Below are 144,179 nucleotides of genomic sequence, written 5' to 3' on the forward strand. Positions count from 1 at the left end.
TTCTCCTCAAATATTCTCCTCAATTGGATGAAGAGCAGCTGGCCAAGTTCATTCGAGGAACGAACGAGCCATTGGACACCTTAGGAAAGAATGCCAAACCTGTCTCAATGGCCAAAGCAGTAAGAATGCTAACTTTTCTCTAAGTAGTCAAAAGCCTTAACTAACTAAACTGATCTGATCGAACCCGTAAGTCCCATAGTCAGATCAAGGGAAAGATTGCACTTTCATAGAGACCATTGCTTTTTTCCTCATTGAGAGGCACACCCGTTGATTCTTTTCCATATAACAATTTTTATCCGGGTTTTACTTCATCTATCATACCAATAGAAATTAGTCTTGTTTTAGGGATCCATCAGTCCAGCCTAACCCCATCCAGTCCCATGGGTTAGCGCCCAACCACTGTAGTGATGGGATCCAGTTAGGAATTTGGTTAGGTTTTGTCCCGGGTACCAGGGAAAAGAGTTCCCAGGCCCCCTAGCCGAAAACTCATGCAAACTCAAAACTAGTCACACCACTTACACACCCAATATGAAATTGCCTTTTTCACAGAATCAACATCTTCTAAAAACAATCTTTTTATGAAACCATTGTGTCACTGATCATAATCGTCAAAATCTCCGGTTGAATCCTTATTTTCAATCATTCCTTCATCGGTGTACCTATGGCATCATTGGCAACTAGAATGCTCACCACATGTCCACTCAGGGGCATTTTCAATAGTTCCTAGCTCATAGTAACCAATAATATATTCACATAACAAAATGGAATCTCCATTGAAGATCAGCAAGATCAACCAACGGATCTATATAAAAGAGCCATGTACTCATCCGTTGAGTACCAGCAAGGTCAATCAACCAAATCCATGCCCGAATTCAGAAAACAACTCTTACTCCTTGTTCCAATATCTTCCACCATGACACACGTGTGGGTATCGTCGGCGACCCAGAGCCCGAGCACCGTATAGTCAGCACCCTCTAGGATCCTTCGCAGGTGACCTAGCGCTTCACTCATAGGCCGCTTCCTTGGTCCCTTATCCACTGTACCGGGAGCTCACCATTTAAATCGAACCGAGGCTGGTCAAGACCTGGGCCGACCTTGCTACACGAGACGTTCTCCGTTGACTCTCCGTCAGCTGTTGCAACTTTATCAGCTAGGTCTCCAGAACGACCTAATTCACAAGATGGTCAAAATGCTTCCCCAACATTCTTGACATAAAACAATCATTTAAAAATAGGTCATAAATACAATCTCTATAATGAATCTATCATCTTTCCACATCAATCTACATTACTTAATCCACTTTCATTTCATAAGCATTCCCATTCTCATCAACATCATTTTCCATCTTAACACTTCTTTCCTCAATTAACCTCATCAGATCTCATCCACTCGCATTTACCCATACATCTCATCTCATCACATTCATTAACATCTATCCAGTTTATATCGCATCTTATCACATCCATTCACATCCCATACCATTCATTCTCGTCCCCATTCACATGCCATCACATTCATTCACATCCATTATCATTCATCCACATCCCGATTCATAGGTTATCACATTCATTCATATCCTGATTAACATGCTAACACATTTATTCACATCCCATATCATTCATTCACATCCTTTATCATTCATATCGATGCAATTTACATCACATCTCATCGCCTCTATTCTCGTTCATATCCATCACATTCACATCCACATATATTTTTCCACATACATCCAAATCCATAATCACATTCATATCCACATCTATCCTTTCACATACATTCACATCCATACTTATCACATACACATCCACATCTATCCTTTCACACACATCCACATCCATCCTTTCACATACATACATCCACATCCATTCTTTCACATACATCCATATCCATTCTTCACATACATCCACATCCATTCTTCACATGCATCCACATCCATCCTTTCACATACATCCACATCCATTCTTTCACATACACCCACATCCATCCCATATCATTCATTTACATCCTGATTCACATGACATCTCATCACATCTATTCACATCACATCCATCCATCCATTCATTCACATTTATCTGATTCACATCACATCTATCCATCCATTCATTCACATCACACCTATCCATCCATTCATTCTTTTATAGAAATCAACTTCTGTGGGAATAACACTTTTATAAAAATCCTTTTATACATCTATATATGCATAAATTCAATTTTAAGGAAAATAACACTTTCAAAATAAATAAATAAATTCCTTTATGCATCTTTCTATGCATAAAATAAAAAATAATGAGAATAACTCTTTTGAAATAAAAAAAAATTCCTTTATGCATCTTTCTATGCATAAAAACAAAATTAATGAGAATAACTCTTTTGAATTAAAAATAAATTTCTTTATGCATCTTTCTATGCATAAAATCAAAATTAATGAGAATAACTCTTTTGAAATAAAAATAAATTCCTTTATGCATCTTTCTATGCAAAAAAATCAAAATTAATGAGAATTACTCTTTTAAAATAAAAATAAATTCCTTTATGCATCTTTCTATGCATAAAATCAAAATTAATGAGAATAACTCTTTTAAAATAAAAATAAATTTCTTTATGCATCTTTCTATGAAATTAATTCTAATGAAAATCACACTTTTATAATAAAAAATATCCAATATGCATCTTTTTATGCATAGAAATTAATTCTAATAAAAATAACACTTAATAAAAATATTTCCAATATGCATCTTTCTATGCATAGAAATTAATTCTAATGAAAATAACACTTTTACAATAAAAATATTTCTAATATGCATCTTTCAATGCATAGAAATTAATGCTAATGAAAATAACGCATGCAGGGTTTCCCACTCGGGGCCTTGCCCTTCAATGTCCAGGCATGAGACTAGGCTGGTGGTCATTCCGAAAACCGAAACCGGGAAAATTTCCCATGCCCGAAAAACGGGGATGATTCCACCATTTATATTTTCTTAAAACGAATTTATCTAACGAGGTCAAGATACTGAACTAACCTTATCTGAATAAACCAGATAGAAGGGAAACTATTACAGACTTAACTTGAAGGGATCAACGCTTTTTCCTAATTGAATCAGGCACAGTCGTTGATCTATTCATTTGAGAAGTCTTCAAGCTTTTAATTAACTACTTGAGTTCTAAGCGTAATCCTATGAATCAGGCAGCACAGCCGTTGATCTATTCATTTAAGAAGTCTTCAAGCTTTTAATTAACTACTTGAGTTCTAAGTGTAATCTTATTAATAAATTTTATTATTAAAACTCTACTAATTCCAGCCTAACCCCATCTGGCCCATGGGTTAGCCACCGCCCAACCACCACTGGAATAGTAGAACCAGACAAGTACTCACCCACCCATAATTGAAAGCCTTTCTTAACTTTTGCTTTATAATACAAATACTCACACACTCCTCTTTAAACTTTAATTTATAAAACAATCCATTGACAAAACAATTACTGGTTACAGTTGTCATAACTCAAAATTTCTATTCAATCCTTGATTCTCACAAAATAGTATCACTCTAGACTCTCCGTTAAGACCAGCGAGTCAGCAACAACAAGATCCAGTAAAACAGATTACAATAATTTTCTCATCATTATTCATATATACATCTTCCACAACATATGCATGGGTATCCTCCGATAGGAGTCCTTGCACTTCACTCAGGGACCGCTTCGTCGGCCCTCGCCCATCCTACCAGAAGCATACCATTTTACACCATACCCAGGCTGGTCAAGACCCGGGTAGGTTTTTGCTGCATGAGCCGTCCTTTAAACACTCCTCGCCAATTATTGCAACCGAACTTCCCTTAGAAAAACACATATACCAAATGCTCCCCCAGCATTCTGGCGTAAGACAGTCCTTTAAGAAAACAAGGTTTCTATGCAAATTTTTTAGTTTTGATTTTCTTTTGAATACAATGGATTTATCTTAATTCCGTATCCCAAGACTTTTTGATCACAGGCCTAGATTCCCAAGCAGAATTTCTCGAATTCTGTAATCTTGATCCTCTGATCAAAAATCAAAGATCTCAACTTAGTTTCAGAATTTGGTGGGTTATTTGAGTGTAGATTACTCAACTGGTCACATCGTCTTTTCTTGAAACTATCGAAGGAGTTACGTCTTGGTCATAGTCTGATTCAGGGTTTGAGTCTAAGGAGAGGTTCTCCCTGAACTATCTTTATCGAAGGGTAATATTTCAATTACTACTTTATTGAATTTCATTCATTGAGTATTTTGCTTAACTGAATTCAAAACTATTCACGAATTTCTGTTAGGATTAAATTAATCATTTATCTAAAATTTTGACTTCGATAGATTTTCTGAATTTTCTCATTATCATCCTAGAGAATATGAAATGGTAAAATTTTCTTTCCCAGAGTGTTTACTTAATTCATTTAACCATATTCATGGGATTTATACAAGGATTAAAGAGAACTCTTATTTTGATATGAAAATTCTGTATGCATCTATTTATGCATAAAAATCCATTTTGATGAAAGTAACACTTTTATAATAAAAATAATCTTTTATGCATCTATTTATGCATAAAAATCAATATTGATGAAAGTAACACTTTTATATAAAAACAATATTATTTTATGCATCTATTTATGCATAAAAATCAATATTGATGAAAGTAACACTTTTGTAATTAAAAAATTCTTTTATGCATCATTTTATGCATAAAATCAATAATGATGAAAGTAATACTTTTATAATAAAAAAATTCTTTTATGCATCATTCTATGCATATAAATCAATAATGATGAAATTAATACTTTTATAATTTTTTAAAAAAATATACATCATTTTATGCATAAAAATCAATATTGATAAAAATCACTCTTTTATAATTTAAAAAAAAACCAATGTGCATCTTTCTATGCATAGAATTTAAATCTAATGAAAATCACTCTTTTATAATAAAAAATAATCAATATGCATCTTTCTATGCATAGAATTTAAATCTAATAAAAATCACTCTTTTATAGTAAAAAAATAATCAATATGCATCTTTCTATGCATAGAATTTAAATCTAATGAAAATAACTCTTTTATAATTAAAAAAATAACCAATATGCATCTTTCTATGTATAGAATTTAAATCTAAATCACTCTTTTATAATAAAAAATTAATCAATATGCATTTTTCTATGCATAGAATTTAAATCTAATGAAAATCACTCTTTTATAATAAAAAATAATCAATATGCATCTTTCTATGCATAGAATTTAAATCTAATGAAAATCACTCTCTTATAAAAAAAAAAACCAATATGCATCTTTCTATGCATAGAACTTAAATCTAATGAAAATAACACTTTTAGAATAAATATATTTCTACTATGCTGCATAGAATGAAAATGACACTTTTAGAATACACAAACGATAGGGATTATTCTTTTAGAATAATAAAATATGAAACTTATTTCACAAAATTTTAGAAAATTTTGCCATAACCTCCTTTGTATGGCTGAGCATTTTTCAAGTTTTCTTACTTTAATTTACTTAAAAATTAACCCCAATTGGTTTTAAGCACTCTAAACTAATCAATTGGTTTTAAGCACTCTAGACTAATCAATTGGTTTTAATTTACTTAAAAATTAGCCCCAATTGGTTTTAAGCACTCTAAACTAATCAATTTTCATTTTTAAAAGAGAAACAATATGAAAAGTTTAATTCCAACTATTAGATCACTTAACTTGGATAAAGAAGGGCTGAATTTAAGAATGAGAGAGGGGGAAAGCCTTTCCAACAAGGCATAGCATCAGATTATCATTTCAACAAAACAAAAATTAGAAAACCATTAAAAGAGTAAAGAAAAATATAAGATTTCTAACTTACATGAATTCAGGGAGCTTTCCTTTGGCTTGATGGTTTGAGGGATCTATCCTTGTTTGCAACAAGAGTGGCCACCAAATCTTTAGAAGAGGGAATGGTAAAAACTAGTGAATTATTAAGAAATTCACAGTTCTTGGCTCTTGGGACGAGTAAAGTAACAGTGCATAAAACACTATTAAGCTTCAACAAAGGGAGAGGCTTCTATTTATAGGAAAAAGTGAGCTCCTAACCAAGCAAACTGATTCTAGAATTTTCTAGATCAGTTTGGTCAATTTTTGACCATTTTTAGGTCAGTTTAGCTTACTTTTTGAAACTAGACTTGAATTAGGAGAGAGGAGAGATGAAATATCTCAATTTTTGATAATTTAAAACTCCACCACACATGTGAAATAGGCACCTCCTTCATGAGGGGGGAATTCCCATTGTGAGGTGTCAAAAATCCATTTTTTTAGTATTTCCTTTGGTCCTTAGTCCACTCTTCATCTTATGTGAGTATTTACTCATTTTTGGGTGGGATTTTCTTTATTTCTTCTATTTATCTTCTCCACACATTTGGATGAATCTGATTGGCCCCTCAAAACCTTAATTTAAAATTTTTAAAATTTTTGGACCCCTAGGATAAGGCCTCTTGAACAGATTATACTTGATTTCTAATGCACCTTCTTTTGAACTTTTGTTTCAGGGGAACTTATTTTAATAAGAAGAGATATTTTTCCATCTAAAAATATTCAAAATCTAAATAACCTCTCTCTAGAATATTTTCTCTCTCTAGGCCAAAACAGGTAGAAACAAGATCTTTTATATTTCTGCAGCGGGATTTGATTACAGGGGAAGATGCTGGACATCTTGAGAGGCTGGGGAGGAATCTTACATTCTCTTCCACTTGAAAAAAGTAAGATGTCCTCATCTCGCAAACTAGGGGTAATCCCGTAATAACAGTTCGGCTTCTTTCTCCTAGGTGGCATCTTCAAAAGGATAGGACTTCCATTTGACCAATAATTCTCTTAGAATTCTGTTCCTGATGAGAACGTTTTCTCGAACATCAAGTATTTGTTCAGGTTGGAGTTCCGCCTACCCTTGGGTTGTTGAAGAAGTTAAGATTTCATTAAGCACATGATTCGGGCTTGGTACATACTTTTTAAGAAGGCTGACATGAAATACATTATGTACTTTGAGATGAGGAGGCAGAAGAAGCTTGTAGGCCAAGTCACCTACTTTCTTCGTAACCACAATATCTGGGGGATAACTTCTTATAGTTCCCAAGAGATAGAGAACTTCTTTTGGGGCGTACTCGAATAAAGTGTAGTTCCAGGTCCTGGACAACATAATTCCTCTCATGCGTTCTGAGTTTTCGGGATTCATAGGCCACTGCATGACCTTCCTGCATGAGTGCACCTACCAAGGCAAAACCACTAGCATCAGTTACTACCTCAAAGGGTAGAGAGAAATCTGGCAGCTTTAGAACGATATTGGTTACCAAGGCGGTTTTTAGCTCATCAAAAGCACTCTAGCACCTCGCAGACCATTGAAACGGGATATTCTTCTTGATAAGATTAGTCTCGCAGGGGGGGAAGCTATGAGAGCATACTTTGGTATAAAAATTCTATACCAACCAGTCAATCCCAAGAATCCTCTGTCTACTTTCATTGTCTTTGGTTCAGGCCAATCTATGAATGCTTGGACTGTTGCGGAATCTAGAGAAATTCCATCTTTTGGTCAGCAGAGAAAGTGCATTTGCTCTTTTTTGCAAAGAGTTGGTGCTTCCTTAGAATCTCAAGAACTTTCCTGAACATGAGCTTCATGGTCAGGTGCATTCTTTGAGTAAATCAGAATATCATCAAAGAAAACAAAAACAAAATCGTCTGAGAATGTCTTGCATTAATCGATTGAATGTAGCTAGGGCATTTGTCAATCCAAATGGCATGATAGTGAATTCATAATGCCCATACCTAGTATTGATGGTGGCTGTCTTTGGGATATCTTGCTCATTAATCCTGATCTGATAATACCCTGATTTGAGATCTATCTTTGTGAAGATCTGGGCTCCACTTAGCCTGTCCTCCAGAAGCTCATCAATTCTAGGGATAGGATACTTATTGTTAACTATCAGCTGATTGAGACCTCTGTAGTCCACACAGAGTAGCGTTCCATCTTTCTTTTTCTGAAACACTAGGTCTTACAAACCCTTGTTCCAACAGCTGTCTAAGCTATTCCTTGAGTTCAATGGCTTCAAGAACTGGCATTTTGTACGTGCGCAGGGCTATAGGCTGCTCTGGGTGTCAAATCTAATCACATGATCTACTTCCTGAATTGGAGGCATCTCTGTTAGCTCTGCTAGAAATAAATCATCATAATCACTTAACCATTCAGGTTCTTTAGCTTTTAACTTTGAGTGTATCGGATTCATTTTGATAAGATAAATGCGTTGCTTCTTTCTTAGTCCTTTTAGTAACTTAGAAGCCTTTACTAACTGCAGACTTGGGGATCCTGAGATTCCGGTTCCTTGAACCTTGTTTCCATGAAGGTCACTGAAGGAAATGGTTCCATTATGACAGTGAATGTCAGCTTGATTTTTATGGAGCCAATCCATTCCAAGGATCTTGTCAAAAACTCCCAAAGGTATAACTCTTAATTGACAGTCAGTTAAATTTCCATATAGATTGAACGCAATACGATCTGTCTCAAGGTGAGTGAAAAGAATCTTTCCACTTGCCAATTCAACTTGCATAGGTTTCCCTGATTTCAGATCTAAGACTAGCTTGCGCAAGCATCCAAGGGAAATGAAAGAATGAGTAATCAAAAGCTTAAAAGGATTACCTTGATACTCAGCTCGAGTATGAATGACGGAGAATTGACTGTTTGGCCCCCTTGGATTTCAATTGTTGCATAAATCTATCCTCTTTCTTTTTCCACTACTTCTACTATTGTGACTGCTCTGGCTGCTGTGCAGTTTGAGGCGGAACTCTTTCTCTTTGGTTGCCCCAATTTTGGGAAGGAGTTATGAGGCTACTCTGGTAGAGGTAGACGGCTGATGAGCTGGAGTTCTCCTAGGATTGCTCTGATCTGGGCGAGATGGGCTGGTCTCTGCACTCTCGGTCCTTGACTTCCTGTCCCCTTGACATGGCAGGAGTCGGGTAGTCTTTCAACTGGTGACCAAAACCCTGGCATCCAAAACACGGGTTCTCGCTTCTGAGCTCATCCCTCTCAATCCTTGAAAGAGGTGGGGCTCCTGAGAAAGTGTTCTGTGGCAAGGGTCTTCCTTCACTTCTGAATTTTCCAGTATCCTAATTTTGAATTAGGCCTTGCTGCCTCTTTGGGGGAGGAAAGTTTGAAGTACTTCCCGAGGTTTGGAATCTTTTAAAGTTAGAGGGTGCAAGCTTTGGCGCGGGACCTTAACAACAAAGGCTTTAGCAAAGTCCTTTGCCATTCTTACTGCTTTGGCCATTGAGACAGGTTTGGTATTCTTCATTAAGGTGTCCAATGGCTCGTTCATTCCTCAAATGAACTTGGCCAACTATCAGCTACTCTTCATCCAATTGCAGGGAATATTTGAGGAGAAGGGCAAAAGCTTGATGGTACTCTTCAATTGTCCAGTTGTCCTGCTTTAGTTCCAAGAATTCATTCATCTTAGTTTCAAGGAAGCACGGAGAACAAAACCTCTTTCTGAGGTAAGCTTTAAGATCGGTCCAGTTCTGGGTATTCCAGTCAAGACGGTTAGTCTCGTAATGATTTCTCCAAGCAACCCTGGCTGTTTCCACAATCTTTAACCTGGAGAGAGCCATCTTGCTTCTCTCATTGTAGCCAATTACATCAAAGTATTCCTCCATTGCCTCAATCCACTTTTCCACTACTTCACCTAACTGTTCCCCTTCACCTTTGAAGGGACCGGGCTGGTTGTGCAGAGTTTTTTGAACATTCGGATCTAACATCGGTTAGAGGATCCGATTGCCTTGCACGGGCCGTGCGCCTCATGATTCTGACAAAATGAGATTTTTGTCACCTTAGCTTTGACAACAGATTTATGGATTATTTAATTTTTATGATTTATTCTTTAAACAGATAATTATTCTTTATGGATTATTTAATTTTTATGATTTATTCTTTAAACAGATAATTATTTCATCATACATCATGAAACAAGATTTACTCTGATAATTTTATTAACGATATTCACAGTCATGAAAATAATTTAGAATTTTTTTTTGCAAAAGTTTTCGATATATACATAGAGCATCACGGCTCCCAAAATCACTTCCTCAATTGTATTCGCATAAAGAAGCAAAAATGTGAAGGAGACATGCCATGGTACACATGATTCATTACAGAAAGAGGTGCTATAATTCTATCTCTAGGGATAAAGCGGCTAAGAAGCCTAAAAACTCGGGATAAAGTTCTGAAGTTCCTGGGTGAATGATCAAAGTGTTGAACATGCTGAAGAAGCCCTAGCCTTATCAGAATCATGGCTAAGGAAATATTTTGCCTGAGCCTCTGATGCTGACTGTGGTACTGACATTAATACATTGTCCTCCACAGAACCACATATACCGACATTGCTCAAGAGGATCAGGAAAGTAAAGACTCTCAAAGTGTTGAACATGCTGAAGAAGCCCTAGCCTTATCAGAATCATGGCTAAGGAAATATTTTGCCTGAGCCTCTGATGCTGACTGTGGTACTGACATTAATACATTGTCCTCCACAGAACCACATATACCGACATTGCTCAAGAGGATCAGGAAAGTAAAGACTCTCAAAATGTCGTGCGAGTCTCACTCTGCTTACTTGGGTCGTAGCAGAGTTGATGAGGTGCTCAAATGCAAAGGCTATCATATCCTGACTCGTCTGGGAGAGTTCACGAATGCCAGATAGATTCAGGGTATCCATCTATAAACTCCAATTCAATTTATGAGTTTTCAATTTTTGAAGTTCCTTCAACATAATATTAACAAGCAAAAACATTATTTCCCAGATTTACTTTAAAATTTTTAAGCAATTTCTACTGCTATTACATAAATTTACAACAGTGCTCTGATACCAACTGTGGGATCCCACTGCCCCCTCCGCGCACGGATTCCTGGATGGTAGCAGCTCCCTCTTGCGCGGGGCCGGGTTTCCCACTCGAGGCCTCGCCCTCGAATGTCCAGGCACGAGACTAGGCTGGTGGTCATTCCAAAAACCAAAACCGGGAAAATTTTCCATGCCCAGAAAGCGGGGACGATTCCACCATTTATATTTTCTTAACAAATTTTTCTAATGAGGTCAAGATACTGAACTAACCTTCATCTGAATAAACCAGATAGAAGGGAAACTATTACAGACTTAACTTGAAGGGATCAACGCTTTTTTCCTAATTGAATCAGGCATAGCCATTGATCTTTTCATTTGAGAAGTCTTCAGGCTTTTAATTAACTACTCGAGTTCTAAACGTAATCCTATTTTAATCAATTTTATTATTAAAACTCTACTGATTCCAGCCTAACCCCATCCGGCCCATGGGTTACCAACCACTGGAATAGTAGAACCAGACAAGTACTCACCCACCCATAATTGAAAGCCTCTCTTAACTTTTGTTTTAGAATACAGATTCCTAATTGGATCCCATCACTACAGTGGTTGGGTGGTTGGCTTAGGCTGAACTGATGGATCCGTAAATCGAGACTCAATTTCTGTTTAGTTCAATAGATGAAGTAAATCCCGGATAAAATTTGTTCTAGGGAAAAAGAATCAATGGCTGTGTCTCTGGATGAGGAAAAAAGCGTTGGTCTCTATGATCCAAGTGCAATCTGTCCCTTGATCTGACTATGGAACTTGCGAGTTCGGTCACATCAGTTCAGTTAGTTAAGGCTGTTGACTACGTTAGGGAAAAGTTATCTTGGTGGAATCACCCGTGTTTTCCAGGAAAAGGAAGTTTTTCTTTGATCACGGTAGAGGCCCCAACCAATCAATTGGTTTGGTGTGTTGATGGAGCCACCAATGGAGATTGAAGAAGGAGGGAAGCTCCAATTTCTTCAACTTGGAGAGAATTTTAGAGAATAGTAAAAATTACCATTATTTCAGCATACTCTGGGATAGTATAATTCTCCTATTTTTTTACAAAGGACTCAGGTTCTATTTATAGGAGAGGGAGGCTCTAACCAAGATCAACTGATTTCTAGAATTTTCTAGATTCAGTTTGGTTGAATTTGGACTAGATTTGCACCTAGTTTGGTTCCTTTTTGATTCGGTTTTGATCCAATAGAGAGGAGAGATAAAAATATCACATTATTTTTGAGTTTAAAACTAATTAAAGCATGTGAAGTAGGCACCTCCTTGAAGGGACTCCCCTTCCTTACACGTGTCAAAATGGAATCATTATACCCAAATATTTCATTTTTTAGTAATACTCATAGTTTTTTACTAATAACCCTTGTACATAGTCAACTCTTCATCTTATGTGAGCATTTACTCATTTTTGGGTATTTTCTTTTACAAATTGGATTTATCTCCTCCCCACACATGGATTGATCTTATTGGCCCATAGGAACCTTAATTTAAAATTTCAAAAAAATCTTGACCCTCAGGATAATGACTCTTGAATAGATTATACTTGATTTCTAATGCACCTTTTGAAAATCTTTTTGAACTTCTGTTTCGGGGGAACTTATTTTAATAAGAAGAGATATTTTTTCATCCAAAAATATTTAAAAACTAAATTATCACTCTCTAGAAGATTTTCTCTCTCTAGGCCAAAACTGGTAGAAATGAGATCTTTTATATTTCTGAAGAGGGATTTGTTTACAGGGGAAGATACTGGACATCCTGAGAGGCTAGGGAGGAATCTTACATTCTACCTCACTTGAAAAATGTGAGATGTCCTCATCTTGCAGGTGGAGTATGATCTCTTTCATCTTCTTCTTCTTCTTCAATCACTTCCAGCGTTACTACCTTGGAAGTGGACGGCCGATTCGGAAACAACTCTCTTTGACTTCCCCTATTTTGAGGTGGAGGTCTTGCATTACTTTGGATTGAAACTGTAGGTTGGATAGAGGGTCTACCTCTGGTATTTCCCTGATTTTGGCGAATAGAACCCTGATTACTCTGGACGGAAGGGGCTGGAGTCTGGAATCTTGATCCGTGATTTTCCTGCCCTGAAAACCTCGATCCAAAAGGAGTTTGGCAATCCATGCTGCGATGTCCAAACCCTTGACAGTTATAGCATTTCACTCTCTTGTTCAAGGGTGGAACTTCTGAAGTTGAAATCCAGGGGATTGAGTTTTGGAAAAAGGACATTTCTTCCATTCTGGAACTTCTCATATCCTGGGTTTGACCCTGATATCTCTTAGGCAGAGGAAGGTTGGAATCATCTTCTGGGAATAAAAACCTTTTGAAAGGTGATGGTGCTGGCTTTGGCGGGACTTTGACATCAAAGGCTTTGGCGAAATCCTTCGCCATCCGAACTGCTTCGGCCATGGAAATAGGTTTGGCATTCTTGACTAAAGTATCCAATGGCTCGTTCATTCCCCGAATGAACTTGGCCATCCGCTGCTCTTCATCCAATTGAGGGGAATATTTAAGGAGAAGGGCAAAAGCCTGATGATACTCTTCAATTGTCCGGCTTTCCTGTTTTAGTTCCAAGAACTCATTCATCTTAGTTTCAAGAAAGCCTGGGGGACAAAACCTCTTTCTGAGGTAAGCCTTGAGATCGGTCCAGGTTTGGGTATTTCGGTCGAGACGGTTTGTCTCGCAGTGGTTTCTCCATGCCACTTTAGTTGTCTCCACTATCTTCAGCCTTGCAAGGGCCATTTTGCTCTTCTCATTGTACCCGGTGACATCAAAGTATTCTTCCATTGATTCGATCCACTTCTCCACAGTCTTGCCCAAGTTTTCCTCTTCACCCTTGAAAGGTCCACGCTGCAAACTATGAAGAGTTTTACGAACATCCAGGTCGAGCTCTTCTTCATCGAGTTGGGGGTTAACATTTCTACCACGACGACCTCGGTCCATGTTCCTATCAATACGAAAATTCTTGTTAAGTCTCTTTATTTATGATTCAATCCGAATCTTGATTCAACTGATTCCAGGGCTCTCTAAATAGGTCAGCTCCCTATTTTTAACACAATAATAGTCCATCAGACTAAATTTTTCTCTCTGAACAATCCTCCATGGGGATTTCAATTTTTCAGATTTTTAATTTATCAACTCTTAACTTGATCCACTGATCAAAAGTTCACAGTAGCAATCTGCCAGCATAATCCACTAATCTCATAGTGATTGGCTGAAGTCATTAACGTCATTCCAGTTATGAACATCATCTCACAGGGACTCGTCCCATTCATCCTCATTGCGGTTTTGCTCAGCTTATTACATTTCAACCAAATTTCAGGAATCATCGTTTTTCAATCAGAATCCAAATCAACTCATCAGTTCTCAACCAGAAATTAAAAATCATATCAACCACATTCGAATTCATCATCTGGATAGCATTAATGCTTATGATTCCAAGTCTTAGATTTACTTGTATATACTGCGAGTAAAGAGCTGCAGTTATACCCTCGGTATATACGGGTAGTCATGGTTCTTGGAACTATAAGGTAATTACCATCATGTCTAAGCCTCAAGCAAGTCAAGGATTCCATATAATTGCGGTACTTCCATTTGAAGACCCAATTACTAATTTATGAATTTCAGTTTGAATATCAAATTGTATGAATTTTATCACACAATTACAACCTTTTTGTGCTTCTTGATAAAATTTTGACATATTTGGCTTCTCGGTTGATTCTCATTAGCCAATTAGCTCTGATACCAACTGTAAGATCCCTATCCCCACTACACAACGGATTCTGGGTGCTAGCAGCGGAAGTAGCACATCTTGCACGGGGCAGGGTCCTACACTCGGGGCCTCGCCCACCCCACGGATATCCAGACAGGTGACTAATTCCTCGGTTCTTTCAAAACTTGAACTTAGAAAAACTTCCCTTGCTCGGAAAGCACAGGCGATTCCTTGAGGATAAATTTTACTCTAACGTAGTCAGGGTCATTACTGACCAAACTGATCCAACCGAACCTAAAGTCACTTGGTCAGATCAAGGAAGAAAATTGCACTTGGATCATAGAGATCAATGCTTTTTTCCCCATCGAGAGGCACAGCCGTTGATTCCTTTTTCCATAGAACAATTACTTTTTGGGATTTACTTCACCTAGCGTACTACAATAGAAATTGAGTCTCATTTTACGGATCCATCAGTCCAACCTAACCCCATCCAGTCCCATGGGTTAGCCAACCACTGTAGTGATGGAATCCAGTTAGGAATTTGGTTAGGTTTTGTCCCGGGTACCAGGGAAAAGAGTTCCCAGGTCCCCTAGCCGGAAGTTCATGCAAACATAAAACTAGTCACACCACTTACACACCCAATATGAAATTACCTTTTTCTCAGCATCAGCTATCTTTTAAAACAATCCTTTAATGAAACCATTGTATCACTGATCACAATCCTCCAAAATATTTGGTTGTGTCTTAATTTCCAATCATTCCTTCACCGGAGTATCTATGGCATCATTCGCAACTATAACGCTCACCACCTGTTCACTCAGGGGCCTTTTCGATAGTTCCTAGCTCATAGTACCCGGTAAATATTCACTTATAAAAATCAAAATGGAATCCTCGAGCAAGATCAACCAACAGATCCATATAAGAGAGCTATGGACTCATCAGTTGAGGACCAGCAAGGTCAATCAACCAGATCCATACTCGGTTTTAGAAAACAACTCTTACTCCTTGTTCCAATATCTTCCACGACGCACGTGTAGGTATCTTCGACGACCCAGAGCCCGAGCACCGTATGGTCAGCACTCTCTAGGATCCTTCGTAGGTCACCTAGTGCTTCACTCATAGGCCGCTTCCTTGGTCCTTCATCCACCATACCGGAAGCTCACCATTTAAATCGAACCGAGGCTGGTCAAGACCTCGGCTTGCTATGCGAGACGTCCTCGGTTGACTCTCCCTCAGCTGTTGCAACTTTATCAAGTCGGTCTCCACGACCACATTCTCAAGACAATCAAAATGCTTTCCCAGCATTCTTGACATAAAACAGTCATTTACAAATAGTTCACAATACATTTTCTATAATCATACTCTCGTTTTTCCAGATTGTTTCACATCAATCCATATTACTTAACCCAAATCCAAATCATATGCGTATCCATTCTTAACCAGATACATCATTTTTCATCCCATCACATCAGATTCATTCACTTCAATTAACATCCATTCCTAACTTTCTTAAATTACGTTACGTCTCATCATATCCATTTCTTATTACATGTCATTCATTCACATCTTATATCATTCATTCACATTCTGATTTACATGATATCTTATCTCATCCATTCGCTCATATCGACGTCATATCCATTCAAATAAATATTCACATTCATTATTCCACATACACATCCACATTCGTACATCCACATCCACATCTTCATCCATAAATCCATTTTCACATCCACATTCATACATCCACATCCACATCCACAGTCATACATCCATACATTCACATCCATATCTACATCTATACATCCATTTTCACATCCACATTCATACATCCACATCCACATCCACATCTACATCCATACATCCATTTTCACATCCACATTCATACATCCACATTCATACATCCTCATCCACATCCACATCCACATCCACATCCACATCCATACATCCATATCCAATCCACATTTACATCCATACATCCATTTTCACATCCACATTCATACATCCATATCCACATCCACATCCATACATTCACATCATACATTTACATCCATACATCCATTTTTACATCCACATCCATATCCATACATTCACATCCATATCTACATCTATACATCCATTTGCACATCCATATCCATACATCTACATCCATATCCATACATTCACATCCATATCTACATCTATACATCCATTTTCACCTCCACATTCATACATCCACATCCACATCCATACATCCACATTCACATTCACACATCCACATTCATACATCCTTATCCACATCCATATCCATACATCCACATTCACATCTACATCCATACATCCACATCCATTCTTCGTTCATTTTCATCTATGTGATTCATTTCACATCCTCATCTCTGTTTATAGAATACAAGAGAATTCTTATTTTTGATATAAGATTTCTTTACGCATCTATTTATGCATAAATTCCATTTTAAGGAGAATAACACTTTCGAAAAAAAATTCAATCTTTTATGCATCTTCCTATGCGTAAATTCATTTTAAATGAGAATGACACTTTTGCATTAATCTTTTATACTTCTTCTTATGCATAAAATCAAAATTGACGAAAATAACTCTTTTGAACTAAAATAGATTTCTTTATGCATCTTTCTATGCATAAAGTCAAAATTGATGAGAATAACACTTTTGGATTAAAAATAAATTCTTTATGCATCTTTCCATGCATAAATCCAATTTAGTAGGAATTACACTTTTAGAATAAAAGAATTTCTCTTATGCATCTAATTTATGCATAGAATCCATTTATGATGAAAACCACACTTTTAATATAAAAAATATCTTTTATGCATATGTTTATGCATACAAATCATTTATGATGAAAATCACTCTTTTAATATAAAGGAATTTCTTTTATGCATCTAATTTATGCATAAAATCCATTTCTAATGAAAATCATACTTTTAATATATAAAAAGTTCTTTTATGCATATGTTTATGCATACAAATCATTTATGATGAAAATCACTCTTTTAATATAAAAGAATTTCTTTTATGCATCTAATTTATGCATAAAATCCATTTATGATGAAAATCACACTTTTAATATAAAAAATATCTTTTATGTATACAAATCATTTATGATGAAAATCACTCTTTTAATATAAAAGAATTTCTTTTATGCATCTTATTTATGCATAAAATCCATTTATGATGAAAATCACACTTTTAATATAAAAAATATCTTTTATGCATATGTTTATGCATACAAATCATTTATGATGAAAATCACTCTTTTAATATAAAAGAATTTCTTTTATGCATAAAATTCATTTGTGATGAAAATCACATTTTTAATATAAAAATATCTTTTATGCATACAAATCATTTATGTGAAAATCACTCTTTTATTATAAAAGAATTTCTTTTATGCATCTAATTTATGCATAAAATCATTTATGATGAAAATCACACTTTTAATATAAAAAAATATCTTTTATGCATATGTTTATGCATATAAATCATTTATGATAAAAATCACTCTTTTAATATAAAAGAATTTCTTTTATGCATCTAATTTATGCATAAAATCATTTATGATGAAAATCACTCTTTTCAATTAAAAATAAAATCTTTATGCATCTTTCTATGCATAAAATAGGAATTGATGAAAATAACACTTTTTGGATTCATTTAAATTCTTTATGCATCTATCCATGCATAAATCCAATTTAGTAGAAATTACACTTTTAGAATAAAAAAGAAAACTTATTTTTACACAATTTTAGAGAAAATTTTACCATAACCTCCTTTGTTTGGCTGACCATTTTTAAATTTTTAGCTTTCTAAAATTAACTAGAATTTCACCAAGAGTATTTAATTCATTCTAATGTAAGTAATTTCTACTTATTTAAGAATATGAAAAACTTGATTCTATCCATTAATCATTCATCTAGGATAAAGAATGGTTGGATTTACTAAAGAAGAGAGGGGGATGCCTTTTTTCAATGAGGCATAACATCATAATCATTTTAGAAAAGACAAAAATCATAAAAACCATTAAAATTAAGCATAAATGGGAATTTATGTATTTCCTTACTACCATTCATCAATTTATGTATTTCCTTACTACCATTCATCAATTAACTTCAATAGCATTAAAAAGCCATTCCAATTAAGCTTCTCAAGCTTGAGAGGAGTTGAGAAGAAAGAAACATTGAGAAATTATAGAAAAGATCAAAATTCACCCTTACCCTTACAAATTGCTTGATTCTTTGATCACGGTAGAGGCCCCCAACCAATCAATTGGTTTGGTGTGTTGATGGAGCCACCAATGGAGATTGAAGAAGAAGGGAAGCTCCAATCTCTTCAATTTGGAGAGAATTTTAGAGAATAGTAAAAATTACTATTATTTCAGCATAATTCTGGGATAGTATAATTCTCCTATTTTTTTTTACAAAGAACTCAGGCTCTATTTATAGGAGAGGGAGGCTCTTACTAAGACCAACTGATTTCTAGAATTTTCCAGATTCAGTTTGGTTGAATTTGGACTAGACTTGGACCTAGTTTGGTTCCTTTTTGATTCGGTTTGATCCAAGAGAGAGGAGAGATAAAAATATCACATTATTTTTTATTCGGTTTGATCCAATAGAGAGGAGAGATAAAAATATCACATTATTTTTTAGTTTAAAACTAATTCAAGCATGTGAAGTAGGCACCTCCTTGAAGGGACTCCCCTTCCTTGCGCATGTGTCAAAATGGAATCATTATACCCAAAATATCTCATTTTTTTAGTAATACTTATAGTTTTTTACTAATAACCCTTGTACATAGTCAACTCTTCATCTTATGTGAGTATTTACTCATTTTTGGGTATTTTCTTTTACAAATTGGATTTATCTCCTCCCCACACATGGATTGATCTTATTGGCCCATAGGAACCTTAATTTAAAATTTCAAAAAACTCTTGACCCTCAGGATAATGCCTCTTGAATAGATTATACTTGATTTCTAATGCACCTTCTGAAAATCTTTTTGACCTTCTCTTTTGGGGGAACTTATTTTAATAAGAAGAGATATTTTTCCATCCAAAAATATTTAAAAACTGAATTATCACTCTCTAGAAGATTTTCTCTCTCTAGGCCAAAACTGGTAGAAATAAGATCTTTTATATTTCTGAAGAGGGATTTGACTACAGGGGAAGATACTGGACATCCTGAGAGGCTGGGGAGGAATCTTACACAGATACTCACACACTCCTCTTTAAACTTTAATTTACAAAACAATCCATTGACAAACAATTACTGCCCGGTTACAGCTGTCATAACTCAAAATTTCCATTCAATCCTTGATTCTCACAAAACAGTATCACTCTAGACTCTCCATTGAGACCAGTGGGTCAGCAACGAGATCCAGTAACACATTACAATAATTTTCTCGTCATCATTCATATATACATCTTCCACGACATACGCATGGGTATCCTAAGCACCGCGAGCTCGTGCATCGCCGCCTGGTCAGAACCCTCCAGGATCCTCCTTAGGTGTCTTGGCAGTTCACTCAAGGAGGACCGCTTCGTCGACCCTCGCCCATCATATCGGAAGCACACCATTTTACACCATACCCAGGCTTGTCAAGACCTGGGTAGGTTTTTGCCCTGCATGAGCCCTTCTTTGAACCCTCCGCGCCAGCTGTTGCAACCGAACTTCCCTTAGAAAAATGCATATACCAAATGCTCCCTCCAGCATTCTAGTGTAAGACAGTCCTTTAAGAAAACAGGGTTTCTATGCAAGTTTTCAAATTTTATTTTCTTCTGAATACAATGGATTTATCTTAATTCCGTATCCCAAGACTTCTAGATCAGAGGTCTAGATTCCCAAGCAGAATTTCTCAAGTTCTGTAATCTTGATCCTCTGATCAAAAATCAAAAATCTCAACTTAGTTTCATAATTTGGTGGGTGATTTGAGTGTAGATTACTCAACTGGTCACATCGTCTTTTCTTGAAACTGACGAAGGAGTTACGTCTTGGTCATAGTCTGATTCAGGGTGAGTCTGGAGGAGAGGTTCTCCCTGAACTATCTTTATCGAAGGGTAATATTTCAATTACTACTTTACTGAATTTCATTCATTGAGTATTTTGCTTAACTGAATTCAAAACTAGTCACGAATTCCTATGAGGAATAAATTAGTCATTTATCTAAATTTTCGACTTCGATAGATTTTTTCTGAATTTTCTCATTATCATCCTAGAGAATATGAAACGGTAAAATTTTCTTTCCCAGAGTATTTACTTAATTCATTTTACCATATTTGTGGGATTTAAACAAGGATTAAAGAGAACTCTTATTTTGATATGAAAATTCTATATGCATCTATTTATGCATAAAAATCCATTTTGATGAAAGTAACACTTTTATAATAAAAATATTCTTTTATGCATCTATTTATGCATAAAAATCAATATTGATGAAAGTAACACTTTTATAATTAAAAAAATATTCTTTTATGCATCTATTTATGCATAAAAATCAATATTGAGATGTGATGTGATATATGTGCATGTGAATGAATGGATGGATGAGCATAGATGTGAATGTGAATGAATGAATGGATGTGGATGAATGTGATGAGCTGTGAATGGATGTGGTGTGATATGGATAGATGTGGATGTGATGTATTGTGGATGGAATGAATGAGATGTGATATGGATAGATATGGATGTGATGTAATGTGGATGGAATGAATGTGATATGATGTGGATGGATGTGAACAAGATGTGATAAGATGAGGATGGATGTGAGGAGATGTGATGTGAATGAATGCTGGATGTTAATGGGGTGTGATGGATGTGATGAGATGTGAGTGGATGTGGTGAGATGTGAATGTGATGTAATGAGATGTGAATGGATGTGATGTGATGTGGATCCGGTTAGATATGAATGGATGAGATATGATGTGGATAGATGAGATGTGATGTGATGTGGACTTGGGTACATGTGAAGGGATATGAAGTGATGTAAATAGATGTGAACATGATGTGATGATATGTGGATGTGATGTGGATATGAATGAATGTAGATGGATGTGATGTGATATGAATGGATGAGATGTGATGTGGATATGTTGTGACGTGATGTGATGAGGATAGATGTGGATAGATGTGGATATATATGATTGGATAAGAATGGATGAAGACGATGGGAATACATATGACTGAATGTGGAATAAGCAATGCGAATTGATGTAGAAGAATGTGGAATAACGAGAAATGATGTGGAACAATGTGGAAAGATGAGAGTTTGTTAGAAAGTGTATTTATGAAACCTGTTTTTAAATGACTATTTTATGTCAAGAATACTGGGAAAGCATTTTGACCATCTTGTGAATGAGGTCGTGGAGACCTAAGTGATAAAGTTGCAACAGCTGAACAGAGAGTCAATGGAGGACGTCTCACGTTTCAAGGTCGATCGAGATCTTGACCATCCTCGGTTTGATTTAAATGGTGAGCTTCTAGTATGGTGGATGAGGGACCAAGGAAGCGGCCTATGAGTGAAGCTCTAGGTAACCTGCGAAGGAGCCTATAGGGTGCTTACCATATGGTGCTCGCGCACTAGGTCGCAGAAGATACCCAAGCGTGCATCAAGGAAGAAAATGGAACAAGGAGTTAGAGTTGTTTTCTGTGAACTCGGGTATGGATCTCGTTGATTGGCCTTGCTGGTCCTCAACAAATGAGTCCATGGCTCTTTTATATGGATCTGTTGGTTGATCTTGCTGATCTTCAATGGAGAGTCCATCTGGATTTTCTTATGTGATTATATTTCTAGGTACTATGAGCTAGGAACTATTGAAAAGGCCCCTAAGTGAATAGGTGGTGAGCGTTCTGGTTGCCAATGATGCCATAGGTACACAAATGAAGGAATGATTGGAAATTAGAATTCAAGCTATATATTTTGGAGGATTATGATGAGTGCCCGATGAGTGATACTATGGTTTCATTAAAAGATTGTTTTAAAGACAACTGAATCTTTGAAACACGCAATTTCATATTGGGTGTGTAAGTGGTGTTTGAAGTTTGCTTGAAGCACCAGCTAGGGGGCCTGGGAGCTCTTTTCCCTAGTACTTAGGGCAAAACATAACCAAATTCCTAAATGGATCCTATCACTAGAGTGGTTGGGTGGTTGGCTAACCCATGGGTAGGGCTGGACTGATGGATCCCTAGAAGAAGACTCAATTCTGTTAAGTTACGATAGTTGACTTGTAAATCCCGAATAGTCCTTGTTCTATGGAAAGGAATCAACGAATGTGCTGCTTGATGAGGAAAAAAACATTGGTCTCTATGATCCAAGTACAAGTCTCTTCCTTGATCTGACCATGTGACATGGGTTCGATCGGACCAGTTTGGTTAGTTAAGGTTCTTGACTACGTTAGAATAGATTTTTTCCAATGGAATCGTCTATGTCTACTGGGTGAGGGAAGTTTTTTCGGATTTGGTTTTGAAAGAACCGAGGGATTAGTCTCTTGTCTGGATAACCGAGGGGGCGAGGCTCTGAGTGGGAGACTCTACCCTGTGCAAGAACCCTGTGCAAGAAGTGCTACTTCCATTGCTAGCATCCCAAAATTTGTTGCGCGGAGGGGACAATGATCTTTCTGCTGGTATCAGAGCGGATTAACTAAAGTGGATCAATTGAGAAGCAAGAAATGTCAAAAATTTATGTACCAGTAAAAGATTGTAATTGTGTGATGAATTCATACAAATTGATATTAAGAATGAAAAAAACATAGCATTTCACCAAATTTTTTGAGAAAAACACGTACTTCTTGCAACTTTATGGCTTTCCCTAACCCTAGGAGAAGTGCATTGAATGTAATTTTGTCATGCTTAAGGTTTGCAGAGAGGGTTATAGCACCACGTTTCAATATGCGGTGCTCTCCACACAACATAAGCCATATTGCATACTCCATGCTCATACTCCATGCTCTCTACGCAACATCGAGGATAGCACCGCGGTGCTCTACACTAAACATTTCAATATGGCTTGAGCCATAGAGATATAGTACGAGCGAGAGAACACAAAATAGTGCATAGCCATGAAAATCGAAAGATTAGTAGGAGGTTGTAAAGATGAAGTCGCTTGAGGCTTTGTGCTTGGGAACAGAAGGTAACAAAAAAAGAAAACAAAAAAATAAACCGCTTATTAGACAAGTTAGGGTAGGGTAGTGAATATTAGGGTTAGGAAGTAGGGTAGGCATAGATTAATATTAGGGATATAATAATTTCAGGAACTAGATTAGGGATAGATTACATAGTAAAATGAATGGAATATTTTTCATTAAATGTTGGGCTGCCCCAATCGTAAACCCAACAACTTGGAGAATCATTAGGAATCTTGTTAGAGGATCCTCATTTTTAATTTGTCAGAGGTGACATTAATTAGGCCACATGACATGAAACGTCTATAACCCTTTCATTATGAACAACGACAAATTATTAATTTTTTAGTGTTTATTGTTTTGGACATCTACATCAAATTCAACAAAAGATAATAGAAAATCATATGTGCTCTTGGCCAACATTCTATATCCTTCTCAATTCTCATCTTTCATCAACCAAGCAGTTAAGTCAATAATATCCACCATGCCTTCCATAGTGCATATCCAGGATAGCTTCAACAAGGCTTTCTCCATAAGATTTGACACACCACTATGTGAAATTAGCATACAAGATATAAAGGAGAAGTTGCAAAACAAGTGACAAGTCAATGTTATGTTACTATGAGTGAGTCTCCATTAGGAGATGGGATGATAGGATATAAGTTTAATGGGAAAAATAATAATGTATATTTTATCTCTGTATAATTGAATGAAATACCTAGTGTAATGAGGTGGAGAACACACAAGCTAGTGTGTTGTCTCTTATTGAAGGGCTTCCAATATCTAGTTCTGTGCATGTGGCCTACACCACTACCACAAGTGTTCATGAGGTGAGTGAGATCCTTGTGAACTATAATGGTTATGTGGTATATGAATTGCCAACTACATCTACTGGTTGTAGCATGCACGGAATGGAGTAGAAGAATGAAAACCATGTATGGACTCAGTACAATACAAGCTCACATTATAACTTCCTTGGCATTGGGATGATGAGCAGGTGCTATGGATACCTTAAATGTTATAATGTGGATTGTCCTTTTGTGGAAAGAGTTGGCTTGGTTAATGAATCCCAATGAAAAGGAAAATTAAGGAAACCACCCTCAATAGGACCATTATATGTAGAGCATGGCACTTTGAAATGCAAACATTGTGGGCAGACATTGTGGGCAGACACCAGAGTGTGTGTAGGGCTGTGATGCATACATATACTATTGTATATAAAGACCATATTAGGGGGTTTGGGAAAATCCCATTACTTTTGGAGTTTGGGTTTCAGTCTACTTTTTGGTGTATCTTGAGCATACCAATTCCAAATTTGTTGGAGACTGTGGATTTAGAATCTACTCTTCAAGAGCTTTCCAATGATATGTCACGAGGGGGTTTTAACAAAATCTTGAAAGGGTTCACCATGCCCCCCTTTTTTAATCTCGCAAAATGGGAATTGGGATTTTCTCAAACTCCCTAATATGGTAAGGTGGATGTTGGACTTGATGCAATCTTGTTCACTGAAAAGGAAGTGCATGTACCCATTTTTCTATATTAGTATCTTGTTTCCTAATCAACTTGCAGATAACAGTAAGCCTCATATTTTTAAGATGTCAACTATTGGACGTGGATATGGGGTGGATCTTATAAATAGGATAACACCAGGTGGAAGTTTTGGAGAGCAATGGATCCATTTTGATCATGTACACAGGGTGAAAGGATGGAATACCATGGGTGCACATGTGTATGACCCACATATCAAGGAATTTCTCATAATTACCATTGGTGAATTTCAAGTTGAAGATAAGTTTGTTTTGATGGAGAATGTTGAATGAGGTGATGCTCAAAAATGGATTCTCTTTTTCCCAGTTCTTCAGGGGCTTCATGGGTGGCAGATGTAGCACAAGCAAATTGGTTGGCCATTAGAACAGTTTACAATAGAGGGCCTAAAAATGTGATGGAAGGAAAAGAAAGGACATGTTCATTTCACTAGGAGATGAATACGGTCGCACATGCTAAGAGATGTGTCAAAGAGCAACACCTGGAGCAACATAAATTTCTATGTAGAAAGTGAAGGACAAGAGGCTCTGCAATAGAAGTAGAGAAATGGAAAGAATCTATTTTGTCATTCTCGACCCTTGAAATGTAAAGGATGGGGAACTTCCAGGATTACTTGAATAGTTCGATTGGTGGGATGTTCCGGTTTCTCAATGGGGAGCTACACTCCTTGAGCACCATGAGGATATGGGATTTGTTCTCCAACTATGAACTTGTCTGAAACAAAACATTCAAGCATGAGGGTTAAACATGGGTACTCCAAGTACATATCACTTTATGAGGCCTGTAGTGTGGATCTAGAAATGAAAGTCCTGCAGAGTGCACACTACAAGGCATTCATGTCTACCAAACATCTTGGTACTAGACCACCATTGGAGAAGCTAAAGAAAAGATTCATGGCGGGGAAGGGTGGAAGTACTTTTGATAAGAAGTTGGTTGACTTGACACATTCAATGATATCTGAGGTAGGATACATTCACCTGAGATGTATGAGCCTCATGTGGAGAAGAGAAGTGTGAGGAGGAAGAGAGGTGGTATGGATCCTAGAGTAATACTTCCAAAACAGATAGTCATAGACAAGAATACTCAACATTCATAGTAAAAAGGGTGGATGGGGGACAAAGAAAACCAAGACAAGTGCAAGATGAGCATCTAAAAATATGCAAGGAGAGTATTGTCCACGAAATAAACTTGGCTATCTGTGGGACAGAACCAAGGAGTGAGGTCATGTGTTTTAGTTGCCTGCAATCAACCAATAGTAGATGTGGAAAATTCATCAATAAGCTTGGCAAGAGTGCAACTTCTGACATGCCTGCACCATGTTTTAAAGGAAGGAGGAAGCATCCCAATGGTAAAACATGGCAATAAATTTGGTCTTGCAATGTCAATGTCATGCATACTTTGACCTTGCACGATTCCATCATTGCTTTTCGTGGAGCTGCACCGAGAATTTGGCTAATTTTTTAGGGTGCAATGGTGACAGAGGAGAGAGATAACTTGAAAAACACGGGATTTATTTTGGAGGGTGATGGGGAGCTTGTTGTACAAGGAGAAATTGGTAGGGAAATGCCTCCACACCAAGTCAAGAGAGACCAACAAGAAGGGACGACAAGCTTGTGCGGTAGAGATCAAAGTTGAGCAAGTAGTTCCATGAGAGAATCGATGGAGAAAAAATGATGGTAGCTGAAGTGGTGAGGGAAAATATAGCTGTTGAGAGGGAGTGCCATGTATTTTTCCTTAAGATAGAAGGATCTACATCAAAAGAGTTGACATATTCAATCACCATATCTGAATATCCACGGTGCTCATGTGAGGATTTCATGCAAAGGGAGGCTGGGAAGAAATTGTATATGCCATGAAAACACATTTACTATGTGTTAATCAAGGTGCTGGGACTTCATGAGGTGTTGCATCAGCTCATCCACCAAGCAGATTTGTCCAAAGTAGAATTGTCTACTACATTGCGTGCTAGAAATGCCTAGAATGGATGTGGATAGTGACCTCCCATTTTATGCATATTTTTATGACTTTTGTTGCTGGTATGTTTCAGTATTCACGTGGGGGTCAGGCGTGATATTGGAAGTTTCTATCTTTTTGAGTGGACCTTCCTTTGTGTCTTTATATAACCTAGGTGTAGCAAAATGCTTGACTATTTTGGGGAGAAGGAGCGTATGCTCTAATACCAAATGTTGGAAATAGGGTTGCAAGAATGCACACACATTGGAGAAGCGCAAGAGAGTACAAAATGAGATGATAAAAAGATAATGAATGTGTGTTATACAAAGAAGATAAGTATACACAAAGATGGGTGTATACTAGCATGGGAGAAAAAACCTCATAAAGAGAGAAAACGTACCCCCGCTGTCCTAGTGTGTTTACACACATCACTACCAAATATGGTTACAATATCCTGTTCAATCTTTCATCTCCTATAGCTCACACCTCTCTTAGGTATGCACTCACATTCTCCTCAAATCCACCTCAATATTAACATGGTGAGCGCCACAAGATCCTAGGCCGCTAAAGGGAAGTCATTTGAAAGAAGAAACGGCCATGGCTTCTCTCCCTCTTTCTTGTTACTTTGTCATCGAGAAACCCTTCAATAAAACCTTGAAAGAAGAAACGGCCATGGCTTCGCAAGCCCTCTACATGGAAATAAGCTGATCATCGCATCCTCCATGCAGCTGCCCACAGTCTCTCGAGTAACTCCAGCTGATTTCTCAGCTGATTTACTCGTAAGGTGCAGAGATCGATGTCTCTATTATCGAATATATATATTTATACCTTGAATAACTCCAGCTGACGAACTTGCAACTAATTAATCACAATTTCAATGCTCGTGTTCAACTACGGCACTAGTGCTAACAAAATGGCTGTATATCTATAACTGAAACTAGTTGTTTGCTGAATGGATCGAGCCCCAGCCAGCGACACTAGATGGTAACTGTCAATTAGATAATATTTAATTATAATGGGACCCTGAATAAATTGTAAGGAAGATTTATGTTATCGAGCAGAAAGACCGCGGGCTTTAGCTCAAGGGTTGCGCCCTCTCGCATTGCACTAATGTCAAGGCTTTTTATGGAGTATTTAGGTCTATAATAGTTTTGATTTACATCTTATTTTGGCTTTAGCACAGGCATTATATTTGTAGCGGTAACGATGACATATTTTATATACACATGGTAGGTCCAAACGTAATGCACAAAGGCTAGTATTTATAAAAGCATAGACCCAATTTTGGAGGATGAAGCTATTATTTATTAGCTCCAATGGTACACTTCGGCAATACATGATTTAAATACCGACATCAAGATGGAGACACTCACACTAGGGGAATATTGTACCTAATGCTTGTGTCTTGTTCTTGTGCTTTTTGTTTTTGTGTGTTCTCAAGCTTTTATTCTATGGTGATTTCATCTCATAGAATTTCTTTATCAAATCTCCAACTCTTTAGAACAATGTCCTAGTGTTACACCTTATTTTGAGAGCCCATGACATTTTGGTCATCATTGCTATTTATTAAATACTTTCTTATTGCTATGACATTTTTAAATACTATTTAAATTACTTTATCTAAAAAATTAAAAAATGTAGTATTAAACTTGTTTTTTTCTTTAATTATCTTATCTCAAAATATTTTAAAAATATGACGAACATCAATGTTTTAGATTAGTTTACATTGCCTTTAAATCACTTCTTCAATGCACGGCCTTGTCTTCATTTTGGTAAAGGAATTATGCTTTTTTTTAATTCCTATCCTTTTTTTGTCCATGAGTCTCTACCATGGATTGATTGGTATCAAAATGGTCAAAATGGTAGGACCATTTGCACATGCACAAGATATGTAGAAGAATATAAGTGTAGGAAAAGTAAACACAACACATGTAAAACGATAAAGGTCTAGGTAGTGTGGTCAAATAGTCTACGCCTTTGAACACTTGTACCACAAATATATCAAAATGGTCAAAATGGTAGGACCATTTGCACATGCACAAGATATGTAGAAGAATATAAGTGTAGGCAAAGTAAACACAACACGTGTAAAACGATACAGGTCTAGGTAGTGTGGTCAAATAGTCTACGCCTTTGAACACTTGTACCACAAATTCTAGGGGTAGCTAAAATATTCATACTATTTTGAAATCAAGACCTTTCTTTTATGTCACTATAACTCTGGACATTCCCTTGATTTTGGACAAAGGTGCATACCCAGATTTTGATTCTAAGATAGTAGGCTCTCACCCAAATGTTTAGCCTACACCTTCTAAGATAAAAGGCAACTCTCTTACCCAAATATTGAATACCGACATCTTCTAAAGTAGAAGGCTCATAACCTGGTGGAAGCTTAAAAAAAAACAAGGAAAATTTGATGGTCAAGCCGAAATCTCTCAAATTTATAATTATAATTAGAAATTTTAATAGTATTCTTTAAATTCATGAAATTATTTGAGTTTTTTTCCATTTAGAAAGCAATACAGTGCAAGGCCTTTTTTAGAAGGTACATTCTTGAAAATCGAGCCCTTATTTTGGAAATAAAAAACACCCTTGGAAATGTAATGTTGAGAAGCTTTCTATGTGATGCTTCATTCATGCATGGCTTTTCCTCCCATTCAAACTTGAATGTTCTCGGTCATCGTCACGCAATAGTTTACATGTTAAGAACAATCAAAATTTTAGATGGGGACACTTTAGAATCTGAAACCCGAAGACTTCCTTTGAAAGGCTTATTTTAACATTATATGTTTTGGAAAAGGACATATACAACACTATTTCTCTCCCAAAATTATGCCTTTCTTTCAAAGGACAGTGTTTATTTAGATAAGTCCCACCTCGAATGCAATGCAATTTGCAACCTTCACATTCTAGCTCTGTTAAAAGTTTCAAAAAAATGATTGAAATTCCAACATGGTCCCTTTGACTTTGGTAGCATGTTGTCCTATAAACAAACTCCTCCAAATAATGAGGTGGGCTGAACTAATGCTAGGGAAAAAAAAACCCAAGCCAATGAGAAAAAACACAAGTTGGAGTACAATCGGTTTTCCCTATTCAAAAGCTCATTAATAACCCGTTTCTATAACTAAAACCCTATAAATTTTATGGGTTTTTTCCCTCAAATTTCACCCAGTGCAAAATACACCAAAGGATGGTTGGTTTCTCTTTCTATTCATAAATTTTAAAAATCGCGAATTAACTAAAGGCACATATGCAAGTGTACCTTGAAACCTGTACATAGGAAAATTTGAAGGTGCAAGTGGGCCTCGAAACATGTACACACACCACCACATATATATCATTTACAACATATTGCACCAAGCAACCAATGGGTTTCAAAGTGTGATAATGTTGATCACCAACAATTATATTTTCATTTGTATATTATTTCTACAAATTCATTTTTATTAACACCAAATGTCTTGTAGACATTTGCATATTTCTAAAAATTACTTTTTATTGACACCAAATGCCTTTTAGACATTAACCAATCAACAATAATATTGTGAGTTTAGCAATGGATCGAAGATAATCTGATAAAACAATATTATTGTCTTTTATTTTCCCTCAATTTATAATATATTTTAAGCGAGCTATATTACAATTCAACCCAATAAAACTAATAATTCATTAGTTAAGAAAAACTTACATATCAACCAATAAAACTTATATTACAACTATTCTAGTTAACCTTCTTGATCATTGGCTCGACATTTATCTATTTTTTTGTGTGCTATAGCAGCTAGCAGTGCCACTACAACCTCATTGTATTACAAGGAAGTTGAAGACAATATTCTAGCTCATGTTGAAGATGATCTTAAAAAGATACTTATTATGTGATCATTCAATTTTTGATATTGTGATCAATCGTAGATGCTCCAAACTTGATCATTGACTTGCTATTGTAATTAGTAGCTTTTTTAGTGCTAGAAGAAAACCTTTTATGCAACCTTCTATCATCTATAATGTTTATGATGTTTCAAATTAATCTAAAAGTAAAGGAGTTGACGAGCTTATTTTTTCCACATTAAAAGACATTCCACTTGAGTACTTTTTCTTTCTTTAGACCAATTTGTCATGGTGGGGTGAAACCCTTAAATGCTTTTTGTTCTTTGGTCGATTCCATTGTTAGGGTGTTTACTTCACCAATTTTGCTATTATATGTATAAGTGGACTAAAGAAAAAACATAGGTGCTTCTTTTATATTGAGTTAACGGATTTTTATAATATGCCTACTATATCTTCATGATGAGGAATTTGGATTTTTTAATCCCTTATTTGACAAAACATAGGTGGCACAACATAGTGGAGAGGAGATGTAAGAATGGATTGACACAATTAAAGGGATGTTTTGCTCAATGAGCCTTGGGGAGATATCTGTTTTTGCATATGACACTGCTTGGGCTGCCTTGGTGCCTTCCTTGAATGATTCAAGGTTTCCTCAATTCCCAAAGAAACTCGATTGGATTATCAAAAACCAACTTCTTGATGGTTCTTGGGGATATAAAGAACTCTTCCTTACCTAGTATGATAGAAAGTTTTAGCACACTTGCTTGCTTCTTAGTGGCTTTGAAAACATGGAACATGGGCCATGATAACATCCAAAGAGGTAAGTTTTTAGCATCACAAGATTTATGAGTTATGAGATCACTATATAATCAAATACCATATATGTCAAAACTAACATGCTACATGATTTATAATTATCAAGTTGCTCAGCCCTTTACTAATGTTACCCAAGATTATAGTAATTATTTTTATTTTCTTGCCATGATTTTATTTTCATATGCCCTCTTCTAATGCTACTTCATGTTAAGACATGCTTTATTGAAGGTCCTTTGCTACTTGTGTTCTTAAGGTGTGGAGTACGTATATAAACATTTAACCAAAACAGAAGCAAATGTGGAGGATCAAATGCCCATTGGATTTGAGGTCATCTTTCTTGCCATATTGGATGCTGCAAGTGTTAACCCATTCCTAGGGTTAACAAGAACTACCACCATTATCTTACATCAAGGAGTCAAGGGAGATACACCAAAGGGTCATGCATTCAAGATATAAAGTAATGGTGTCCAGAGCTACAGCTTGGACAAGAGCCCGTAATGGTCTAATGGAATACTTAGGGCGATTCTCGCATCAAGAGCGTGTGGCAGCATGTAGGATGAAGTCCCAAGTGATGTACTTTATGGATATATTATGAGAGTAGTAATTGTAATTGCATTAGCCCTCTTATAAGCCTAAAGTGCCCAACCGACCACAGTTTAAGTGAGTGTGAACACTTATGGCCATTTGCATAAGTGAATATCTCTCATAATACAACATACTCTCCCATTGTGCAATTGATTCTTGCTCTTGCTAATCTCTCTCCATAATGCATGCTAGTGAGTGTGTGTGAGTGGAGTGAGGTGAGAGGAGGGACAAGTACCAGTAGTACAATGCAGCAGTGTGACAATGCTTGCGGGAGGCACGATGGAATTGCTTCTCAAGGAGTTGAAGAGCTTCGAGACCTCAATGGTTATGAGCTTGGCCATTGGAAAGATCCGCATGACAGTTGCAGTTCACCAGGTATTCTCTTGTTGGGGGGCTAGGGTGAGCTATAATAGCAAGAGATCTAGGCCTAGATCTTCCTTACGATTCACCCCCCATAGTGATAAAAGCTAGGGTAGACCTCGAAAAGAATATCAAAAGGTATATTTTCTTTACATCATATTGGATTTGAGGTCGTCTTTCCTATAATATTGGATGCTGCAAGAGATCTAGGGTGTAGATCTTCCTTACGATTCACCCATGGTGATAAAAACTAGGGTAGACCTCGAAAAGAATATCAAAAGGTATATTTTCTTTATATCATATACTCTTACTTATTATAATAGTTTCAAATCTTTAAAATGAGTGTAAATGGAGTGCTTTATATTTTTGTTAAGTTAAATGAACATTAAACATTAACAAAAACACCCCTGTTTGCAGGCTCGTATCTCTTAAACCGTGAATCTGATGAAGGCGCTCTAGTGCTCATTGAAAAGCTAACATTGTGCTCTTCAAATTCGGTCTTGGCCATCCGAAGTCAAAATTGATCGTTTTGGCTTCCAACTATCAGCCTCAAAATTCGACCCACAAATTGAGGCAAAAAACAACACAAAAAGCTCAAAAAATTACAAAAAACAGCACAAAAACGACTGTGGACCAGATTTGAGCTACTTTATGAGGGTTTAAACGATAGTCATGAACGACTCAGAGAGACAAAGTTGTATTCCAAAAATACTGTGACTCTCTCACACATACTTTTTTCTAATTCCTTTTGGAACACCCTGAAAAACGTGCTGTGAAACAAGGAAAAATTTCCCAGAAGTTTTTTTCATCTTGAGACAGTGATGGAAAATAGGTTTTAGGACCTCCTCTTTCATCTGGGAAGTTATTAGTATGCACTTTTCCCAGAAAAATATCTCAGGTCGTTCAGGTGCATGTAGCGTCTAAGCTAATTAGGGCCCCAAATAGACACTCGTTTGACCCAACGAGGAGTATGCCAGGCCTCTTGAGGCTGTAATGGGTTGTGAGAAAATATAAAAAGCAAAAAAAAAACACGTGCTTTCTCATTAAGGAGAAATTAACAGCATCAAGCATGGTAACGATAGAGGGACTACTTGGGCTGACACCCTCACTAAACCCAATGGCTGACATCTTCGAGCCATTAAGATCTATGCCCCTACTATAACTCCCAATACCATTGGCCATGCCTACAACAAGCATGTCATCGGGTTTTACGCTCCTTGTCACTTCAATCCCGCCACGATTTGGTCCTTTACCTAACATTTCAACCAATCTTATAGGAACCAACCCTTGGATGCCCACACCTTAGATATACTGACTAGTCTAAGAAGGGGGGTTTCCCAATGAATCAATGAGTCTACCCACAAAAGCACTCATATACGGTCTTAGTGACTCATACAAAAATACGACCATACAGATTTCCACAATTATGGGCAAATACAACACAACAACTGATCCTGTTCAATTCATTCAAATGTTTGAACAGAGATGTGAAGCCTTTGGAAATCCAAATTTCCCCACCAAGGTACATGCGTTGAACCTATGCTTAGAGGGCAAGGCTAGTCAATGGTTCATCACATTGATGCCGGTGATCAAGACCAACTTCAAAACCTTGAAAATAGCCTTTATCCATGGTTTTTCAAGACAAGGTGATTGGTGGAGTGCAGCAAATGAACTCTATTCAATTAAGTGTGTAAACCAAACGAAACCATTAGACTATATCCTTTGGATAAAACTCTTGGACTCATGATGTGAGTCATGGGAAAAATTAAACGATTCTCAATTGAAGAGATGTTTCATGATGGGCTTAAAGAATAACAGCTTACACAACTTGATCATTGTATCCAACCCAAAAACATTCAATCAATGTTGTAAAGAAGCACTACATTTAGAACAAAACCTTCTAAACCCAAGAAAAACAAGGGACAACAAACTATCGAAACTAAAGTTGAATTAAAGGATAGGGAAAAGGAGCATGTGAAGGACATAAACTCAAAAGAGCCAAAAGCTACACATGATGCAGAAGCATCCACCTCAAAGGCCACCACACAAACCACAAAACCCATATGTGTGACACAGGATACAAAAGCCCAAAAGAGAATTTGATCTCGTCGCATGGGCGAACATAAAGAAAACCTGATGATCCAAAGAAAGTCAGAAGATAAAACAAGTTCTAGTACATCACTTATAGTGAGGATGAAACAAGTTCTGATTCGTCTCACTAAGTGCACTTAATAGACCAATCAAGAAACTAGAACCCACCCAACCACCCCAAATTGAAAATCATGATCATATGACATATGTGGAATGCAAAAAGCAAGCTCAGGAGAGCATGCTTAGCATGGTCAAGTGTCTTCCAGGATCATCGGTTGTGATTGAGCCTAATAATGTCAATCATAAAAAGCTACCAAAATACAAAACCCAGAGGAAACAATACCTACCCCAGAAGTGCCAAAGTACCACCTTGGTTTCCATGGCAATAAAAAGATGAAGGTATCCATTAGTCACAAAATGGATACAAGGTAAAACTGGGTATCATTCACTTCTTTGAATGCATGGTTGAGTGTCTGAGCATGAAGAGAAATATAGGGTATCAATCTTGCACACATATGGTCAAAAAGGTTCACGCCGTGAACTGGTCTTAAAAGCTTCACACCCATGAACTGGTCCAAAATGCTTCACGCCGTGAAACGGTTACTTTTTTGGACCAATCGTAGGAAGACATGTGGCATTCTTCATTAAGGCAATCGCCTAGTCCAACGGCTATGCCATAAAATTGAAATTCCTTCCTTTTTTGTCATTTTGCAAATCATGTGCACAATGCAACAATCAAGCCCTTCCTTGCGTCGCCTTCCTCCTCAATTCTTCGAGTACAAATCGACACATACAAGTTGAGGTGGGAGATTGGGGCTTTCCTTTGTGTTTTCTTTTCTTTCATGTGTTCAAATCATTAATTTGTAATCATTGAATGCCTTTGTTGAGCAATGTCTTTGCTTGTCAAACAATGTCTTTGATTGTCAAAACAATGTCATAACCCCATCAATTTCCCCTTGTGATCATCCTTGCTGCATGAACCCTGCTCTACGATTCAATCAAATCATGCATTCATCAAATTTATCAAAAACCAAACCTAAATGATTCACAGCCAAAATACTTGCTAAATCACAGTTGGAGGCAAAAACCTACTAGATCACGACAATAGCCAAAAACCTGCAAACTCACGGAATTAACCTTCATGGGTTTATCCCATCTCATGTAACTAAAACTCACAGAATTCCAACTCACGAAACTAATTCTCAATGCGATTACCCTTCACGGCCTACACTTCCATGGCCTTAACACCTGCACTTTCACGGTACTTCACCCAATCATGAGAATTGGACCCGTCATATCACAACTTATATACCCCGTTAATTGCTTACACCACTAACACTTCCCATCACAATTAACCTTGTTACCATCAAAAAAGAAAAAAGAAAAAGGAAAAAAAGAGAAAAAGAGAAAAAGAGAAAAAGAGAAAAAGCGACAAAAACAAGGCATGGCATATGCCCCACCAGCTGATCTTTTTCTCCATGTATAAATGTCGACCTCAGCAACATCCGACTCGAAAAGAGACCCCCGTGGTCACACAAGCCAGTGCAACGAGATCCCTAGTGAGCCAAAAGAAAAGACCAACATGATGCTCGAAGATGAGCTCCCTGGGTCAATATGCCCAAGGATTCCATGGCGCTATAATCAACAAATAAATCCACACGGTGCATGGAAAGGTGGCTTTACAATACCATAGCTCGAAGTGCCTCCAGATTCTACAAGATGCAAAAGTTAAAGACAAGCTGGAGAAGGTGGCTCGGGTGGATGGCATAGATTCTCCCCCAAAACATAGACACATAACTATGTGCAAAGTATATAAAGACGTACGACAAATCCACCAAGAGGGGGACAGTGACTAAAGCAGATGGCACCATGGAGCAAGTGTTAATCATAGAGGATTTGATACGTGAGACCCTACAGCTCCCACCACCAGTAAAAATACATACACATGCCTTTGACAAGATGCGCCTAGATGAAATGCTAAAGAAGAGCTTGTACAACTCTAATGGAGCCGAATACGAGAATATCAGGGATGAAGTCGTAGAATAGGCATGCAGGGCGATGTCTCTAATAATGCAAGTGAAGCCAGTGGACAGGTATATCCGGTGTCTGATAGTGGTGAAACTTTGCGAGTGGAGGGGTAGGAGCCCCCATGGACCCAGTTGCAAAGTGGTTCCACCATCAAACATCGTATGATAATGATGCCCCACCCAAACCCACTATTTTTTGCACAGGGAACCCCTTTGGGCATTATGCGAAAAATAGCTGGTGGTGGCAACACACCGTCCCGCCCATCTGGTGTCCGATCCTGGTGAAACTTTATGAATGGAGAGGTAGGAGCCCCATGGACCTACTCCCAAAGTTATCGGATATCGTATAAAAATGATGCCCCACCCAAACTCGCTATTTCTTGCATAGGGGACCCCTTGGGCACTATGCAAAAAAATAGTGGGCAGCAACACACCATCCCGCCCATCAGGTGTCCTATGGTGGTGAAAATTTACAAGTGGAGGGGTAGTAGCCCCATGGACCCGCTCGCAAAGTTTCACCACAAACTAACACTATATGACAACGATGCCCCACCCAAACTTGCTATTTTTTGCATAGGGGACCCTATGGGCACTATGCAGAAAAAGCAGGTGTGGCAACACACTGTCCCACCCATCCGACATCTGATTGTGGTAAAACTTTGCAAGAGGAGGGGTAATATCCCTATGGACCCACTAGCAAAGTTTCAATACCATCAGACACCATATGATAATGATGCCCCACCCAAACTTGGTATTTTTGCACAGGGGACCCCTGGGCACTATGCGAAAAGATTGCGGGTGGTGTCCAACCCATTCGACGTATGATGGTGGTGGAACTTTATGAGCAGAGGGATAGGAGTCCCACGGACTTGCTTGAAAAATTTTACTACCATCGGACATTGTATGATAATGATACCCCACCCAAACCTGCTATTTTTTGCATAGGGGACCCCTTGGGTGCGTGACAACATTGCGTCCTACCCATCCAGGGTCTGATCGTTTAGTGAAAATTTATGGAAAGATATGTAGGTGCCACATGGACCCAATCACAGAGTTTCACCACCATCGAACACCATATGATAATGATGCGCCACCCAAACCCACTATTGTTTGCATAGTAGACCCTTTGGGCACTATGCAAAAAATAGCAAGTTGCAACACACCGTTCCGCCCATTCGAAATCATTTGATGGTGGTGAACCTATGCAAGAGGAGAGGTAGGAGCCCTCTGGAACCACTTGCAAAGTTTTACCACCATGGAATACCATATGATAATGATGCCCAACCCAAACTTGCTATTTTTTGCATTCGGAACCCCTTGGGCACTATGCGAAAAATAGCATGTGGCAACCCCATGGATGTGCTTGCAAAGTTTCACCACCACTAAGCACCGTATGATAATGGTGCCCCACCCAAACCCGCTATTTATTACATAGGGAAACCCTTGGACACTATCTGAAAAAATAGCGGGTGTGGCAACACAACATCTTGCCCCTCGACGTCCGATGGTGGTGAAACTTTTCGATCAGAGGGGTAGGATCCCCATTGACTTGCTCGCAAAGATTCACCACCATTGGGAACCGTATGATAATGATGCCCCACCCAAACCCGCTATTTTTTGCATAGGGGACCCCTTGGACACTGTGGAAAAAATAGCGGGTGGTACCAGACCCTCCCACTTCGGGTGGTGGTGAAACTTTCCAAGTGGAGAGGTAGCAGTCCCATGGACACGCTTGAAAAGTTTCACCACCATCGGACATCGTATGATAATGATGCCCCACCCAAACTCACTATTCATTGCATAGGGGACCCCTTGGGCACCATGCAAAAAAATAGCAGGTTGCAACACATCGTCCCGCCATTTGGTATGTGATGGTGGTGAAACTTTGCGAGTGGAGGGATAGCAATCCCATGGACTCGCTGCTGTGAAAAGTGTCACCACCATCGACACTGTATAACAATGATGCCCCACCCAAACCCGCTATCCATCGTCCAATGGTGGTGAAAATTTTAAAGCGGAGGGGTAGTAGCCCTATGGACCCGCGCGCAAAGTTTCACCACCATCGGATACGGTATGATAATGATGCCTGTAAGATTCCTCCCTCCGGCTTTTGAGGTGTGCAGGTGTAAGAACCTCCCCTTCTGATCTTATAATTATTCCCCTCTCTGAAATAAAAGAAAGATCTTGTTTTACCCTACTTTGGCCTAGAGAGAGAAAATATCTAGAGGGAGGTAATTCAAAATTGAGATATTTTTAGATATAAAAATCCTCCTAGTGTCTAAAATGGTTTCCCCTGAAATAGATATTCAAAAAGAAATTTCCAATGTGCAATTGGAATAAATTGAAATCAAGTAAAAAGGACCTTAGCCTAAGGGTCTAGATTTTTTAAAATTTTTGAATTAAGGTTCCTATGGACCAATTAGATTGATCCAAATGTAGGGAGGAGATAAATGGAAGAATAAAAGAAAATCCCCCAAAAATGTGTAAATGCTCACATAACATGAAGAGTTGACTAAGGACAAGGTTATTAGTTAAAAAAGAAGAGATATTTAGAAGAAATGATGCATTTTTGACACTTTAGTGTGGGGAATTCCCCTCATTAAGGAGGCACCTAATTCACATGTGTGGTTGAGTTTTAAACTCACAAATAATGAGATATTTTCATCCCTCCTCTCTCGTGCTTCAACTAGATCCAAAAAGTAAGCTAAACTGACCTAAAAATGGTCAAAAATTGACCAAACTAATCTCGAAAATTCTAGAATCAGTTTGCTTGGTTAGAGGCTCACTTTTTCCTATAAATGAAGCCTCCCCCTTTGTAAATGGTTAGTAGTGTTTTATGCACTGCTACTCTACTCCTCCCCAGAGCCAAAAACAGTGAATTCATTGATAATTCATTTGTTTTTGACCATTTCTTCTTCAAAAGAATTGGTGGCCACTCTTGTTGTTTGCAAACAAGAGTAGATCCCTCAAACCATCAAGCCAAAGGAAATCTCACAAAACTCCTAGTAAGTTAGAAATTCTACTTTTTCTTATTCTATTTTATGGTTTTCTGATTTTTGCTTTCTTTAAAATGAAAATGGATGTTATGACTTGCTGGAAAGGATTTCCCCCTTCTCTTCATTATTGAATTCAGCCTTTCTTTATCCTAGATGTGTAATCAAATTGATGGAATTAAACTTTTCATATTGTTTACTCTTAATAAAGTGGAAATTGATTAGATTAGAATGATTTAAATCATCTTGGATAATTTCTAGTAAATTTTAGAGTGAAAATTTTAAAAAATGGTTAGCCATACAAAGGAGGTTATGGCAAAATTTTCTTAAATTTGGTGAAATAAGTTTTATCTTTTTATTATTCAAAAGAGTAATCCCCACCGCTTGTGTATTCTAAAAGTGTTATTTTTATTCCATGCATAGAAAAAGGCATATTAGAAATATTTTTATTATAAAAGTGTTATTTTCATTAGAATTAATTTCTATGCATAGAAAGATGCATATTGGGAATATTTTGATTATAAAAGTGTTACTTTCATCAAAATTTATTTTTATGCATAAATAGATGCATAAAAGAATTTTTTCATTATAAAAGTGTTACTTTCATCAAAATTTATTTGTATGCATAAATAGATGCATAAAAGAATTTTTTATTATAAAAGTGTTACTTTCATTAAAACTGAATTTATGCATAAATAGATGCATAAAAGAATTTTTTATTATATAAGTGTTACTTTCATCAAATTTTGATTAATTTTGATTTTATGCATAGAAAGATGCATAAAGAATTTATTTTTATTCCAAAAGTGTTATTCTCATCAATTTTGATTTTATGCATAGAAAGATGCATAAAGAAATTTATTTTTATTCCAAAAGTGTTATTCTCATCAATTTTGATTTTATGCATAGAAAGATGCATAAAGAATTTTTGTTATTCCAAAAGTGTTATTCTCATCAATTTTGATTTTATGCATAGAAAGATGCATAAAGAAATTTATTTTTATTTCAAAAGAGTTACTCTCATTAATTTTGATTTTATGCATAGAAAGATGCATAAATAAATTTATTTTTATTTCAAAAGAGTTATTCTCATCAAAATTGAGTTTATGCAATGAAAGATGCATAAAAGATTTATTTTTATTTCGAAAGTGTTATTCTCCTTAAAATTGAATTTATGCATAAATAGATGCATATATGGATTTTTATAAAAGTGTTATTTCCCACTGAAGTTGTTCTTATGCATAAATAGATGCGTAAAGAATCTTTATATCAAAAATAAGAATTCTCTTACATTCTATAAATAGATGTGATGAGATGGGATGCAAATCAGATAGATGGGAAAGAATGGATGGATAGGAGTGACGAGAATGTGAGGTGAATAGATGTGAGGAGATGTAATGCGAATCAGATAGATGGGAATGAATGGATGGATGGATGTGAGGAGAATAGAAGTGATGAGAATGAGTGGTAAATAGATGTGATGAGATGTGATGTGAATTAGATAAATGTGAATGAGTAGATGAGATGTGATGTCATGTGAATCAGGATGTAAATGAATGATATAAGATGTGAATGAATGTGTTAGTATGTGAATCGGGATGTGAATGAATGATATAGGATGTGAATAAATGTGTTAGCATGTGAATCGGGATGTGAATGAATGATATAGGATGTGAATGAATGTGTTAGCATGTGAATCGGGATGTGAATGAATGATATAGGATGTGAATGAATGTGTTAGCATGTGAATCGAGATGTGAATGAATGATATAGGATATGAATGAATGTGATAGCATGTGAATTGGGATGTGAATGAATGATATAGGATGTGAATGAATGTGATAGCATGTGAATTGGGATGTGAATGAATGATATAGGATGTGAATGAATGTGATGTGATGTGAATGAATGATAAGGGACGTGAACGAATGTGTTAGCATGTGAATCGGGATGTGAATGAATGAGATGTGATGTGAAATGGATGTGATAAGATGCGATGTAAACTCGATAGATGTTAATGTATGTGAAGTGATGAGATGTATGGGTAGATGCAAGTGGATGAGATCTGATAAGGATAAATGAGAAAATAAGTGATGAGATAGAAAAAGATGTGATTAGATGAGAATGGGAATACTTATGAAATGAATGTGGATTGATGTGTGGATAATGTGGATTAACGTGAATGGATGTATGGATGATATGGGTTGATATGTGGATAATGTGGATTGACGTGAATGGATGTATGGATGATGTGGATTGATGTGTGGATAATGTGGATGGATGTTTGAATGATGTGGATTGATGTGGATAGATGTATGGAAGATGTGGATGGATGTGTGGATAATGTGGATTGATGTGGATGGATGTATGGATGATGTGGATTGATGTGGATGGATGTATGGATGATGTGGATTGATGTGTGGATGATGCAATTAGATGTAATTTGATATGGGAATGATGTGATGTGATAGGGATCGATGAAGAAAAACATTGTGGGAAGATGAGAAAAGATGGGGACTAATGTGAAAGGATGTGGAGTGTGATGAGAAAAGATGGAAATATTTTTAGAACTATATTTGTATGTGAAATCTGTTTTTAAATGACTGTTTTATGTCAAGAATGCTGGGGAAGTATTTTGACCATCTTGTGAATGACTGCTGAGATGGAGAGTCAATGGAGGACGTCTCGCGCAGCAAGGTCCGCCGAGGTCTTGACTAATGGTGAGCTTCCAGTACAGTGGATGAGGGACCAAGGAAGCGGCCTATGAGTGAAGCGCTAAGTGACCTGCGAAGGATCCTAGAGAGTGCTGACCATACGGTGCTCGGGCTCTTGGTCACCGAAGATACCCACACATACGTCCGGGAAGATATTGGAACAAGGAGTAAGAGTTGTTTTCTGAATTCGGGCATGGATCTGGTTGATTGACCTTGCTGGTCCTCAACGGATGAGTCCATGGCTCTTTTATATGGATGTGTTGGTTGATCTTGCTGATCTTCAACGAAGACTCCATTTTTGTTAAAGTGAATACTTGTCGGTTTACTATGAGCTAGGAACTATCGAAAAGGCCCCTGAGAGTGGACAGGGGGTGAGCGTTCTGGTTGCCAATGATGCCATAAGTACACCGATGAAGGAATGTTTGGAAATAAGGATTCAATTGGATAATTAGAGGATTATGATCAGTGACACTATGGTTTCATTAAATGATTGTTTGGAAGACTGTTGAATCTGTGAAAAAGGCAATTTCATATTGGGTGTGTAAGTGGTGTGACTAGTTTTAAGTTTGCATGAATATCCGGCTAGGGGGCCTGGGAACTCTTTTCCCTCGTACCCCGGACAATCTAACCAAATTCTTAATTGGATCCCATCACTACAGTGGTTGTGCGGTTGGCTAACCCATGGGACTCTAGATGAGATTAGGCTGGACTGATGGATCCCTAAATTGAGACTCAATTCTGTTCAGGTTCGATAGATAAATCTCGGACAAAAATTGTTCTATGGAAAAGAATCAACGGCTGTGCCTCTCAATGAGGAAAAAAGCATTGGTCTCTATGATCCAAGTACAATCTTTCCTTGATCTGACTATGGGACTTACGGGTTCGATCAGATCAGTTTAGTTAGTTAAGGCTTTTGACTACATTAGAGAAAAGTTATACTGGAGGAATCGCCCGTGCTTTCCGAGGGAAGTTTTTTCGTTCGGTCTTGGAAGAACCGATGGATTAGTCTCTTGTCCGGATATCCTTGGGCAAGGCCTCGAGTGTGGGACCCTGCCCCATGCAAGAAGTGATACTTCTGCTGCAAGCACCCGTGAATTTGTTGCGCGGTGGGGATAGGGACCTCACAATGCCCCACCCAAACCTCGTATTTTTGCATAGGGGAGGCCATGGCGCGCTATGCAAAACAATAGCAGGTGGCAACACTCCGTCCAAAACATTTGACCCCGCCTGATGGTGGTGACACAATGCAAGCGAAGGGTTGGGAGCCCCACGGACCCGCTCAAAAAAATTTGACCACCATCGGACACTGTATGATAATGATGCCTCATCCAAACCCGCTATTTTTTACATAGGAGACCCATTGGGCACTATGCGAAAAATAGGGAATGGCAAAACACAATTGGTGAAACTTTATGAAAAGAGGTGTAGTAGCCCCATGGACCCATTCGCAAAGTTTCACCACCATCGGATATCGTATGATAATGATGCCCACCCAAACCAACTATGGTTTGCATAGGGGATCCCTTGGGCACTATGCGAAAAAATAGTGGGTGGCAACACACCGTCCCGCCAATCCAATGTCTGATGGGGAACCTCTGCAAAAGGAGAGAGGTAGGAGCCAGGTGGACCACTTGCAAAGTTTCATGACCATTAGATACCATATGATAATGATGCCCCACCCAAACCCGCTATTTTTTGCATTTAGAACCCCTTGGGCGCTATGCAAAAAATAGCGGGTGGCAACACACCGTCCCGCCCATTTGGCCTCAGATGGTGGTGAAAGTTTGCAAGTAGAGGGGTAGCAGCTCCATGGATCTACTCGCAACATTTCACTACCATCGAGCATCGTTTGATAACGATGCCCCACCCAAACCTGCTATTTGTTGCATAGGGGACCCCTTGGGCACTATGCAAAAAAATAGCGGGTGGCAACACACCGTCCTGCCCATCCGGCATCCGATAGTGCTGAAACTTTCTGAGCAGAGGGGTAGGATACCCATTGACTCACTCGCAAAGATTCACCACCATTGGACACCGTATGATAATGATGCCCTACCCAAACCCGCTATTTTTTGCATAGGGGACCCCTTGGGCACTATGCGAAAAATAGCGGGTATAAACACACCCTCGCATCCCCGATGGTGGTGAAATTTTTCCAATGGAGGGGTAGCAACCCCATGGAAATGCTTGCAAAGTCTCACCCCCACTATCATACACCGTATGATAATGATGGCCCATCTAACCTGCTTTTTTGCATTTGAAACCCCTTGGGCACTATGCAAAAAAATAGTGGGTGGCAACACACCCTCCCGCTCGATAGTGGTGGTGAACCTTTGGGAGCCAAGGGGTAGGATTCCCATAGAACTTCTTGCAAAGTTTCACCACCATCAGACACCGTATGATAATGATGTCCCACCCAAACCCACTATTTTTTGCATAGGGGACCAGGGATTTCATTAACGTCTTCACAATTTCGTGATCACGTTAACAAAACCTATTGTTAACATATTAAAACTTGTGATCACATTGTATATTCACATGACCTGAGCAATGACCTGCCAGAACCCACTAGTCTCGTAACACCTCCGGGCTTTTATCTTTCCCGGCGGGCCCGCCGGGAAAAATAAAAGCCCAGCGGGCCCGCCGGAAAAAATAAAGAATACCGGCGGGGTACTATTCTGTATATAAACACCGCCCGACACCCATCGTACAACTTTTGGGGAGATAGTCCTTGTTTTGGGGGCGTGATATCTCTCCTCAAAGTACTTGTAGAGCTCTCGAGTTGCTAGAAGTGTCTTGTTGGGAAGAACGTCCTTATCTTAGGGGCTGTCGTCTTTCCTTGTAGGCACTCCTAAGGCTATTGAGCCACTCGTCCTTAGTTCTTTGAACTGGGGGGCAGGGTGTGGTTCGTAGCTAATACTTGCGGAGATTTAGGGACAAATTTGGAGTCATTCAGCTTTGCATTTGAGCCACGCACGTAATCTACCTCATTCTGCTTTATGAATGGTTTGATGGAGCCAAGAGTCCTGCTTAGGGGCTTGTATTGGTTCTTGATACTTGATATAGTTTAGAGTAGACAAGGGTCTATTGTCCTATACTAGAGTATTGGGCAAGCATAGATCTTTGATTTTCTTTGTGAATGTTAGAGAAGGTCTATTGTCCTATACTAGAGTATTGGGCAAGCATAGATCTTTGATTGTGTAAAGTATCCTTAATTGGGTACAAAAGACATCCTTCATTGGGGGTGCAATGTGCATGATAGTTTCGAAGTAGTTTTGTAGTAAGACCTTGCAAGATAGTTTGAAGTAGTTTTGTGTTATGTGATGATCTTTTGTATTTGTCAAGATAGTTTCGAAGTACTTTGTCTGCTAATGTATGTTTTGTAATACGTGAGTGATTTGTTGTTTTTTCATTTGTGTATTCATTGTTATATGCTTGGTTGAATAGGTTATTTGTTGAGATGGAGGACAATGTTGGATCCAGTGATACCTCCAATAGAGTCCAAATTTCAAATAGCAGGAAAAAAAAGGCACCTGGGATAGAGTGGCAATATGCAATTAACGTTGGTGATCGATTCATAGATTGGGAGTGTAAGCTATGCCATGCAGTAAAATCAGGTGGGGCGCCTCGACTAAGAGAACACTTTTTAGGCGGACCGAAGAAAAAGTCATGTACCCACCCCTCTGCACCTATAGTGGCCAAACGCATAAGAGAAGAAATTCAAAAGAAAGATTCAAGAAAACATGACACTCCTACCGTTAATGTATCAAGCCAAACGCATAAGAGAAGAAACGCATAAGAGAAGAAATTCAAAAGAAAGATTCAAGAAAACATGACACTCCTACCGTTAATGTATCAAGGCAGCAAGAACACTGTTGTTCTAATCATCAAACTCCCGCTACATCGCCTACTTGTACCCCGAACGACAATGTGCAACCAGAAAGTAATCTACCCAGTGCATCTTCCTACAAGCGAAACTTTGACGTAGGAAATATACCCATGCGTCAAACTTCATTGCAAGAAAGCCTACGTCAAGGTCGACTCGATGATGCACAACTCGTCCTTGCTGAAACGATTTACTTTTCTAGGAGTGCTATGATGATGGTGGACAGTGAGCATTGGAAGAGAGCATGGAAGAAAATTGGTGAGTTTGGACCAGGGTTTTCACCGCCTACGTACCATGCTATGCGAAATGATCTATTAGAGAAATGTTATGCGCAAGTAAAAGAACGCGTACAAAGAATAATTCTTAGCAATATAGAGCTTTCTGGATGTAGTATAGTAAGTGATGGATGGTCTAATGTGCAAAGAAAACCATTAATTAATATAATGGTTATTTCACCTAGAGGTGAGACTTTCATCCGTGCCGTGGATTCAGCTGGTTCAATCAAAACTGGGGCTTACATTGCTCAAGTTATTAGCTCTGTGATAGAGGAAGAGGGTGCCAAAAATGTAGTCCAAGTCATCATGGACAATTCAAAAAATTGTAAAAATGCATCCAAAATCCTACAGCGACAATATCCACATATTTTTCCGGTAGGTTGTAATACTCATAGTTTGAATCTTGTATTAAAAGATTGGTATAAATTTGATGATACCAAATGGTTTGCCTCAATCGTCGACACTGCTCGCCAGCTTGTGAAATTCATGCTCAAGAGACAAAGAGTGTTAGATATTTTTCGACCTCGCATGTCATTTATGTTAAAGCTTCCAGTGGAGACTAGGTTTTGCACTCACTTTTACACTTTTGAGTCTCTTCTTAGAAATAAAGATGCAGTTTGCGAAACATTTACATGCATGGCATTTCATGACTGGGAGAACACTCAACTTGAAAAAGTGAAAGAGAAAATCAAAGTCTTGAAGGGAGCGCTTATGAGAAGAAGTTGGTGGAACAGTGTGATGGATGCATACCATGTAATGATGCCTGTTATGTATGCTGTATGAAGTCTTGATCAAAGAGCGCCTAATCTCGAAAAAGCATGGATGCAATGGTGGACTGTCCAGCAGAGTTTGGAGTGTCCTGAGAAATTAGAGCATTCAGTGGTGGAAAAGCAATGGCGTGTACCATTCTCCAGTAGACAAAGAAAAGTTTTATTGAAGTACTTTCATGCTAGATGGATTGGAGCGCATTCACCACTACACAGTGCTGCTTACATGTTAGATCCTGAATATTGGAATATGGATTTGATGTCCAACGTTGAGGTGGTGCAAGATTTTTATAAAGTGGTAAACACTTTCTATAATAATGATGATGATCATGTACAGTGCATAAAGGAGATGACCTCATTTCGATTGAAAGAGGGTTTATTTTCCAACTCCCTTGTTCAACAAATGGCTAAAGAGCAACCTGCATGGAAGTGGTGGATGATGAATGGTGGTGAGCATTATGCTTTATTGCGCAACCTTGCGATGAAGGTTCTAAGTCAGTGCTCTTCAAACTCAGGCTCAGAAAGAAACTGGAGCATGTACAAATATATTCACAGTACTATTCGCAATCGACTTCTTGGCAGATCGAGCAGATAAACTTGTTTACATGTATTGCAATGAAAAGATCTTGCAAGACATTGAAAGCGAAGAGTATGAAGAAGATATGCCCAGATGGATGTACAATTGTGATGATGTAGTAGACGAGAACTTTGATGTTGGACGCACGTTGTGCACCACCCTTGAGATAGAAGACAATTTAGACATTGACTTAGATGAGCTTAATTTAGCAGACGAGAGAGTAAACGGTGAAAGAATTTTGGAGCAAGATACTGACATAGAGGAAGAAGTCACTTCATTAATTTCATAAAAAGTACTTGTACAAATGATCGTATTTGGAGAAATTATCAATACAAAAGTAAGATTTGTTTTTCTTAGCTTTCATCTTGAAATAAATTACGAATTGCACTAGGAGTTGCATCTAAAGGTCCTGGTGGTTTATATTCGCTAGCCATGCCGAACACTGTATAAATACCTTGATTTATTGGGACACTGCACAATGCACATGTGGAAGTATTTTGCATTTGCCTCACTAAACATATAAAGTGGTAGTAGTGTCCACAGGGTAGTATATACTGGCCGCTCCACCCATCGAATACTTTGTAACATACAGGACATCGGGGTGGAGGAACTAGTAGCCTCAGCAGAAACTCCCACAAGATCAGGATGTATCAAAAAATGAGAGATGTGGTTTCCTTGGCGCACAGGAGCAATACGTGAAGAGATGCTCTGCACATCTTGGCTGATCTTTGTTAGCTGCTCTTGAATCCCTCTATTGGCCGGGGGAGGAGTTGTCGCTTGAGTTAATCGGTCAGCTTCTTTCTCCTTCTCTGCTAGCTGTGCCCCTAAGCTTTCTTTGACCTTGTTTAACTCCAATCCAGCGCCCTCCACCACGAGAGCAAGTTCTTCCCTTGTGAATGTCACTGTCTCTTCACGTATGTCGTGGGTGTTGACAGTGGCCTCTCTGGAGGCGAAGTCCACTGGAGTTTCTAGGATAAATTGAGCATATAGCATCTTAGCAAAATAGAGTGAAGCGTCGTCGTTATGGAGAGGATGACCGTACACCTCCAAGAAAATGCGCTCGGCATTAGTTTTGATATCATTGTGAGTGCAACGTGAAATCTTCCATCTTCCCTTCTTAATCTCGCCATCAGGACATGGCCATATTTCTTTTATCATCTCTGTGGTTACGCGTTTGTTTATGTCTTTCCATTGGGCATAAGTTGGATTTGTCCATTTCGACAACCTGCATGCTGTTCTTGTAGCTTTGCGGGCTATCAGGTCATGTGCAAGGGCCTTCATTCGCTCATATGCCTTCTTGGCTAACTCCTGATGCTCGTTCGCTTGCGCCTTTGCCATATCTGTAAGAACATAAATGACTTTAGGATTTTAATGAACTGTAAAGATCAACGTAAGATAAATTGACCATTACTCTCAAAATCTTAAAGTTAAACACCACGAGAGGAGATATGTATTGCAAAGACTCGATAAGAAATATCCACTTGACTCCAAAAATACTTCAAACAATGCACGCACATCAAATTTTGAAGAGAAAACATAAACTTAAACACCACAAGAGGAGAGAGATATTGCAAAGACTCAATGAGATAATATTTCAAACAATGGACACATTAAATTTTGAAGAGAAACAAAATGCCATTCCTGAAACTTAATCTCTTGATACTGTATCATTACAAAGTTGGGGTGAATGACACCGATAGCTCTACAAGAGGACGTTGTGCCCTCGTTGGGTCAGTATTTAGTGATCTAAAAAATTCAACTACTTGCAAAATTGATTTTCGCTCATCGCGATTAGGAAGAAACATCCAATTTTTGACTCTATGAATAATAGTATCCATGGTAACTTTGTCATAGGAACTATTATCCATCCACAACTCTTGTACTTTCTGCCAAAAGTCATATAAAGTTTGTAATAAATATCCCAAGGCAAAAACATCAGATGCAGGAGTGTGCATCTGCCAAAAATGGATCATAAAGCTCTGGGGCTATCCACGGCCGTTTATTTCGCTGTCTGTCTGCGTAGGAGACTGCCTGTGCCACCTTCTCAGGATTCTTGTCTACTTCAAATATAAAATTGAGAGACACCTGTTTTTTGGGCGCTCTCAGCAGTAACCCCCAATCGATAATACCTATGCGTGGCTTCAACTCTTTTGTAAAATCCAACACTACATTGAATGGATGTAGGTCGGTATGTACAATTCCTGCTAGATGTGCTGCCGCTAGGCCTTCCACTAGGGCATGCATAATATGTGGCATGGTTATTACTATTTGTTTTATTTTAGAAAGTTCTAGATGACTTAAAGGAATATTATCAAGCGGGGGTTGTCTCCATTCCTAATCCAAACGAAAAATTGCTCTGGTGAACTCACTGAATCTGAAGGGAACCTTCAGAAGAGTATCACCAAGAGCGCCGCCATTATAGTACGGGAAAATAGTGATCCAAGGAGCTTCTTTTGTAAAGGTAATACACCGGACAATCGATGGATGTAGCACTTGCATACCCTGCTCTGCCTGGAAGCTCTCGAACTTGGCGCTGCCTTCTCCTTTGTAGTGCTTCCCACAAAAAGTAATATGCTCCGGTAAAAATGATATACCTTTAACTGTATACTCTTTTACTGTGCCAAAAACACCGGAGCCTATTGTTCGCCCTTCAAACAGAGCCTCGTGCGGGATGCCAATGAGATGTGTGCACATAGAATTGTAGATGGTACGATTAATGACACCGGTACCACTTGCATCTGCCTGACTGGACGTTTCAGCGAAGTCCTGGGCAATGCGCACTCTTTTGGGGAGGGACTCTACATCCAACGCCTTCATGCGCTTGCTCTTGGCTCTTTGCTCGCTCCATACAACGTCCCATAACTGTAGACGTTGCATATTGGCTTCAGGCGGGGCAGCATCTCTAAGATCACTGCATGCTACATGCATGCTCCCCAAAATGGTTCGTGTTATGTGTTGATGGTTGAAATCTGCTATCTTCTGTCTATCAAGCAACTCAGCGTTGCCTCCGCTTTGAAGCCGACGCTGTGCATTTTCCCATATCTGGTCTATTAGATCTCGCATGAGTATCTCAGACTCATTGATCTTTTTGACGACATCATCAGCACATTGTGACACTGTGATGACTGCTTCAATGCGAATTGCTCGTAGAACGATTTTACGCTCTTCGGAGGAAAGCATGTTGGTCGTCTTCGTAAATCTAGCCCGGCGCACTAAACACAAAAAAACAGAATATCAAACATTACTGAAATCAACATCAAGCAAACGTGAGAGAACAGCAACAAGTATATCATTACTTATCAATGTTCAAACAAAAACGGAATATCAAATAATTTTAATGAACTCAACATCATCCAATATATCATCAAACGTGAGAGAACAGCAACAAGTGTATCATTACTTATCAATGATCAAACAAAAACAGAATATATCAAACAATATCACTGAACTCAACATCATGCAATACATTATCAATGATCAACAACCGCAACAAGTGCATTATTACTTATGAAGTGTATACATTATCGAACGAGAGAGAGAGAGAGGGGGGGAGGAAGAGAGAGAGGGGGAGGAAGAGAGAGAGGAGGAGGAAGAGAGAGAGGTGTGACAGATAGAGAGAGGAAAAATTAAATGACATTTTTTATAGTTTTGTGAGTTCCTAAAGAGAAAAACAATGTTTTGTAATCCTAAAGCACTCCTCATCTACACACCTATCGTGATAGAGAGAGAGATGTGAAGTGTATCATGAGAGAGAGAGAGAGAGAGAGTTGTGAAGTGTATCATGAGAGAGAGAGAATTGTGAAGTGTATCATGAGAGAGAGAGAGAGAGAGAGAGAGGAGAGGAAGAGAGAGTTGTGACAGATAGAGAGAAGAAACATTAGATGACATTTTTAATGTTTTTGTGAGTTTCTAAAGAGGAAAATAATGTACTGTTTTAATTTTTAAGTAAATAGAGGGAGAAAAAAGAAATTATTAGGAATTATGTATATTTTAAGAGAAATAAAAAGAAATCCTTATCTACACATCTATCGTGTTGTGAAGTGTATCATAAGAGAGAGAGAGAGAAAGAGTTGTGAAGTGTATCATGAGAGAGAGAGAGAGAGGGGGGTAAGAAGAGAGAGATATTCATATTTTTCGAGTTACGAATCACGATATTATAAAATAAAACGTTTAGACAATATGATGTAAACTTTGATCCATGAAATACTCATGCCACGTTAGCAACCAAGTATCGCATGGATCAAACACAATAAAAACAATACAAGTCAAATCAAACAAATTTACGACATTTTTTCGACCGCGTTAATGATCATATGCCGTAATATGCAAGCAAATTTACGACATTTTTTTGACCGTGTTAACGATCAAATGCCACAATATGCAAAAAACAATTTATGCACTAGCGGGGACGACACCAACTTGCCGCGTCAACGACAAAATGCCGCCCGATTCTATGGGAATACGAATAGGATACGAACATACACTGGCCGCGTTACCGACCATATGTCCGCATTTGACAAAGGGAAGGGAAGGGAAGGTGACATCGCCATAACGATACTATGCTTGCCGCGTTACCGACTAGTATCGCTACGGCGTGCCATACTTACCATAGGACACAGACTAGCCGCGTTACCGACTAAGTGCCCCAGGGTAAGCACCATTCCGAAGAATGGCCTTACACACACACCTGTCGTGTGGCGGGCCACCCACATCCTGCCGCGCATTGCAACAATGGGCGGTTGCCCACACGAACACACACCCACACACACATCCCTCGTGTGGCGGACCACCCACATCCTGTCGCGCATTGCGACAGTGGGCGACTGCCCGCACGAACACACCCACATACACACACACACACACACACACACACACACACAAGTTTCATTACCTGTGTATGCTATTAGCAATGAACTCCCAAAGGGCCCCCCGGGCCCATATATATAGGGAATTGTACCCCGCCGGGCTAGATGACGACCCCGCCGGGACTCGCCGGGATTTGCTTTATCCCGGCGGGACCGCCGGGTATAGCAAAAGCCCGGCGGGATTTTATCCGGTTACCAGGTCGCTTGCCCACCGGCTTTTTTGAGAACATGTTAACATGTTAACATGTTAATAACACGTTAACATATGTTATTAACAAAAAAAAATTTGTGATCACGTGAATATAAAATCATTGTAGGGGACCCCTTGGGCACTATGGGAAAAAATAGCGGGTAGCAACACACAGTCCTGCCCATCTGGTGACCGATGGTGGTGAGACTTTGCGAGTGGAGGGGTAGGATTCCCTTGGAACTTCTCGCAAAGTTTCACCACCATCAGACACCATATGATAATGATGCCCCACCCAAACCATCTTTTTTTTGCATAGGAGACCTCTTGGGCACTATGCAAAAAAATAGTCCCACGTCCGATGGTGGTGGAACTATGTGAGTGGAGGGTTAGTAGACCCATGAACCCAGTGACAAAGTTTCATTACCATCGGACACCATATGATAATGATGCCCCACCCAAACCTGCTATTGTTTGCATAGGGAATCCCTTGGACACTATGTGAAAAATTAATGGGTGCCAACACACTGTCCCGCCCATCTGACATCCGATGGTGGTGAAACTTTGCAAACAAAAGGGTAGCAGCCCCACGGACACGCTCATAGAGTTTCACCACCATGGGGCACTATATGCTAATGATGCCCCACCCAAACACAGTATTTTTTGCATAGGGGACCCCTTGGGCACTATGCAAAAAAATAGCGGCGGGTGGCAACACACCGTCCCGCCCATCCGAAGTCCAATAGTGGTGAAATTTTGTGAGTGGAGGGGTAGGAGCCCCATAGACCCTCTTAAAAAGTTTCACCACCATTGGATACCGTATGATCAGGATGCCCTACCCAAACTTGCTATTTTTTGCCTCGGGGGGTTCACTATACGTAAACCCTCTCTATCATGTGCGTTCAAGGCCTATTTTAGAAATACCTTACCCATGATTTTTTTATAAATAAAACATACCCTTTTTCTATTCAACCTGTGAATATCCCCTTTAAATGCTATCCTTATGAATGTAAAAAATGTGTAAAAAGGGGGGTTTTAAAAATCCCTTCTGTTGAACCTATGTGCTACACTTACATATTTATGAGTGACCCCCCGTGAGTTTTTTGCATAGGGGACCCCTTGGGCACTATGCAAAAAATAGTGAGTGGAAACACACCATCCCAACCATCCGGTGTTTGATGGTTGTTAAACTTTGAGAGTGAAGAATTGGTAGAGCCACATGGACCCACTCGCAAAGTTTCACCACCATCGGATGTCGTATGATAATGATGTCCCACCCAAACCCACTATTTTTTGCATAGGAGATCCGTATGCAAAAAAATAGCGGGTGGCAACACACTATCCCGCCCATCTGGCATTTGATGGTGGTGAGCCTTTGCAAGCCGAGGGGTAGGAGCCCCAATGGACCTCCTCGCAAAGTTTCACCACCATCAAACACCGTATGATAATGATTTTCCACCCAAACCCACTACTTTTTGTATAGGGGACCCCTTGGGCATTATACAAAAAATAGTGGGTGGCAACACACCGTCCCACCACTAGCGTCTAATGGTGGTGAAACTTTATGAGCGGAGGGTAGCAGCCCCATGGACCCACTCACAAAGTTTCACCATTAGACGCCGTATGATAATGATGCTCCACCCAAGCATCCAATGGTGGTGTAACTTTGCGAGCAGAGGGGTAAGAGTCCCATGTACCCACTCGCAAAGTTTCACCACCATCGAACACCACTCAATTGCAAAGGTTCTCCCCCAAACCATTCACAAGATACAAAATATATGGGCACAACTTAAAAGACAACACATAAGATATATGGGTAGAAGATACAATTAGAGAGAAAGGTACAAAATGAAGGGCAGTAGATACAAAAAACAAGAGGGAGGAGGCTCTAATATCAATTCGTAGACTCTCTAGCTCTAAGGGTCTCCAAGATTGTTAAACCCTAAGATCTCTATAGATAATTGTTATGCATAAAACATGCATAAATCAGGCATAAACTCAACCACCCAACCACCCCCGAGCCCAAGGGATGCACACATGAATAATGAATGAAATACATCATACCTCTACCTTGATGTCCCATACCATCAAGAGGTATAACACAATCCAATAGCATGTAGCTATAGTGTGAAATGGTAGGTGAGAAGATATGGACCTCTACACAAGAGACCATAGCATAAGCCTCCAAGCCTCCAAGCTCCAAGCCCCCTTGAGTGTGCCCCATGCCCCTATTATATAGGAGGGCCCTCAACAAGTGACTCTTGACTTTCCATTCCTCATGTGTGACCCTTGGATGCCTGACCCTAACCTTAAACCTTAAGGTTAGTCCTAACCCATGCTCCACTAGAGCTTGTTCCCATGCTCCCATGCTCACAAGCCTAATGTGGGTTAGCCTCCTAGTATATGCACACATAATGTGTATATAACATAGCACACATAATGTATATATAACATACTTCCCCTCTCTCAAAACATTGCACTCTTGCAATGAAAAGAAGGAGAACTGCGCTGAACAATCTCAACCGACTCCCAAGTCGAATTCTCAATTTCCCTATCTTTCCACCTTATTTTAACCTCAGGGATTAGTCAACTACAAAGTTTCCTTTCCGTGAATTTAAGTACCTTATCAGGTTCATGTGGAACATAGGATAATTCATCGACTTCAACGAGTTCTTGAGGAGTAATTGTGTTATCCTCACCTCCCAGTTTCCCTTTCAATCTATCGATATGAAAGACTGGATGAACCCTAACAATTGGAGGTAGTCTTAGTTCATACGCAACCGTGCCAATCCGATATATAACTCGAAATGGACCACAATATCTAGGAGATAAATTCGAGCATTTTTCCATTGACAAAGTCTAAAAATCTTTAGGAACATTAAAATAAACCAACGCTCCTGGTTCAAAAGACCGAGATGAGCGTCCCCTATCAGCATAAAACCGTGCCCTATCATGAGCACTCCTGATAGAATCCCGAGCTTCGGTCAGAATTTCCTGCATATCTCGCAAGAAATCCCTCGATGCATCAAGCTCGATGTCCTTAAGACTAACATCAATAGGTGCCCTGAGTTGATACCCATACATAAGTATGCACGGACTAAAATAATAGCCGTAAATTTAGAACTGTTATAGGCAAATTCCATCATTGGAAGATATTTCCCAATATGATGATTTTCTAGAGACATATGCACAAAGCATATACACTATAATCTGATTCATACACTCTGTTTGCCCATCAGACTACTGCGGATGATCAGAACAATTCACATTCAAAGTAACTTTTTTATTGTAAACCGTTCGGAATAAAGTAGGAAAACATGGCATTATAACAGCAGAAACCAGGGATTCACCGGCGCCCCGACATACCCACATCTGCATATGGAATAATCGACGTCTCCAGTTACCCATATCAACATAGAGAGTCATCAACGTCTCGATGAGTCACATATATCCATCCGTAAACCTATCAGGTTGATTGTGTAAATCACCTAAAGTACGGAACTAGAGAAAGAAATGCCCACAAAGGAAGAATCCAAATTTCCTTATCCGAACACAACAAGATAAACTTGTTTGAACTCTAAAGAGATTTCAACAAGTGAAAATGCCGACGAGATTTCCCTCATCAAAACATGCAGGCTATAGATAAAAGAAGTTTATCTAAAGAATGCCCACACTATAACTTCTAGTGAATTTAGAAAATAAGATTGTCTTTGAATGTTGAGGTCAACATGCTAAGTGATGTAAGCAAAGTAACAATCTTGAGCCCAAATTATCCCATAAGATAGTATATGTGAGGGATCCCTAGCGTCCCATACCACCATGATACCACCCATACATACCTTAACAATTTGAAACTCCCTAGTATGCCGTCTAGGAAAATATGAGTAAAATCCTGTATAAAAGGAATAAGATGGCCTTATCCAGACTTTCACATACTAAACCTGTCTCTGTATACTTGAGACTACATCAAGGAATAAATCCTTCTGAGTACATCATTAGAAAAGAAATTGAATTATTGGCGCCTTTCTAATGATAACTACCCAAAACACAATAAAGTTAGGGTAGAAAAATAACTCACCTAGATATATAAGTAACTAGGTATCCGAGTTGGAATATATACAAGAGTATAAGAAATATACTCCAAAATTACGTGCAAAAAACGAAGGCAAATGCTACCTTCAAAAACAAAGGCAGATGCTACCTTCAAAGCACATGTAAATATTCAAAAGATGAAAAGATCCTTATAAAACCATGGATAAAAGCATAGAAGCTCCTTAAATCCATAAAAACCATAGTTGATCATAAAAATCTATGCATACCATCTAATGGACATAAATCATGCCAAAAGAAGCATTTAAATTGGTGGCCAACTCATCAATTTGGAGCATATGAACATTGTGTTGTTCAAATAAAACTCCAAAGTAAGAAAGTGAAACACATGTATGTAGCACTCAATAAAAAACCCCTAGACACAAGTGATCTAGGCAGAACCTGATGAGTCCTTATAAAACTTGGAAAACATCCAATAGAAATCCACCAAAATAAACCGATCAACTAACCCATGATAGAGGCTTAAGAAATTAAGCACAAGCCACACTTAAATAAGTGCAAAATAAATTATCATGAAAAAGTGTCAAAGGTGAAACACACTTTGAACGAAAATTATAGCCATCAAAAGAAATTAAGGAACATGTCCAAAAAGAATGGCTAAAAAAAGGTAAAAAATCATGAATAGATCGTTTAGAATTAATCCAAACATAAATATCCATTAATACGAGGTATAATCGTATTAATAATATGCGAATAACCCGCATCTATCTAATGTCAGTACGAGAAAACGTACTTCAACATTAAATAACCCTCGAAAATATTAAATTCTCGAGAAAAAAAATTATCATGATTTTTTTCTAATTTTCCCAAATTTATAGGGCCTCAAAATATAATAATTTTGAATTCCACCAAACCTATCTCATGGCATTCCAAACCTATATTTTTCCAGAAAATTTTTAGCAATTTAATTTGCCAAAATACCATTGATATTTTAAAAATACCAATTTTTAGGATTTCTAAAAATAATTTCTAGAAATTTCCTAATTTTCCCTGAGAATCCCATCGTTCACAAAATTTCCAATTCCGCCCGACAATTCTCAAATCCAATGAAATTTTTTAATTTTAATGGATTTTTCTAATTTTTTGGTTCAAAAAATATATTTTTAAAGGAATTTGAATGGTCACGGGCGCCCGAATGGACACACCACGTGCCAAACACCAACCCCACATTTTTCCAAAATTTAAAATAACCTTTGTCTAATTTTTCACTAATTTTCAGAAATGTTTTGAAATTTTTAATCAACCCTGAACGCATTTAGAATACGAACGGTCAAAAAATTTCGGAATTCCAACGGTTTGCCCGGAATACGGAAAGCCAAAAGTTTTGGGAAAATGAAAAGACAAAAAAAAGTGAAAGGTCAAAAGTTTCCGGAATACGGAAGGTCAAAAGTTTTTCCGGAATTCGGAAAGCCAAAAGGTTTCGAGAAAACGGAAAGCCAAAGGTTTTCTGGAAGTTGAAAAGCCAAGAAATTTTAAGAAGAAAATTTCAGAGAATTTTCTGAGAATTTTTTTCTCAAATCCCCTATTTTTCAGTATTTTCCAGGCTTATTTTCAAGCTTTTTTCTGAAAAAATATCAAAAAGCCTTTTTTTTGGAAATAAAAAACTCATTTTTAAAAAAAAATGAAAAAAAAATAACCTTAGCATTATAGCCAACTTGATTTTTTAGGGGGGGGGGGCGTTTTTTTCCGCCCGGCTGCAGCGCAGCCCCCCCCTCCCGTCTCGCCGCCTGCGCCTAAGAGAGAGAGAGAGAATTTGATTCTCTCTTCTCCCCTCTCTCCTCCCTTTCCTCTCCATTCCTATCCCTCCTCCAATCTCTTCTCTCTCTCTCTCTTAATCAGAGAGAGATTAGCTTAATCTTTGATTAAGCTTTTTTTAATTAAATCCTTAATCATAATTAGCATTAATTATGATTAATGTTTAAAAAAAATCATTTTCAAGAGAATTTTCACCCGGAAAAGAGAAAGAAAAATCAGATTTGAGAGGCGGAGAGAGTCCCACGCACACGGGAGAGCATCTCATGCATCAACACGCTGTCCCCTACTGAATTTCAGTAGAAATTGACAGAAATTTGATCGCATTCCGGCGGAAAAAACCCGTAAAAAATGTATAAAAATACATTTTTAATCATAAAAATGCTCAAAAAATTCCTTAAAAAATAGAAAAAATTTCTAAAAGATTCTAGAAATTCAGGGAATCCATCCTACAAAAATATCCACCATAAACTTTATGGTATTTTTGTAAAAAATTCCATTAATGCTCGATTTTAACCATAAAAAATAGAGAAAAATAGCATTAACTCACGGAATTTCCCCGCAACGTCGATTCGTCCATTGAATTGAAGTACCACACGTTCCAATCACCATAACGATGATCCATGTGCATTTCATCAACACAAATCAACAAAATAACATTTTATTAGTAAATATTAAAATTTACTAAAAAAAATCAACAATTAAATAGAGATTGCTCTGATACCACTGTTAAAACCCTAAGATCTCTCTAGATAATTGTTATGCATAAAACATGCATAAATCAGGCATAAACTCAACCACCCAACCACCCCCGAGCCCAAGGGATGCACACATGAATAATGAATGAAATACATCATACCTCTACCTTGATGTCCCATACCATCAAGAGGTATAACACAATCCAATAGCATGTAGCTATAGTGTGAAATGGTAGGTGAGAAGATATGGACCTCTACACAAGAGACCATAGCATAAGCCTCCAAGCCTCCAAGCTCCAAGCCCCCTTGAGTGTGCCCCATGCCCCTATTATATAGGAGGGCCCTCAAGTGACTCTTGACTTTCCATTCCTCATGTGTGACCCTTGGATGCCTGACCCTAACCTTAAACCTTAAGGTTAGTCCTAACCCATGCTCCACTAGAGCTTGTTCCCATGCTCCCATACTCACAAGCTAATGTGGGTTAGCCTCCTAGTATATGCACACATAATGTGTATATAACATAGCACACATAATGTACATATAACAAAGATACTCACATGATCATGCTGGGCTAAGAGAGAGTGCAAAGGTGGCCGGATTTGTTGAGAACTAGAAGTTTGGACTAGACACCAACTTTTGGCCGAAAGAGTATCCTCATCTACGTCTCCCTCCTTCTCTTCCTCCTCTCAAGCTACTCCCTCTAATAAGCCGCAGTCCCATTATCATTTGATGTGCCTGAAATCCGTGCAGCAGGCTACATTTGTTGGTAATTCAACAAATATATATATATATATATATAAACAAATTAAACAAATATATATAAATATACATTTGTTGGTAATTAAACAAATATATATATATATATAAACAAAATATTTTAACCCGCGCTAATAATATGTCATCGAATAAGAAAAAGTCACAACCTTTGAAGAAAGAACCGGCATAAAGCCTTCTTGTAAAACCTTTTCATAATACAATCAAACCTTCTTGTAAATACAATCAAACCTTTTCATAATACAATCAATCGATATCTTGTCTACAGTCGCGCTCTCTGTCTCCTGAGTATTTCTGTATCTCTGAACATTACAATTGAATAATGTTTTATAATTAATGCTTAATTATAATCGCTTTAGAGGTTAGGCTTGTCTACATGGTATCATAAAGACAACCCCTCGTATCCTGTGATTTAACCACCTTTGCTTCTGCTGTAGCACTTTCTTCTTGATCAGATCTGGACTTTTCAAGAAGAAAATGGCCGCACAATCGTCAACGTCCAATTTTTACGACATCGAAAAATTAATCGGCCCAAATCTGCTGTGGAGCATGCGCCTCAAGATGCTTCTTGAGAAAGGGGGCGTTACTGCAGGAACCGAACCTGACCTTGATGTGCCCACTTCATACTCAAGAGCTTCCTTACAATTCCCCTTGTTAGATTTGGCCTTTGGCATCATCTAAAATGTTCAAAGGATTTTGAAAGGGTTCCCAAACCCCAAATTGAATGGTCTTTGGCTCTATAGAGAGGTGATTCAATGCTCTATCCATTTTTGTATCATTTGACTTGGTCAACCTTGTACTATTCTTTGTTTTCACTTTTTTGAAAAGTCAACTTCAACACAAAAGTGACCAAATCTTGATCAAACAAAATTTGATTTTGAAGATATTTAGTTTGATGGAATGCTTAAAGTAAGCACTATACATCCATGTCAACACTTTGACCAAGTTTGACTCAAAACATTCCTTTGTGTCGACCCCTTTGACCAGTCAACTTGGGGGGTTCAGTATATGTAAACCCTTTGTATCACATGTGTTCAAGGCCTACTTTAAAAATCCCTTATCTATGAACTTTTCATGAATAAAACACACCCTTTTTCTATTCAACCCGTGAATACCCCTTTAAATGGTACCCTTCTGTATGTAAAAAATGTGTAAAAAGGGGATTTTTAAAATCCCTTATGTTGAACCCACGTGCTACTCTTACATATTTATGAGTGACCCCCCTGAGCCAGTCAACTAGTTCCATTCGACCAAGTCTTAAATGATGTCAAAATTAAGATCTCTTTGGTTTGTCAAGAAGCTAATGGCATGTACAATGCACTCACATGCTCAAATCTTAAACTTAATTCACTGTTTTTGACTAGGCACCACCTTTGCCTTATGGTGAGACTTGCCAGGTTGGAGAAGCAAACGGTGTTAGAAGGGAGCACTTGAGGGATCCAAATGTAGCCCTTGGAGAGGCGAATGAAGCTATGTAAACCACTTGAAAACATCCCCAACCCTTTTGGACTGAATTAGTGTTTAACACCGTGGGCAGAAAATTGTCAAAATTGTCTCCACTTGCTATCCACTCCTTCCCTTTGCATTGGCAATGCCTTGGAACCATTCAAAAGCATGCAACACATCAATTTTCATCTTTGGGCATCCAAATCTAACCCCAAGTTCTATGCATATGTTCTTTTTGCCAAAAACATTGACGGCATCTCCTTTGTATTTGCAATGAAATCTCAATGTAAACTCAAATGAATTTCAATTGCAATGCTATATCCATTGTTTGCCAAAACTTTGCCCTACCAAAATACATCAATTGACAACTCTTGGAGGTCGATGTAGCGCGTTGAAGCTTGTTGATCTCCCGTCCAAGCTCTTCCAACCCCCTTACTCAAGTTTGAAATCCAAGAGCAAGGGTTTGGGCCATGGCTTTACCACCATTGTACGTAGTCCCTTTAATCCATACCACTTTTCCATGGCACTCACGGCATGGAAAGTTCAAGACACATCTCCTTGGCATCTTCTCCTTATTTCCAAGGTGCCTTCACCACATATTAGCTTTCTACTTATGCTGTAAGAATCAAATGAAAGCAACATTAGTAAGTGATCAATGGCTAGTAAGCTCCACTCACCACCACAAGAAAATGCGACTGCTCCACGGCATCCTCACGACCATAAAATCTCCAAGAAAATCCACCAATATCAAGCTCAAGATGAAGCTTGTGCTTTCTTGAGCCTCTCCCAAGCTTAGGCAAGCTTCAATGTACGATACAAGCTCCAAAATGAAGGAAAAAATGTGCATCACAGACTAGCGTCCTCACGTGCAAAAAACGACCATGAAATTCACCAACAAATGGATAGCTCTTTGTGAAGCTTTTAACATGCCAACTAAGATTGCAAGATGAAGGCACCATAGCTTAGAGAAATGAAGCAAAGATGAGGGAGAAAGAAGAAAACGTTTTTAGATTCGAAACACTAATCTTAATTAGTGAAAATTTTCCCCAATTTTGGTCCTAGGATTTGAAATTAGGTGCGGGTCACCCAAGATTTGGTCCACATAAAACCCATGGCCCCAAAATCTTAGGAAGAAAACAAAGAAAAGGAAATTAAACCATTCAAGGTCACCATATCCATCTTCTTGATCAAGAAAATCAAGAACATCAAGAAAATACAGAAAATTCAAGCGGACTATAAGAAAATTCGAGAAAATGGATCAAAAGCATGGCTCTGATATACCAATGAAAGAAAGGGACATCTAGATTAGCCTTGGATTAGCCTAGAGTAAGAGATTAGTGTAGATTTAGAGAGAAAAGAGAGTAATGACTTTTATTTCATAGATTATCAAAAGTTAGCCCCAAATATGGCCTATTTGGTAAATATACATGACCGCCCCTTTCACACTATCATAAGTGTTGTCCATGGGCATGGTCCATTGGCCTTGGGCCCATTATTCATGGATATGAGACCATTAACTTTGTTACACATTTTGGAAAAGGAATTATGCTTTTTTTAATTCCAAACCTTTTTTGTCCATGAGTCTCTACCATGGATCGACTAGCATCACAATGGTAGGATCATTTTCACATGCACAAGATATGTAGAAGAGTGTAAGGGTAGGCAAAGTAAACACAACATGTGTAAAACAATTTTTCAATTTGTTTGCCACTTGGAGCGAAACAATATAGGTCTAGGTAGTGTGGTCAAATAATCCAAGCCTTTGAGCACTTGTATCACAAAGTCTAGGGCTAGCAAAAATATTCATAATATTTTGGAATCAAGGCCCTTGTTTTATGTGTAAATGGAGTGCTTTATAACTTTGTTAAGTCAAATGAACATTACATTAACAAAAGGATAACTCCAAGGTAGTGAACACATATATGATCATATTGAACATTAAACAATAGCATTAGAATAGCTTTAAGGTGGTTACCATTGATTAAAAAGTTAAAGGGTGCTTTATAATTTTGTTAAGTGAATAAATACTATTATTATAAGTCCTTTAAGAAACTTCAATCTTGTAATTTTATTAGAAGTCCTCTAAGAAACTTGTAATTTTATTAGAAGTCCTCTAAGAAACTTGAATCTTGTACTTTTAGTGTGTCCACAAACTAACCACATTGCGGCATGAGAATTGGCTTGAAGTCTACATAATTGCTTCATGATGGGGTAAGGAGAAAAAAGATGCAAAAAAGTACACAAAATAAAGTCAATTTCCAACACTAGCAGATTTGTTTTGTTAAGGTGAGAATTAAAATTACAAGGTTTACTTTCATACTCTGATAATATCAACATAATAAACCTTCTGATTGTTCGATAAATGGCACAAAGACTAAAGAGATCTTAACGTACTCTTGTGATAAAAGACACAAAGATTAATCTTGTGTTAAAGGCACCAAGAGGAAAGGGATCTCAGAGTTGTCTTGTGAGATAAAAGGAATAGAGAGTATAGAGATTTAAATCTTTTAAAAAAAGGAAGTTATGGAAAACTTTACTTTTTGTAGGGAAAGGGATGTTTGAACCCCGATGGAACACTACAAGTTTCGTAAAGATATCAATCTCTAAGTTTTAAATGCATGAAAAAGTAGGTTAGAAACTATAAAGGCCATGCTTATGGTGATATACCTCCCATGCTTATGGTGATATACCTCCCATAGATTCTTTGTGGTAGGCTAACTAACAAATGAAAATGTTTTTTCCTACGGTATCTATAGTTTTTGTATAAACCCTTACATATATGGAGTTCCTTTTTGCATATAAACTAATAGGGGAGAAAAGGTCCTCCAGTAGGAATATTTCTCCCTATCCAATTCTTATCTCCTATTGAGATATAAAATTGGTGTCAAAGAGAAAACATTTTTACTATTCAAAAGAAACACAAGATCTTGATATTACGACTAGTCTATAAAGAAATAAATGTGCCTATTTATAATTATTCTATAAAGGTAAGGTGGCTTCAAATAAACAAGACTAGATCCTACATTTTCCAATTCTACTAAATGTGAAGTTTAGCACCATCATTGAGGGTTGCTTTTGGTACCCCAATAGTACAATTAGTACTATATAGTAGTACACAAATTAACCTTTGTGTTTTATTACTACTATATTTTCCTTTACTCATGACATCAGATTTTGTGCTTTAATAATACTATATTCTACTTGACATCATTCTATGTTTTGTTGTTCAATGCAGTATTCCAATGGGGCTACTCCATAGTTGCCCAACCACCCTTCTATACTTTTTAGAGGGACTTCAAAACTTGGTGGATTGGAAAAGGCTTTTGAAGTTCCAAACAAAAAATGGATCTTTTCTATTGTCACCATCCTCTACTGCATGTGCTCTCAAGTACACGGGTGACAAGAAATGCCTCGATTATTTGAATTTGGTATTGGAAAAATTTGATAATGTAGGTAAAAAAACATACGTATATATAATGTATATACATATACATACATAGGGGTGTATATATATATATATATATTGTGTGTGTGTGTGTGTGTGTGCATGCGCACATGCATGTTTGATATGTGTAGTACCCCCCCTCCCACCCCTCCCCCCCCCCACACACACACACACACATACATGCATGCATGTGCACATTCTAACCTATATTCATTTATGTATATAATACATATAAATTAGACACATACATATAATATATAGGTACACATACCTATATTGATTTATGCATATAATATATGTATGTATGTATGTATGTGTGTGTGTGTTTATGTATATGTATGTATATATGTGTATATAATATAGATACAAACAGATATATTAAATGTATAAAACATTACAGCAGATGTACATACACATACACACACAGTTACTTACACAAATAGTACATGCATGTATGCACTCGCATGTACCTATGGCATATAGTATGCTTGCATGCTCACACGTAACCTATGCTTGTGGTAGGCATTAATTACATTGATTTTGTTCACAGTGTACCTTAGTTTCCTAACTGATTTCACAAGATTGACCTTTGCCATGATCTTATAACTAATGTAGCAAATGAGATCTATTCAGCTTGCTGTGAGGTGAAAAAAAGAAAGAAAAGCCTGCCTCTATAGCCCTTCCACCTCGCAAACTTGGAATACACACATGAACGGGGGCACCACCAGCCACCGGCTGGAACAATTCTCGCACTTCACCACCCAACCCACGCCAGACAGACAGCAAAAAACAGGGGCACCGTAGACAAAACAACCACCCAGCAATTTATATTTCCAGATCAAACATTTCATACAAGCTTCTCCCGACACAGAAGCCTTACTCACACAACCCACAAACAAAACACTCAGGCCTGTCAGCCGAGGATACACCACATCCCTGATCACCACGAACACTCTCGCCTGCCTGCTGTACCAATCACACCAGAATGAACCCGGCCACTCTCACTCCAGAAGGCGCCCACACCAGCTAACCCTCGAGTCCTCTGCAGCCCATCACTTCTGCATGTGTCATCAGCAGCAGCTCGACCATCATCTCTCTCTCACTCTCTATCTCTGTGCTGATCCTCTGCCAGCCTCACAGCAAACCCAGGCAGCTTATCTACCCTGTTACCGGCCCACCACCAAGCAGCAACACCAACCTCTCTCTGTGCTTCACTCGGCACCCATTCTGTCCACAGCCGTGTCTCCTACTCGGCCCACACCAGCCAGCCTGTCACTTGTAGCTTATCTGCTCCTCTTTTGTCCTTGCTAGCAGCTCCCTTTGATGCCAGCACCCGTCTCTTTCCCACAGGCAGCGCCCGACCAGCCTCTGCCTTCTCCAACACGCATGTCCTCCATGCTTGCCTTCAGCACCTACCTTGCCCATAGGCGGCTTCCACTTGACCCATCTCTGTCGGGTTCTTCACCAGGGAGGCTCCCCGTCAATCACGTCGGCTGCTCTCCACTCAGTCTACCACTGCTTCCTTCGGCCACGAACACCTCAGTCAAAGGTGGCTTCCCACGCACCTGCACTTCATCAGCCCATAGGCTTCTTTTTGCCGCTAGCAGCTCCACACGCCAAAGGTGGCCTCCTACACATTTGTTGCAGCCCTGCTTTCAAACTTTTCTGTCGCCAAGCTGCAGCTTCACTCGAGGCCCCCTATGTCTGCACGATGGCCACTCTCCAGGCGCCTCTCTCTCTGTCTCACGCCAGCCAACCTGTATCTTCATGCGCTGCCTACTGCAGTTGCGCACTCCTCTGCAACACCTCCAGTAGCACTCCGGAGCCCCCCACTCCTCCAAACGGCGACCTTCGCTTTGCAGCTGTGCCCAGAGAGCCTCAACACAATATGGCGACCTTCTCCACCTTTTTGTCTGCTAGGCGGCTACTGCACTCAAGCCTGCCTCTACAGAGAAATCACCCGCTCTCCGTAGAGAATGACGAGGCCCCCTATCTCCTTCAAAGCGGCCGACCACCTTATCTGCACGCTGCCAACTTCCCCGCTATCACCTTCTTCTAGAATATGCGCTGGCGGCAGTAATAAAGCTCCACGTTCACTTTGCTTTTTTGGCCATATAATATTATATATATTTTTTTTATTTCACCTAAAGCCTAATGGAAGGCCACATAATGCTTTCACACTATGTCCAAGCAACCTTAGCCATCATCCATTATTACTCCCATGCTTCCCATATACTCAAATGCGACCTTCTCTAGTACCCACTCCACTTAAGGGAACGCATACACATTTCAAGGCGACCAAGCAACTGAAACCACCTCGAGTCAACTACATTTAGGACAGGCCTACAACAAACCCAAATCAAATGCCGTCCACCCTGTACACCTGGAGACGCATTCAAAGCCAACCCTTCACAACTGCCATGCACACCATATATACACAAGCCCGAAATACTACTCAGAAAAATGCCTGACACTTGTTATAAATGTATTTCTTACTAGATTATTGTTGACGTCTCAAATCAAATAATTTCTATTAATTTTGTGTTTTTTGTAATGTGTAATTTTGAGAAAATGTACTAATATATGAGATATAGCAAGGAGCTAGTACAATTTAAATAAAGCAGCAGAGATTGTCCAAAATATAAGCCAAGAAGATTATTCTATACTATATTCAAGATGTGGATTGCATGATTATATTATTAGTTAGTAATAAAATTTCACTGCCTTTGAGCACATGTGGATGGTAGACCGGTTGGAGAGGCTTGGCATATCAAGATACTTCAAGAGCGAGATTAAGAAGTGCTTGGACTATGTGTATAAGTGAGTAAGATATGCTCTAGCAAAGAGATTCCAACTCAAGTCCCACTCAAAACTAATTCTAAAAAAGATTTAAACATGAAAAAATGGTGTTTCATAATTATTTTTCTAGTTTTTATCATGAAATAATAGGTACTGGACAGACAATGGGATGGCATGGGCTAGCGACTCAAATGTCTATGATGTAGATGACACCGCAATGGGATTTCGCTTGCTCCGCTTGCATGGCTATGATGTCTCTCCAAGTACTATTAAAGTATTATTATCATCAGACGGACTTAATAATATTATCGAAGCAAATTATCATTTATCATAATTATAGAGTTAATCATGACTAGATCACCAATACTAGGATAGATTTATTTCTAAGAATTATTCAACACAACATATAATTTGTATTGTCTCTTGTTGACCAATTTATGAAGCCAAATCATTGTATCCAGATCAACAACTACTAGAATGCTTCAAGTCCTTCACCCCCCCCAACACCCACACACATAATATAGCAAAACGTGGAGAACATAACATCTTTTATGTAATTTTTGCATGTCTCATGTAGAGGTCTTCTGCCATTTCAAGAAAGGTGATGAGTTCTTTTGCTTCGAGGGGAAAACAAGCCAAGCTCTAACTGGGATGTACAACCTCTATCGAGCCTCCCACACTATGCTACCTGGAGAATCTATTCTACATGAAATCAATACCTTCACCAAATCCTTCCTTCTCAATAAACAAAAGAAGAATGAGATCCAAGATGAATGGATCATTTCTAAGGGCCTCAAAGGCGAGGTACACAAGAACTCTTACTTAAACAACTCTTTATCTATTTAAATGGTGTTTATCAAGCGGAATGGGTGTTTAAAAGGCATCATTGAAGTCCTAACCACATGCGTTACATTCTTGAAGTGTCACCCAAATATTTATTCATAGTTGTTGGGCTACATGAAGTAGGATCAATGCAAAGTTTTTTTTATAGGCCCCTAGTGATTTCTCCTTAATCATGCCTTTATTTTGAAGACTATGTTCCTTTTAACCCTTATTTTCATAGGTAAAACCTTCAGCCAACATGGGTAAGCCCTCCAACAGACATATTGCCTTTATTTTGAAGACTATTATTATTTTAACCTTCTATTCAAGGGTAAACCCAGGTGTGGGTTAAAGGGTACTAAACCCTTAAACCTAGGTTGGCTACCGACACTTCCACATGTCCTATACCATCAACCACTCCTATGAGTTAACCTTATCACTTCCTTACTCTAAATCCTTTAACCCACATGGGATGATAACACTTTCAAAAGTCCTTACCATCAACTCATGTTATCACTTTTTCATATGTAACCTCATCATCCCTATTGCATTCTTATCCTTCACCCCTCATTGTTTCTTTAAAACTCTCCCCAATGTAAGATTGTAGACACATATATTCATTTAAGTCTCAAATTTCATCCACTCTATCCACCTCTTAAGATCCTTTAGTGTATAAAATAAATAAGAGTCCACATTTTTAGAGACACATATATTCATTTAAGTCTCAAATTTCATCCACTCTATCCACCTCTTAATATCCTTTAGTGTATAAAATAAATAAGAGTCCACATTTTTAGAGACACTTTAACATCTTGAAGAATTTTGTAAATTATATGCATGTTTTGTTTCCTTCCACATCTTAGATATCTATTGGATATGCTTTGTTTCCTTCCACATCTTAGATATCTATTGGATATGTTTGTCTTACATGGCAATCCTTAAGTGCACAGAGTCACATATGATGTTGCAAATATCTAATTCCACCCCTCAGGATGCGAGACAAGGTTCTAGTTACAAGAAAATTTCAAAATATCTTTTAAAGATTTGAGTATCCACCTCGTTAAGTTACTGTGTAATGGATAAGAATCTCTTGAGTAAAAATTATAATAACTCATGGGCATATTATGCCTTAAAACACAAGAAAGGTTATTGTTTTTTATTCCAATTGAGAAACCCCAAAATTCTATATGTGGATTTGATGGTAGGTACAATATGCCTTAAATCATCCATGGTATCAAAGTCTTCCGCGCATTGAAGCACGACACTATATTGATCAGTATGGAGTGGATGACATATGGATTGGAAAATCACTATACAAGTAAGATCATTGTTGGAAAATGATTTGTTGGATTTATTAAATAGAACACTTAAAATTACAATGCATTCAACTGATTTTTGAAAGTTATGTGACATGCACAGGATGTTTTATGTTAATAATGAAACCTTCTTAAATCTAGCTAATGCAGACTATAACTTGTGCCAATCGTTTCATCAAAAGGAGCTTACAAAAGTCTTGAGGTGACTACTTTTTGTAAATAAAATCCTATCCTTTTATACATTATTCTCATCATCCTTGCATGCATAATGAGTGCATACTCGAAAAGGAATATGACTCTAGCACACTCTTATATGTGATTTTGTAGGTGGAACAAGGAATGCCAATTTGATCAGCTTAAGTTCTCACGATAAAAGACCGTAGAGTGTTTTTTCTCTGTAGCATCCACACTTTTTGAACCAAATTATTCACTTGCAAGAGTTGTGTGGACAATGTGTTGTGTTCTTACAATAGTTATTGATGACTTCTTCGATGTGAAAGGCTCTTTATTGGAGCTTACCATGTTTTTAGATGCAGTAAAAAGGTATATTTTTGTCTTAAAACAATATACAACTAGTACATGAAATATATATCCTTGATGAACAACTCTTTTCTATAGATGGAATCATAAAACTTTGTTTTGCTTACAGTTGGGATCCTAAACTAGCCAAAAACTTCTCCCAAGAAATGAAGATATTATTCATGGGTCTATACAACACAGTGAACAATGTCAGCCAAGAGGCTTTTGTAGCTCATGGATGCGATATTACATCTCACTTAAGGCACTCTGTAAGTCAAATTTTAATTCTTTAACTTTCTTTTAAAAATTTCCTTTACATATACTTATGTTATCATTGTATGCAATGTTATAGTGGGTAAGATGGCTCACCTCTTTACTGGTTGAAGCAAAATGGAAGTTTTCTAATCGCTCTCCATCACTTGAAGAATACATGGAAAATGCAACAACATCAATAGGAATAGAGCTAGTAGTGCAGCCCACTATATTATTCATGAGTGAAATGCTATCAGAAGAAGATGTCATGCATGAGGATTATTTTGTCATTATGGATTTACTGAACAAAGTGGGACGGCTTAGTAATGACATTCAAGGTTTGAAGGTAAGTAATCTTAATAATAGAAATTATTAAATTATAAAGTTCACATAAATAACCATTGAAACATCTAAAAAATCATAAGAGTTTAAATGCTTTATCATAGAAATGTTACATGGGATTAGCATTTTTAAGAAATATATACTTGAGAGATACACTGCATGTGACAAATGTTGATTCATAACCATTCTTGTCTTTATGCAGAGAGAAAATAGTCAAGGAAAGTGGTCAGGTGTGACCGTTTATTTAAAAGAAAATCCCAAGGCCATAGAGGAGGATGCAATAAATTATTTGAAGTCCTCAAAACAACATGCCATGTTATTATTAGTCAAAGAGTACTTAAGAGATACAAATCTTCCAAGACAATGCAAACAAGTCCACCTGAATATGGCTAAGATATTTAACTTCTTTTATGCCAAAACAGATGGATTATCATCAATCATTGAGATGGCTCAATATGGTGAAACAGATGGATTATCATCGATCATTGAGATGGCTGATTATGTCAAAACTACACTTTACACAATAATATCTTGATATATAGGCACATATAGCTCTTTGTAAAATTATATCTATCGTACCTTCTAAACTTGTAACTAGTCCATTGAGATCTAGTTATAAATGAGCTCTACAAAGGGAAGAGAATATTATTTGAACTCTCCATCATCAATTTTTTAAAATAGTTTTATAATAGAGTACCATGAGGAAGCATCTAGATGTTTTAGATACACTTTCTCTATACTCGAAAATAGTGCACAAGAGTAATCTTATCTAGTTTTTTTATTTTTCAAAATGTAATTATAGAGATGTTTAAGGTATAATGTATATTAGAAAATCTTGAAAAAATAACTTTAAGAGAATATGTGAGAAATATAATTATAAAGACGTTTAAGGTATAATGTATATGAGAAACTCTTCAAAAATTATAAAGATGTATATGAGAAACTTTTAAGGTTTTGTATTTTGTGATTATAAAGCTATTAAATGTATAATATACATGAGGAACTCTTCAAAATTCACTTTAAGAGAACATATGAAAAGTAAGAGAAATTTTCACTATAAGAGAATATATGAGAAAACTATACAAAATTCTCACTACAAGAAAATGTATGAATACTATGTTTTTTTGCATGTCTCATTGGAGATAGGAAAAGTTTTGGTATGAATGGGTACTTAAATAAATCTTGAAGATGATTTATTAGATAAACATATAAAGTGATACGAATGTAAGCCGATTTAGCCAAAACTTTGGGATGAATCATGGATTCTTATATAACTCTTCAAGGTAGTTTATTAAGTAAACATATAAAAGTAATTATTATGTAACCATCAAAATTTATGGGGGATAACAACGCTTTTTTTTCATTTTAAAAAACATCAAGAAGGGGAAATAAATTATTGCATGTAACTAAACTCACAAAAAAAGTTAAATTTTGTTGAATTTTGGTGTTTGACTAAAAAAGAGAAATTATAACAACTATGTACATATTTTGGTGTTTTACTATAAAAGAGAAACTACAAAAACTATATACATATTTGTTAATTGATCGCGGTGGTGTTATATTTATTAAGAAGATTGTTGTCCTCATATTAAAATCTATGTACATATTTTGGTGTTTTTCTACTATAAAAGAGAAACTTTAAAACCTATGCACACATTTGTTAATTGATTGTTGTGGTGTCATATTAATTAAGAAGATTAAATGGATAACTAAATTATGCCAACAATTGAATTTATAAATCACTTGAAAGCAGTACAAAAACTTAAAATTGTTTACAAACTACTTTTTGCAAGTAGACAAACTTGAAAGTGTTAGATCTCTTAAAGTGTTTATCTTTATTTTTGGAACCTTTACTCTCTCTCTCTCTCTCTCTCATGGAGTTGTTATTCAACACATCTTGTGTTCGAATCTCACTCCCATCGGACAGATCATATTTGTTCTCTTGGGATTGTTCCTACGACGTTAAAAGAGCTTCTTCTTCTTCTCTCTCTCTCTCTCTCTCTCTCTCTCTCTCTCTCTCCCTCTCTCTCTCTCTCTTCACACACACACACACACACACACAATTTGATATAGCTTGCTAAGTTTCTCTCTTATATACAACTTTTAGGTAGTATGGCTCGCACTAGAAGGGGTTGGGACCATACATACTAGAACTGTTTGATGGGATTATGTGCAACATAATGCTTGTCAGTATATCTGTCTGAAAATAAAAGGACACTAGAAAGTTGTATGCAGTGGTATTGACACTAGAAAGTTTTATGCAGTGGTATGGACATTAGTGGTATGGACACTAGAAATTTGTATGCAGTAGAAAGTTTTTATGGGATTACGTGCAACATAATGCACGTTAGTATATCTGTCTGAAAATAAAAGGACACTAGAAAGTTGTATGCAGTGGTATGGACATTATTAATATAGTAGGGCAATTGACGTCACACTAAAGATCACATCGGAGCACCACAATTGTGCTTTAGAGCTATGTTATCATGCCTTTGTAGGCAAAATTGTGGCCACTCATGATATACATAGCTTAATTGAAACTTTATCTACAATTAAGCATTCGTGATACACATAGCTTAATTGAAATTTTATCTTTAGTCATTCGTGATCAATTTTCCACGTCTTTCTAATTTGTGATCAATTTTCCATGTCTTTCCAAACATATTTAATAAAACATATTTAAACAATTTTCCACATCTTTCTAAATGTGTTTAATTGAGCCCGTGCACCCACAATCATTGTATATCTCTGAAAAGATATTGGTATAATCAGTAAAGTTCCCAATTAAAACTTGTGCTCTCTGGATCATTGGATGCATGATTGATCTTGACAATTGTAAAACAATGAATACTAGGATTGTGGTATAACATTCCACGATTGTGATAAAAAAATACCTCGATCGTATTACGATCATGGTATTTAAATTTCTCAACCATTGATGATCAATGCACATCCAATGATCCAGAAGTTTTCCAAATGAAAATTTCTAAAAACATTTTCCAAATTATATATACCAAGATCGTGGGGTGATGGTTTAATCGAATTATATGAAAACCACGATCACAAATTTTCTAAAGCATTATTGTGGTATTTTAAACCATGATTGTGTTCTTTATAAAGCATTATCATGGTTTTTGAAGCATGATCATGGTATTTTGAACCAAAATCACGGTGTTTGTAAATCACTATCATGGTTTTTGAAGCACAATGGCGGTGTCTCATTTTGTGACACATCACCGTATGCAAACTAATCCTATATTCATAGTTTAACACCATATTAGATAAAATGGAAAAAATCACATTCCTAGATTGGCCCCTTTTTTGAGTTTTTACTGTTTTTCTTCTTTCCCAAAAAGAAATTAAAAATAAGGCCACTCAATCTGTAGAATCATGTATTAAAAAATGTTCAAATCAGCAATGTTTCTATAGAACTTGTCTCTTAGACTAGTAAGGGGAGCATTAAACAAACAAGATTTGGTTTAAAACAAACACTTGAAAAATCAAAGGTGAGATAAGTATATTAATAATAGGATGTTAAAAATGTCCCAACTAGGGCCACTCTAGATCTACCATGCATGCCAACTTATTGAATGACCCTAGGTCCATTCTACCATGCACACTCTTTCTTAATGATACATAAAGGATATGGAATGGCCCTAGGGCCACTCTACCATGCACATTGTTTTACTTGTAAAGTGAAACGGGTTGGAGAATGGCAATAGGGCCATTCTACCATGGGCACTATGCTCTAGTGAAGCACAAGGTGTGTCCAAGTGCCATGGGGCCTGACGGTCCAAAATCTAACCATATCTTAATCGTACAACTTAATCTAAGAAAACATTAAACTCACTTAATCCTACTATTTCTGCATAGTAATGCAATCAAATCAACCTTCCCAAATAACAAACAAGCATCCAAGGTTCTTATCACATAAGCAAAGAATCGTGTAATCTCAAACAAACATTCACCTGATATAAATCTCAAACAAACATTCACCTGATATAAATCTCAAACAAACATTCACCTGATATAAATCTCTATCAATTACATCATAGTATCTCAATGAATCACAATGTATGTGTCTATCTTAAGATTCTATCATCATCACCATGCTCGACAACATGGTTAGTCATAAAGACCAAAATCCAGCCAATCTAGGGCTTTCTCCGATGCCCATCCACCCAACCTCCTTAGCACTGGACATCGCCGCTATCCAGGGTATGCCTCTTTTCGAATCTCGTCCTCTCTGGGTTCTACCACATGGCTCCCAGAGGGCATAAATATCGTTCTCTATCCGGCGTTCCCTCTCTAAGGACAGCCGACCCGAATCTCAAAATCTCATGTTAAGTGTCATCATACACATGCATATCAATTAGTCATACGCGTGCATATCAATCATTCATCTCAAAACAAAGCAATCATAACTCATACATATCATTTCACACTCATCTCTAGTCCATAATCTTTCAAGGCATGCATATTCAAATCAATCACAATTAATTTCAAGTATAAAACATGCTTTTAATTTAAACAATCTGTAACTTCTCTTTATCTTTTAAGTCACATGGGAATCCTTGTTTTTAACATAATCAATTATCATGTTCTAACGAGCAAGGTCATCTCTAGTCACTCTATAACTAAGTCTTAACTATGCTTATGCGTAAGTCCATCCGGTCTATATAGATAAGATAGTCGATCTTGATAGCAATTTCTAAGGCAAAGCCTAATAACTAGTCTCTTTTGGAGAGTAATATCTTCCAATCTATTTAGAATTAGAGAAAAGTCAAAACTACAGAGTTTTAGGACTTTTAATGCACTATAAAGTACGCCTCAGTGATGGTTCTCTAAAAATGAGTTCTAAGGTCTCTTTCAGAGCATTTGAAACAGCCAAAGTTGTGTTTTCAGATAAAACTGGCAAAAACAGCTAAGTGCCCCACTTTGCACTTAAATAACTTAAAAATAAAAGGGATTTGGCTTTCTATAGTCTCATACACTCTTGTAGAGTTTCTTGTCCTCTAAAATTTTTATCTTCATGTAAATCTCTTATTCTAAACATATGGAAAGATTAATGCATTGCAAAACAACCCCTAATGAAGGTTATACCTAAAATCTAGTCACAAACTAGTCAAATATATCAACTTGATGTAAAACATTAAATTTATATTCAAAACATTCTTTCTACGCAAAAGATCAACTTTTTTTACAATACTTGATGTTTTGTATCAACGTTATACAAAACATCAACTTCCCACAAAACTTGATGTTTTGCATTAACTCGATGTTTTGTATCGAGTTGATGCGTGTAAAAAATTTGATGTTTTGCATCAAATTTGATGCAAAACATTGAGTTGTGTGTGGAAAAGTTGATGTTTTGCATCAACTCGATGCAAAATATCAACTTCTAGCCTAAAAGTTGATGTTTTGCATCGAGTTGATGCAAAACATCAACTTTTCCCCACAACTAGATGTTTTTGCATCGAGTTGATGCAAAAAATTAAACTTTATAAAAAAGTTGAAAAAAGTTGATGTTTTGCATCAACTTTTCCATAAACTCGATGTTTTGCATAGAATTAAAGAAAAAACATACCTAGGATAAGATGATATAGGTAGAACATAGGTTTACAGCTAAAGACGTGAAAAACACATATGGTCGCAATCTTTGACTACAAATTTGAGAGGAGGTCATTAAAAAAAATGCTTGTCTATGTAACCATGTAACCTTTGTATCATAAATAATATCTCGACATAGTAGATGTCAATAAATCATGATAAGAGAAGAGCTAGATGAGATAATCCATGATGACCTATAATCCATTGGTTTTAATCCAAATGTACAAGGCTCCATTGATTTGGAATACCACAAGTCGATTGATTTGCCAATCTTGATTTTTGTTCTACAGTTCAATTTTAAAGCTGAAGAACTATAAGCAAATACACGTGGTGCGACCATCTATGTAGAGGAGGAGGGTGCATGTGAGCCTAGACTCTGCCATGCCTATGTGCAGTAGTATGCTCTCCAGCATAGGGGACCTTGAATCTATCGTCATCATCATGAAAGCTCTAAGTTCTAAGCTCTTCTCTACCACCATTCCAGAAGCCCTAAGCTCCTCTTTTTTCTCTTTGTACACAAAGACAATGTCACGAGCGAAGATTGCATCTCTCAACATCCTTTGCATGTCCTCTAAATAATTATAACAAGAGTTCATTCTACACTACCCTTAGACATACCATCTTTCAACATCCTTCAAATGCACTATAAATAATTATAATTAGAGCTCATTCCTACACTACTCTTAGATATACTATCACCTATGTTCATGATAATGGCTATCTGGATCAAACATCAACATATGCATACTATGAATTTTTGCCACCACCACATATGTGCATGATATAGGCTACAATTTCTTCCTGCCGTCCTTATCCATATTGCATAACAAAAATTTCCTTCATGAAAACAAATGCCTATGTGGGTTGAAATTTATACCCATAGGCTATATGATGTCTACCTGCTGTAAGATTGTCCTACTAAAAAATATCTCTTTTAACATGCTTAGGTTTACTCAAAGCCTCCATAGTTACCATCTTCTACATATATATATGAATACAAGTCTACCTTTGCACACCTATAAGTTGACCTCTTTAAAATCTTAGCATGGTTGTATATCATGTCCACTGTCTACTTATAAAAAATAGAGCAAATAATTATATCATGCAAACTGTCAAGGTAAGTATATACTAAAGGCTTTACTATTTGGGTCTAGAAATAGACTCAAAGATGTTTGTAGATTTTTTCATAAATTATGGAGCTTATATTGTTATGTATTCTAATATTTTTTGAGTACTTATCAAATAATGTGCATATTTATGTATAGTGGTAGAATTTATCCCAAAATTCCATTGAAAAAATTGTCTTATATTCATGAAATTTATAAAATATTTTTTTATTTGAAAAAGATTGATATTTCTTTAAGTTATGTAGACTCTTATGTAATTTTGTAAGTCAAGTTTATTTTTATGTCACAAACAACAGTAGTTTATAAATCTACGAAGGACACGTGTTTTCAATCTTGAAAAAAATAGCAAAATTCATGTATTTTTTTAAATTTATACATGGAATTCTAGATGTGTTTTCAAAAAACTGTCTTTCAGCCATTTTTGAGATTTCACACATTTTGGGAGGGAATCTTTTTAGGTAACCCTCGTCAGTTACCTATTTTGCTTGCAATACTGTTTAATTGAGAAGTCAATCTTGAATTTTCACTTAGTTTTAACACTTAGAATCTTTACTACTAAAAAACCACTAAAAACCTGCTAGAATTCATTACTGAAATCTGTAGCATCCAAAACTTAGGATTATCTTTAATCATAACTTGGTTAATCTCTTGAAGGTATCCCTGTTGAGAAATCGTCATCCTGGACGATAAAAGCATCTTATCCTCAATGATTAGACCTTGAGAAATAGTTTTTCTTACTCAGCTATTATACTTGATATAGTGCTTGAGAAGTCGTATGCTTTTGACTTTCAAGGAAACTATAAATATCCATATATCTTCGTCTTGAGATTTCTTCAAGTAGCCTTGGTTGGAAAGAACGACTTGACAACTTGCTTGTCTAAGATCTTAACTTGATATAATAAGCTCTTAACTTGATTTTTCATTTGTTAGCTATCGCTTGGATAAAATCAACATACTTGGTAATCACTGTATCTATCAGAATCTCAGTTCTATATAGCATTATTTTCTCTCAGTATTGTGCACTCTTCCATTTATCTTCGATAGATCTTATCTTGGATAAATGATTTTATATGCTAAGCTAGTTATGTATTCTAAACTCTAGCATAAGAGCTTACTAGTCTTAATTCTATAAAATTTAACTCCAAATAAGAAACTAGATAGATCTTGAGACATTACACAAAGTATCTTGATCTTGTCAATTAGTCACTGGTCATGTCATAAAGAAGCCTTCTTGGAATCACAACTTAATAAACAATAATAAATTTGATGAAAGACATTATCGTCGTATTGTCTTAAACTTCAAGGTAATCAAACAGTTTGCAAACTCTTATTTTCACTTTGCTTGTAGCTTTAGACTTAGTCAAATTTCTTCAACAAGAGAGTGATCTTGTATCTTTCTTCAATTAAGGAGCTAAGAAAGCGAAACACTTTCAAACTTTACAAACAAATGTGGCTACATAATGTTTCTACTGATGGACTTCCAATCTCCACAATAGATATAGATATCTTTCTTCAATTAAGGAGCTTAGAAAGCGAAACACTTTTAAACTTTACGAACAAATGTGGCTACATAATGTTTCTACTGATGGACTTCCAATCTCCACAATAGATATAGATTTTCCAACCTACACTTACTACCTTCACAATGATAACTTACTATTAATAAGCAAATAGTATACTACGTGAAATACATTTCTTGCTCTGCTCTACAAAGCATACATCATTCTAGATTCTACATCACATCTTTGACCTTGTATAAGTAATAATCTTTACTATCATCTCCAATCATGCAAACCCGCTTCTCATGACACAATATCTTGTCCTTTTCTAGGCACTAACCACTCTATCCCTAATATGGCATCATATATTCCCAAAGACAACACATGGAAAATCAGCTTTTGACTTGAGGCTGCCTATGAACGAAAAGCATATTCTTGACATACTCATTACATGTCTATTGCTTTCTCTAAGCAAGCTCTACCATAAGATTCTTTTGGTTAAATTTAGTTATTCTTAACTATTTTACCACGTGAAGTGATTCAAAACTATGCGTGCTTCTTGAGTTAATCAACACTTGAAATACATTATTCACAATCTTGATAGGAATATTAATAATTGAATCTTGGTTTTCAACCTTACCTGTATAAACAATAGCATTGACATGTGCATATTCCTCAATCTCCCTCGACCACAGTTGTGGAACTTTTCCTCTTGCTCCATGAGCATTGTCATTACCTGAAAATCCACGTACATTCTCTTGTACATTTTGCCTTGTTTTCTAATCTTTTTTATTTAATCTCTCACGCACCTCACGTGATGCTGGCTTGTTTTTGCACTCATTAGTTTTATGACTCTTTTCTAAACAACGAAAACATGGTCCTTTATGCCACACCTTTTCTATCATCTCTGGAAACAAATATGTGACCAATCTGAGATCTCTTATTCTGCATAAAATATGAATTCTCATTATAAAATGGATTTGTAAGCCATCTTGTGACTATACAACAAAATTGCAAAAGCTTTTTTAAAGAAAATAAACTTATGTTTGTATCACATGAAAATAAAATAATAATATCAATTACCCAAGACCTGCAACATCTACATTTAAGTGCGAACTACCCAACTTATGCTCTTATACCAACTGTGACGGTCCTGAATCTAACCATATCTTAATCGTATAACTTAATCTAAGAAAACATTAAACTCACTTAATCCTACTATTTCTGCATAGCAATGCAATCAAATCAACCTTCTCAAATAACAAACAGGCATGCATGCCATATCCAAGGTTCTTATCACATAAGCAAAGAATCATGTAATCTCAAACAAACATTCACATGATATTAATCTCTATCAATTACAGCATAGCATCTTAATCAATCATAATGTATGTGTTTATCTTAAGATTCTATCATCATTACGATGCTCGACAACATGGTTAATCATAAAGACCAAAATCCAAGCAATCTAGGCTTTCTTTGATACCCATCCACCAACCTCCACACTGAACATCGTAGTTATCTCGGGTATGCCTCTTTCTGAATCTCGTCCTCTTTGGGTCCTAGAGGGCATAAATTTTGTTCTCTGTCCCGGCATTCCCTCTGTCTAAGGACGACCAGCCCGAATCTCAAAATCTCATGTCAAGTCTCATCATACACATGCATATCAATCAGTCATATGCATGCATATCAATCATTCATCTCAAAACAAAGCAATCATAACTCATACATATCATCACACTCATATCTAGTCCATAATCTTTCAAGGTATGCATATTCTGATCAATCACAATCCATTTCGAGTATAAAACAAGCTTTTAATTTAAACAATCTTTAACTTCTCTTTATCTTTTAAGCCACATGGGAATCCTTCTTTTTAACATAATCAATTATCATGTTCTAACGAGGGAGGTCATCTCTAGTCTCACTATAGCTAAGTCTTAAACTATGCTTATGCGGTAGTCCATCTGGTCTATATAGATAAGATAGTCAATCTTGATAGCAATTTCTAAGGCAAAGCCTAATAACTGGTCTCTTTGGGAGAGTAATATCTTCCAATCTATTTAGAATTAGAGAAAAGTCAAAACTACAGAGTTTTAGGACTTTTAATGCTCTATAAAGCACGTCTCAGTGATGGATCTATAAAAATGAGTTCTAAGGTCTCTTTGAGAGCATTCGAAATAGCCAAAGTTGTGTTTTCAGCATAAAACTGCCAAAAACAACTAAGTGCCCCACTTTGCACTCGAATAACTTAAAAATAAAAGGGATTTGGCTTTCTATAGTCTCGTACACTCTTATAGAGTTTCTTGTCCTCTAAAACTCTCATCTTTATGTAAATTTCTTATTGTAAACACATGGAAAGATAAATGCTTCATAAAATAGTCCACAATGAAGGTTATACAGTCACAAACTAGTCAAATATTCTATCTTCTAATTCTTTAACTCCAAAAGTGTTTATTCTATGAGTCAAACTAAGGCAATCAACAATAGATCTTGGCAGAACCCCCCCTCTCCTCTTCTCGCGGTGTTTCCCCATCGCTGCCATGGTTAAGCATGCCATACATTGACTTAGATTCTCCCATATACACGCTTATCGATTTATTTATTTAATCTCAAAAGAATTTAAAGCAAAATAATAGAAGGAATGTTTGTGTACTTCCCCGATATATTTGTTGATATCTTGATTGATTGGGAATCCATGTCTACTCTCCAAAAGTTGTGGAAGAGATGCTTATAGATTTGGTAAGCCTCTGAGATCCGCTGTCAGGGCTGCAATCTGTAAACAAGTATAGCTTCGCGTACTGTTATTAGATATTAGTCATGTGGATTCTTAAAATTACCAGAACTCATGCAGTCTACAACCCAACGTGGGCGAAATTGCCACAATTAGCTATATGTGAAAGTCAACTCCAAACATAGGTCACGTTTTACTTTTTTTATCAAATTTTGATTTGCATGTCCATCTACACATTTAAAGACTTCTTTTGAGTATACTAACTAATTGAAAACTCAATCTTGAATTTTTATTTAATTTTAACACTTAGAATCTTTACTGCTGAAAAACCACTGAAAACCTACTGCTGGAATTCATTACTCAAATCTGTAGCATCCAAAACTTAAGATTATCTTTAATCATAACTTGGTTAATCTCGGAGGTATGTTACATGGCCATTCTCTAATGCAAGCAAAAAAGACACGTAGAACATGTTAGAATGTGTCAAAAGTTATACATGGCCTCAAATGAGTACACAATTAAAGAGAATCATGACAGACGTATAGTCCTTATGTATATGTACAAATCTCCATCAACCACCTTTCAAGTAAACATCCATTACATACTTTGTCTCTCAATCATGAACGGTGCTTAAAATGGTGCTACATGACTTGATATAAAAAGCTACAGGGTTTTGTTGTATTTAAATTGAACCTCTAAGTTTTGTTGTATTTAAATTGAGCCTCTAAGTTTTGTAAACAACTCTTGTATTGAAATCAAAGGAGTCCCCTTGTAGTAGGATGCAGCCTGATTCAAATTCCACTCCAATGAAATACCACAAAAAGTATACTAAAGTTTAAGAAAACTCTTGTATTGAAATCAAAGGAGTCCCCTTGTAGTAGGATGCAGCCTGATTCAAATTCCACTCCAATGAAATACCACAAAAAGTATACTAAAGTTTAAGAAAACTCTTGCCACAAAGGTTTTAGGTTGTTGGTGAACATAACTTACTTTAATAAACTCATTAAGAGACTTTCATTATCTTCTTATATTCAAATTAAGCGATCCCCTTAGACTAGGATGGACTCCGACTTAAGATATACTCCTTCAAAATACCATAAAAAGTACAATATAGTTTAAGACAACTCTAACCATAAATATTTAAAGTTTTTGAGAACATAAACTTTAATAAATTCATTAAGAGACTTTCTTCTTCTATTCAAGTCAAAGGAGCCCCCTTATAGTAGGATGCACTTCGACTTATGATCCACTCTAACAAAATAAAACAAAATAGACACTAAAATTGAAGAGAACTCTTGCGAGAAGGGTTTAATATTGTTCGTGAACATAAACTTTAATGATTTATTAAGAGAAAAGTTAAATAATTTTTAAGATGTCTTGAGATATTAGGAGTAATAATGATTTCCTAGAAAAACTCCTTACAATTACTGTCAGTGAGGGTTCATGTCTATACATTTCTTTGCATACAGCTCTAAACTTCCAAGTACTATATTGATTCAAAGTTCTTGATCCTATGCTAGCTATTATCATTTTGATAACACTTCTTTGATCAATTCATAAGTCTAGAAGAACTTGCAGGAAATAAGTCTCTTGAATTAGAATACAGATACATTATATTCCATTGTCTATTACGGTGGAAATTTCAAATAAAGTGGTAATGTTGTGTTACTTGTTGATATTCAAGAGACCATAATTGTTTAGCAATTTATTAATAAATTCCTTCATAGACTGAGCCTTCATGCTAGTTCCTCCTTTGCAACCCAACCTTTTAGCTACTGAAATCAACTGTGTTGCCTTCATGCTTGAAATGTGTGGGTGTTCTTTTACCAAGATATTTCTTATTTCATCTTCTCTGTGTTGAGAAGAACTACAACGGAGGTTTTGCATACTCCTTGCACCAATATTACCTCCTTTATCACCTCTTCGACCACTAGTATATCAACCAAATTTGCTTCTTCATTACCTTAAAAATGTCTTGTAATTGCTTTGCAAGAGGAAGTCTACTTGTGTTGAATCTTAATTTTGACCATTTCACATTATACTCTTTCCAATAATTAACCACACCTTTAACAAGGTTAAACCATTCATGGTTATTTGACATTGGGAGTTGGCTATAATGGTTAGAGTTAATCACTCTATGTACATCCTCAGCATCATCAAGCCACATCAAGTAAGGAAGTAATTCCCCCAGAAGAATGTTGTCATTCTTCTTATCTATATCAAACATGGATGAGAAGATGCAGTTACTAGAGAGGGAGTAACACATCCTTTATATGGAAAGTCATCAACAAGAATGGTCCTCCTTGGATCACATTCAAAGGCTTTATACATTCTCTCCAATGGCTTACGACAAAAGAAGTGGCAAAAAAGTGGGATATTTTTACAGTACAGTAGCGTTTTTTCGTTGTTGCTCATCACTTTTTTGTTGCTCAACAATGAAAAATTGCTGCTTCACGCAGCGATCTTGTGCTGCTGAGCAACAAAAAAGTGCAAAAAAGCACTGCGGAGTAGCGATAAATCGCTGTTGAGCATCTTGAAAACTCGTGATAATTTCCTTCCCAAAATGCTGTAAAAATGCTGCTAAAAAACATTGCTACGCTCCCAATGTGTTGCAGTGTATATGGTGCCCTAGAGTAAGGTTGGGCTCCTGGTTCAACCTCAAAAGGAAGTATTTTCCTTGATATTTTTTGCAAAGCTACTGTTGACCAAATCCCAACATTTTATCTTTCAAAAAGAGTTTGCAAAACATTTATACATCCAGGTCGGAGTATAAAATATCTATTTGTGAAAACATGCACGGGGGAAGAGAGCTTGAGCTCTTGCAAGCACACACACACACACTCACAAAACCCTAATAGAGAACACACACAAGGTGAGAGGCTGAAAATCTTCTTCTTCTTCACTCACACTTAACACACCATATACAAGATAAGAGTACTCACAATATGAAAGGTACTCAACCAAATACTTACACGGGTTTTCTATAGTGTGAACCCGACTAAATGAGCTGGCACTATAACTATGCCAGTCTCTAGAATGGCTCACACAGCTTGTCATCCCACTGGCCGCATATCACCCAAGATCTCACCAACCATGCCAGTGGTGTAAGTGTGGGGCCTATCCCCCAGGCGGGTCATCAGTGTCCACTGCCTCACTAGACGAGCTCGATATCTCAACACTCCACCTCGAGCTCAACTCCATCTCATGTACACCAAGTAAAGCCCTGAATCTGCGGAGCTTCTCTATTCCCAATGCTTTGGTGAAGATGTCAGCTACCTGATCCTCTGTGCTGACATAAACAAGGTCAAGGTCTCCTGCCAAAACCTTCTCTCTGACGAAATGGTAGTGGACCTCTATATGCTTCGTACGAGCATGAAATACTGGGTTCCTGGCCAACTCTGGACCTCTATATGCTTTGTACGAGCATGAAATACTGGGTTCCTGGCCAACTGTATACTGCTAATGTTGTCATAGAAAATGACAACTTGTCTATCCACTGATAGACCCAAATCTGCAAGTAGCTTTCTCAACCAAGCTACCTCACATGCTGCCATAGCAGCTCCTCTGTACTCGACCTCTATACTGGATAGAGAAACCGTAGGCTGCTTCTTGCTGCTCCAAGTCACAACAGCACTCCCCAAAGAAAACATGAAGCCATTGGTAGATCTTCTGTCTGAGATACTACCAACCCAATCAGCATCTGTGTACCCATGTATACATATCTCTGTCCCAGTCTCATAGAATAGTCCACAATGCAAAGTAGACCTCACATACCTCAGTATGCGTCTCAATGCATCCAAATGCGGTTTCCGTGGAACCTGCATAAACTGACTCACCAACCAAACAGCATAGCTCAAATATGGTCTAGTGATCGTCATGTAGATCAAGCTTCCTACTATGCGCCTATACATAGTAGGATCCTCCAAGATCTCTCCTGAATCTGCACTCAACTTGCCATTCTGATCCAATGGCATGGAAATAGGCTTACAACCTGTCATACCATACTTGGACAACATGTCCAAGCCATACTGTCTCTGCGCAGTAATCCAATACCATGTGGTGACCTATCACCTCAATGCCCAAGAAATATCTGAGCTCCCCCAGATCCTTCATTTCAAACTTCTGTCTAAGCAGGATCTTTACATCAAAGATCTCTACATCATGGTCCCCCATAATGATCAAGTCATCTACATAGATGACAACAAGCACAACCCCTCTACTGTGAAATCCCTGTTCCCACCGAGCAACGGATTCGGGGTACTAGCAACGGAAGTAGCACTTCTCGCGCGGGACAGGGGTCCCACACTCGGGGCCTCGCCCACGGATATCCAGACAAGAGACTAATCCGTCGGTTTGTCCAAAACCGAAACCGGAAAAACTTCCTTTACCCAGAAAGCACGGGCGATTCCACCAGGATAACTCTTTACTCTAACGTAGTCAAGATCATTACTGATCAAACTGATCTGACTGCACCTTTAACGGTACTTGGTCAAATCAAGGAAGAACTTGCACTTGGATCATTGGGATCAACGCTTTTTTCCCCATCAAGAGGCACAGCCGTTGATTCCTATCCATAGAACAATTTCTATCCGGGATTTACTTCATCTATCGTAATAATAGAAATTAAATCTCGATTTACGGATCCATCAGTCCAGCCTAACCCCATCCGATCCCATGGGTTAGCCAACCGCCCAACCACTGTAGTGATGGGATCCAATTTGGAATTTGGTTAGGTTTTGTCCCGGGTACCAAGGAAAAGAGTTCCAAGGCCCCCTAGCCGGAAGTTCATGCAAACATAAAATTAGGCACACCACTTACACACCCAATATGAAATTGCCTTTTTCTTAGCATCAGCTAACTTTAAAACAATCCTTTAATGAAACCATAGTACCACTGATCACAGTCTTCCAAATTATCCGGTTGATTCTCAAATTTCCCATCATTCCTTCATCAGAGTATCTATGGCATCATTGGCAACTAGAACGCTCACCACCTGTCCACTCAGAGGCCGTTTCCATAGTTCCTAGCCCATAATACTCGGCAATATAATCACTTATCAAGATGGACTCTCGTTGAAGATCAACAAGATCAACCAACAGATCCATATAAAAGAGCCATGGACTCATCCGTTGAGGACCAGCAAGGTCAGTCAACCAGATCCATGCCCGGTTTCACAAAACAACTCTTACTCCTTGTTCCAATATCTTCCTCGACGCACGCGTGGGTATCCTAGGCGACCCACAGCCCGAGCACCGTATGGTCAGCACCCTCTAGGATCCTTCGCAGGTGACCTAGCGCTTCACTCATAGGCCGCTTCCTTGGTCCCTCATCCACCGTACCGGAAGCTCACCATTTTAATCGAACCGAGGCTGGTCAAGACCTCGGTCGACCTTGCTACGCGAGACGTCCTCCATTGACTCTCCGTCAGCAGTTGCAACTTTATCACTTAGGTCTCCACGACCTTAATCACAAGACGGTCAAAATGCTTCCCCAGCATTCTTGACATAAAACAGCCATTTGCAAACAGCATTTACAAACAGTTTACAAATACAGTTTCTATATTAACTCTCATTTTTCCACATTATCCCTCATTAATCCACATTACTTATTCCACATTCCATTTATATGAGTACTCATCCAATCACCTCATTTTTCATCTCTTCACTTCAGATTCCTTCACATCACATATCATATATTCACATCCATATCCACATCCATACATCCACATCCACATCCACATTCACATCCATACATCTACATCTACATGCTTATCTCCATTTTCACATCGTCATTTATACATCCACATCCCATATCCACATTCATACATACACATCCATACATCCACATCTACATCCACATACATACATACATCCACATCCACATTCCACATTCACATCTATACATCCACATCTACATTCACATTCACATACATCCACATCCACATTCCCATACATCCACATCTATACATCCACATTCCACATTCACATCTATACATCCACATCTACATTCACATTCACATACTTCCACATCTACATTCACATTCACATACATGCACATCCCCATTCCCATTCACATCTATACATCCACATCTACATCCACATACATACATACATCCACATCCACATTCCACATTCACATCTATACATCCACATCTACATCCACATTCACATACATCCACATCCACATTCCCATTCACATCTATACATCCACATCCATTCACATCTATACATCTACATCTACATTCACATACATCCACATCCACATTCCCATTCACATCTATACATCCACATCCATTCACATCTATACATCCACATCTACATCCACATTCACATCTATGCATATACATCTTCATGTATATATCCATTTTCACGTTCATACATCCACACTCCCATCTCCACATCCACACATCCACATACATACATCCATTTTCACATTCCCATTTATATAACCCCATATACCTTCACATCTAATCTTTTACATCACATCCATTCTCGCCCTATCACAACCCATATACATCTTATCCTATCACATACACTTCTTACCTCATCCCCCCATACACATCTTAATTCATCTTATCACATCCTAACTTATTTCATAAGCATCTTATCACCTCTTATCACACCTCTTATCACATCCTATCACTTTCCATATGCATCTTATCAATTCTTATCACATCTCATACACCTCTTATCACATCTTATCACATTTCATATCTTTAAAAAAAAAAAAGAGAATTCTTTTATTTGATATAAGATTTCTCTACACATTTATTTATACATAAATTCCATTTAAGGAGACTAACACTTTCGAAATTAAAATCAATCTTTTATGCATTGTCTTATGCCTAAATTCAATTTGGTAGAAATTACACTTTTAGAATAAAAGAATTTCTCTTATGCATCTAAGTTATGCATAAAATCCATTTATAATGAAAATCACACTTTTAGTATAAACAGAATATCTTTTATGCATACTTCTATGCATGAAATTCAACTATGCTAAAAGTAACACTTTTATAATAAAATATTCATCTCTTTTACATACCTCTATGCATGAAATTCAATTATGCTAAAAGTAACACTTTTGATATAAAAATTTTCCTTTATGCATACTTCTATGCATGAAATAAAAATGGTAAAAATAACACTTTTGATATAAAAATTTATCCATTATGCATACTTCTATGCATGAAATAAAAATGGTAAAAATAACACTTTTGATATAAAAAAAATTTATCCATTATGCATACTTCTATGCATGAAATAAAAATGGTAAAAATAACACTTTTGATATAAAACTTATCCTTTATGCATGATATTAAAATTCAATTTCTCCATGATTGTAATGAAATTCTTTCAATTAATCTAGGATGATAATTCCTAGAATATGGTAGGAAGTCCTCTTTTTATGCTTTGAATGAGATTATTTTATGCATAATTTTTATAAAAATTTTGCCATAGCTCCGCTGCTATGACTGATAAATCTCAATTTTTCTAAGGGATAATGTTTATCATTAAGAAAATAATTAAAATGATTTCTAATTGGATTATTAATTCATAATTAATTGAATCATCAATATACCTAAATTAAAAGCATAGAAAAAATCCATTAATTTGGCCTCAAGCATAGCTTAATCTTGGGTTAAGGAAAAGTTTTATGAAAAGCTTGATTTGGATTGAGAACGGGTCATGAGTATGACCATTTCTTGAGTGAGAGAGAGAATTTACATAAAAATCATTAGAATTTAAACATAAATGAAAATTAACTTCAATAGCATTATGTAACTCTTCACTACTATTCAAACTTCAATAGCATTTAAAAAAAACCATACCAATTAAACTTCTCAAGCTTGAGAGGGGTTGAGAAGAGAGAGACATTGAGAAATTATAGAAAATAGCAATATTCACTAATTACCTTACAAATTACTTGATTCTTTGTTCACGGTAGAGGCCCCCAACCAATCAATTGGTTAAGTATGTTGATGGAGCCACTAATGGGGATTGAAGAAAGAAGGAAGCTCCAAAAACTAGTGAATTATTAAATGAATTCACAGTTCTTGGCTTAGGTGGAGTAGAGTAACGATGCATAAACACTATATATTTTTCAACAAGGGTGAGGCTTCTATTTATAGGAAAAATTGAGCTCCTAACCAAACAAACTGATTCTAGAATTTTCTAAATCAGTTTGGTCAATATTTGACCATTTTTAGGTCAGAGGAGAGAGGAGAGATGAAATATCTCAATTTTTATGAGTTTAAAACTCATTCAAGCATGTGAAATATGCACCTCCTTTAAAGAACTCCCCTTCCTTACATATGTCATATTTTTAATATTGCTCATAGTTTTTTACTAATAAACCTTGTACATTTTCAACTCTTCATCTTATGTGAAATATGCACCTCCTTTAAAGAACTCCCCTTCCTTACATATGTCATACTTTTAATATTGCTCATAATTTTTTTACTAATAAACCTTGTACATTTTCAACTCTTCATCTTATGTGAAATATGCACCTCCTTTAAAGAACTCCTCTTCCTTACATATGTCATACTTTTAATATTGCTCATAATTTTTTACTAATAAACCTTGTACATTTTCAACTCTTCATCTTATGTGAGCATTTACTCATTTTTGGGTATCTTCTTTTTCAAATTGGATTTATCTCCTCCCTACACATGGATTGATGCTATTGGCCCATAGGAACCTTAATTGGACCATAATCCAAAAATTTCTGAAAATCTAGACCCTTAGACTAAGGTCCTTTATACACATTTCCAATCAATTCCAATTGCACATTGGAAAGTTCTTTTTGAATTTCTGTTTCAGGGGAACTTATTTTAATAAGATGAGATAATTTTCTATCTAAAAATATTAAAAATCTGAATATTCTCTCTCTAGAATATTTTCTCTATCTAGGTTAAAACAGTTAGAAACAAGTCTTTTATATTTCTGAAGAGGGATTAATTATAGAAGAAGATACTAGACATCAAAAAGGGGTTTGGGGGAGGAATCTTACATTCTACCCCACTTAAAAAAAACGCGAGATGTCCTCATCTCGCAAACTGGGATAATTTCGCAAGATGCACGAATTATGAGACTTAGAGAGAAATTTAAATCAGGATTAACCACCAAGAAAAAGTCTCAAAGAGAGCAAGATTCAAGATAAGAACAAGATTTAAACTTTATTCATTCTCGGAACTTATACAGTAAAGATAGAAGAACTCTTTACACTTCCATAAGCCCGTCCATCATATGATCACAAAAGCAGCACTCGCAAGCTGCACAAGTATAGGGTAACTCATCTATGGGAATGATTCTGCTGGTTATTGCCGCACCTATCTCAGTGGTATGAGGTGATCTAACAAAAGGACCTCTGAGAGGCAAGCCAAAAACGGGGTAAAGGCATATCTTCTCATGAGGAAGAAAACACGCCAATAAGAAGACCCGCTCAGAAAACCCAGGATGCCTTGATCTCATGACGCAATAGTATCGGGGACCCAAACCCAAAGCTTCAATAACCATGGCCAAGCGGACATTGTTACGGAAGTGCTGCTGACCCCAGGGTGTTACCCTAGTTATGTCTTGATAGGTCCGCCATTTGGTCTGTGCTACAGAAGTTCCCAAGTGAGGGAAAAGTGAGCGCTCATACTGTTCTATAAAATCCTTCTTCACAGACTCACTTGCGTCTTGAAGGTGAGGAATCATTATGGATAAAACTAATTCTTGTTGCCAAGCCATGAAGGAGATTAGGAAGAAAGGAGATCGATGGGAGTAAGATTACTGTGAGCGACAAGTAAAAGTTACGACTTATATAAAGGAAGGAGCTAGCGTAACTTAGAAGCCAACGGTAGCTTGCCACTGAAGTTTTACCGTCTTTCCATGATTTGGGTTTGGCACATTTTTCTATAGAAGGCATTCAGAACTTTGTGATGAGGAGATAAAAGAAGTTCGTAAGCTAAATCACCTACTTTCTTTGGTCCACAATATCTGGGAGATAACTTCTTATACTTCCCAAGAGATAAAGAACTTCTTTTGTGCCGTACTCGAATGAAGACCAAAACCTTGGTATCCAAAACACCGATTTTCACTTCTGAACTCATTGTTCTGAATCCTTAAAACAGCGTGACTCCTGAGAAGTATTCTAGGGAAAGGGTCTTCCTTTTTTTTAAACAGAATCTTTCTTTTATTTTTGAGAGGGAATAATTTTAAGATCAAAAAGGGAGATTCTTACTCCTGTATGCCTCGAAGGCTGGGGAGGAATCTTACATTCTACCCCACTTAAAAAAGTGCGAGATGTTCTCATCTCGTCAAGTAGAGGACAACTCTTTTTCTTAAGATCCAATTTATTCTAGGGTTCCTTATATTCTGGTCAACCCAACAGAATACGGGGATAAATATCCCTTATATAGAACTCATCATTAAATAAATTCATTTCAGATCATATCATTCATATCTTTAACACGATAATGGTCCATCAGATCGAAATTTTTTCTTTCTGAACATTCCTCCACACGGGAATTTCAGTCAAGCAAGTTTTCAATTTGTCATCCCTTAACTTGATATACCGAGTCAAGTGTTAACAGTAGTACTTTGACAGCACAATCCACTAATCTCATAGTGATTTGTTGAAATCATTATCATCATTTATCATTACAGGGATTCGTCCCATTCATCCTCATTGCGGTTTTGCTCAAGTTATTGTATTTCAACTAAATTTCAAAAATCATCATTTTTCAATCAGAATCCCAATCAATTCATCAGTTCCCAAACAGAGTTAAAAATCATATCAACCACATTCAAATTCATCATCTGGATAGCATTAACGCTTATAATTTCAAGTCTTAGATTTACTCGTATATAGTGTCAGTAAAGAGCTGCAGTTATACTCTCGGTATATACGGATAGTCACGGCCCTTGGAATTATAAGGTAATTACCATCATGTCTAGGCCTCAAGCAAGTCAGGGATTCTATATAATTGCGGTACTTCCATCTGAAGACCCAATTACCAAATTACGAATTTCAATTTGAATATCAAATTGTATGAATTATATCACACAATTACAACCTTTTTGTGTTTCTTGATAAATCTCTGACCTATTTGTCTTCTCAATTGATCTTATTAACCAAATGCTCTGATACCAACTGTGAAATCCCTGTTCCCACCGAGCAACGGATTCGGGGTACTAGCAGCGGAAGTAGCACTTCTCGCGCGGGACAGGGGTCCCACACTCGGGGCCTCGCCCACGGATATCCGGACAAGAGACTAATCCGTCGGTTTGTCCAAAACCGAAACCGGAAAAACTTCCTTTACCCAGAAAGCACGGGCGATTCCACCAGGATAACTCTTTACTCTAACGTAGTCAAGATCATTACTGATCAAACTGATCTGACTGCACCTTTAACGGTACTTGGTCAAATCAAGGAAGAACTTGCACTTGGATCATTGGGATCAACGCTTTTTTCCCCATCAAGAGGCACAGCCGTTGATTCCTATCCATAGAACAATTTCTATCCGGGATTTACTTCATCTATCGTAATAATAGAAATTAAATCTCGATTTACGGATCCATCAGTCCAGCCTAACCCCATCCGATCCCATGGGTTAGCCAACCGCCCAACCACTGTAGTGATGGGATCCAATTTGGAATTTGGTTAGGTTTTTTCCCGGATACCAAGGAAAAGAGTTCCAAGGCCCCCTAGCCGGAAGTTCATGCAAACATAAAATTAGGCACACCACTTACACACCCAATATGAAATTGCCTTTTTCTTAGCATCAGCTAACTTTAAAACAATCCTTTAATGAAACCATAGTACCACTGATCACAGTCTTCCAAATTATCCGGTTGATTCTCAAATTTCCCATCATTCCTTCATCAGAGTATCTATGGCATCATTGGCAACTAGAACGCTCACCACCTGTCCACTCAGAGGCCGTTTCCATAGTTCCTAGCCCATAATACTCGGCAATATAATCACTTATCAAGATGGACTCTCGTTGAAGATCAGCAAGATCAACCAACAGATCCATATAAAAGAGCCATGGACTCATCCGTTGAGGACCAGCAAGGTCAGTCAACCAGATCCATGCCCGGTTTCACAAAACAACTCTTACTCCTTGTTCCAATATCTTCCTCGACGCACGCGTGGGTATCCTAGGCGACCCACAGCCCGAGCACCGTATGGTCAGCACCCTCTAGGATCCTTCGCAGGTGACCTAGCGCTTCACTCATAGGCCGCTTCCTTGGTCCCTCATCCACCGTACCGGAAGCTCACCATTTTAATCGAACCGAGGCTGGTCAAGACCTCGGTCGACCTTGCTACGCGAGACGTCCTCCATTGACTCTCCGTCAGCAGTTGCAACTTTATCACTTAGGTCTCCACGACCTTAATCACAAGACGGTCAAAATGCTTCCCCAGCATTCTTGACATAAAACAGCCATTTGCAAACAGCATTTACAAACAGTTTACAAATACAGTTTCTATATTAACTCTCATTTTTCCACATTATCCCTCATTAATCCACATTACTTATTCCACATTCCATTTATATGAGTACTCATCCAATCACCTCATTTTTCATCTCTTCACTTCAGATTCCTTCACATCACATATCATATATTCACATCCATATCCACATCCATACATCCACATCCACATCCACATTCACATCCATACATCTACATCTACATGCTTATCTCCATTTTCACATCTTCATTTATACATCCACATCCCATATCCACATTCATACATACACATCCATACATCCACATCTACATCCACATACATACATACATCCACATCCACATTCCACATTCACATCTATACATCCACATCTACATTCACATTCACATACATCCACATCCACATTCCCATACATCCACATCTATACATCCACATTCCACATTCACATCTATACATCCACATCTACATTCACATTCACATACTTCCACATCTACATTCACATTCACATACATGCACATCCCCATTCCCATTCACATCTATACATCCACATCTACATCCACATACATACATACATCCACATCCACATTCCACATTCACATCTATACATCCACATCTACATCCACATTCACATACATCCACATCCACATTCCCATTCACATCTATACATCCACATCCATTCACATCTATACATCTACATCTACATTCACATACATCCACATCCACATTCCCATTCACATCTATACATCCACATCCATTCACATCTATACATCCACATCTACATCCACATTCACATCTATGCATATACATCTTCATGTATATATCCATTTTCACGTTCATACATCCACACTCCCATCTCCACATCCACACATCCACATACATACATCCATTTTCACATTCCCATTTATATAACCCCATATACCTTCACATCTAATCTTTTACATCACATCCATTCTCGCCCTATCACAACCCATATACATCTTATCCTATCACATACACTTCTTACCTCATCCCCCCATACACATCTTAATTCATCTTATCACATCCTAACTTATTTCATAAGCATCTTATCACCTCTTATCACACCTCTTATCACATCCTATCACTTTTCATATGCATCTTATCAATTCTTATCACATCTCATACACCTCTTATCACATCTTATCACATTTCATATCTTTTTTTTAAAAAAAAAGAGAATTCTTTTATTTGATATAAGATTTCTCTACACATTTATTTATACATAAATTCCATTTAAGGAGACTAACACTTTCGAAATTAAAATCAATCTTTTATGCATCGTCTTATGCCTAAATTCAATTTGGTAGGAATCACACTTTTAGAATAAAAGAATTTCTCTTATGCATCTAAGTTATGCATAAAATCCATTTATAATGAAAATCACACTTTTAGTATAAAAAGAATATCTTTTATGCATACTTCTATGCATGAAATTCAACTATGCTAAAAGTAACACTTTTATAATAAAATATTCATCTCTTATACATACCTCTATGCATGAAATTCAATTATGCTAAAAGTAACACTTTTGATATAAAAATTTTCCTTTATGCATACTTCTATGCATGAAATAAAAATGGTAAAAATAACACTTTTGATATAAAAATTTATCCATTATGCATACTTCTATGCATGAAATAAAAATGATAAAAATAACACTTTTGATATAAAAATTTATCCATTATGCATACTTCTATGCATGAAATAAAAATGGTAAAAATAACACTTTTGATATAAAAAAAATTTATCCATTATGCATACTTCTATGCATGAAATAAAAATGGTAAAAATAACACTTTTGATATAAAACTTATCCTTTATGCATGATATTAAAATTGAATTTCTCCATGATTGTAATGAAATTCTTTCAATTAATCTAGGATGATAATTCCTAGAATATGGTAGGAAGTCCTCTTTTTATGCTTTGAATGAGATTATTTTATGCATAATTTTTATAAAAATTTTACCATAGCTCCGCTGCTATGACTGATAAATCTCAATTTTTCTAAGGGATAATGTTTATCATTAAGAAAATAATTAAAATGATTTCTAATTGGATTATTAATCCATAATTAATTGAATCATCAATATACCTAAATTAAAAGCATAGAAAAAAGCCATTAATTTGGCCTCAAGCATAGCTTAATCTTGGGTTAAGGAAAAGCTTTATGAAAAGCTTGATTTGGATTGAGAACGGGTCATGAGTATGACCATTTCTTGAGTGAGAGAGAGAATTTACATAAAAATCATTAGAATTTAAACATAAATGAAAATTAACTTCAATAGCATTATGTAACTCTTCACTACTATTCAAACTTCAATAGCATTTAAAAAAAACCATACCAATTAAACTTCTCAAGCTTGAGAGGGGTTGAGAAGAGAGAGACATTGAGAAATTATAGAAAAGAGCAATATTCACTAATTACCTTACAAATTACTTGATTCTTTGTTCACGGTAGAGGCCCCCAACCAATCAATTGGTTAAGTATGTTGATGGAGCCACTAATGGGGATTGAAGAAAGAAGGAAGCTCCAAAAACTAGTGAATTATTAAATGAATTCACAGTTCTTGGCTTAGGTGGAGTAGAGTAACGATGCATAAACACTATATATTTTTCAACAAGGGTGAGGCTTCTATTTATAGGAAAAATTGAGCTCCTAACCAAACAAACTGATTCTAGAATTTTCTAAATCAGTTTGGTCAATATTTGACCATTTTTAGGTCAGTTAAGCTAACTTTTTGGAACTAGACTTGAATGAGGAGAGAGGAGAGATGAAATATCTCAATTTTTATGAGTTTAAAACTCATTCAAGCATGTAAAATATGCACCTCCTTTAAAGAACTCCCCTTCCTTACATATGTCATATTTTTAATATTGCTCATAGTTTTTTACTAATAAACCTTGTACATTTTCAACTCTTCATCTTATGTGAAATATGCACCTCCTTTAAAGAACTCCCCTTCCTTACATATGTCATACTTTTAATATTGCTCATAATTTTTTTACTAATAAACCTTGTACATTTTCAACTCTTCATCTTATGTGAAATATGCACCTCCTTTAAAGAACTCCTCTTCCTTACATATGTCATACTTTTAATATTGCTCATAATTTTTTACTAATAAACCTTGTACATTTTCAACTCTTCATCTTATGTGAGCATTTACTCATTTTTGGGTATCTTCTTTTTCAAATTGGATTTATCTCCTCCCTACACATGGATTGATGCTATTGGCCCATAGGAACCTTAATTGGACCATAATCCAAAAATTTCTGAAAATCTAGACCCTTAGACTAAGGTCCTTTATACACATTTCCAATCAATTCCAATTGCACATTGGAAAGTTCTTTTTGAATTTCTGTTTCAGGGGAACTTATTCTAATAAGATGAGATAATTTTCTATCTAAAAATATTAAAAATCTGAATTTTCTCTCTCTAGAATATTTTCTCTCTCTAGGTTAAAACAGTTAGAAACAAGTCTTTTATATTTCTGAAGAGGGATTAATTATAGAAGAAGATACTAGACATCAAAAAGGGGTTTGGAGGAGGAATCTTACATCTACCACCATGATAAATACTTTGGTATGGTAGATAGGCTAGTGATGTGGAAAATAAAAGTGGGCCTTCATGCTCACATGGATTTTAATTGTAATATTAATATGGTATTCACCATAAGGCTACAAGTTGGGGAGTGTGGAAGGCATGTGGAGGAGTGTATGTAGGTGCATAATTGGGAAAGATTCTTTTAGAATGTCTACATGGAAGAGGAGATTTCCGCCATGTGTAAGTGGGATCTCCACCTACATGCCGCTTAGACTTGGCTATTATCTCATCACACTTTCAAAGTCAAAAAGTCTTCAATTTTATAATCAATAGAAGACTTAGCCTAAGAGGACAATTGATGGTGACATCTACCCTTATGTTACTGAAGGGTTGAAGATTTTTATGTTGTAATTTGTAACAATGGAAGAGAGGGTGATTCTCCACCTATAAAAGGAGCCCTCCTCTTCCTTTCAAATCAATGAATGAAGCCTCCTCAATTGAGAATTTTGTGTCATTTCCATTCTCTTATCTTTCAAACCCTTATTCAAACACTCTCTTTACATGTGAATATCTCATTTAGCATTAGCTCCTCATGCTTAACCCAATTTTGGACCTCTTTGATGATTCATGATAAGTGGGATAAGGAGTTATTATCTTGGTGGGCCTATGACTTCTCAAGGTAGCCCTTGCCTTATTGCCGTCCTCCTTTGGAGAGGTACCAATGGTTTTAGCGGTAAAGAGCATGGAAAGACTTTGGGGACCATAGGTAAATCTTTATAATTGTTTGCTGAGCAATGTTAACCCTTACCCTCTAGCTTGAATCATAAAGGAGATGAGAGGCAAGAGGCTATGTGAAAATTGAGGTTTCATGCAAAGAGAGGGAAGTGCAGTTTTTGTGGTCCAATACCCAAATTTCAACTGGTAACATCACTCGAGTATTGATTTCTAAAATTGATCATATGGCTAGGAAACTCTTTATATGCTCTTTCCACTCATGTAACTAATTTCTTAATTCTTTACTTCATTAATGATCATAATTTCTCCCAAAGTTGCTAACTTTTAGTAGGTGAATTTTGGAGTCTTGTAGTAAATTAATGATCAGAATTTCTTGCTAACTTTTAGTAGGTGAGTTTTCGCTCGGTTGTCCGTTTTTGAAAGTTTTTATATGGACGCGAAGCTCTCTTCAAGCTCTATGCACCTATGTAATCCTCTTTTGCACAGTCTATATGGATTTAAAACTTCAATTCTCTGTGTATCTCTTTTTTTATAGACTTTTGGCCATTCTTTCTTCTTAATAATGATTAATTCCTCTTAATCTTCTATCAAAAAGCAAATCCCATGTGTCTTATCCTCTTGTAAGTGATTGCTATATTCTTTGGCTTTAATATGTTCCGTCCAAATCTCCCATTTGGAACGGATGGACCTTACCAACATTCATTAGGACCTCAATGGAAGACTTCTTGGGCCCTTTTATTTGGCAGTTTAAGGAGTCAAACCTTTTCTCTTAAGAAGAAACGTTTTCTAATTAGAAGCTTCAAAACGGCTACTTTATTCGAATTTGAATTTTGGGGGGAAAATGGAATTTAAAATCTAGCGGACAAAACCATATCATGTAACATATCTATGGAAAGCTCTTGATGCGTAGATCACAGATCTATAATCTCCGCTCAAATCGGAGCTTGTATGTAGAAGTTATGGAGGTCCGAAAATTGTAAAATTGCCTCCCCCCCTTTTTGGGAAAAAAAGTGCACCCTTTGACCACTCTTACACCTCTCTTACAAACCCAACATTTCAGTCCACATGGCAACCCCCCATTTGGCTATTCCTTAATCACCTTGATTAGGCTTGGGCAAATTAAAGGGCCCAAAAAGACCCCATTCACTTCCTAATGCCCCGTATGTTTCCGTTCACATAATCCTGAGTCGGAAGATTTTCTTCCAACAAAGAATCGTCCTCTTGTTTGGAGCTGCAAGACTGGCAGAAATCCTTGCTTCTCCTAAGCCTTTCATCTTTTCTTCCATGAATTATGATCTCACCTTTGATGTGTATATCTTTATCTTAACCTAGGGAGAGAAAGGGAGGTGAGGAGGCTGTGAGGTTTCATACAAGTGTGTTTTGGTTCTAAGAAGTGACAAAAGTCCAAACCCCAACTTCGTGTCACAGTGCCATGGGGTCCCCTATGTAAAAATACAAGGTTTAGGTGACGCATCATTATAATACGATGTCCGATGGTGGTGAAAATTACGAGCGGTTCCATGGGGTACTAACCCTCCTCTTACAAAGTTTCACATCCATCATGTGTCAGATGGTGAGACAGTGTGTTGCCACCTGCTATTTTTTTTGCATAGTGCGAAGGGGTCCCCTATGCAAAAAATAGCAGGTTTGGGTGGGGCATTGTTGTCATACGGTATCGATGGTGGTGAAACTTTGCAAGCGGATCCATGGGGCTACTACCCCTTCACTTGCAAAGTTTCACCACCATCAATGCTAGATGGGCGGGACGGTGTGTTGCCACCTGCTATTTTCCGCAAAGTGCCCAAGGGGTTCCCCATGAAACAAATAACGGGTTTGGATGGTGATAGTGTCTGATGGTTGTGAAACTCTGCGAGCAGATCCATGGGGATTCTACCCCTCCACTCGCAAAGTTTCACCACCATTTGACACCGAATGGGGGAGACGTGTTGCAACCCCCTGCTATTTTTTTGCATAGTGCCGAAGGGCTCCCCCTATGCAAAAAATAGTGGGTTTCGGTAGGGCATCATTATCATATGGTGTCTGATGGTGGGAAACTTTGTGAGTGGTCCATGGGGTAGCTACCCCTCCACTCATAAAGTTTCACCACCATCAGATACCGGATGGGCGGGATAGTGTGTTGCCACCTGCAATCTTTTGTATAGTGCCCAAGGGGTCCCCTATGTAAGAAATAGTGGGTTTAGGTGGGGCATCATTATCATACGGTGGCTGATGGTGGTTAAATTTTTACAAGAGGGTCTATGGGGCTCCTACTCCTCTGCTCGCAGAGTTTCACCACCATTGGATGTCAAATGGTGGTGGGCCCTAGGACCATTCTTGCATGACCCCAAGGCCTCAAGGTCAATTTTGGGATAGACATGGGGCATCCAAGAATGGCCTTGGGGCCATTCTTTTCATGCACAACAAGTGGAAGAATGACCCCAAAGGCCATTCTTGCATGATTCCAAGGAAGGTCATTTTGGAATGGCCATGGGGTATCCAAGGATGGCCTCTTTTCATGCACAACAGGTGGAAGAATGATCCTAGGGACATTCTTGCATGACCCCAAGGCCTCAAGGTAATTTCGGGATGGATATGGGGCATCCAAGAGTGGCCATAGTGCCATTCTTTTCATGCACATCCAAGAATGCCCATAGGAACATTCATTTCATCCAGAATAGGTGGAAGAATGGCCCTAGGGCCATTCTTGCATGACCCCAAGGCCTTGAGGTCATTTTGGAATGGCCATTGGGGCATCCAAGAATGGCACAAGGGCCATTCTTTTCATGCACAATAGGTGTTATGGCAATTCTTGCATGATCCCAAGGCCTCAAATATCCCAAGGCCTCAAACATCCACTGTTTTACTTTGAAATGCATCAAAGAGAATGAAATAGTGGCCATGGGGACATCCAAGAATGGCCAAATGGCCATTATTTTCATGCACAACAGGTAGAAGAATGGCCCTACGACCATTCTTGCATGACTCCAAGGCCTCAAGGTCGTTTTGGGATGGCCATGGGGGCATGGGGGCATCCAAGAATGGCTGTAGGGCCATTTTGGGATGGCCATGGGGGCATCCAAGAATGGCTGTAGGGCCATTATTTTTCATGCACAACATGAGGAAGAATGGCCCTCCTAGGGCCATTCTTGCATGACCTCAAGGCCTCAAGGTCATTCTTGGGATGGCCATGGGGGCATGGGGGAATCCAGGAATGGCCCTAGGGCCATTCTTTTCATGCATAACTAGTGTAAGGACCATTCCTACATGACCCCAAGGCCTCAAATATCCACCAATTCATATACAACAGGTGGAAGAATGGCCCAAGGGGCATTCTTGCATGACTCCAAGGCCTCAAGGTCATGTTGGGATGGTCATGGGGCATCTAAGAATGGCCCTAGGGCCATTCTTGTGCATAACTCCAAGGCCTCAAGGTCATTTTCGAATGGCCATGGGGCATTCAAGAATGGTTGTAGGACCATTCTTACCATGCACAACATGTGTAAGGACCATTCTTGTATGACCAATGGGCCTCAAGGTCATTTCGGAAGGCCATGGGGCTTCCAAGAATGGCCCTTGGGCCATTTTTGTCATGTACAACAGGTGGCATTTGCACGACCCCAAGGCCTCAAGGTCATCCAAGAATGGCCCTAGGACCATTCTTGCCATGCACATGTAAGGACCATTCTTGCATGACCCAAGGGCCACTCTTGCATGACCCCAAGGCCTCAAGGTCATGGAAGGACCATTCTTGCATGACCCCAAGGCCTCAAGGTCATTTTGGAATGGCCTTGGGGCATCCAAGAATGGCCCTAGGACCATTCTTTTCATGCACAACATGTGTACGGACCATTATTCCATGACCCCAAGTCCTCAAGGTCATTTTGGAATGGCCATTCTTTTCATGCACAACAGGTGGAAGAATGGCCCAAGGGCCATTCTTGCATGACTGCAAGGCCTCAAGGTAATTTTGGGATGGCCATGGGGCATCTAAGAATGGTCCCCTGGGGCCATTTGTTTCATGGATAACAGGTGTAAGGACCATTCCTGCATGACCCCAAGGTCGTTTTTCCAAGAATGGCCCTAAGACCATTCTTGCCATTCACAACATGTGTAAGGACCATTATTGTATGACCCTTGGGCCTCAAGGTCATTTTAGAATGGCCATGGGGCTTCCAAGAATGGCTCTTGGGCCATTCTTTTCATGTACAACAGGTAGAAGAATGACCCAAAGGCTATTCTTGCATGACCCCAAGGCCTCAAGGTCATTTTGGGATGGACATTGCCATCTACAGGGTCTTATTAATGGTTCCACTTTCGAACACGAATACATTTTAGGCATCATCTTTTATTTTTTCATTAAAAACATATTAACCTTTCCATATTAGATGAAATAATTATTTTTACGTAAACCGCTTATTCATACGTTAACAAGTATACTCTTTAAAACTATTACAACTATTTATACTTAGTTTTAAATTTTTGATTATATGCTTATCCAACCTAAGTTTATTTTGCATTGATAAAATTTCCATAAACTAAATTTAATCCACGTTTGTATACTTATGTATATAGTTTAGGAAAGATACTGGTAGAATTTTAGATCTTATTTTTGAAAAAAAGTAAATTTAATAATGTTAGTTTAAAACATCAAATACTTGAACAAATTATAGACTTTAATATTTATATAGTTACTTTAAAAAAATTTAATGTAATATATAATAAGAAACAAACCTGATGGAGGATATAGAGATAAACCATAATTTACAAATATAACTAGAAATAGACTGCATTTTAGGACATGGGTTTCTCCTTATTTTGTGTAATGCAATGAGTTTCTGATCCAATGCATCACAGCTAGGCTCGAATTGTGGCTACAAATGCGAATGCAATGCATGAAGCTTTAGCATGGATTAGTCCCCAATAATATGCATACCAATTTTTGATCCCATAAATTACAGTAGAAGGGGAGATCCTCCCTAGAAAACTGTTAGTATCCACATGATTAAAGCTCATCTATGGTGGGTGGAACATGCACAACAAGACAAAGCACCTACAGATGCGCACACAGACGCGTTTACTCAACTAGCAAAAAACTTACGGGCATATCTATTTGCACGTCTATTAGCGCGTCTACAGACCCGCATCTAAAGGTGCGTCTAAAAGATAGCAAACAGACGTGCCTATAGATGCGCATATAGACGCGTAAATAGATGCTCTGCTAAAAATTTAAAAAAACAGAAAGACGCATGCATAGACACGTCTATAGGCGCATTTCTAGATGCGTTTATAGACGCATTTGTAGATGCGCAAATAGACGCTTCTTAAATACACAGACACGTATATAGACGCGTTTATAGATGCCCTGATAGACGCGTATATAGACGCGTTTATAGATGCCCTGATAGACGCGCTACATAATATTTTTTAAATTTTGTGTGCTTGAACAGAATGCTGTGTATGTTGTGTATGCTATGTAGTTACAGGAATCCCCCATTTCCACATTGTGTAATTCAATTCTTACAGCCAACCGCATTTTAATTAGCACTCTTGCAAGCACGTCTATAGCCGACATTAATTACAATTCCAAACAAAATATTACAACTCCAAAACGTTTAGTTTACAAGGCATTAATTGATAGAACGTTGCACAAGAAAATTGAAAGCCAAAAAAATAAAAAGAGTGTATGTTAATTCATAGCTCAAAAAATGCTTGTATGTACATATAGCACGAAGCTAAGCCACGTCCTGTGGCTTGAAGTACCAAAAATAAGAGGAGTGTATATACCAGAGGATATACAAGAGGCACGAAGCCAAGCCAGTGGCTAAGTACAAAAAAGAGTAGCTAGCACTACTGCTACGACTAATCTAAGTTCTCCACGTCCTTGCTCCCTTTTGCGCTCCCTTCTACGCCTCCTTCTTCCTCGTCTTCTTCCTCATCTTCTTGTGCAGGGTCCTGTAAACAAGGGACAACATATATCAATGTATGAAAAATCAAATCTTTATTTATAATATTGACATTATTTAATTACTTTCAAATACCTCGGGGGCGCTCCAGTAGCCCGGATATACTGCTCCTCAGTAATCAACTCGTCATTATAGAAGTGCCTCCATGTATCTCCTCTGCGATGGTGGCGGTGGTAGGCTATCTCGATAGGAGTAGGGTACCTGCCCCCACGATATTAAGCTGCAAGATGACACAATTTGCGGAGGGGTTAGTACAAAGAAACAACCTCCTAATAAACTACATAAACAATATAATTTGAGATCGATACTTACAAATTGGGCCTCCCATGATTCAACACCCCCTTCTCCAAAATGCACGCTTCCATATTGCTCCATTTGGATCCGTCGTGCCTCCACGTTGTCGTGAAGCTTGCGGTACAGCCAGGAAAGTACGAAACTTCTAGCTGTGAGAGTGAATGTCAAATCCAACAAGGAATCTCATGCACAAAATTTCCCAAGGAGTATTGAACATCACTATTTCCAATGACAATTACATGTGTCAACTTGCCTCAATACATCCTTGAATTCATCCTGATGATTGCACAGAATTGCATGAAATCCTTTGAACCATTCACATGTGGGCATAACAAGTCCTTCCAATTTTTCCAATATACATGAGACTAGTTTCATCCTTAACATCCAGTGCCATCAAAACCATTATTTCGAGATGCACTTTATCACCTGAAAACCTGCCTTGATATTCTAACATCTCACAAGCAAAATATAGCATTTGGCATAGCTTTAACATACTCGTAATTTCCAAAATTCATTTGAGTAGAAAGTAAGGCAAATTACCCTCGACTTCAATGCATTTTTCACAAATCTCCGAGCTCCAAATTCTTTAGCTTTTTTCCCAAAGTCCTTCTATTCATTTCCAAATTCTTTTTGAAGTATGGGATATTCGATTCTCTCAATTCATATAGAGTGAGAGTAATTTTAAAGAAAATAAAATAAAATAAAACACTTAACTGACGATTTACATGTGTGTATCTCTTTATTTGTTTCACCAATCACAAGCTGCTCGCCGATTATGCGAAGGAGAAACATCTGGAGCAGCATCGCTTCAGTCGATTTTGAAAATGGCTTTTCCCCAAAATTATATCATCATGTAGTATTTAATTTACCCATTAATTCTAGCACCTACAAAGCACAAGCAGTATATATATTTTTGGAATAAAAGAAACTGGTCGAATGGACACTGTTCGCTCACTCTGCAGAGTTTTTTCCTCATACTGGTTCGCCGCCGTCGCCTCTGGTCTTTTCTCCTTTTTCCCGCGGAGAACTCGGCCCCCTTACCACCTTTTTCAGCTATTGATGCGGGAGTTTCCAATGTAAAAGGCTGCGCTCGCGTTTTCTTCCATGCTATCTAGAAAACCCCAAATAAAAGAAATGCATTTCCTTTTCCACGTATGTTGCTAGCCTTAGTGCTTTGTTTGTAACCTTAGCATTAAGGTTGCAAGGCATAACCTTAGCGCTAGTCCCACTTTGAATTCTCTGCTTTGGCACAAACACAAGATTCCCAAAGCATTCTTGTAAGATCCCTGTTCCCACCGAGCAACGGATTCGGGGTACTGGCAGCGGAAGTAGCGCTTCTCGCGCGGGACAGGGGTCCCACACTCGGGCCTCGCCCACGGATATCCGGATAAGAGACTAATCCGTCGGTTGTTCCAAAACCGAACCCGGAAAAACTTCCTTTACCGGAAAGCACGGGCGATTCCACCAGGATAACTTTTTACTCTAACGTAGTCAAGATCATTTCTGATCGAGATGATCCGATTACATCTATAAGATACTTAGTCAGTTCAAGGAAGAAACTTGCACTTGGATCATTGGGATCAACGCTTTTTTCCCCATTCAAGAGGCACAGCCGTTGATTCCTATCCATAGAACAGTTTCTGTCCGGGATTTATTTATTTTTTTCTATCGTAAAAACAAAAGTTTGAGTCTCGATTTACGGATCCATCAGTCCAGCCTAACCCCATCCAATCCCATGGGTTAGCCAACCGCCCAACCACTGTAGTGATGGGATCCAATTAAAAATTTGGTTAGGTTTTGTCCCGGGTACCAAGGAAAAGAGTTCCAAGGCCCCCTAGCCGGATGTTCATGCAAAATAAAACTAGTCACACCACTCACACACCCAATATGAAATTGCCTTTTTCAACCAGATTCAACCAGTTTAAAACAATCCTTTAATAAAACCATAGTATCATTGATCACCATCTTCCAATTTATCCAATTGATTCTTAATTTCCCATCATTCCTTCATCAGAGTATCTATGGCATCATTGGCAACTAGAACGCTCAGGAGCCGTTTCGATAGTTCCTAGCCCATAATACTTGGCAATATAATCACTTAACATGATGGACTCTCGTTGAAGATCAGCAAGATCAACCAACAGATCCATATAAGGAGCCATGGACTCATCCATTGAAGACCAGCAAGGTCAATCAACCAGATCCATGCTCGATTTCAGAAAACAACTCCAACTCTGTTCCAATATCTTCCTCGACGCACGCGTGGGTATCCTAGGCAACCCAGAGCCCGAGCACCATATGGTCAGCACCCTCTAGGATCCTTCGCAGGTAACCTAGCGCTTCACGCATAGGCCGCTTCCTTGGCCCCTCATCCACCGTACCGGAAGCTCACCATTTTAATCGCACCGAGGCTGGTCAAGACCTCGGCCGACCTTGCTATGCGAGACGTCCTTCATTGACTCCCCGTCAGCAGTTGCAACTTTACCATCACGACTTTAATCACAAGACGGTCAAAATGCTCCCCCCAGCATTCTTGACATAAAACAATCATTTACAAACAGCATTTACAAACAGTATTTACAAACAGTTTACAACACAATTTCTATTTTAACTTTCATTTTTCCACATTATCCCTCATCAATCTACATTACTTATTCCATATTCCATTTATATGTATACTCATCCCATCACATCATTTCTATCTCATCACTTCAGATTCCCTCACATCGCATATCGTATATTCACATCCATACATCCACATCTATATGCGTACATTCACATCTACATGCATACATCTACATCTCTATGCATACATCCACATCCACATTCACATTCACCTCCATACATCTACATCTACATGCATACATCCACATCTCCATTCACATCTACATCTATACATCTACATCTACATGCATCCATCCATCTCCACATCCACATCTACATCTATACATCTACATCTACATGCATACATCCATATCTCCATTCCCATCTACATCTATACATCTACATCTACATGCATCCATCTACCTCCACATCCACATCTACATCTATACATCTACATCTACATGCATCCATCCACCTCCACGTCCACATCTACATCTATACATCTACATCTACATGCATACATCCATATTTCCATTCCCATCTACATCTATACATCTACATCTACATGCATCCATCTACCTCCACATCCACATCTACATCTATACATCTACATCTACATGTATACATCCACCTCCACATCCACATCCGTATCTATACATCTACATCTACATGTATACATCCACATCCACATCTATACATCTACATCTACATGCATACATCCACATCTCTATTCACATCTACATCTATACATCTACATCTACATGCATCCATCCACCTCCACATCCACATCTACATCTATACATCTACATCTACATGCATACATCCATATCTCCATTCCCATCTACATCTATACATCTACATCTACATGCATCCATCTACCTCCACATCCACATCTACATCTATACATCTACATCTACATGCATCCATTCACCTCCACATCCACATCTACATCTATACATCTACATCTACATGCATACATCCATATTTCCATTCCCATCTACATCTATACATCTACATCTACATGCATCCATCTACCTCCACATCCACATCTACATCTATACATCTACATCTACATGTATACATCCACCTCCACATCCACATCCGTATCTATACATCTACATCTACATGTATACATCCACATCTCCATGCATAATAAAATTCTTTTAATTAATCTAGGATGATGGTTCCTAGAATATGGTAGGAAATCCTCTTTTTATGCTTTGAATGAATTTATTTTATGCGTAATTTCTATAAAATTTTTGCCATAGCTCCGCTACTATGACTGATAAATCTCAAATTTTTTTTAAGGGATAAAGCTTATCATTAAGGATATAATTAGAATGGTCTCTAATTGGATCATCAATCCATAATGGTCTCTAATTGAATCATTAAGAAAACAATTAGAATGGTCTCTAATTAGTCATCAATCCATAATGGGTTGAATCATCAATGTGCATAAACTAAAAGCATAGCAAAAAGCCATTAATTTGGCCTCAAGCATAGCTTAATCTTGGATTAAGGAAAAGCTTTATGAAAAGCTTCATTTGGATTGAGAATGGGTCATGAGTATGACCATTTCTTGAGAGAGAGAGAGAGAAATTACATAAAAACCATTAAACATAAATGGAAATTAACTTCTATAGCATTTATTAAATTATGTAACTCTTCCCTAATATTCACCAATTAACTTCAATAGCATTTAAAAAACCATACCAATTAAGCTTCTCAAGCTTGAGAGGGGTTGAGAAGAGAGAATCATTGAGAAATTATAGAAAAGATCAAAATTCAATATACTTACCTTATGATTTGCTTGATTCTTTATTCACGGTAGAGGCCCCCAACCAATCAATTGGTTTAGTATGTTGATGGAGCCACCAATGGGGATTGAAGAAAGAGAGAAGTGTCAAAAACTAGTGAATTATTAAAGAATTCACAGTTCTTGGCTTAGGTGGAGTAACATAGCACAAGACACTATATTTTGGCTTAGATGGAGTAGAGTAACAAAGCATAAGACACTATCTAATTTGGCTTAGGTGGAGTAGAGTAACAAGGCATAAGACTCTATCTAATTTGGCTTAGGTGGAGTAGAGTAACAAGGCATAAGACTCTATCTAATTTGGCTTAGGTGGAGTAGAGTAACAAGGCATAAGACTCTATCTAATTTGGCTTAGGTGGAGTAGAGTAACAAGGCATAAGACTCTATATCCTTTTTCAACAAGGGAAGGCTTCTATTTATAGGAAAATTTGAGCTCCTAACCAAACAAACTGATTCTAGAATTTTTCAAGTCAGTTTGGTCACTTTTTGACCATTTTTAGGTCAATTAAGCTAACTTTTTGGAACTAGGATTGAATGAGGAGAGAGGAGAGATGAAATATCTTAATTTTTATGAGTTTAAAACTCATTCAAGCATGTGAAATATGCACCTCCTTTAAAGAATTCCCCTTCCTTACATATGTGTCAAAATTGTATTGCTCATAGTTTTTTACTAATAAACCTTGTACATTTTCAACTCTTCATCTTATGTGAAATATGCACCTCCTTTAAAGAATTCCTCTTCCTTACATATGTGTCATAGTTTTTTTTTTACTAATAAGCCTTGTACATTTTCAACTCTTCATCTTATGTGAAATATGCACCTCCTTTAAAGAACTCCCCTTCCTTACATATGTGTTTATTTACTAATAAACCTTGTACATTTTCAACTCTTCATCTTATGTGAGCATTTAAGGGACTCCCCTTCCTTACATATGTGTCATAATAAAATCATTATTCCCAAAATATCTCATATTTTTAATATTGCTCATAGTTTTTTATTAATAACCCTTGTACATTTTCAACTCTTCATCTTATGTGAAATATGCACCTCCTTTAAAGAACTCTCCTTCCTTACATATGAGTCATAATGGAATCATTTTAATATTGCTCATAGTTTTTTTACTAATAAACCTTGTACATTTTCAACTCTTCACCTCATGTGAGCATTTACTCATTTTTGGGTATTTTCTTTTTTACAATTTGGATTTATCTCCTCCCTACACATGGATTGATGCTATTGGCCCATAGAAACCTTAATTGGACCATAGTCTAAAGATTTCTGAAAATCTAGACCCTTAGGCTAAGGTTCTTTATACCTATTTCTAATTAATTCCAATTGCAAATTGGAAAATTCTTTTTAAATTTTTGCTTCAGGGAAACTCATCTGAATTATAAGAGATATTTTTCTATCCAAAAATATTCAAAATCTAAATATTCTCTCTCTAGAATATTTTTCTCTCTCTAGGTTAAAACAGTTAGAAACAAGGTCTTTATATTTCTGAAGAGGGATTGATTACAGGGGAAGATACTAGACATCAAAAAGGGGTTGGGGGAGGAATCTTACATTCTACCCCACTTAAAAAACGCGAGATGTCCTCATCTCGCAAACTAGAATAATTTCACAAGATGCACGAATATGAGACTTAGAGAAAAATTTTAATCATGATTAACCACCAAGAAAAGTCTTAAAGAGAGCAAGATTCAAAATAAGAACAAGATTTAAACTTTATTCATTCACGGAACTTATACAGTAAAGATAGAAGAACTCTTTACACTTCCATAAGCCCGTTCATCATATGGTCACAAAAGCAGTCCTCACAAGCTGCACAAGTATAGGGTAACTCATCTATGGGAATGATTCTGCTGGTTATTGCCGCACCTATCTCAGTGGTATGAGGTGATCTAACAAAAGGACCTCTGAGAGGCAAGCCAAAAACGGGGTAAAGGCATATCTTCTCATGAGGAAGAAAACACGCCAGTAAGAAGACCCGCTCAGAAAACCCAAGATGCCTTGATCTCATGACGCAGTAGTATCGGGGACCCAAACCCAAGGCTTCGATAACCATGGCCAAGCGGACATTGTTACGAAAGTGCTGCTGACCCCAGGGTGTTACCCTAGTTATGTTTTGATAGGTCCGCCATTTGGTCTGCGCTACAGAAGTTCCTAGGTGAGGAAAAAGTGAGCGCTCATACTGTTCTATAAAGTCTTTCTTCACAGACTCTCTTGCGTCTTGAAGGTGAGAAATCATCATGGATAAAACTAGTTCTTGTTGCCAAGCCAGGAAGGAGATTAAGAAAGAAAGGAGATTGACGGGAGTAAGATTACTGTGAGCGACAAGTAAAAGTTACGACTTATATAGAGGAAGGAGCTAGCGTAACCTAGAAGCCATCGGTAACTTGCCACTGAAGTTTTACCGTCTTTCCATGAATTTGAGTTTGACACATTTTTCTATAGAAGGCATTAAGAATTTTGAGATGAGGAGATAAAAGAAACTTGTAGGCTAAGTCACCTACTTTCATTGAATTTAGATATAAGGATCACAATATCTGGGGGATAACTTCTTATACTCCCCAAGAGATAAAGAACTTCTTTTGGGCCGTACTCAAATGAAAACCAAAACCTTGGTATCCAAAACACCGATTCTCACTTCTAAACTCATTGTTCTAAATCCTTAAAACAGGCGTGACTCCTAAGAAGTATTCTAGGAAAAGGATCTTCCTTTTTAAAACAGAAATTTTCTTTTATTTTAGAGAGGGAATAATTATAAGATCAGAAAGGAAGATTCTTACTCCAGTATACCTCGAAGGTTGGGGAGGAATCTTACATTCTACCCCACTTAAAAAGTGCGAGATGTCCTCATCTCGCAAGGTAGAGGACAGCTCTTTTTCTTAAGATCCAATTTTATTCTGGGTTCCTTATATTCTGGTCAACCCAACAGAACACTGGGATAAATATCCCTTATATAGAACTCATCATTAAATAACAATTCATTCAGATCATATCATTCATATCTTTAACATGATAAAGGTCCATTAGACCGAAAAGTTTCCTTCGGAACATTCCTCCCCACGGAAATTTCAGTCAAGCAAGTTCTCAATTTGACATCCCTTAACTTGATCTACCGGTCAAGTATTAACAGTAGCAATCTGACAACACAATCCACTAATCTCATAGTGATTTGCTGAATTCGTTATCATCATTCTAGTTATGAATATCATCACAGGGACTCGTCCCATTCCCCCTCATTGTGGTTTCATTATATTTTGACTAATTTTTAAAAATCAACATTTTTTTTTCAATCAACATTTTCAATCAGCATTTTCAATCAGAATCCAAATCAATTCATCAATTCTCAAACAGAATTAAAAATCATATCAATCACATTCGAAATCATCATCTGGATAGCATTAACGCTTATAATTTCAAGTCTTAGGTTTACTCGTATATACTGTCAGTAAAGAGCTGCAGTATACTCTCGGTATATACGGGTAGTCACGGCCCTTGGAATTATAAGGTAAATACTATCATGTCTAGGCCTCAAGCACGTCGGGGTTTCTATATAATTGCGGTACTTCCATCTGAAGAACCAATTACCAAATTATGAATTTCAGTTTGAATATCAAATTGTATGAGTTATATCACACAATTATAACCTTTTTGTGCTTCTTGATAAATTTTTGACATATTTGTCTTCTCAGTTGATCTTTATTAACCAAATGCTCTGATACCAACTGTAAGATCCCTGTTCCCACCGAGCAACGGATTCGGGGTACTGGCAGCGGAAGTAGCGCTTCTCGCGCGGGACAGGGGTCCCACACTCGGGCCTCGCCCACGGATATCCTGATAAGAGACTAATCCGTCGGTTGTTCCAAAACCGAACCCGGAAAAACTTCAAGTTTACCGGAAAGCACGGGCGATTCCACCAGGATAACTTTTTACTCTAACGTAGTCAAGATCATTTCTGATCGAGATGATCCGATTACATCTATAAGATACTTAGTCAGTTCAAGGAAGAAACTTGCACTTGGATCATTGGGATCAACGCTTTTTTCCCCATTCAAGAGGCACAGCCGTTGATTCCTATCCATAGAACAGTTTCTGTCCGGGATTTATTTATTTTTTTCTATCGTAAAAACAAAAGTTTGAGTCTCGATTTACGGATCCATCAGTCCAGCCTAACCCCATCCAATCCCATGGGTTAGCCAACCGCCCAACCACTGTAGTGATGGGATCCAATTAAAAATTTGGTTAGGTTTTGTCCCGGGTACCAAGGAAAAGAGTTCCAAGGCCCCCTAGCCGGATGTTCATGCAAAATAAAACTAGTCACACCACTCACACACCCAATATGAAATTGCCTTTTTCAACCAGATTCAACCAGTTTAAAACAATCCTTTAATAAAACCATAGTATCATTGATCACCATCTTCCAATTTATCCAATTGATTCTTAATTTCCCATCATTCCTTCATCAGAGTATCTAAGGCATCATTGGCAACTAGAACGCTCAGGAGCCGTTTCGATAGTTCCTAGCCCATAATACTTGGCAATATAATCACTTAACATGATGGACTCTCGTTGAAGATCAGCAAGATCAACCAACAGATCCATATAAGGAGCCATGGACTCATTCATTGAAGACCAGCAAGGTCAATCAACCAGATCCATGCTCGATTTCAGAAAACAACTCCAACTCTGTTCCAATATCTTCCTCGACGCACGCGTGGGTATCCTAGGCAACCCAGAGCCCGAGCACCGTATGGTCAGCACCCTCTAGGATCCTTCGCAGGTAACCTAGCGCTTCACGCATAGGCCGCTTCCTTGGCCCCTCATCCACCGTACCGGAAGCTCACCATTTTAATCGCACCGAGGCTGGTCAAGACCTCGGCCGACCTTGCTACGCGAGACGTCCTTCATTGACTCCCCGTCAGCAGTTGCAACTTTACCATCACGACTTTAATCACAAGACGGTCAAAATGCTCCCCCCAGCATTCTTGACATAAAACAATCATTTACAAACAGCATTTACAAACAGTATTTACAAACAGTTTACAACACAATTTCTATTTTAACTTTCATTTTTCCACATTATCCCTCATCAATCTACATTACTTATTCCATATTCCATTTATATGTATACTCATCCCATCACATCATTTCTATCTCATCACTTCAGATTCCCTCACATCGCATATCGTATATTCACATCCATACATCCACATCTATATGCGTACATTCACATCTACATGCATACATCTACATCTCTATGCATACATCCACATCCACATTCACATTCACCTCCATACATCTACATCTACATGCATACATCCACATCTCCATTCACATCTACATCTATACATCTACATCTACATGCATCCATCCATCTCCACATCCACATCTACATCTATACATCTACATCTACATGCATACATCCATATCTCCATTCCCATCTACATCTATACATCTACATCTACATGCATCCATCTACCTCCACATCCACATCTACATCTATACATCTACATCTACATGCATCCATCCACCTCCACGTCTTCATCTACATCTATACATCTACATCTACATGCATACATCCATATTTCCATTCCCATCTACATCTATACATCTACATCTACATGCATCCATCTACCTCCACATCCACATCTACATCTATACATCTACATCTACATGTATACATCCACCTCCACATCACATCCGTATCTATACATCTACATCTTCATGTATACATCCACATCCACATCTATACATCTACATCTACATGCATACATCCACATCTCTATTCACATCTACATCTATACATCTACATCTACATGCATCCATCCACCTCCACATCCACATCTACATCTATACATCTACATCTACATGCATACATCCATATCTCCATTCCCATCTACATCTATACATCTACATCTACATGCATCCATCTACCTCCACATCCACATCTACATCTATACATCTACATCTACATGCATCCATCCACCTCCACATCCACATCTACATCTATACATCTACATCTACATGCATACATCCATATTTCCATTCCCATCTACATCTATACATCTACATCTACATGCATCCATCTACCTCCACATCCACATCTACATCTATACATCTACATCTACATGTATACATCCACCTCCACATCCACATCCGTATCTATACATCTACATCTACATGTATACATCCACATCTCCATGCATAATAAAATTCTTTTAATTAATCTAGGATGATGGTTCCTAGAATATGGTAGGAAATCCTCTTTTTATGCTTTGAATGAATTTATTTTATGCGTAATTTCTATAAAATTTTTGCCATAGCTCCGCTACTATGACTGATAAATCTCAAAAAAAAATTTTAAGAGATAAAGCTTATCATTAAGGATATAATTAGAATGGTCTCTAATTGGATCATCAATCCATAATGGTCTCTAATTGAATCATTAAGAAAACAATTAGAATGGTCTCTAATTAGTCATCAATCCATAATGGGTTGAATCATCAATGTGCATAAACTAAAAGCATAGCAAAAAGCCATTAATTTGGCCTCAAGCATAGCTTAATCTTGGATTAAGGAAAAGCTTTATGAAAAGCTTCATTTGGATTGAGAATGGGTCATGAGTATGACCATTTCTTGAGAGAGAGAGAGAGAAATTACATAAAAACCATTAAACATAAATGGAAATTAACTTCTATAGCATTTATTAAATTATGTAACTCTTCCCTAATATTCACCAATTAACTTCAATAGCATTTAAAAAACCATACCAATTAAGCTTCTCAAGCTTGAGAGGGGTTGAGAAGAGAGAATCATTGAGAAATTATAGAAAAGATCAAAATTCAATATACTTACCTTATGATTTGCTTGATTCTTTATTCACGGTAGAGGCCCCCAACCAATCAATTGGTTTAGTATGTTGATGGAGCCACCAATGGGGATTGAAGAAAGAGAGAAGTGTCAAAAACTAGTGAATTATTAAAGAATTCACAGTTCTTGGCTTAGGTGGAGTAACATAGCATAAGACACTATATTTTGGCTTAGATGGAGTAGAGTAACAAGGCATAAGACTCTATCTAATTTGGCTTAGGTGGAGTAGAGTAACAAGGCATAAGACTCTATCTAATTTGGCTTAGGTGGAGTAGAGTAACAAGGCATAAGACTCTATCTAATTTGGCTTAGGTGGAGTAGAGTAACAAGGCATAAGACTCTATATCCTTTTTCAACAAGGGAAGGCTTCTATTTATAGGAAAATTTGAGCTCCTAACCAAACAAACTGATTCTAGAATTTTTCAAGTCAGTTTGGTCACTTTTTGACCATTTTTAGGTCAATTAAGCTAACTTTTTGGAACTAGGATTGAATGAGGAGAGAGGAGAGATGAAATATCTTAATTTTTATGAGTTTAAAACTCATTCAAGCATGTGAAATATGCACCTCCTTTAAAGAATTCCCCTTCCTTACATATGTGTCAAAATTGTATTGCTCATAGTTTTTTACTAATAAACCTTGTACATTTTCAACTCTTCATCTTATGTGAAATATGCACCTCCTTTAAAGAATTCCTCTTCCTTACATATGTGTCATAGTTTTTTTTTTACTAATAAGCCTTGTACATTTTCAACTCTTCATCTTATGTGAAATATGCACCTCCTTTAAAGAACTCCCCTTCCTTACATATGTGTTTATTTACTAATAAACCTTGTACATTTTCAACTCTTCATCTTATGTGAGCATTTAAGGGACTCCCCTTCCTTACATATGTGTCATAATAAAATCATTATTCCTAAAATATCTCATATTTTTAATATTGCTCATAGTTTTTTATTAATAACCCTTGTACATTTTGAACTCTTCATCTTATGTGAAACATGCACCTCCTTTAAAGAACTCTCCTTCCTTACATATGAGTCATAATGGAATCATTTTAACACTAGTTTGGTACCAAAACAGGACACTTGAGTGTCCTTTTTTGGGGGTTGCGAAAAAAAATCAAACTCCTAATGTAGGCTTTAAAAACCAAAATGCTTCATTGGGCATGTAGAACATAACCCTATGCTTATGTAAAAAATGCTAAACACATAAAATGCCTTTTTATTTGGAAGTACATAAGAAACAAAGTAGCATATGTCTTGAAAATGAACATTTTTCAGGATTTTTTCAAATATGCAAGCATCATTCTCTCAAAAAAAAATCCAATGATATCAATAGCATTTTTCCCAAGATATTTTGATAGCATACATCAGTCCAAGGAGGTAGAAGTTCACCAAAAAAATCATTTTCCTTTCCTAGAATTTTTTCCAAAAAAGTTGCATAAAATCAACAAAAGTAACGCGTATTATCAAAACTCAATCACGCCACTAAAAAAAAATGTAGCCCTATCAATGAGAATGTTGATTATTGGTTTTCATGCTTGAGATGAGATAAATAAGCCATAATTTGATGTGTATGACACTAACTTAGCCTCCACTTAAGTAGGTTCTTATCGCCTAGTTCTAAAAAAACTGTAAAAAACAAAAATACAAAATTTGATCATCTTTTATCAAAAACTAATCATAACTATGCTTGCACAAGTAGTCTACACCTATAGTTACAACAAATAATGCACTTACACAGCTTTTCCCTTTGATGAAAATCAAAATTAGGCTTATAATTAGATATTTTATGTATTAAAAACAGGTTGCGCAAAAGGCCATGTATGAGAAGAGGCCCAAAAAGTGGCTATAAAGTTTTGGAAAATTCAAAACAAAGTAGTATTTACCCTATATAACATGGGTGCACCTCAAGTTTTACATTATTAGCTTGCATATGGAAGGAGAAAAATTCATGCTCCACCTGTATAAAAAACGTCATTTCAATATTAGCGAGTCAAAAATTTATCCAATAATTATCGTTTGATGATTCCAAGATCTAGTTTACATCATGGGCTTTCCATCAAGCCAAGTTTCATGATCAAACTATGTCCCTTCTAAAAGTTATGTCCAAATTACTACTATTTTGAAAACAGCAAAAATCATGCGTTTTATTAGCATGTGTCTAAGAAAATTAAAATATTGCCTTGCAAAAGCTAAGAAAAGTGCAATTTAAAAAATCTCAAGGATTTTTTTGGGTCTTGAGGAACATCTGTGGATGTTAAGCATTTCAAAACTCTTAATAGATTGCCCACAAAAATTCCAGAAAAATGCTAACTTTCAGGACACTTTAGTGTCCTCAGGACACTTAAGTGTCCAATTACAGAACTAGTGTTAATATTACTCATAGTTTTTTTACTAATAAACCTTGTACATTTTCAACTCTTCACCTCATGTGAGCATTTACTCATTTTTGGGTATTTTCTTTTTACAATTTGGATTTATCTCCTCCCTACACATGGATTGATGCTATTGGCCCATAGAAACCTTAATTGGACCATAGTCTAAAGATTTCTGAAAATCTAGACCCTTAGGCTAAGGTTCTTTATACCTATTTCTAATTAATTCCAATTGCACATTGGAAAATTCTTTTTAAATTTTTGCTTTAGGGAAACTCATCTGAATTATAAGAGATATTTTTCTATCCAAAAATATTCAAAATCTAAATATTCTCTCTCTAGAATATTTTTCTCTCTCTAGGTTAAAACAGTTAGAAACAAGGTCTTTATATTTCTGAAGAGGGATTGATTACAGGGGAAGATACTAGACATCAAAAAGGGGTTGGGGGAGGAATCTTACAATTCTCACACCTATGAAAACATGCTTACAAGCCCATGTTTTCTATCTCCATATTAGATATACATAAGATACATGTACCTCTACATGATGATCCATGAAGTCCAAGTGCAGTTTTCTATCTCCACATTTCCCCAACATTCAATGAACTCCTCGGCACTGTGATGTTCATTAAATCTCCATTTCTCTTGACACCTTCATAGTTTATAAATCATCATATCGGCCCATGTGATGTATAGAATCCCCAATTGCTCATTGAAGTATTTCTCCATGCCTTCATAAATACATTCCTTTGTGCATTGGTATGCCCTCATGCCATCATATATAACTGGATGCTTCTAACTTGCCCATGAGCTCTGAGTAACAGCAAAAACATCATCCTCCATACTCATATACAAAAACTCCTAGATCTGGCTCAACCTCAGCTCGTCTTATTGAACCTCATTTACAATATGAACATATGTACATGGCATCATATAATGACTCCTCATGGCACTTAACCCATGCATCTGGATGTGTATTTGATGGCCTCACATGCACGGTTTCACATCATAGACGTGCCATGGCACGACATCCACCCCCTCTAAACCTGCACATCCTCTGGTATGTGCCAAATCATCATCAAGGTCCACATATAACTGGATGTCGTCTTCATCTTCTGCAGTTCCAGGAAGATTATCCTCTTCCTCTTCAATCATATCCATACTACCACTGTCAAGCTTCTCATCCTGAATCTCTTGTGAATCAAAAGGATCACCATCATGCCTTCTTTTAAATATCTTGATTCTTTTGCCAGCCACAAGATTCTTTACTTCTGTTCCATCAAGCTCACACAGAGTATACGTGGCATTTCCATGCACATGCTTGACAATGTAAGGGCCAAACCATCTTTTTGCAAATTTTCTTTGAACAGTGAATTGGTTGTCAAGGCTACTATCATACATTAGAACCCAATCACCTTCTTCAATAGGTTTTGGCCGGAGTCTGTGTCTACTATCAAATCTTTCTTTATTTTTCAACCTTGCATCTTTCAAGCGAGCTTTAGCAAGCTCTATATCTCCAGGCCTCCTCTCCAACTGTCTTATTCGCAATGCAAGGAGGTTATCTCTGCTCAATCCTTCCACCCAGGGCAATACATTCCAAGTTAGAATTACTTCTTTAACTGGCATCACTGGCTTCTGACCATACATTAATTCTGCAGGCATGTATCCTGTCACTGAGCTATGAGTTGTACGGTCAGCCCACAAGGCATATGGTAGCAGCTTTGGCCACTCTCTCATCCTTTCTCTGCATGCCTTAGCCAAAGCTTTAATGATTGGAGGATGTCCTCGCTCACTTTTCCCATTGCCCTCAGGATTGTAAGCACATGTTAGAGACAGTTTGATACCAATTCTAGAGAAGAATTCCCTTGCTTCTTCAACATCTAGCTCACCCCTATCAGCTGTTATTTTCCCAACACAACCATATCGGCAGATCACATCTTCCAAGAGAAATTTGCATACTGTTTCCGTACTCTTTGTTCTAAGAGCACGCCCTTCTACCTGATTTGTCAAATCTTCTCTTGCAAGTGCTATATACCGCATCTGCCAAATTCCCAAAGGCATTGTAACTAGATCCACTACCCATTTGTAGTGCATGGCAGGTGGGTAGGTTGGTTGCAAGCCATCACGATGCCGCACATTTGAGTACATTTGGCATACTATGCATGTTTCCACATATTGGGAAATATCCTTGTACATTCCTCTCCACCAATATTTTTCCTTTATTTTGGTAAAGGTGGCCCATACGCTTCTATGTCCAGCCCAGAGACTCTCATGGAATTCTTTCACAAGCTTCCCTTGAGTCTCTTTATCACATATGACTCTCTGTGGCATAGCATTCCTCTGCTTAGGATGCTTCCAGAGATACCCACCCTTTAGAAAGTAACCATATGCTTTTCTGCGGATCCTCTTAAATTCTGAGTCAGACCAATTTTCTTGCCTTGTTAGAGTACTCAAATATTGACCAATAAGCAACCAATCTCCTTCATATATTTCCTCAATAAAAGACTCAAGTGCATTTGATAGGCAAATATGATCCCCTTTTGCATATGCTGTAGTATAGAACTTTGTACCCACATCATCAATGTCACTAATCATCTCTTTCTCATCTTCATACCTAGCTCTTGATAGCATATCTGCAACTGGATTATCTTTTCCCGCAATATGCTCAAACTCAGGGTTTAGTGACTTGATATAAGCAATCCACCTAAGCATAGCAATATCTGGAGTGGTACAACTTGCTATCATCCCGAGAAGTGGCAAGCAATCAGTCTCCACAAGTACAGATGCTCCAATAAGATATTCTTTTTCACATTTTAGAGCAGTGACTATCCCCCATAATTCTCTCTTGATCTGTGGATACATTCGTTGCCGAAAGCTTAATACCTTTGCTCCAAATCTAATTACATATCTATTATCATCCTCATCATCTTGCCCTACTGCCCATCCTATCCCAGTAGGACTAGTATCAACTGTAACAATCACAGGCCTGCCACACTCATAATCTGCCTTTCTCAATGTGGGTGATGATTGGAGCAAATATTTCAACTTCCCCATAGCTTTAATATGTACTGCACTCCACAAAAATTTTTGATTTTTCCTCAAAAGTTGATAAAGAGGATCTGCTACATGTGCATAATGTGGGATCCAAATAACATAAAAGACACATGCTCCAAGAAATCTCCTCAGCTCTGTAACATTAATGCATGTCTCTTTCATTCTTTGTATTGCATCTATTTTGGCTGGACAAGGTCGGCGTCCACTAGTACTACAAGGATGTCCCACTATTAGCACTTCACCAACTCCAAACACTGATTTCTGCCCAGATAAAGTAAGATTCACCTCTTCAAGCCTGGATAGAATCATGTCACAATCCTTTATATGATTTGCCACAAACTTGCGGCACCCCTTTGAATCCAAATCCCCATCTTTGTCTTTCTCATCACAGCCCTTTATTGGCACATCATCCAAAAATGGCATAGTTTTTTGTGGTATGAAGTCCCGTAAGACTTTATTCATTCCATTCATCATATGTGCCACTGAGTTAGTGGCTCCCTGTGGTAAGGTACACATCCTTACTAATCCCAAAGGAGTTCTCATTGTGGTCAAGTCCCTGCTTTGCATATCCAGCTGGAACTGATCATATCCCGAATACAGATCACCCATAGAGTATATAGCTTTCCCTGCAAATGCTTCTGCAAACTCATCCACAATTGGACCTGCTCCCACATTCCTGATTGTGACTTTGTTTACAGGTTGCATGTCTTGAATAAAGCGCAATGTCCCATTTTTCTTTGGTACAATAAACCATCTGTTGGAATATGGGGCACATGAAGGCTCCAAGATTCCCATCCTGATCTTTTCCTTTAGTAATTCCATCAACTTTGGCAAGAGAGCCTTTGGTACTGGAATTGGCCGCAGGTTCCAGGGCACATGTGGAACAGTAAAGATCACCATTGGTGCTGTTACACTTGGATCAACACAGCCTATCTCATGCGGCTGAAAGGCAAAAGCTTTCCCATGTTTTACAAGCATCTCCTCAAAGCATTCCCTTTCAACTGGCAACAGAAAATCCTTCTCACCAATCTTCAGCTCTTTTAGAGTTTCTTGAGTAAATTTATGCCCAATTTTCTTCGGATCTCTAAGATTTGGCTGCATAGAAACTTCATCTATCTTCTCCTTGCTTCCCGGTGGCAAGGGCAAGGCAACTGGTTTCACCTTCTTTGCAACCGTTTTGTACTTTGTATCAACATGAGCATCCATCTCACAATTCATGTTTTTACATTCCACCCCCTCAAATTCCTGGATTATATCATACATCTCCACAGATGACACCTTTATCATTTCATTTCCACCCTGTAAGCATGCTCTTCCCATATCAAAAAGCACATCCATAGTATCTATAAATGACACCTCATCAAGCACCCCTGAAATAGACTTATTCTTTTCCAAAAGACCACACTGCTCAAAACTTTTTTTCTCATTTTGTATATGTTTTTGCATGCCACGCTTTAAATCCTTGCTTTTTACAAAAACCAGTGATCCATAGCTGGAGAATCCCTGAAAATTTGCTGAAAAACTATTTACATTGATTGAGTCCTGCGAGAACTCATTTCCCCTTGTACCATTGGAATCCCGCTTTACAATGGCACCTGGCCAAAATCCCTCATCTCCCTGTAATTCATAAACTCTCTGTTTATCTTTGGGAGTGACTTTGCCCGAAGAGACTCACGATTCCTTTCATGATTAATGCAAACTGTCAAAAACTGAACAGCCTTTTTGCCATCTTTACTCCTTATTCTTGCATATGCTGAACCATGATCCAAAACCTTTGTTTCCATCCTTACAGCTGTAATGTAGGGTTGCCCAAGGATAAGGGGATACGATGACATCTCCTGAACAAAGAAATTCTGATCATCCTTCACATCCCCTATAGTTACCCTTACATTTGGACATGCTGCATAAAGCTCTCCAGATGAATTATTAGCTGCTTTAATCATCCACCCATGATCCACATCCATTGGCCACTTACATTTGTTGTAGAGATTTTTAGCCATAAGATTTATTTCAGACCCATGATCAATTAGAGCGACATACGGCTCTTCCAAATCACCTATCTTGACAAGGGTTTCAGTGGTTGCTCTTGCCCAATGACTCCTGGAGTAATGACTCTTTGTAAGAACTTCTTTTTCATCATCCTCTTCCACAAAGCGCACTTGTCGTGCCCCATCAGCAGAGTGATTACATTCCACCACATTTTCTCTCTCTTCCTTTTTCTGTACCTGTACACCATGAGTCTTGGAAGTGCTTGCCTCCCCTTGTGATGGAATAGATTCAATTATGGACTGCCTTTTTCTTCGTATAATATCAATTATCTCATCATGAAATTCTTTCTTTGCAATCCCCAAAACTTCCCCTAGTGTGAATTCCACCCTGCTGTTTAGAATTCTCTCTTCAAGCACCTTTTTGAGATCTGTTGCAACTTCAATATCAGATTGAAGCTTGTAGAGTGGACTTTTCCCTTTACCCTTCTCCTTCATTTTTGCTGGCACTTCTTCCATTGAAACATCATGTGGAGGTCTGCTATGCTGTGGAGGCATATGTGATGGCCCAGGATCCTTCTTTTCACTTCCACGTGTAACTCTTTTTGATGGCCCTCCTTCCTCATTTTCCCTTTTTCTCTTCTCCTCTACCTGTGCCTCATTATTTGGCATTTGGCAATATAGGCATGAATGGATAAAGAATCCACAGGCTCCTCCCAGCCAGTCTCAAGACGTATACAATCACCTGCCTCATGCAAAGCTTGCTTTGACACTTTCTTTGACGCAATTAATTCCATTGTTGATGGCCAAAAATCCTCATTCTCATAATCCTCATCATTCTCAAATCCCTGCTTTAATTGACAAACCTTTAACCCATAGGTTGCTGCCTCAACCATAGAAATGGCATGACTAGCAGCCATATCCTCTACCAGCTTTTTCATCCCTCCTTTCCCAAAGTTTGTACTCAATGGAAGACCAGTCTCTGTAAGATGGATTTTCCCATCTTTGAAAAACACAAGTTGATTTTTAAGAGCTTCTTTATAGCTAGTACAGTCCTTCTTTGCATGCTCTGGGTCATCACACCATATGCATCTATATGTAAACCCATTAGGAACTCAATGGAGTCTTCTTGGGCCCTTTTATTTGGCAGTTTAAGGGAGTCAAACCTTTTCTCTTAAGAAGAAACGTTTTCTAATTTGAAGCTTCAAAACGGCTACTTTATTCGAATTTGAATTTTGGGGGGAAAATGGAATTTAAAATCTAGCGGATAAAACCATATCATGTAACATATCTATGGAAAGCTCTTGATGCGTAGATCACGGATCTGTAATCTCCGCTCAAATTGGAGCTTATATGTAGAAGTTATGGAGGTCCAAAAATTGTAAAATTGCCCCCTCCCCTTTTTGGGGGAAAAAGTGCACCCTTTGACCACTCTTACACCTCTCTTACAAACCATTGGTTTTTGCTTACATGGCGGGCTCCTATTTGTCAAAAAGTTAAACGTTTCCATAATCTCATGGCAAATTAAAGGGCCCAAAAAGACTCCATTGAGTTCCTAATGCTTCTTTGGTTTGAGGCCTTTGCATAGAAGCCTGCCCCAATGGTAGACCTTTTTCTTCAATCCTGGACATCTTCAATTTTAAGTCACGCATACCCTTGATAAGCTCATCCATCGGCCCATCTACCTTGGGAATTGTAGCAGCTGGTTTGGGTAGATTCTCAGGGGTAACAGCAGCTATGGGGGGTGCAGAGCCCATCACCATTTTATCCCTCCTCCGCTGCCGCTTTGCTAACATAGTGACTGCATCCTCAACATCATTCCAATCACTCTTTAATCCCTGCTCTGTATCCTTATCCTCAAGGAGGATTTCCAATTTCTCCTGGAGATCTTTCCCAGCTGCTTGTATGAAGAGCTCTGTCTTTTCTCTGTCCAAAGTTGCACGCTCTATTCTTGACAACTGGGCATAACGCTTCTCAAACTCCCTTAGCAATTCTGTGGCAGAAATTCCCATTTTAGGTTTTGTGACCCATTCCAAGAAAGTTCGTTTGGTCACTCGCTCAGAATCCTCCATGAAGTATTCATCCTTTAAAGCAAGCTTGAACTCTTCCCAATTTCTGCCACCCTGTGCTGTCTGCAATCCTTTTATGCGCTCTCTTATTTCAGGAACGCATACCAGCTCGAAACTTCGAACCATATCCTCCTCAGTCACCCTGTTTAGCTCCATCTCCTTTATATAATTGCGCAGGTACTTTGTAATGTCCTTTCCATCAAATTGATCCACCTTTTTCACAATTGATTGTAATGCCTTGGTCGTGGAAATCTGTCCCCTCTCAGCAGCTTGTTGCTGTTGCATGTACATGGTAAACATTTGAAACATCTGCATAACTCCGGGGTCAAAATGAACCCCCTGACCCTCAGAATTCTCAGCCATAGCTTCCTTGTATATTTCACCACACTCTCACCCCAGCAGTTTCACGTCGGGTTCACCAAAAGATGTCGTGAAGCTTGCGGTACAGCCAGGAAAGTACAAAACTTCTAGCTGTGAGAGTGAATGTCAAATCCAACAAGGAATCTCACGCACAAAATTTCCCAAGGAGTATTGAACATCACTATTTCCAATGACAATTACATGTGTCAACTTGCCTCAATACATCCTTGAATTCATCCTGATGATTGCACAGAATTGCATGAAATCCTTTGAACCATTCACATGTGGGCATAACAAGTCCTTCCAATTTTTCCAATATACATGAGACTAGTTTCATCCTTAACATCCAGTGCCATCAAAACCATTATTTCGAGATGCACTTTATCACCTGAAAACCTGCCTTGATATTCTAACATCTCACAAGCAAAATATAGCATTTGGCATAGCTTTAACATACTCGTAATTTCCAAAATTCATTTGAGTAGAAAGTAAGGCAAATTACCCTCGACTTCAATGCATTTTTCACAAATCTCCGAGCTCCAAATTCTTTAGCTTTTTTCCCAAAGTCCTTCTATTCATTTCCAAATTCTTTTTGAAGTATGGGATATTCGATTCTCTCAATTCATATAGAGTGAGAGTAATTTTAAAGAAAATAAAATAAAATAAAACACTTAACTGACGATTTACATGTGTGTATCTCTTTATTTGTTTCACCAATCACAAGCTGCTCGCCGATTATGCGAAGGAGAAACATCTGGAGCAGCATCGCTTCAGTCGATTTTGAAAATGGCTTTTCCCCAAAATTATATCATCATGTAGTATTTAATTTACCCATTAATTCTAGCACCTACAAAGCACAAGCAGTATATATATTTTTGGAATAAAAGAAACTGGTCGAATGGACGCTGTTCGCTCACTCTGCAGAGTTTTTTCCTCATACTGGTTCGCCGCCGTCGCCTCTGGTCTTTTCTCCTTTTTCCTGCGGAGAACTCGGCCCCCTTACCACCTTTTTCAGCTATTGATGCGGGATTTTCCAATGTAAAAGGCTGCGCTCGCGTTTTCTTCCATGCTATCTAGAAAACCCCAAATAAAAGAAATGCATTTCCTTTTCCACGTATGTTGCTAGCCTTAGTGCTTTGTTTGTAACCTTAGCATTAAGGTTGCAAGGCATAACCTTAGCGCTAGTCCCACTTTGAATTCTCTGCTTTGGCACAAACACAAGATTCCCAAAGCATTCTCACACCTATGAAAACATGCTTACAAGCCCATGTTTTCTATCTCCATATTAGATATACATAAGATACATGTACCTCTACATGATGATCCATGAAGTCCAAGTGCAGTTTTCTATCTCCACATTTCCCCAACATTCAATGAACTCCTCGGCACTGTGATGTTCATTAAATCTCCATTTCTCTTGACACCTTCATAGTTTATAAATCATCATATCGGCCCATGTGATGTATAGAATCCCCAATTGCTCATTCAAGTATTTCTCCATGCCTTCATAAATACATTCCTTTGTGCATTGGTATGCCCTCATGCCATCATATATAACTGGATGCTTCTAACTTGCCCATGAGCTCTGAGTAACAGCAAAAACATCATCCTCCATACTCATATACAAAAACTCCTAGATCTGGCTCAACCTCAGCTCGTCTTATTGAACCTCATTTACAATATGAACATATGTACATGGCATCATATAATGACTCCTCATGGCACTTAACCCATGCATCTGGATGTGTATTTGATGGCCTCACATGCACGGTTTCACATCATAGACGTGCCATGGCACGACAACGTGCTTCAGACTGGGTTCCTCCTTCGTTGACTTCATTGCTTTCTTCCACTCACGCTCGATGTGGGGTGGGCCCCTTGGTGGTTGACCTCCCTTGAGCCTGGCAAGCTCCGCTAGTGCATGCCTCTTCAGCAAAGATCTTTGATTGCTAAGTATCGTAACAATCTTTGACTTGGCCCATTTATCTGTGAAATGAACATTGGGGGGTTAGGATACCTAGAGCGAATAGCAGCGAGGGTCTCATCAGCCAACCTCTTTGGATGATCTTTGTAGAGTGAATAAAGTAATCTCTGTAATTGTTAGCCATTACAGAGTGCATGAAGGCCATGTGTCAGTGGTATGACCAATTTCATATTGGGTGTGTAAGTGGTGTGACTAATTTTAAGTTTGCATGAATACCCGGCTAGGGGACCTGGGAAATCTTTTCCCTGGTACCCGCCGAGGCAAAACCTAACCAAAGTCTTTATTGGATCCCATCACTACAATGGTTAGGCGGTTGGCTAACCCATGGGAGGACTGGATGGGGTTAGGTTGGACTAATGGATCCCTAAATTGAGACTCAATTCTGTCATGGTACGATAGATGAAGTAAATCCCAAACAAAAATTATTCTATGGAAAAGAATCAACGGATGTGCCTCTTAATGAGGAAAAAAGTGTTGGTCTCTATGATCCAAGTGCAATCTTTCCCTGATCTGACTATGGGACTTATAGGTTTGGTCAGATCAGTTCTGTTAGTTAAGGCTTTTGACTACGTTAGAGAAAAGTTATCCTGGAGGAATCACCCATGCTTTTTGGGCAAGGAAAGTTTTTCCAGGTTTGGTTTTAAAAGAACCAATGGATTAGTCTCTTGTCAGGATATCCGTGGGGCGAGGCCTCGAGTGTGGGACTCTGCCCTGCACAAGAAGTGCTACTTCCGCTGCTAGCACTCCTGAATTCGTTGCGCGGTGGGGACAGGGATCTCACATTTACCATGTAGACTATCATTGCATTTTCATGTTGGTGTTTGGTCAGGATGACCTAGCACTTACGTGGTTCTAGACCACCTAGTCGACTTTGGAGGAGGCATGACTAATACAACTACAGGAATGATAAGCCAACACACAAATGTTAAGCTACCATCTGCCTAAGTGCGGGGATATCTCAGGGGTGGCACTACCAAAAAACCCTAGGTATCACATGCATTTCAAGAGGTATTTAAAAACCCCTTAACTAAAAATTTCCCCCAATAAAACAATCCCTCTTTAATTATGAACTAACGGATTTTTTTCTGAAGTTGAATAAAAAAACCCCTCATGTTAATGTAATCCTATTAAATTGTCTCAATGTATCTAATTAAAAAACCCCTCCTGCTGAACTCATGTGGTACATTAACATTTTTTGAGGTGAAACCCCCGAGGGGGATATTGAGCATGAATGCAAGTAGGTTAGTTCCTATAGCTATCCAGATTCCAGACAACCTATCACATCCAGATAGGAATAACTTAACACAAGATTGAACACAATAGAGATAGAGAAAAATAGATAGAAAGCAAGAGTGAGACAAGATCCAAATCATTCTTGAATATTAGGGTACAATGCCTTAGAATAACTCTTCCCATGATCTGCCCTCTCAACTCTCATCTGTCCCTATGTGGTACTATTCCTCTCCTCAAAGCCTGTGTAGACTCAACATGTATCTCTATCGAGACAGTGATGCACCCTCTTCTAGAGTCTCATCACCCATGTATATTGGACTCACTTTCACTTATCTATTCCCTTATCCGACTAGTCCCCTTTTTTCCATTACAACCATGGGTGCTACCCGTTCATCAAGAAGCTATTATAGGTTTGTTAAAAAAACAAGAAGACCTGATTTGTTGCACAATGGTCAATCCAGCAATCTAGCCGACGGCCAAATGGGCTTGTTGGCCACCGACGGACGCTGCATAGCCCACAGCTGCGGTTTGAAAAAAAATTGTTCCTGATTTGCATCTTGGTTAGGAACCTCATGTCTAGATTCCTTACAACCTGTTTTAGCTGCCTTCTTCTATGGTAACACCTCCGTGGTGGCGATGCCCCCTGAGATGAACTTGATAGGGAGATTGTGGACATACCGCTTTTCATAAGCTCTTGTCCTACTGCTTACCTAGGGGTGCCCAATGCTGGTCCTTTCATTAGCTTTCTAGAACTACACTTCGATCGGCCTTGCGTCTGGATGCCTCGCCCTTGCCCTATGCATTACTTCCATTGCCATTCCTATAGCGGCGGTGGGGCTCTCTCTGCTCAGGCGGTGGGGCTCTCTCTCCTCAAGGGTGATGAGGTCTTCTTCAAACATTGTCTGTTCTAGTTCCTTGGGCCTTCTCTCCCCAACTTGACTCCATTTCCACCCATAAGGTGGTGTTCCTATAGGTTCAGATTTTGCCATCTCCCTTTTCTTCTCTGTCTACTGTTTGACTCCGTTGGTGAGGGGATTTAGCAGTGTCACTCTTTGAATGAGTTGTCACCTGGATCTTCGAGTCATAAGAGACCATTGCTTCTACATATCTCTCTAGATCTGGGGGAGGGGATTCTTTCTTGTCCTGATGCACCTGCTTGAGAGCTACCCTGCCTATGCCTGTCACTCTTCGGCCCTTCCAACTGGTTCATGAATTTTACAATCTCCTCTTAGTTGAAAGGCCTCACGGCGCTTGCCTTCTGGGCTATCTAGATTAAAGTATGCATGAAATTTAGGGTAGTGCCCTTCCAGACACCCAGGTTTTGTTGTCCCAGCTCTGCCTGGACCATTTTCTACAGCACTTTCTTAGCTCCCCTTTTCCTTTTGGCTCAACACTAGAAATATTTAATCATCTTAACCTTGGCCCTGATTTTCCTCTACATGTGCTCTCTTGGTAGCATCCATGTGCTCTTGCCTCTTCCTTGTCTTTCCTACATGCATCCTCCTCATGGCGTCTAGTTATGCTTGTCTTTTTTGGAGGTTAGCATCATGTGCTGTCATCAACGTGGCGTTCAGCTCATTGACGGTCATTTTTCCTCCTTTTGCCCTTATATTCCTGGCATAGGTTGTAGCTTATACCTCCTTCTTGAGGGTCTTTATGGTCAACCCATCCTACCTCTAGTGTTCTTTAAACTCCTCCATGAGGGCTTCCAATTCTTCAATCCACACTTTGAGTGCAGCCTTGTGATTCTCCTTCTCCTCCATCTTCTTTGTTTATAGCCCACGCATGCTCCTTTAGCTCATTGTTGGATGAGGTCCATTGATGACCCCTTGTATATTACAAGCTCCCTTGCCTTCTCATCTGTTGGCGTGGCTACCTTCTTCCCATCTCCTTTTAGGAGTGTGAATCTGTGCTTCAATACGTCCACCTCATTTTTTATCTGCTCAATCTCCTTCTGTAGCTATGTATCTTTTATGGCACTTCCCCCATTGCCCCCAGCCTCCTTGCCTTCTCGGCTTGGTGTTGCTACTTCTAAGGATCTAGTTAGTTTCACGCCTGTTATCTGAGCCGAGTTTGACTGTCCGGAGACTCCTTCTGGATTGTTATCCTATTAGCGGTAAGAGATCATATGTTTGCAGGGCGGTGTCAGGACTTGCATTACTGCTGAGACAACTTCTCTAAATAATCCTCCCACACCTCCTTTAGATCTTCAATGCCCTACCCTTCCCACTGCTCCATCTTTTCAGCTTTGAGATCGTACACCTCTGGAAGTTCATCGGCGTCGAGGACAAACAACCTAGTTTTCGCCTTGACCAGATCAACTTTATCCCTATCTGCCCTGGCCTGCACCTCTTTGATGATTCTGATATGCTCTTCTCTTATTAAGGCCACTTGGCCTTTTGTTGTGGCTTGGCTCTCCCTAGCCCTGTCCAGATCCCCTTACAGCTGCATGGAGTCCTGCTCCCTCCTTGCCATGGCCTCCCTTCATCCTCCTGATTTGCTCCCTAAACTCCTTGTTGACCTTCTGGAGGTCCGTGATCTAGAGTTGAATCTCTCTAGGTGGTATGCCTCCATTCTCCTCCTGCACAGCTCTTCCTATTGGGGTTTGTGTTGAATTTTCACCATCTTGATGATGGTGTCCTTTTCCTTTACTATAGCCTATAGTTTTGTCATGTCTCTCAAGCCATCCTTAATGCATATTTGCAAATATTTGAGAGCTTCATGCACCCATTTTGTGTCTATGTTTTCCAAAAATCTCATAGCACTGGTAGCAGGGACATCTGGCTACACTTTTTCCAACTACTGCATGCTTGTGTTTGTTGGTTCTTCTTGTTGCTGCTGCTTGAGCTAGTGTGTCAGGCCAAGTCCTCCTTGAGTTGTTTGCCACTTTTGTTTCATCCGCCCCGCTGTGCTGCCATCCTTGGTCGTCTTTCCTTTTTTGTTGTACTTCTTTTCTCCAAACTTCGAGATTCTCTTCTTTTCCTAGCAGCGTGCTCTTTTCCTTATCTGGAAACTTGTCCCTAGGGCTTCTCAACTTCTTCCTCTTTGGGATTTATCTCTTGCTTTTTGTTCTACCACTTCTTTTTGGACCTCCTCCTTATTTCTAGCTCCTAATTGTGCATTGAACAGAGCAGTCAAGTAAGGGCCAATCTTTGTTATGGTGTTAGGGTGGTTGATCTTGCCGATCTGATCCTTTAGATAATTGTATAATACTTCATCCCATGCCACTTTGGTTCCTTCCTTTGCCACTTTCACAATTTTGTAAGCTTTTCTCGACATACAGTATGGATTGTGGGTGAGATTTATCATCTCCACCATGAAGCGCATTTTCTTCTATTGGTCCTCATCTTAAATTCCTTAGCCTTCCCCTCCCAGCGGGGAAAACGCATTGATTAGGTCATCATCCTCGACGGGGCTAGATTGACATCACCCTCCCCTTCAGCCCACAATTTAAATACTTGAGCCACATAGACGGGGTTGAATGTCCTTTTCTGACTTGATGGGAGCGTTATGGTGTCGGATTTGTGCAACTACTCCAACTTCTCCACTACATTGAAGTTGTGTTGGAGCTCCTCCCAAGGCAGCTCTGCAAACTCCTTCAACCCCATCTTCTCCATCCATTGGGCATGCTTTTCTGTTTCCTTGTAGAGAGGGTGGATGAGAGGAAGTCAAATTCCACCATTTTCTTGGTGTCGGTTGTTGCTTTAGGGTTGAGAGACAGTAGGCAAGGGTGGAAGTAGAGCTTAGAGATTTGTGTAGCTTAGAGAACAGGGTAGCAAGAACTTTTTGCACGGTGATTTTCGAATTAGGCTTCCTCGACGGGGAGAGAGAGCCGACTATTGTCATGGTGCATGCCTTCCTTGGGTACAATCAGAACTGCTCGATGTCTCCATGATTTTCCCAAAGCGCTTTCACAATCTAGCCATGAGTTCTTACGGGGCATTTTGCGAGGTCATTAATGGTTGGGGCTGGGAACAGCAGGTGATGGTGACACCCTTTCCATTTATGCACCCTTTTTTAGGATGGTAACCTCGTGGGAGCAGGTACTCCTACTCCATGCTCATGTGTACATGTGTACTCTATGGCTATGTGTGTAGGAGCATGTGTGTTCCCCCATGTTAGCAAAGTGTGATGCTAACACTTGTTGGCGATCATGGTGGGACGAGAAGCTCAGCGCAACGAATTCTGGGGTGCTAGCAGTGGAAGTAGCACTTCTTGCGTGGGGCAAGGTCCCTCACTCCAGGCCTCACCCACGTATATCCGCACAAGCGACTAATCCCTCGGTTATTCCAAAATCGTGAACTCGAAAAAACTACCCTCGGCCGGAAAGCACAGGCGATACCTCCAATATTTTTACTCTAACGTAGTCAAGAGCCTTAACTAACTGAACTGATCTGACCGAACCCGTAAGTCCCATAGTAAGATCAAGGAAAAGACTTGCACTTGGATCATAGAGACCAATGCTTTTTTTCTCATTGTTGACACAACCGTTGATTCTTTTTCTCATTGTTGAGAGACACAACCGTTGATTCTTTTCCATAAAACAATTTTTATCTGGGATTTACAAGTTTCATCTATCGTACCATAATAGAAATGAGTCTCTTTTTAGGGATCCATCAGTCCAGCCTAACCCCATCAAGGCCCATGGGATAGCCAACTACCCAACCACTGTGGTGATGGGATCCATTTAGGAATTTGGTTAGGTTTTGTCTCGGGTACCATGGAAAAGAGCAGGCCCCCTAGTCGGATATTCATGCAAACTTAAAACTAGTCACACCACTTACACACCCAATATGAAATTGTCTTTTTCACAGATTCAGCTATCTTTAAAACAATCTTTTAATGAAACTATAGTATCACAGATTCAGCTATCTTTAAAATAATATTTTAATGAAACTATAGTATCACTGATCATAATCCTCCAAAATATTCGGTTGAATCCTATTTTTCAATTTTTCCTTCATCGGTGTACCTATGGCATTATTGGCAACCAGAACGCTCACACCACCTGTCCACTCAAGGGCCTTTTCGATAGTTCCTAGCTCATAGTAACCGGAAATATTTTCACTCTTATAGAATTCAAAATGGAATCTCTGTTTGAAGATCAGCAAGATCAACCAACAGATCCATATAAAAGAGCCGTGGACTCATCCATTGAGGACCAGCAAGGTCAATCAACCAGATCCATGCCCGAATTCAGAAAACAACTCTTACTCCTTGATCCAAATATCTTCCCCGATGCACGTGGGTATCTTCGGTGACCCAGAGCCCGAGCACCGTATGGCCAGCACTCTCTAGGATCCTTCGCACATCACCTAGCGCTTCACTCATAGGCCACTTCCTTCGTCCCTCATCCACCGTACTAGAAGCTCACCATTTAAATCAAACCAAGGCTCGTCAAGACCGGCCGACCTTGCTACGCGAGACTTCCTCCATTGACTCTCTGTCAACTATTGCAACTTTATCAGTTAGGTCTCCACGACCTCATTCACAAGACAATCAAAATGCTTCCCAGCATTCTTGACATAAAACAGTCATTTAAAAATAGGTCATAAATACAGTTTCCATAACGAACTCTTGTCTTTCCACATTGTTCCACATCAATCCACATAAATTAATCCACATCCATTTCATATGTATTCCCATTCTCATCCAATCATATCATTTTCATCTCATCATATCTTTCCTCCTTTATCCTCATCAGATCTCATCCACTCGCATCTACCCATATCCACATCTCATCACATCACATTCATTCACATCTCATCCATTCATATCTACCCCGATCCACATCACATCCATTTCACCTCACATCTCATTCATTCACATTTATCACCTGTTTCACATCACATTCATTCACATCTATCCCAATTTACATCACATCCATTCTACATCACATCTCATTCATTCACATCCCGATTCACATCTCATCCATTCACATCCCATATCATTCATTCACATGACAATCTCATTCATTCACATCCCGATTCACATCACATCTCATTCACTCACATCTATCCATTTCACATCACATCACCTCCATCCATTCACATCCATCACATCACACTCATTCATATCCATCACATTCATTCTCATTACCATCCCATCACATACATTCTATCCACATAACATCACATCACATCTATCCACATCATATCTCATTCATATACATCTCATCTCATTCATCCACATCCATCCAATTGCTCACATGTAAGACTACCCACATCTATCCATACATTCATATCTATCACTTCACATCCACATATATTCATGTCACATCACATCTCTTTACATCACATCACATTCTTTCACATACACATCCACAACCATTCTCACATACACATCCACATCTATTCTTTCACATACACATCTATTCTTTCACATACATATCCACATCCATTCTTCACATACACATTCATATCCATTCTTTCACATACATATCCACATCCGTTCTTCACATACACATCCACATCCATTCTTCACATACACATCCACATCTATTCTTCACATACACGTTCACATCCATTTATGGAAAGGATGTGATGTGATATAAATGGATGTGGATGTGGATGTGATGAAGATATGAGAATGAGATGTGATGATATGTGAAAGGATGTGATGTGATGTAAATGGATGTGGATGTGAATGAATAGATGAGAATGAGATGTGATGATATGTGAAAGGATGTGATCTGATGTAAATGGATATGGATATGGATGTAATAAGATGTGATGTGATGTAAATGGATGTGGATGTGGATGTGATGAGATGTGGATGTGATGTGATGTGATATAAATGGATGTGGATGTGAATGTGATGAGATGTGGATGAGATGTGATGTGATGTAAGATATGGATAGATGTGGATGTGATGTAATGTGGAAGGAATGAATGTGATGTGATATGGATGGAATGAATGTGATGTGATAAGGATAGATGTGGATGGAATGTATGTGATGTGATGTGGATGCAATGAATGTGATGGATGTGAATGGGTGTGATGAGATATGAATGGATGTGATGAGATGTGAGTGGATGTGATGAGATGTGAATGGATGATGCGATATGTGAATGGATGGGAATGTGATGTGATGATATCTAAATAGATGAATCCGAAGAAGATACGATCGACACCGAATCCACCCAATCAAGAAAAGAAGGGGATCAATCAAACAAAAAGAGACTAACCTGGCGATGTAAGGGGAAAGACCATCAACCCCTCAAGGAGTCGGTGAATACCCAAATGCTCAAGAGGAGATAAGGAAGCTTGAAAACCCAGCGCCCTAGTGTAAGAGTGTCAACGACTTCACGAAGCCAAGTTAAGGGCTAACAAGGTCAAGGATACAATGTATCCAAGAAACTAACCAACAAGGAAAAGGGAATTGGACGTACCTACTCCAATTCTAGAAGAGATGGAAGAGGGATCTCAAGGAAACACGATGTCAAGAATGTTTCAAGAAGATGCGCAGGATGAATCCATCCATCCATTCTAGGGATGGATATGAGACACACACATGGAAGGAACCCTCAATTTCTAGAGAACCCAGACATATAGGCACGGCCGTACTATCCACTTCTGTGCAAATGCCATTGGGACAACTGCTATGTAGTTCACCAACATTATGGGTGGGGACTAAGGCCAGCCGACACTACAGAGGATGTTCTGTCACCTCTAGAAGAAAGAACCTTAAAACACATAAGGAAAAGAACAACTAGAGTCATCAAGATACTGATTAATCAATTGAGGAATTATTACGAAAGTGACAACACTAATGCTACAATCCCAATTTGTCATAAACGGGTACCGCACTGGCTATCCTGGATGGTGGGGCGGGGATAGTATCATCACAAAATGGTGTTGGGAAAACCCAATCTACAAAGAGCAGATCTTATCGTTAAAATGGTAAATGGAACATCTTCAAGGCCCATTGGGCTTAGAGATTGTGAGATTCAAACTCTTTACGTTTTGCAACCATCATACATTTGTAGTAATAATGGACTTTCTGTGCCAACCAGACTCATATGCCATAATATTGGGGAGACCCTTCATGAGGGAATCCAAATTAGTTCACGATTGGGCATTAGATCATGTGTATGTACATAGGGATTTGTAAATTTTAAAGATAGATCTGAGAACATGGAGGAGAGCACACCCCGTGGGGAAGGGCAACTCTTTGGTAATAATTTGGTCACAACTGAGCAGACCACATCCGTACAAATATGCTAGCCCACGTTGGAAAATTCCAAAGAGGAAGAGGAAACGAAAATGTATGCATCACTTCCTCCTTCGTATTTCAGCGAAAACTGAATGCATGTGCTAGATACCATGGATGTGATGCAACCCCAAGGAACCCAATATGTGGAATTTGGAACTATTTCCACTACCTCTATCTGTATGGTCAATTGGCAAACCATTGATGAGGAATTAGAAGAAGAGGTCTCTAGCATAGAAGGGGCTGGATCACAAGGTCATACTAGCATCCAACGCCTTAGAAGATGGCGAAAGAAGAAGCGATATATCGCTCGACGAAATGCCCTACTCTACAAAGGAAACCCACAGATACCCAATGGTTGAGATACCTCAAAGCCACTAAGGTACAGGAAGAGTTTTCTAAGGATTCGGGTGAGAAATTGAGTAACTTGAAGGGAAACATAAGGAGGAAGTCATCTTTCAAGAACCAAAAAATGCCTAAGCTTATGAAAGCTGTGCACCGAAAACGAAACAAAGCTTTGCCAAAAAAGCTAAGCAAGAGGCTAGGAAAGTTATGGCTAAAACAAAAAGTGAGAATGAGGATAAACCAGACTTGCTTTCAGTACCAGACCATTTCAAAACCGACACAGTTGACGAACGAAAGGTGGTCCGATTGATGGCAAAAAGAGTTAAGGAAGATGGGTTGTCCACATCATAATACAATGGCCCAGCTAAAGTCAAGGAAGTTGATATTGCGGGACCAAGGGAGGAAGCCAAACTTGTTTATATCACTAAGGACTTGACTTTGATTGAAGAAAATGAGCTTGTTACTCTCCTTAAGGAGTTTAAGGATTGTTTCGCCTGGAACTACAAAGAGATGAAGGGTGTACCACCTGAGGTGAGCAACATATGATCCCAATCATGGAAGGATCAAGACCAACCATGCAAAAACCATACCAGATGAATCCTTAATATGTGGCAATTGTAAAGGAGGAAATCAATAAACTCATTGATGTGGATTTCATCTAGAGATAGAACATATGAATTGGTTGTCACCAATCGTAATAGTGCCAAAGAAGAATGGGAAACTTAGGGTATTTGTCAATCTTAAAAAGGTCAAAAACATAGCTACTAGGAAAGACCATTATCCATTGCCCTATACAGAACACATTTTGGAGAGAGTAGCTGGTGAAGAAGCTTACAGCTTCTTGGATAGATTTTCAAGCTACAATCAGGTGTCTATAGCACCACAAGACCAGCATAAGATAGCCTTCAATACAATGTGGGGGAAGTTTTCTTACAAAGTCATGCCTTTCGATCTCACCAATGCCCCAGCAACATTCCAAACAATTAATGTGCACAGCCTTCAAAGACTACTTGCAGAAGTGGTTAGAGGTATTCATTGATGATTTATGTGCACACTCTCGATGGATAGACCATCTAGCTTGAAGGAAGGTGTTTGAGCGATGTTGATTATATCGTATATCCCTAAACCCTTTAAAAAGCTAATTTTGGGTCAGACATTATGTCTAAGAATAGTATATCCACAGATGACAACAAGGTCAAGTTGATCTTGGAACTGCCACCACCCACTAATTACAAAGGTGTGTAAAGATTTATGGGCCACGTTGGGTATTACCTCCACTTCATAATCTTCTATGCTGAAATCTCCAGGCCATTATACAAACTACGCATTGTCTTTGAATGGACCTCTATATGCTTCGTGCGAGCATGAAAAACTGAGTTCCTGGCCAACTGTATACTGCTAATGTTGTCACAAAAAATGACAGCTTGTTTGTCCACTAATAGACCCAAATCTGCAAGTAGCTTTCTCAACCAAGCTACCTCACATGCTACCATAGCAAGACCTCTGTACTCGGCCTCTATACTGGATAGAGCAACCGTAGGCTGCTTCTTGCTGCTCCAAGTCATAGCAGCACTCCCCAAAGAAAACATGAAGCCACTAGTAGATCTTCTATACTACGAGTCCAATCAGCATCTGTGTACCCATGTATACATATCTCTATCCCAGTCTCATAAAATAGTCCACAATACAAAGTAGAACTCACATACCTCAGTATGCATCTCAATGTGTCCAAATGCGACTTGCGAGGAACCTGCATAAACTGACTCACCAACCCAATAGCATAGCTCAAATCTGGCATGGTGGTCATCATATAGATCAAGCTTCCTACTATGCGCCTATACATAGTAGAATCCTCCAAAATCTCTCCTGAATCTGCACTCAACTTGCCATTTTGATCCAATGGCAGTGAGATAGGCTTACATCCTGTCATACCATACTTGGAAAACATGTCCAAGCCATACTATCTCTGTAGTAATCCAATACCATGTGGTGACCTAATCACCTCAATGCCTAAGAAATATCTGAGCTCCCCCAGATCCTTCATCTCAAACTTTTGTCTAAGCAAGATCTTTACATCAAAGATCTCTGCATCATGGATTAGGTCATCTACATAGATGACAACAAGCACAACCCCTCTATTCACTGTGTCTCATATACAACAAGAAATGTGCATTGGCTACATGAAAGCCAATAGTGACAAGATATTCAGAAATCTTGTCAGTCCATGCTCTTGGTGCTTGTTTTAAGCCATACAAGGCTTTCTTCAACCTACAAACATGCTCGGGGTGACTTACATCCTCATAACCAGGTGGCTGCAACATATACACCTCTTCCTGCAAATCCCCATACAAGAATGCATTCTTTACATCCATCTGATGTAAACATTAGGAAGTGAATGGGGTCTTCTTGGGCCTTTTAATTTGCCCAAGCCTAATCAAGGTGATTAAGGAATAGCCAAATGGGGGGTTGCCATGTGGACTGAAATGTTGGGTTTGTAAGAGAGGTGTAAGAGTGGTCAAAGGGTGCACTTTTTTCCCCGAAAAGGGGAGGAGACAATTTTACAATTTTCGGACCTCCATAACTTCTACATACAAGCTCTGCTTTGAGCAGAGATTATAGATCCGTGATCTACGCATCAAGAGCTTTCCATAGATATGTTACATGATATGGTTTTGTCCACTAGATTTTAAATTCCATTTTCCCCCCAAAATTTAAATTCGAATAAAGTAGCCGTTTTGAAGCTTCTAATTAGAAAACGTTTCTTCTTAAGAGAAAAGGTTTGACTCCTTAAACTGCCAAATAAAAGGGCCCAAGAAGCCTTCCATTGAGGTCCTAATGGACCATTGCTTTGACGCAGCCACTGCTATCACAACTCTCACTGTTGCCATCTTGGCAACTGGGCTGAAAGTTTCCTCATAATCAATGCCATATGTCTGTGCATATCCTTTGGCTATCAATCTAGCCTTGTACCTGCTTATGTTTCCATCACTGTTTACTTTGTATACCCAATTGCATCCAATGGCTTTCTTGCCTTTAAGCAATTGCACTAAATCCCAAGTCTCATTTCCATATAGTGCATCCATCTCCTCATCCATAGCTTTCTCCCAAACACATTTTCAACAGCCTCATCAATGCATGTGGGCTCTACAACCTGTACAACTTTTGTCATGTATGCATAGTGATGTGCCACATAACCATCATAGGTGCACAGGATTCTTCACTCTCCCAGATCTTCGCAGCTTTGCATTCATGGCTTCCATAGCCTTCTTTACACCAGGTGTTCTCATAGCTGGTATCCCAAGATCCTCATCAAGGCTCATCTCTGAGCCACTAGACTCTCCATCAACATGAGAATGCCCTAAAGAAATGTCAGGCGTACTAAGGGGCTCAATCACTTTCTCTTTGTCTTTATGTGATGTACTAATCACATTTGCAGGACTGGTATTATGATGCACCCTGCCACTCCATGGTCTATCAACTGAACCACTAGATGGGGACTCTCCTGGTCCACTCAATCAAAGACTGTGATTTGACTTGCATTCTGTGCAACCACATTTCCACTCACATCAGCCCCAATAGCTTCTTTTTCAACAGTATACCAGCTGCTCATCTCATCAAAAAACAACATCCCTGCTTACCCTCAACTCACGTGTAATAAGGTTTTAACACCTGTATCCCTTTTGCTCAAGGGAATACCCAATAAACACACATTTTTCAGCTTTTGGATCCAGCTTAGTTCTCAGCTCATCTGGCACATGCACATATGCAATGCATCCAAAGACTTTCAGATGAGACAAATCAGGTTTTGTGCCAGTAAACCTCTCCTCTGGAGTTACATCATGTATGGCTGCAGTTGGAGTCTTGTTCATGATGTAAACTGCTGTAGAAATAGTCTCAGCCCAATAGCTATGTAGCATATTCTTCTCTCCCATCAGTGCTCGCACAATCTCAGCAATGTGCCTGTTTTTTTGCTCAGCAACTCCATTTTTTTGCGGAGTGTATCTGTATGTAAAATATCTCCGAATACCATTCTTCTTCAAAAATTCAGAGAACTCACTGGAGAAGTACTCTCCCCCTCCATCTGACCTTAGGCACTTTACATATTTCCCTGTTTGCTTTTCAACCATAACTCTGAAATTCTAAAAATGAGTGAACACCTCACCCTTCTCCTTCATGAAGTATACCCACACTTTCCTTGTGTGGTCATCAATAAATGTCACATAATACCTACAGCCTCCCATAGACATGGTCTTTGTAAGACCCCATAAATCTGAATGCATAACATCTAGTGCATTTTTGCTCACATTTTTGTCACGTGGAAATACATGCTTTGTTTGCTTTCCAAATTGGCATGCTTCACATATTTTTTGCATATCTTCACATGTCCAATTCTTTTATGCCAAATGTGTGTGTCTGCAACAATTCCTCAACCATTTGCAAACATCGCAGCACTCACTTCAGGCATGTTTACATTCAATGTAAACATTCTGCCCACTCTGTTACCTTTTGCAACCAACTTGCACTTGTCTTTAAAGTCTTCAACATAACACCCAAACTATGGTGTTCTATGGTGGTGAAAATTTATGAGTGGAGGGGTAGTAGCCCCATGGACCTGCTTGCAAAGTTTCACCACCAACTGACACTGTATGACAATGATGCCCCACCCAAACTTGCTATTTTTTGCATAGGGGATCCCTTGGACACTATGTAAAAAAATAGTAGGTGGCAACACACCATCCCACCCTGATGGTGGTCAAACTTTGGAAGAGGAGGGGTAGTTGCCCTGCGGGTGGTGTCCGACCCATTCAACGTCTGATGATGGTGGTGGAACTTTATGAGAAGAGGGGTAGGAGTCCCACATGGACTTGCTTGAAAAATTTTACCACCATCAGACATCGTATGATAATGATACCCCACCCAAACCTGCTAGTTTTTGCATAGGGGACCCCTTGGGCGCTATGCTAAAAATAGCGGCCCACCCATCCGGGGTCTGGATCGTGTGTGGTGAAAATTTATGGAAAGATGTGTAGGTGCCCCATGGACCCAATCGCAGAGTTTCACCGCCACCATCGAACACCATATGATAATGATGCACCACCCAAACCCACTATTGTTTGCATAGGAGACCCTTTGGGCAGTATGCAAAGAAATAACAGGCGGCAACACACCGCCCCGCCCATCCAGCATCGTTTGATGGTGGTGAACCTATGCAAGAGGAGAGGTAGGAGCCCCATGGACCCACTTGTAAAGTTTCACCACTTGATGGTGGTGAACCTATGCAAGAGGAGAGGTAGGAGCCCCATGGACCCACTTGTAAAGTTTCACCACCATGGAATACCGTATTGCTATTTTTTGCATTCGGAACCCCTTGGGCACTATGCAAAAAATAGCGGGTGGCAGCACACGGCCCCGCCTGTCCGGCCTCAGATGGTGGTAAAACTTTGTGAGTAGAGGGATAGCAGCCCCATGGATGTGCTTGGAAAGTTTCACCACCATTGAACACCGTATGATAATGGTGCCCCACCCAAACCCGCTATTTATTACATAGGGCAACCCTTGGACACTATCTGAAAAATTAGCGGGTGGCAACACACCGTCCTCCCCCTCGACGTCCCGATGGTGGTGAAACTTTCCAGTCAGAGGGGTATGATCCCCATTGACTCACTCGCAAAGATTCACCACCATTGGGCACCGTATGATAATGATGCTCCACCCAAACCCGCTATTTTTTGCATAGGGGACTCCTTGGACACTATGGAAAAAATAGCGGGTGGTACCAGACC

General features: G+C 38.3%; 1 pseudogene; it reads left to right on the forward strand.

The window, feature by feature from the left end:
• Positions 1 to 31,601: 31,601 nt before the first annotated feature.
• LOC147626320 (ent-kaurene synthase CPS/KS, chloroplastic-like) lies at positions 31,602 to 72,027 on the forward strand (annotated as a pseudogene).
• The last annotated feature ends 72,152 nt before the right edge of the window (positions 72,028 to 144,179 follow it).

Source organism: Cibotium barometz, chromosome 22 (assembly GCF_041138505.1).
Source record: "Cibotium barometz isolate CiBa-2024 chromosome 22, ASM4113850v1, whole genome shotgun sequence".
Classification (NCBI taxonomy): Eukaryota; Viridiplantae; Streptophyta; class Polypodiopsida; order Cyatheales; family Cibotiaceae; genus Cibotium; species Cibotium barometz.